At 40.5% G+C, this 105,345-nt stretch overlaps 2 protein-coding genes, 3 long non-coding RNA genes and 23 other non-coding genes across 31 annotated transcripts; 15 read left to right on the top strand and 13 right to left on the bottom strand.

The window, feature by feature from the left end:
• Positions 1–15,055: 15,055 nt before the first annotated feature.
• trnag-gcc (transfer RNA glycine (anticodon GCC)) lies at positions 15,056–15,126 on the top strand. The gene has a single exon. It is a non-coding gene; the product is annotated as a tRNA-Gly (tRNA).
• Positions 15,127–22,570: 7,444 nt separating this feature from the next.
• On the bottom strand, positions 22,571–22,644 carry trnan-guu (transfer RNA asparagine (anticodon GUU)). Its single transcript has one exon. It is a non-coding gene; the product is annotated as a tRNA-Asn (tRNA).
• Positions 22,645–24,603: 1,959 nt separating this feature from the next.
• trnal-aag (transfer RNA leucine (anticodon AAG)) lies at positions 24,604–24,685 on the top strand. The gene has a single exon. It is a non-coding gene; the product is annotated as a tRNA-Leu (tRNA).
• An 806-nt stretch (positions 24,686–25,491) lies between these two features.
• trnap-ugg (transfer RNA proline (anticodon UGG)) lies at positions 25,492–25,563 on the bottom strand. Its single transcript has one exon. It is a non-coding gene; the product is annotated as a tRNA-Pro (tRNA).
• A 1,538-nt stretch (positions 25,564–27,101) lies between these two features.
• Positions 27,102–38,013, bottom strand: LOC115057392 (NLR family CARD domain-containing protein 3-like; the record flags this gene model as incomplete). The annotated part of the gene is made up of 12 exons (XM_029524483.1): positions 27,102–28,215; positions 28,410–28,557; positions 28,759–28,875; positions 29,128–29,399; positions 29,909–30,123; positions 30,264–30,319; positions 30,801–30,877; positions 31,540–31,580; positions 32,178–32,242; positions 35,754–36,229; positions 36,314–37,648; positions 37,782–38,013. Coding segments are annotated over 12 exons (3,351 nt in total), but the record flags the coding sequence as incomplete, so codon positions are not given.
• Positions 38,014–38,307: 294 nt separating this feature from the next.
• LOC115055946 (uncharacterized) lies at positions 38,308–39,280 on the bottom strand. 2 transcript variants are annotated; one of them, XR_003841738.1, is made up of 3 exons: positions 39,220–39,280; positions 38,480–38,662; positions 38,308–38,359 (listed from the first exon to the last, which is right to left on the bottom strand). It is a non-coding gene; the product is annotated as an uncharacterized LOC115055946 (long non-coding RNA). The 2 variants fall into 2 exon arrangements; XR_003841740.1 differs by having other exon boundaries at positions 38,480–38,647; positions 39,220–39,270.
• Positions 39,281–47,679: 8,399 nt separating this feature from the next.
• Positions 47,680–47,761, top strand: trnas-aga (transfer RNA serine (anticodon AGA)). Its single transcript has one exon. It is a non-coding gene; the product is annotated as a tRNA-Ser (tRNA).
• A 476-nt stretch (positions 47,762–48,237) lies between these two features.
• Positions 48,238–48,311, bottom strand: trnat-cgu (transfer RNA threonine (anticodon CGU)). Its single transcript has one exon. It is a non-coding gene; the product is annotated as a tRNA-Thr (tRNA).
• A 266-nt stretch (positions 48,312–48,577) lies between these two features.
• Positions 48,578–48,650, bottom strand: trnak-uuu (transfer RNA lysine (anticodon UUU)). The gene has a single exon. It is a non-coding gene; the product is annotated as a tRNA-Lys (tRNA).
• Positions 48,651–55,468: 6,818 nt separating this feature from the next.
• Positions 55,469–55,540, bottom strand: trnaa-ugc (transfer RNA alanine (anticodon UGC)). Its single transcript has one exon. It is a non-coding gene; the product is annotated as a tRNA-Ala (tRNA).
• Positions 55,541–59,272: 3,732 nt separating this feature from the next.
• trnat-cgu (transfer RNA threonine (anticodon CGU)) lies at positions 59,273–59,346 on the bottom strand. Its single transcript has one exon. It is a non-coding gene; the product is annotated as a tRNA-Thr (tRNA).
• Positions 59,347–60,668: 1,322 nt separating this feature from the next.
• Positions 60,669–60,740, top strand: trnag-ucc (transfer RNA glycine (anticodon UCC)). The gene has a single exon. It is a non-coding gene; the product is annotated as a tRNA-Gly (tRNA).
• A 1,653-nt stretch (positions 60,741–62,393) lies between these two features.
• On the top strand, positions 62,394–62,465 carry trnae-cuc (transfer RNA glutamic acid (anticodon CUC)). The gene has a single exon. It is a non-coding gene; the product is annotated as a tRNA-Glu (tRNA).
• A 741-nt stretch (positions 62,466–63,206) lies between these two features.
• trnat-ugu (transfer RNA threonine (anticodon UGU)) lies at positions 63,207–63,280 on the top strand. Its single transcript has one exon. It is a non-coding gene; the product is annotated as a tRNA-Thr (tRNA).
• Positions 63,281–63,895: 615 nt separating this feature from the next.
• trnai-aau (transfer RNA isoleucine (anticodon AAU)) lies at positions 63,896–63,969 on the top strand. Its single transcript has one exon. It is a non-coding gene; the product is annotated as a tRNA-Ile (tRNA).
• A 557-nt stretch (positions 63,970–64,526) lies between these two features.
• Positions 64,527–64,608, bottom strand: trnas-uga (transfer RNA serine (anticodon UGA)). The gene has a single exon. It is a non-coding gene; the product is annotated as a tRNA-Ser (tRNA).
• Positions 64,609–65,039: 431 nt separating this feature from the next.
• Positions 65,040–65,111, top strand: trnaw-cca (transfer RNA tryptophan (anticodon CCA)). The gene has a single exon. It is a non-coding gene; the product is annotated as a tRNA-Trp (tRNA).
• A 225-nt stretch (positions 65,112–65,336) lies between these two features.
• trnas-aga (transfer RNA serine (anticodon AGA)) lies at positions 65,337–65,418 on the bottom strand. The gene has a single exon. It is a non-coding gene; the product is annotated as a tRNA-Ser (tRNA).
• A 1,397-nt stretch (positions 65,419–66,815) lies between these two features.
• Positions 66,816–66,897, top strand: trnal-uag (transfer RNA leucine (anticodon UAG)). Its single transcript has one exon. It is a non-coding gene; the product is annotated as a tRNA-Leu (tRNA).
• Positions 66,898–67,898: 1,001 nt separating this feature from the next.
• Positions 67,899–67,980, top strand: trnas-gcu (transfer RNA serine (anticodon GCU)). The gene has a single exon. It is a non-coding gene; the product is annotated as a tRNA-Ser (tRNA).
• A 5,879-nt stretch (positions 67,981–73,859) lies between these two features.
• On the bottom strand, positions 73,860–73,932 carry trnar-ucg (transfer RNA arginine (anticodon UCG)). The gene has a single exon. It is a non-coding gene; the product is annotated as a tRNA-Arg (tRNA).
• Positions 73,933–75,829: 1,897 nt separating this feature from the next.
• trnaf-gaa (transfer RNA phenylalanine (anticodon GAA)) lies at positions 75,830–75,902 on the bottom strand. Its single transcript has one exon. It is a non-coding gene; the product is annotated as a tRNA-Phe (tRNA).
• A 1,861-nt stretch (positions 75,903–77,763) lies between these two features.
• On the bottom strand, positions 77,764–77,846 carry trnal-cag (transfer RNA leucine (anticodon CAG)). The gene has a single exon. It is a non-coding gene; the product is annotated as a tRNA-Leu (tRNA).
• Positions 77,847–77,987: 141 nt separating this feature from the next.
• Positions 77,988–78,069, top strand: trnas-gcu (transfer RNA serine (anticodon GCU)). Its single transcript has one exon. It is a non-coding gene; the product is annotated as a tRNA-Ser (tRNA).
• A 199-nt stretch (positions 78,070–78,268) lies between these two features.
• On the top strand, positions 78,269–78,356 carry trnay-gua (transfer RNA tyrosine (anticodon GUA)). Its single transcript is given in 2 exon segments — positions 78,269–78,305; positions 78,321–78,356. It is a non-coding gene; the product is annotated as a tRNA-Tyr (tRNA).
• A 2,842-nt stretch (positions 78,357–81,198) lies between these two features.
• LOC115055497 (uncharacterized) lies at positions 81,199–84,472 on the top strand. 2 transcript variants are annotated; one of them, XR_003841694.1, is made up of 3 exons: positions 81,199–81,234; positions 82,079–82,313; positions 84,439–84,472. It is a non-coding gene; the product is annotated as an uncharacterized LOC115055497 (long non-coding RNA). The 2 variants fall into 2 exon arrangements; XR_003841695.1 differs by lacking the exon at positions 81,199–81,234 and adding an exon at positions 81,955–81,969.
• Positions 84,473–84,479: 7 nt separating this feature from the next.
• Positions 84,480–85,040, top strand: LOC115055490 (uncharacterized). 2 transcript variants are annotated; one of them, XR_003841693.1, is made up of 3 exons: positions 84,480–84,541; positions 84,689–84,866; positions 84,989–85,040. It is a non-coding gene; the product is annotated as an uncharacterized LOC115055490 (long non-coding RNA). The 2 variants fall into 2 exon arrangements; XR_003841692.1 differs by having other exon boundaries at positions 84,486–84,541; positions 84,675–84,866.
• A 12,196-nt stretch (positions 85,041–97,236) lies between these two features.
• Positions 97,237–104,602, top strand: LOC115054152 (ribonuclease inhibitor-like; the record flags this gene model as incomplete). Its single annotated transcript, XM_029519206.1, has 4 exons — positions 97,237–97,388; positions 100,412–100,588; positions 102,424–102,600; positions 104,434–104,602. Coding segments are annotated over 4 exons (675 nt in total), but the record flags the coding sequence as incomplete, so codon positions are not given.
• Between the last annotated feature and the right edge of the window lie 743 nt (positions 104,603–105,345).

Genomic DNA, 105,345 nt, shown 5'->3' with positions numbered 1-105,345 from the left:
ACAGTTGTAATAACAATAAAGGTTGTCATTCTTTTCGAAAAGTTGAATTTTCTTGTTTAATATATTAATAAGGAAAAGTCAGGAACCAAACAGTTGGTTTCACATGTTTGATCTCCAGGCAGAATCCAAGGGAGACCTTGGTCCTATCTCAGGACGGGATCTTTAAAGTCTTGGTGTTTGTATTGGGACAACGTCTGATTCGGACCAGCAACATGTGAGATGTTAAAGTGGGTGATGAGTTTGAAAAGGTGGAGAAGTTCTGGAACAAGACATTTCTGACTGATTATCAGTCATCTGATCTCTATGATTTCTTCTTTTTTCCAGGTTGAGATGCTGTTGGTTGTCAGAGATCAGCTGTTCTTCTCTGGCCTCAGCTCTGAAGTCCAACCCCTCCCATCTCAGAGAACTGGACCTGAGAGGAAACCTCCTGCAGGATCCAGATGTGAAGGAGCTGCGTGATCTTGTGGAGAGTCCAGACTGTAGACTGGAGACTCTGAGGTCAGTCCACTGTGGTAGATCTTTAATCCACCGCTGAATCTAATGTCCTAATAAATGTCTTCAGACTTGGAGGGTGTGGAGCTGAGGACCAGAGTCAGTTGTGTTGTTGAGACTCCAGCCCTCATGGGGCTTTCAGACACGTGGCCGTGGCCCCCCTGTGCTCTGAAAGCTGTTATTTCCAAAGGATTGGAGCTCCACCACAGGTTTCCCTGCACTGAGCACAGTTCATGTGCAGCACAGTGATAGTTGTGTTTCTTTGTGGTGTGGTCATACTCAGTCAGTGTGTTACTGCAGTAGATGGAGTTCAGAGCAGCGGTACAGAAGCTGAGTGATGAGCTGCTGTGGACGGAGTCAACATCAAAAAGCTCTTCTACACACTTTGAAAACAAACAGTCCCACACATGTTGAAATGTTCTTCATTTAGAAGATTTTAGAGCTTCATCTTCATGTCAAAGCAGAACTTTCCTTTGCTGCCACATATTTATGAAGCAGCCAGCTGCTGTATTCCTACACAAGTATGTCCTGTATTCCACTGCAGCCGCAGGTCAGCTGAGGGAATCACTTTGTTTTAGAGTGAGGAGCTGCTGAACTTCAGCCTCCAGTGGCTGAAATGACAATTACACTAAAGAAACACTTCAAACATCCAGACAGAATGTGGTGGAACTTTACTTTAAAGTCTTGTGAACATTTCTGACTGATTATCAATGATTTTATCTGCATCTTTTATTCCTTATTCAGATTTGACAACTCCAGTTTGTCAGAGATCAGCTGTTCTTCTCTGGTCTCAGCTCTGAAGTCCAACCCCTCCCATCTCAGAGAACTGGACCTGAGTCACAACAATGGCCTGAAGGATTCAGGACTGAAGGATCTGTGTGGTTTTCTGAAGAGTCCTCACTGCAGACTGGAGACTCTGAGGTCAGACTGATGTTTTATTTCTTCTCTCAGATTAATATGATGTTACAGTTGTGGTGACTCTGACCTGCAGACAGGTTTATATTTATGAGGGAAAATCCTCTTCAGGGTTTAACATTTAAACTGTTAAATGGTTTGAAAGTAACTTTGGAAAACAGATTTCTATTAATTTGAAAATTAAATTTTAATTGCAAGCAGTTTATCAATCAATCTTGTATTTTGAAAGGGAACATCATATCTTAATGAATATTTGTATGTTAACATGCAGATTGTGGTTTGTGGTTTTTTTCATTTATTTATTTATTTGCGTGTCGAATTGAAAGAAACTGCACTTTGTTTGTCTAAGAAGATGTTTGGCCTCTTATCTCAGGGGCTCCATCAGTTCAACCCATCGGTCTGACTAGTCCTCACTAGTCTGACAGACAGTGGAGTTGGACCCAGGTATTTAACCTCTGTAGGAGTGTTCACAAAGCTCCTTATGACAGCAGCCCATTAGAGGAGTTCCACTGACCTTTGTTAGTCCACTACTGTAGACACATTTGTGTGTCATTTCTGTTGTGGAAATTCTCTGCTGCTGGTGAAGAATGAAATAGAAACTTTTTCTGGCTGACAAGTTTTTATTTTCTTTGCAGGGCTTGTTCAGGGCTCTACCTGCAGACTGAGCTAAAACACTGACAGCTGGGTTAAATGTCATGTGTTGGTCCAACATCAGGCCAAGACATTTATACTGATCAGTGCAGGACAGCAGTACTGTCCCAAGATTAACAACATTCAACTTGGCCTAATATTCACCACTTGTTTTTCGTCTTGGTTCTCCATTAGTCTCCACTTCCAGCACCGTTTTGGAACAATGTTCAGCATAACGTGAACATTTTTTCTTTCTTAGCCAACAGAATAGATCATCCACATGTAACATGGCTCTGTTGGTTGAGTTTGGGATATTTCAGTCATAATGCCAATTTAGTTTGAATATCAAACAGATTGTCAGAACTAATTCTTTCATTTTCCAAGGAACCTTCCCACCTGGTCCATTATTAGAATAATAATGTTTACGTGAACCACTGACCCCAAAGCAGTTACATGAATGTACATGAGCAACACAGTGCAGCAGTGGAAATAAGGTGGCTCCAAACATACCTAATGTAAACATCAGCACCTCAGGAAAACATCCATTTTGCTGTGATTGTGTAGCAAAGCTTTAGTCCAATCAGCTGCAGTGGTTTGGTTCCACACTAAGATAAGGATTGGCTCTAAGGGCTGGTCTGCTGGGGGAGCAGTTGCCCCGTTGCCCTCCTCTCTCTGCTGCAGGAAACATGTTTGCTCCGTCTGCCTCGCTGATCTCCCAGCTATGTTAAATATCAGTCTCAGGATTCTGTGGACTGATATCAGATCATTCAAATGAAGATCAGTCAGAATCGGGAAAATCAACAGTTTATTTATATATTTAATTTTGAACCCATCCTTATAATCCATTAAAGATGACATAGATCAGAATAGATTCTGAATATTTAAGTATGATTTCCACATTCAGCTATTCATGTTTCTTCAAATATATCATTAATGATGAGTTTGGTTTTCTGTCTAGAACTTCTGCAGCTTGTTTGTAGACTGTTTGACTGGTTTTAGAGTGGACTTACCTGCCAGAGCTCAGATTGTTATGCAGGAGTTCATATGTGGCAGAATCAGAGATAGAAATAAAGTTTGGCTGACTCTGCTGTTTGGTTATTTCTGATGTGTTAAAATCACAGTGTTGACAGTTTGAGTCAATTCAGGTTCTTTACAGTGTTGTTTCATTTTCTCATTAAATCTTGTCACTGTTTGTATTTGACAGTTGTGAAGCTGCTTCCTGTTGGTTCAGCTGTTTGACTTTCATTTTCTAAACTTCTACTTTCTAAACCTTAAGCTCTGAACAGATGCTGAAACATTGAACACTTTCAAACAGGAAGTTTGTCTCCTAAAGTCACATCTTTTATTCTTTACTCAGGTTGAAGGGATGCATGTTGTCAGAGATCAGCTGTTCTTCTCTGGTCTCAGCTCTGAAGTCCAACCCCTCCCATCTCAGAGAACTGGACCTGAAATGGAACAAGCTGAAGGATTCAGGACTGAAGGATCTGTGTGGTTTTCTGAAGAGTCCTCACTGCAGACTGGAGAGTCTGAGGTCAGACTCATGTTTTATTTCTGCTCTCAGATTAATATGATGTTACAGTTGTGGTGACTCTGACCTGCAGACAGGTTTATATTTATGAGGGAAAATCCTCTTCAGGTTTTAGACATTTAATTGTTAAATGGTTGAAAATTACTTTTGAAAAAGTTTATTTCAAAATGACATTGGAATGGAAAACATTAATCTAATGTTTTTGAGAGGGGACATCGTATATGAATTTGAAATATTAAAATCTTATTTCAATGTTTCTTAGAATCATCCAAAATCAAAGAAATCAACACAAATATAAACCCTTTTGCCAACAAAAACACCTCTGAGGTGCTCATACACAGAACAACAAAACTGTGATGGGTTCACTCTCTCACCCAAGAATGGCACAAGTCCAGACTGGAACAGCTGAGAACTTTATTGACTACGTGCAATAGCCCAAACAGACGGCAGGCAGAGGCAGAGTCTAGAGACAGGCAGCAGGTCAGGTTACCGGGGCAGAGATGAGGAGTAGTGGTCTGGGGCCGAAGGCAGGTTAGGCCCCAGGAGGTCCGTCGGGAAAGCTGAGCGTAATGCAGAGAGGCAGAGTGGAGGAGCTGGTTAAGGGGAGTCTGGGAGGAACAGATGAGTCTGTTTATCCTGATTAAGAGAGGTAAGCAGGCAGGTAGAGTGGGTGGTGGAGGGGAGAACCAGGAGTGGACTATGACAAAAACAAAACATGGATCTGACTTTCTACTTCATCCAGTTTGCATAGTGAACAAATCCGGTCTTCCTCAGGTGTGGCATTAAAGCTCCCTGTTTCTGGGACTAATGGAAGTGTTCCTGAACATAACTGTCCATAATGATCTTTGTCTTTTAGTTCACTTATTCTTAATGTAAGGTTCCACACTGTAAGTGTTCTTATTAAGACAGTAGGTTCTTCATTTTGGCTTCCTCCAAACATCCAGAGACCGTTTATCTCTCTGCTTTAGGAACAGTTTGTTTATAATATCTGTAATATCACAACATCATTTCTGAATGAAAATATCAGAGAAATCACAAATATAGAATATTAATTTCATCCACATGTAACATGGCTCTATTGGTTGAGTTTGGGATATTTCAGTCATAATGCCAATTTAGTTTGAATATCAAACAGATTGTCAGAACTAATGCTTTCATTTTCCAAGGAACCCTCCCACCTGGTCCATTATTAGAATAATAATGTTTACATTAACCACTGACCCCAAAGCAGTTACATGAATGTACATGAGCAACACACTGCAGCAGTGGAAATAAGGTGGCTCCAAACATACCTAATGTAAACATCAGCACCTCAGGAAAACATCCATTTTGCTGTGATTGTGTAGCAAAGCTTTAGTCCAATCAGCTGCAGTGGTTTGGTTCCACACTAAGATAAGGATTGGCTCTAAGGGCTGGTCTGCTGGGGAGCAGTTGCCCCGTTGCCCTCCTCTCTCTGCTGCAGGAAACATGTTTGCTCCGTCTGCCTCGCTGATCTCCCAGCTATGTTAAATATCAGTCTCAGGATTCTGTGGACTGATATCAGATCATTCAAATGAAGATCAGTCAGAATCGGGAAAATCAACAGTTTATTTATATATTTAATTTTGAACCCATCCTTATAATCCATTAAAGATGACATAGATCAGAATAGGTTCTGCATATTTAAGTATGATTTCCACATTCAGCTATTCATGTTTCTTCAAATATCTCATTAATGATGAGTTTGGTTTTCTGTCTAGAACTTCTGTAGCTTGTTTGTAGACTGTTTGACTGGTTTTAGAGTGGACTTACCTGCCAGAGCTCAGATTGTTATGCAGGAGTTCATATGTGGCAGAATCAGAGATAGAAATAAAGTTTGGCTGACTCTGCTGTTTGGTTATTTCTGATGTGTTAAAATCACAATGTTGACAGTTTGAGTCAGTTCAGGTTCTTTACAGTGTTGTTTCATTTTATCATTAAATCTTTGCACTGTTTGTATTTGACTGTTGTGAAGCTGCTTCCTGTTGGTTCAGCTGTTTGACTTTCATTTTCTAAACTTCTACTTTCTAAACCTTCAGCTCTGAACAGATGATGAAACATTGAACACTTTCAAACAGGAACTTTGTCTCCTAAAGTCACATCTTTAATTCTTTACTCAGGTTGGAGAGCTGCAGTTTGTCAGAGATCAGCTGTTCTTCTCTGGTCTCAGCTCTGAAGTCCAACCCCTCCCATCTCAGAGAACTAAGCCTGAGTTGGAACAACCTGAAGGATTCAGGACTGAAGGATCTGTGTGGTTTTCTGGAGAGTCCTCACTGCAGACTGGAGACTCTGAGGTCAGACTCATGTTTTATTTCTGCTCTCAGATTAATATGATGTTACAGTTGTGGTGACTCTGACCTGCAGACAGGTTTATATTTATGAGGGAAAATCCTCTTCAGGTTTTAGACATTTAATTGTTAAATGGTTGAAAATAACTTTTGAAAAAGTTTATTTCAAAATGACATCGGAATGGAAAACATTAATCTAATGTTTTTGAAAGGGGACATCGTATATGAATTTGAAATATTAAAATCTTATTTCAGTGTTTCTTAGAATCATCCAAAATCAAAGAAATCAACACAAATATAAACCCTTTTGCCAACAAAAACACCTCTGAGGTGCTCATACACAGAACAACAAAACTGTGATGGGTTCGCTCTCTCACCCAAGAATGGCACAAGTCTAGACCGGAACAGCTGAGAACTTTATTGACTACGTGCAATAGCCCAAACAGACGGCAGGCAGAGGCAGAGTGTAGAGACAGGCAGCAGGTCAGGTTACCGGGGCAGAGATAAGGAGTAGTGGTCTGGGGCCGAAGGCAGGTTAGGCCCCAGGAGGTCCGTCGGGAAAGCTGAGCGTAATGCAAAGACAATCTGGCAGAGAGGCAGAGTGGAGGAGCTGGTTAAGGGGAGTCTGGGAGGAACAGATGAGTCTGTTTATCCTGATTCAGAGAGGTAAGCAGGCAGGTAGAGTGGGTGGTGGAGGGGAGAACCAGGAGTGGACTATGACAAAAACAAAACATGGATCTGACTTTCTACTTCATCCAGTTTGCATAGTGAACAAATCTGGTCTTCCTCAGGTGTGGCATTAAAGCTCCCTGTTTCTGGGACTAATGGAAGTGTTCCTGAACACAACTGTCCATAATGATCTTTGTCTTTTAGTTCACTTATTCTTAATGTAAGGTTCCACACTGTAAGTGTTCTTATTAAGACAGTAGGTTCTTCATTTTGGCTTCCTCCAAACATCCAGAGACCGTTTATCTCTCTGCTTTAGGAACAGTTTGTTTATAATATCTGTAATATCACAACATCATTTCTGAATGAAAATATCAGATAAATCACAAATATAGAATATTAATTTCATCCACATGTAACATGGCTCTGTTGGTTGAGTTTGGGATATTTCAGTCATAATGCCAATTTAGTTTGAATATCAAACAGATTGTCAGAACTAATGCTTTCATTTTCCAAGGAACCCTCCCACCTGGTCCATTATTAGAATAATAATGTTTACATGAACCACTGACCCCAAAGCAGTTACATGAATGTACATGAGCAACACACTGCAGCAGTGGAAATAAGGTGGCTCCAAACATACCTAATGTAAACATCAGCACCTCAGGAAAACATCCATTTTGCTGTGATTGTGTAGCAAAGCTTTAGTCCAATCAGCTGCAGTGGTTTGGTTCCACACTAAGATAAGGATTGGCTCTAAGGGCTGGTCTGCTGGGGGAGCAGTTGCCCCGTTGCCCTCCTCTCTCTGCTGCAGGAAACATGTTTGCTCCGTCTGCCTCGCTGATCTCCCAGCTATGTTAAATATCAGTCTCAGGATTCTGTGGACTGATATCAGATCATTCAAATGAAGATCAGTCAGAATCGGGAAAATCAACAGTTTATTTATATATTTAATTTTGAACCCATCCTTATAATCCATTAAAGATGGCATAGATCAGAATAGGTTCTGCATATTTAAGTATGATTCCACATTCAGCTATTCATGTTTCTTCAAATATATCATTAATAATGAGTTATGTTTTGTGTGTAGAACTTTTGGAGGTTGTGTAGTTGACAGCTTGACTGGTTTTAGAGTGGACTTACCTGCCAGAGCTAACAGATGGAGGCTCCAGTCAAACTTAAGTCGCACACTTCAGCCTCCAACAAACGTCACCATTGCCTTTCGTAAAGGCTGCATGTAACATACGGTCACATAGTTTATGTTCATTCAAACATTTAACTTTGCTCAGCAGGATGCTTCCACTCATTCAGTGACATTGCATGATTTACAACAAGGGGATAGTCAGATAAATGTTACTGACAGGTTGAAGTTGAGTCTCTCCATGCGATTGATCGACAGCTTTATCAGCCAATGGTGATTTTGGTTAAACTGCAACGTCAGATCAGTCTCAAAATCCAACACACAGATTTCATAACTGCACAGTCAGCAATTTTTATGCTCCGTAAATTTATCTTACAAGTGTGCCTCAACATAACATTTGCGAAGTCCGAAATACGAGTACAAAACTGTGAAATACGACTACGACACTGCAAAATATGAGTACGAAAGCCCCACGAGAGTTCATTCATAATGAGATTGTTCTGACTCCATACAAAAAGAGAGATAGAAATAAAGTTTGGCTGACTCTGCTGTTTGGTTATTTCTGATGTGTTAAAATCACAATGTTGACAGTTCGAGTCAGTTCAAGTTCTTTCAGGTATTGTTTCATTTTCTCATTAAATCTTGTCACTGTTTGTCACTGTTGTATTTGATAGTTGTGAAGCTGGTTCAGCTGTTTGAATTTTATTTTCTAAACTTATTCTTTCTAAACCTTCAGCTTTGAAAAGACTGATGAAACGTTGAACACTTTCAAGCAGGAACTTTGTCTCCTAAAATCACATCTTTTATTCTTTACTCAGGTTGGAGGACTGCACTTTGTCAGAGATCAGCTGTTCTTCTCTGGTCTCAGCTCTGAAGTCCAACCCCTCCCATCTCAGAAAACTGGACCTGAGTTGGAACGACCTGCAGGATTCAGGACTGAAGGATCTGTGTGGTTTTCTGAAGAGTCCTCACTGCAGACTGGAGACTCTGAGGTCAGACTCATGTTTTATTTCTGCTCTCAGATTAATATGATGTTACAGTTGTGGTGACTCAGACCTGCAGACATCAGGCTGATATTATACTGATCCTCACTGAGGATCTTCATGCTGACGTCTGTTTTCTTCTTCTCTGGTTTAGTCCAGTCAGTGTGGCAGAGAAATGTTGAACTACAGATTTAAAATGATTTGGATTTTTGTGGCTATGATTCGATTCAAAATCGATTCTTTATTCAAAATGATTTTCGATTCAAAACAATTCAATTCATAGTCATTTCTGCTTCAATCTATAGGTGTGCAAAGGATCCTCATGATCTACTCCAGTCTGCTTTGCAAGACAAAATGACGAATGGAGACATTCAAGTGTCTTTTTCACATTTATTAACAAACATTTATCCATGCTCAGATGGAATTGTTGCAAGTGTGGTGTAATACAATATCACATATTGCTTGAATAGCAAAAATAAAAGTGTCTTTTTTAAAAAAAAAATTAGCAGTTAAACATGCTGCCTTTTAAATTTTAAGCAAAGTGCCTTTTCAAATGTGTGTGGACCAAAACTGCTTCTCTGAGCAGCAAGCTATAAAATAAGTCATGTCAAGCTCAGTAAAAACCAAAATGAGTCAGAATCTTTGCCTGCAACGAGGACGGGGCCTGTTGAATCTGTCTTTCCTCCATTATTGTAGTTTCCTCCTTGTTTTGGTGCATGTGTATGTTCCAGAACCAGCTCCGTGGTGACGTCAGACAGCGTCTTTGTCAGCATTGTTTTATTTTTTAAATCGATTTTGGGGCATTTTGAATCGATTCTGAATCATAGTAAATTGTGATTCTTATATCAATCGTTTTTTTTTTTTTTTTTTGGTTTTTTTCTTTCTATGGGTACAGCACTAATATTCAGTGTTTTCCTGTTCCAACGTGACTATAAAGTCATGTGACTCAAGCAGACTGAAAGATTCAGACCAAACTCAGCATGTTTAACGTGGTCACCGCTGAATTAAGTGAAAACGTTCCAGATGTTGTGAATCATGTGTTGACTTGATGAAACATTGAACACTTTCAAGCAAGAACTTTGTCTCCTAAAGTCACATCTTTAATTCTTTACTCAGGTTGATGGGCTGCAGTTTGTCAGAGATCAGCTGTTCTTCGCTGGTCTCAGCTCTGAAGTCCAACCCCTCCCATCTCAGAGAACTGGACCTGAGTTGGAACGACCTGAAGGATTCAGGACTGAAGGATCTGTGTGGTTTTCTGAAGAGTCCTCACTGTAAACTGGAGACTCTGAGGTCAGACTCATGTTTTATTTCTGCTCTCAGATTAATATGATGTTACAGTTGTGGTGACTCTGACCTGCAGACATCAGGCTGATATTATACTGATCCTCACTGAGGATCTTCATGCTGACGTCTGTTTTCTTCTTCTCTGGTTTAGTCCAGTCAGTGTGGCAGAGAAACATTGAACTACAGATTTAAAACTAAAAATAATAATAAAAATCCTTCAGCGTTTCAATGACAGGAAATATATATGTTTCCTCACTGACATGGACAAATATATATTCAATGGGGTCGGAATCATTCACTCTCCAACAATACGATTCGATTTGGATTTTTGGGGCTATGACTCGATTCAAAATTGATTCTTTATTCAAAATGATTCTCGATTCAAAAAAATCGATTCATAGTCATTTCTGCTTCAATCTATAGGTGTGCAAAGGATCCTCGTGATCTACTCCAGTCTGCTTTACAAGACAAAATGACGAATGGAGACATTAAAGTGTCTTTTCACATTTATTAAGTTTTAAACATTTATCCATGCTCAGATGGAATTGTTGCAACTGTTGTTTAATACAATATCACATATTTCTTGAATAGCAAAAATAAGTGTCTCTTTAAAAAAAAAATGAGCAGTTAAACATGCTGCCTTTTAAATTTTAAGGAAAGTGCCTTTTCAAATGTGTGTGGACCAAAACTGCTACTCTAAGCAGCAAGCTATAAAATAATTTGTGTCAGCTCCATGGTGACGTCAGACAGCGTCTTTGTCAGCATTGTTTTAATTTTTAAATCGATTTTGGGACATTTTTAATTGATTCTGAATCATAGTAAATGAGAATTGTGATTCTTATATCAATTGGTTTTTTTTGTTTTTGTTTTTGTTTTTTTCTTTGGGTACAGCACTAATATTCAGTGTTTTCCTGTTCCAACACGACTATAAAGTCATGTGACTCAAGCAGACTGAAAGATTCAGACCAAACTCAGCATGTTAAACGTGGTCACCGCTGAATTAAGTGAAAACGTTCCAGATGTTGTGAATCATGTGTTGGCTTGATGAAACATTGAACACTTTCAAGCAGGAACTTTGTCTCCTAAAGTCACATCTTTTATTCTTTACTCAGGTTGGAGAACTGCAGTTTGCAGTTTTAACTTTGGGAAATTTTTATTTAATTGAAAAAGACGTTTTAATTGCATGCAGTTTATCAATCAATCTTGTATTTTTGAAAGGGGACATCATATATTCATATGTATTTGTATGTTAGTATGCAGATTTTAGTCTGTGGTTCATTTCATTTATTAATTTATTTGTGTGTCATTCATAAAAATGTTCAACCCACATGGGTTTATAAGACGTATTTAATCATCCAGTGGCTGTTGTAACAACCTGAACGCTCATATATCTGCATATAAACATACACACATACATTATTTTCCTTTTCTCAAGTCAAAGTCAAAAAATATTTGCCTTATTTCCCAAACCACAGAAATAAAATCATCTACCACAAGTCCCTTCACTAAAACATAATTTGCTCTGAACAGATGCTGAAACACTTTGAACCAGGAACTTTGTCTCCTGAAGTCACATCTTTTATTATTTACTCAGGTTGGTGAACTGCAGGTTGTCAGATATCAGCTGTTCTTCTCTGGCCTCAGCTCTGAAGTCCAACCCCTCCCATCTCAGAGAACTGGACCTGAGTCACAACAATGACCTGAAGGATTCAGACCTGAAGGATCTGTCTGATCTTGTGAAGAGTCCAGACTTCAGACTGGAGACTCTGAGGTCAGTAGAGTTGGACTCAGTTCATGTTCCTTTCAATAATATTGCTTTAATACAGTATCAGAGCAAAGACTCAGTGTTTCCTGTGAACCTTCAAACTCCTCAGTGAAGCTGTGAGAGGAGAACAGAAACAGAGTTCAGGATTAGACAGAAAGACAGAGAGAAAACAGTCAGCCAATCAGATCAGTCAGAGGACTGTTGTGATCATGTGACCATCAAATGAAGCAGATTCCAGCTGAAGAACTCAGAGATGTTCAGATTCTGGTCCTCGTCCATCAAACTGTCAGATCTGAGCTGAGACTGTTTGTTCTCTGATCAGGTTCATCTGTCACAGCTCTGAGATCAGTCTGACTGAAAGCTGCACATCACTGATCTTCTTTCATCACACTGTCACCATGTGGTCTTTCTGCAGACCAGAATCCTGTCTGTCTGTCTGCCTGCCTGTCTGTCTGTCTGTCTGTCTGTCTGCCTGTCTGTCTGTCTGTCTGTCTGTCTGTCTGTCTGTCTGAGTCTCTCAGTTTAAATGGACCTTCAGTAAATCATCAGTAAAGTGATGAACCTTCATGACTCAGCTCTTTATCTCCACTGTGGACTCAGAGAAATGTGCTGAGTCAGCAGACTTGAGGTCTGTGAGTTTCCAGCTCAGTGTGTTCACTCCAACACGTTAACATGAGCTGAGAGGAAGCAGCTGCTGCACATCTGGACTGAACAGGACTGAAGTCCCTGCAGGTCTTTATGCTGGATCTGCATCACTGACTGACAGCTGATGGACAGAGTCAGGAAACACTGATGGATCTGCTCTCTTCTTCTTCTCTCTACAGGTGGCAGTGGTGGCTGTGAAGAGGAAGGTGTCTGCTGATGGAGGATCAGCTGCTTCCTGATGATCCAGATGTTGCAGCAGCAGCTTGTCCAGACTCTGGACCATGTTCCTGGGAGGTGGAGAGGAGAGCTTCATCCAGCAGAGACTGACAGAGGAATCAGAACTGGTCTGAGAACAGAGTCCAGTCCACCATGATCCCAGAGACTCCTCAAGTCCTCCTCTCCTCTCAGCCAGCTCCTCTCAGCCAGCTCCTCCAAACTCCACCTGGGGTTTAGGTTCAGCTTCTTCTGGACCCTTTGGGCTGCTTTGGGAACATTTCTACAAGCATTCCTCTATAAAAGATGTCATTTTGTTGTGAAACATGTGACCGTCAGTCAGCACTTTTTAAATCTGCGTTTTCTGCCCTTCATCTAAATGAAGCATATATTTTTTTAAGTTGTTCTTATCTAAAATATTTCTTTTTTTTTTTTTTTATCCACATGTGGCAAAAAATTTGTCAGTAAATAAAAGTATGCTGAAAGGGCAGAACTCAAGAGAGGACACTGCAGTAGCATAGTTACTCTTCTGAAAGGACAATTTTTAATCAATGTACTAAATTATTTTTAGGAGACAAACATAACATCCTTTTTAAATCTGAATGTGTGTGTGTGTGTGTGAATGATGATGTGGCCTGTGTAGGGGATCTCGTCCAGATTATTCATATTTTTTTAATGTTTAAAGCACTTTGTGGAACTTATTTTGTTTGAAAGTGGCTGTATAAATAAACTAAAGTTTACAGTAAGGATTAATATGTTAATTGAATGATTGACTGATATAGTGATGTAATACAGTCAGTGTGCAGCAGACTCTCAGCTCAGTGTGTGAATGTGCTGCTGCTGAACTGGGACTCATGAGTCCCACTCTGAACCAATGAGTCATGAATCATGAGTCTGACTGTGAACCAGTCTACAGTATGTGCTGTGGGTGAGTGACAGCTCATAGCGGGGAGGGAAAGGGAGTGAAACAGCAAACCAGAGCTGCTGCTTTTCCTCCTTCTTTCTATATGAACATGAGCACCATGATGCACACTGCTGTGTTCTCATATCAAGCTCATGTTCACCTTCTTTCTTTCACAGGGAGAACATGAAAGAAGCTGAAGCTGAACTCAGCCTTCCAACTTTAGTGCTCCGTGTCACAGACTGATCCATTTTCTGACGTTATAGTCCACACCAGGCTGCAGCCTCTCTGTGTGACACTTTGTTCATCATTATTTTCACACTTTAGTTCCTGCTTCTTTTCATTTAGGCTCCATGTAGGCTGTTCATGATGACTTTGTTTGTGTGTGGCTGTTTTCTTCTGAATGTGGGATCTCTGTCTGAATGAAAGTTTCACAATCACTGCCTCAGACTGCATTCAGAAGGAATTGTTGAAGTCATAGAAGCTGAAGAGTTGATGATCAGAGGCTGACAGCTAAAGGAAGCTAGAATGCACACTGCTCTCTGACAGAGTCGGCCTCCCTCCACATTTAGGAGGCTTTTTCACTTCTTACAACAGCTGACAAAGGGCTCATCTGGGATTTGAACCCCGGACCTGTCACACCCTGAGCCAGAATCTTCCTGATTGTTCCTGGAATGGTTTGGTTAGTCAGAGTGTGTCTGTGTGTGTTCTTGTCTCTCTGAGTGGTTGGAAATGAAAATGGAGCTCGGTAGAAGCAGATGACTCTGAGGATGAATGAATGTTTCACTGACAACATCAACAACTGTTTACTCACCTCACAACGAGGCTGTGTGACGTCACTGGAGATCAAAGGCATTTCCTGTCCTTCATCGCTCTCCCACGCGACACCAACTCAAATGTCACACTCGCATAAGATTCAGCCGGAACGGCGCATGCGCACGAAGAAGCTCGAACGAATGAAGTGAAACACAAATCAGCTGTTCTTAGACATAAATGGCGTTAAATTGAACTAAAACCAAATCTGTTGGTTTGTTCCGCCTTCTACTTATTAAAATGCGTCTTTTCCTGCTTTCGCTCATTTTTGGAATCACAGACTGAGCGAAGCGTCGCACCTCGTCCACTGTGTGTGTGTGTGTGTGTGTGCTCTCTCTCTCTGCTGGTCTGAGCTCTCAGTTCATTTAAATACTTTGTTGGATCTGTCTGTCTGTATCATGTCAGAAACTCTGAAACACTCTGAACTTCTTTAAAACACGGTGGATTTACTGATATGAAAGTGTCCAGCAGTCCATGATGGATTATTATAGAAAGATATCAACTTTAATGTAAATACACTGTTGTATATTAATACAGAAATTAGAATAAAACTTAAGATGTTGCCAAATAAATTATACAAGTTGTGAGATGACGTCATGAATCCTGATTGAGGAGTGACACCTGTGTGAGAAAAACAGAAAAAAGAAGACTCTCCCTGATCGGGTTAGCTGCCACGTTAAAAAATGCAGGAAGTTCTTCTGAACATGTCAGAAAGTGTTGAAGGCTGCTGATGAATGGAGATTCATGACGTCGTGGTGAACGTTGTTAAGTAAGCATTGGTGGTTCAGTGGTAGAATTCTCGCCTGCCACGCGGGAGGCCCGGGTTCGATTCCCGGCCAATGCAGAGTAACTCTTTTACCAACATCCAGATGTTAGAAACACAGTGCTGCTTGGAAAATACCCTGATAGATTCCAACACACTGTGACTTTGTGAAACAACCAGTGGAGCCCCCTGGTGGTCAGTAGAAGTGCAGCCCCTCTGAGCTGGTGGCAGACCAAGGCTTCAGTCTGCACACATCTTCCACATGTGATGGCACACACACTGTGTATTGTGGCAACATCCGTCCCCTCAGAGAGAATCTGCTCTTTAAGCCTCCTGTCGTTTTCACCCCCCGCCCCTTACTTTAGTGTTCCTGCTCTGTTTGATACGGTGGCCGGTAAGTGCAAAACTAAATGACAAAGTGCCAAACACTTTTACAAAGCGTGAAAATAATTTACATGTTGGGAAACATTTTTACATTTTATTCAACAAAATGACACAAGAAAAACACTTTTCCCACGGACAAAACAAATTGAAATTTTAGAAAACTAATTTACAAGTTGCGAAACAATTTTCCAAACGACAGAATTTTCCGGAAGGGGAATGTCCCAAATGCCGGAAGTGATCCAGAAGAAGATTGACTGTGAGCTCAAAAAGTTTGTATCGGTTTGTGTGGCTGGAAAACTTTGCAGAGTGAAAGTTTGTGGCAGCATGGAGTAAATGATGTTTTAGCCGTTTTGTGGAAACAACTTGAGCCAATTTACGCGGTTGTGTTTTCCGTGCGGACGATCTGTAGAATGTTTAACGTTGATGAACGGACCAGACGGAAGGAGCACGCGCACAGGAGACATCTAATAAACAGCCGGAAAATGCTAAACAAGCTAAGTGTAGCATCGCGCTAACTAGCTGAAGCCGCTGTCAGACATGCAGTGAATTAAATTGCACCGTTTCATTTTACAGCCAATCGTTGTCTTCACGGAATAGCAACGCGTTTAGTTAGTATGCGTTGCTAGTTTTTTATTTATTTATTTGTTAGGTTTTCAGTTATGCTAAATGCACAATTGTTGCTGATTGTTTTAGCTGCTGCTAACTTTCTGTTTTGATACGGAACTCCGTTCATTCCAGCAGAACAACCATGAACATCATATAAACAATTCATGGAGGACAGAAAGTCAAAGTCAAAAGAACTGTGGGCCGAAAGGAAACAGGTCCAGGTACGTGTGTGGATATATCTGTAAAATATGGAAGTAAATATATGCGTGTGTGAAATGAATGATATCTTTTTGTTATTTTAGCAGATAAACATGGATTGATGGCGCCACATGGAGCTGATTTAAAAGCTCAGAGAGGGAAAACACTCCCATTATATACAGATCCGGAGGTAGCAGCACCTGATCTACTGAAGCATGATGTGAAGTTTACACGGTGCAAACATCAGCCTGCGGACTCTTAAAAGGATGATTCCTCTCCAAACGCCATCAGGTTGGAACTTCGTGGACCTGGACAACTGTTTGGCTATCGGACGATGTGGCAGGTACTCAGACAAAAGTCCAATCTTCGAGTGAAGAGAGATGATGTGATGAATGAGAGAGCACGCAGAAGGTTTCTAAGAAGAAGCTGCTACTCAATGGGAGCGAACTGTATGTGGCATGCAGATGGTTCTGATAAACTGGCTCTCTCAGGACGCATGGATGGATTTTTTCACCTAAAGTGCTGTGGCTCCAATGTGGACCGACAAATAACAAGAAGCCAACAGTGATCGCTGAGAATCTCCTCTCATGAGACTGAGGACTGATTGTGGCACGGAGAATGGCATTATGGCTGCCATTCAGTCTCCCCTACGCCTCCATCATGATGACTGCTGCTCTGGGCCGTCCAGCCACATGTATGGCTCATCCACGAATAAGCAGCGTGTTGAATCCTGGTGGGCCATATTTAGAAGGGGAAGGTAAGTGGCCTTCATGAAGTCATTTCATTATGACGAACCTTTGATTTGATTTTTATCTGTATGTTCTGTCGCAGATGAACTCCTCTGAACATATATAATAATTGAGGCTGGGACTTTAACGCGTTCATTTCAATTCATTCATTACAAAGCCTTTAATGAATTAGATTTTTTTAATGGAGTCCCACTTCTACTAATAATATATATTTACTTCCGATTCTATCCATTTCTACAGGTCTCAGTTCTGGATGGAGTTGTTTGCTGGATACTTCAACGGGAGCCATGAGCATCAGTGCCTTCTGAGATGTTGCTATGGTGATGTTGGATGAGTGTGTGAGACTGTGGAACAGTCACAGGATTCACACTTCCAGAACAGTGTCATGTCCAATGAACTGTACTGCTGACCACACAGGTAACATTGGTGATGGATTGATATTTCTGTGTTTTCTTTTATTATTATATTGATTGAATATAAAATAATATAAATGCTATTTATTCTATCTAACACAGATTTGGCTCCACAGACTGGATTTGAGATTGAACCAGCTGATTTGGATGCTGTTCCAGAGGCGAGCCTGTCAATAGCTCCATGTGGGGACTCAAACATGCAGGAGGACTTTGACTTTGTTATGGAGCACAAACAACTACAGAAGCCAGAGAACTGGGAGTCTGCAACAGAACTGTACATGAAGCTGTAAGAAACTGCTCAGCTGTGAGTCAGTGAGAATTTTCCCTTCCACATTATCAAGTGTTTCCTCATTGGGGTTTCTGTCCTATTTCTATTTATTTATTTTTTAAATTAATTAATTTTTTTAATATACATGTCAAGAGCCATGAGATGACTGTGCTGTGATTTGGTATTAGACAAGTAACCCAGAATTGAATCAAATATTGCCATGACTGAAAAACATGCAATTTTTTTGTTTTAAAATAGTTTGGAAAAAACTCATCACCAATCTATCACAGATGCAATCAGAAGGAAATATTTGTAATTTTTTTATTGTTTGTCAACATAACATTTGCATTCCCATTGTTTCATTTCTTCAGATGAACAGGTACCAGAATCATTTGGAAACATCACAAGGAAAAGTGAATGACAAGCTAAGAAATCTGATTTGGAGTGGTGGAACACTGCAGTCTGTCTGAACACCAAGTGTCACAGCTTCATTTTTGCTGAGTTTGAAATCAATTGATAAAAATTATAGCAAAGTAATGAGTCCTATATTTTTGTAAGTATGGAATACAAAACCTCTTGAAATTTGTTTTGTCTAAAACTTAACAGTGAAAATCTTAACTGTGAGGGAAAACAAAAAAAGTTACAGTTACAAGTCCATGTGTGACTTAAACACAGTGTGTGAATCTAGGAGTGCTAATTTCAGTGTGTTTGAACATGTATATGGAACTGGGAATGGAGAGTCATCCAGGAACTCTATTCTTGGTGATGGTTCCAATCCGGACGGGGGAGGTGAAGTCAGCCCAGCTGCAAACATCAAAACATCCTCCAGAGACACAGCAGCCTGACCTTCTGCAAAGAAAAACCTTCAGTTATATCTTGGCAATGTTTTTTCTCAACAAAGTCGAAAAATAAATTGTGATTTACAAACCTTCACAATAAAATAAACAGTCCGCCCAGTAGCCCAAAGTTTGACTTTCTTTAAGTCTCCTGTTACTTCCTGATGGACTGAGGTCAGGTTTGAAGAGTCTCAAGTTCCAGACCAGTGAGTGGCTTTTCAGAGTGGCACAGGACAGGGGCCAGCAAAGTAGGCTGTTGCTGCAGTGCAGTCAGAAACTGAAGAGCTGAAAGACCATCTTTGAATCTAAAAAGTCACCACAAACATTGTTTCACATTTAAATGACCTAAAGAAACTTCAATGTTTTCTAAAATGACTATCCACCCAAACATATAGAAATGAGTAAAAATGGTTGTGTTGAACATTACTGATTTAAAGAAGAACTCTGTGTCTTGCTTTGCACTTGGCAGGGTAATTGTTACTCTACAGACTGCAAGAATTACGCACACAAACACAAGACTGGAATGACATGAGCACCTTTTGATTGGCATAAGACAGAGGAAGGGGAGACAGACATCACACAGCAATTATACTAAACTAAGGCACACATTCTGACACACTGACTCAGAGCTAAAAAATATACATTCTTAATAAACCACAGAGGGGGATGATGAGGCATTTCAAACTAAAATATCTTAAATACAAAAAAATAAAAATCACATCTTCATTACAAATATGATCTTACCTGTCAATTGCAGATGGGATGCGGTCAATAATGTACCATCGGAGGGAGTCTGACACGATTTCTTTCTTTTCTTCAACAGTAGCAACACGTCTCAGACAGCCTGCTGTCTGTAACATTGTGCTGCGTCTCATGATGCATTCTCACAGAGCATCCACTGAAGAAACATTCTCAATCTGAAAGACATAAAAAAAAAAAAAAGGACAGAAACACTCATATCAATAACTATGTACAGTGTGTTCTGTATCTTCTTGCCTATTTTTTATTCCACGACACAAGATTTAATTCTGACATAAACAATACATGAAGCCAATTCTGTGTATGTGATAAAACAGACTGCAGGAACAACATAATACTCTGTCCTACCACACCAAAGCTGACTCTCACCTTTTTCAAAGCTTTCCCTATTTCTTCATCAGTGATCGAATCAACTGTTGGCCCGAAAGATAATGAACAAGATCTTGTGACAGGAAATGCGGCCCCGGACCTCCATGCACCGCTGACACCACAATCATCTTTCCTGCCAGGTAGTATTCATCCTCCCTGACAGCTGTTCATGGATTTGAGATGAAACATGTTTTTGAAAAATAGTTCAAGCAACAAAGCGTATGTCATGTGATATATAAAGTTAATGATCATTAACCATTAGTGTTGTTTACATCTAACCCTGTTCATACCATTTGCATTGTACACCAAGAACTGATGTCCTTCTGGTCCATCAGAAATGGGCCGGTCTTTCAGATGTTTCATCAGTAGAGTTAAAAACTCATCTCGGCCCAACTGTGTCAATTCCTTCTTCCAAAACGGCAGCATCATCTGTGAATTTTACCAGCATGTCACAGGTTTCAGAATATGATGAACATCTTACAAATGCAAATATCTTTCCCATGTAATCAATAAAGTAAAATTTAAATTAATTGAGTTGTTTTTTTACTTACCCGTAGCAAGTACTCCTGACTGGATTTGTTTCAGGTGGATCCAGATCCTCAGTGTCAGATATTACTATCTGAAAAACAAATGAAAATATCTGAAACAACACACTGAAAGCAAAGAACATCAGGCTGCCATAATCTGCCTTAATACCTGTCCAGGCTGAGCTGTGGATGAATCTCTGAAACATGATAAAATTGATAAACTGATGAACTTTATGATACAGAGTATAACAGAGCTTTGAGTAACATTTAGAGGTAGAGAGGAACCATAAGATTTAAAAATAAGATTATTTTGTGATAAATTATATCACACGTATGATCATTTCTACCACGTTCATCACAATCACATCAACAACTTAAAGACAAATTACTTCTTTTGTAAAAACTAATACCTACCCTTTATCTTCAGGTTTGTGTTTGGGAGAACTGTGTTTTTTTGGTTCAAAAACCTGAGAAGAAAAGCACACAATTGTCAGCAACTTTAAGCAGCTTCCATTATTGTTACCTCACCACATACAGTATATATCAATGGTGAAAGGTTATCAGGGTGTCTGATTGGAATAGTAAATGCCAAATAATCAAGACTTGGTTCTTCGACTTAACACTTGAAACCAAATGCATATCCTATCAATAAATAAATAAAAACTGAATTAAAGTACAAACTGTATAAATGAACGTACCACAGTTTCAGCTGCATTGAATTCAGCTGTGCTCCTCGATGTGATGACAATTTCAGAATCAGAGTCTGATGTATCAACCTCTGTAGTAAAAACACATTATTAATTATGCTGCATCAGAATGAATAAATATGTAAAAATATTGAATGAACAGATCCACAAACCTCCTCTAAAGTGTGTTTCTAGGCAAATGAAAAAAGACCTCTGAACAGTCTGGATACAAAAGAAGGTCTGCTCCTTCATCCATCTTCTTGTTAAATGTTCTCATTTCTTGGACAGCTTGCTTCAGTAGATCAGGTGCTGCTACCTCCGGATCTGTATATAATGGGAGTGTTTTCCCTCTCTGAGCTTTTAAATCAGCTCCATGTGGCGCCATCAATCCATGTTTATCTGCTAAAATAACAAAAAGATATCATTCATTTCACACACACACATATTTACTTCCATATTTTACAGATATATCCACACACGTACCTGGACCTGTTTCCTTTCGGCCCACAGTTCTTTTGACTTTGACTTTCTGTCCTCCATGAAACGGTGCACTTTAATTCACTGCATGTCTGACAGCAGCTTCAGCTATTTAGCGTGATGCTACACTTAGCTTGTTTAGCATTTTCCGGCTGTTTATTAGATGTCTCCTGTGCGCGTGCTCCTTCCGTCTGGTCCGTTCATCAACGTTAAACATTCTACAGATCGAGTAAATTGGCTCAAGCTGTTTCCACAAAACGGCCAAAACATGCCATAAACTTTCACTCCGCAAAGTTTTCCCGCCACACAAACCGATACAAACTTTTTGAGCTCACAGTCAATCTTCTTCTGGATCACTTCCGGCATTTGGTACATTCACCTTCCGGAAGATTCTGTCGTTTGGAAATTTGTTTCGGGATTTGTAAAAGTGTTCTGCCACTTGTAAATTTGTTTTTTATAAAATATAAATTTATTTTGTCTGTGGTAACAGTGTTTTTATTATGTAATTTTGTTTAATAAAATGTAAAAATGTTTCCCAACATGTAAATTTGTTTCACGCTTTGTAAAAGTCTTTCGCACTTTGTAATTTTGTTTTGCACTTACCCGCCACCGTAGTTTCCGAGTTGCTCTAACTAAATCAGATCTGGTGTTCTGTCTTTACATGAGACAGGCAGGAAGTTGGACTTTCTAAAGCAAAGAGAATCCGGTTGGTTTTCAAAATAAAACTGCTGTCTGCAGGACGCCGCTGACCAGAGAGAGTTAACTTCTGTCACTGAGCTATTAAAGGTGGTGTAACTTCACTTCCTCCGTGGAAAAACAAAGAGAGAATAAAGTTATTTCCTCCCAGTTTCTATCCAGAATCATCATCAGCGCAGCTTCTGTCAGGAACATCTGTTTGTTGCTGACAACATCTGGATTACAGATGACACATCAGACTGATATTATCTGTGTCATGGTGTTCAGAGATTTCAGCAGCTCACATCCAACACAGAGACTCTGAGCAGGCCCACCTGGTCTTAGACCCAGACCCAGACCCAGACCTAAATCCAAACCCAGGAGACAGAAGTTGAGTGAGTCAGTGAGGAAGAAGCTGCTCGTTCTCCTTCAACAGTTTGATCTGAGGAAAAGTCACTTCCTCTTTTCAGGAATCAACTTCTACCATCTGTCCACTAGATGGAGATAACTGAGCATCAACGTAAAAATCCTCTGGTCTTCCATGTGTGAACTATAATACCAGTGAATTAAACAAAGATCACCCCTGGGTGGGCTCGAACCACCATCCTTTCGGTTAACAGCCGAACGCGCTGACCGATTGCGCCACAGAGACATGACGAGCAGTTCCTGTTACAGCAGGCTGTAACAGGAACTGGTCCCACAATAAGAAGGTCGTTGGTTTGAATCTCAAACTGTCAGCCGTTTTTCTGATTGATATGAGTTCCAGCCAATGATGTTAGTGATAAGAGACGGCTTGACATGACGGGTTTCAATCTTTATTTACACACAGCACATTCAGGACATTAATGTGACAGTTTATTTTATGCTAAAGAAAATCCTTTGTTATTTGCCACAGTGGAATTGGCTCATAATATTTTGCTGACTAACTGGTATTGGAGTTGTGTAGAAAAAACAGAAAGATCTGACAACAGCTTTGAAAGCGGATGCAGTCCATCCAGATAACCTTTGAATCAACCTTAAACAGGTTTCAAGGATATTTCGAGAATGTTCAAGATGGATCTAAAGTCTGACGTTTAGGATAATTCTACCAAGAACAGCAGGCTGCAACATGGACAGACCAAGGTGAGGTGAATGTGCACTCTGTGGTGGAGGCCATGAGAAAAAATGATCTCTCCACCACAGAGTGCACACTGTCAATGAAGCTCCAAAGACAAATGTGGTCCTGCCAGATACCTTTGAGTTCTGCAGACAGAAGCAACAACAAAACTGGAACTAATTTTCACTGCACTGACTGCGCCACAGATGTTGCCCCTTACTTTAGTGTTCCTGGTCTGTTTTAACTGCTCTTAAATGAACACTAAAGTTTTTATTTTAAACTCTTCAGCTGTTAAAACTGTCTCAGAGTGGTTAACATGAGTAACTGCAGTGAAAATAAAACTGGGCACTGAAAATGTCTTGTGGATGGTATCTGGTTTGGTTTCACCTCCACAAAACTTCAGGCTGTTCCAATGAGAGACAAGAAGACTGTGCAGTTAAGTGACTCCTCCCACTTTTTTATCATGACCTCCACAGTAGAGTGCACTCTGTTAATGAAGCTCAAAAGACAATCATGGTCCTGCCAGATACCTTTGTATCTGCCAGTTTGTTTCTTGTCGATGAAAGCCAACCCGCTAATTCAGCCATTTTTCATCTCCCTGTGAACAAATTTACAGTGACAGACGGTCGCTGGTTCAAATCCGGCTCGAAGGAGATCAGTCTTTTTCATCGGCCTCATCCAGCACGGTGATGAGTCTGCCGACAGGCAGCAGGTGGACAGACTGGTCGTCTGGTGTGGTCAGAACCACCTGGAGCTAAATCTGAAGACTGTGGAGATGACAGAGGTTATTTTAATCAAATTATTCCCCAGCCGTGATTATAATGCATATACTGATCTTTATGTGCACTTGCACAGTGTGATTATATATATTTTTATCTTGGCAGCTGCTAGTTTGTTTACACGACTTTGGCAGCTGTGAAAGTATCTCCAGGAGCAAAATGATTAAATCACGACTTTGTTTTAATTGTCAATCTCTGTATTATATCAGAGGCCCTTTATGGTGCATATACTTATCTTTATTTGCATTTCTATTTGTATACACACACGCACACAAACACATACACCACCTTTTCCAGCCCTCATGGTTCTTGGGGAATCCATACATGCTGTAACTCGGACTGATTGGAGCATCCAAACGCTGCACAGCCAACCATGGTATGATACTGATCTACAAAATGTTAGTTTTCCCTGCATGGTGTGGCAGCTTTAGCAGCTTTAGCTAACCAGATAGCTTCTGAGCTCCTGCAACAGCTAAAACACAGTTCACTTGTTGCTGTATCTCCAACAAAGTAAAGTCTCTCACATGCTAAGCGAGCACTCTACCATTTGGGCTGATTCCCCTGTACTGGCATGCAAGCTAAGGTTTGTGAAAAGGCCCCTTTAACGACCTCTGAGTTCACGTTCATTCACAATGTCCTTAAAGGCAGATATTTAGGATAATTCTAGCAGGAATAGCAGGCTGCAACAGGAAAAGTTCCAGTCAGGGAAAATGGCTTCTATAACTTTTGTTCACAGGGTAGTGTGGCCGAGCGGTCCAAGGTGCTGGATTAAGGCTCCAGTCTCTTTGGAGGCGTGGGTTCGAATCCCACCACTGCCAGTTTGTTTATTGTCAATAAAAACTAATCAGCTAATTCGGGCATTTTTCATCGACACACAATACTCACAGAGGACTTTATTGTGCTGCAGTGAGATGTATAAAAAGCTCCAGTTCTACAGTCAGAAGATGTCCAGTCTGAAGGTGGATGAGTTCTGACTCATACCCAATCAAATATGTTGCTTTCTGGGTCTTAACATTAATTATAAGAACAAGTCTCACAGGTGTCATTATTTCAGTGAAGATGTATGTATGGATGTATTCCCCCTGAATCCTGCGATTCACAGCTTCCACCAAATGGAGCCAAATAAGACACAAAACTTATTGTGATGTGAGTCTGAAGAGCTGCTGCCTTTGATACATCACCTGATGATGTCACCTGATGATGTCACCTGATGATGTCACAGTACTCACAGAATGAAAGTCTTTCCTTTGAAGCTGCTTTGAAGAATTTCCAAAATCACATGTGATTCAGATGTAAACACAAAGTCTGTCACACTTCAGAACAGCTGAGAAGATTATTGATCATTCATTGGTTGATTATTAATGATCAGCTCAGAACCAAACAGTGTATCTGTTTCCATGAACTCCACCATAGAGTGCACACTATTAATGAAGCTCCAAAGGCAATCATGGTCCTGCCATCACTTCCTGTATTACAGCTTTCGCTTGCAGTCTCTGGACTAGAGAAACAGCAGTCTAGTGTTGGTTGCTGTGTTGAGCAGATGGTGATTGCCCTTTTTTAACAGAAGACAAACTTTGGTAAGAGTTATGATGGTCAGGCAATGACATTAGCAACATAACACTAAGAGCTCGTCCGGGATTTGAACCCGGGACCTCTCGCACCCAAAGCGAGAATCATACCCCTAGACCAACGAGCTTGTCTGTCTAACGTAACTGGCCAGTTATATTCAGTTAACGCCAAGTTCGTGGGTTCAAGCCCCATACTGGCCACATGCAACCTCTCAAAACTTGATTTCTTCCTCTCTGTCTGTATGAAACCCCATAGACTTCAATACAGACTTCATTTTCCAACCAGTGAAGCCACCCCTGGTGGTTATTAGACAGACTGCTGGTGGAAGTCTCTCAGTAATTTTTAACCAGCACATCCACTTTGAGAGAAGGTGGATGTGGTGGTTAAAAATTACACAAAACTCATTACACAACTCAATTACACAAAACTTCATGTAATGGTGGTATTACAGTCAGCATAGCTGCCTTCCAAGCTGTTGACCTGGTTTTGATTCCCGGCAACTGCAGCGAATATTGAGAAATGCTTTTTTTTCCCTTTTTTTCGTTGTGGCCGAGTGGTTAAGGCGATGGACTAGAAATCCATTGGGACTCTAAGAGGAGGAGAGCACTCACTGGTGCTCAGTTATCATTATCAAGGCCGGTGATAGGGACACACCTTTAGTTCCACTTCCAGGTCATGGAAGCAATATCCATGACCTGGAACACATGGCACCAGGATCCATTGTGGGAAGAAGGCCAGCGGGCAGAGGCAGTGTTCTGCTGGGAGACCTTTGGGTCAAAAAAAAAAAAAAAAAAAAAAAAAAAATTTATCGCCCAACGTGGGGCTCAAACCCACAACCCTGTGATTAAGAGCTTCGTGCTCTATTGATTGAGCTGGACGGACTTACAGAAACACCAGGAATGCCCAGAAGTCACAAACTATTATGTTTATTTCCCTGAAGAGTTCAGTTATCAAATGCAAGTTGCAAGACTGTGTCGCTGAGAAACTAAATTTCATACAAGACCTTGTCAAAAGAGGAGGAATTTTTTATGTGAGATGGATTTAACCTTGAGTCTGGAGCCAAAACCACTCAGTCATCCTGACACACAGTCTTGATTGATTGCGTGCCTCACTAGCCAATGGTCAAACATGATCAGCCAGTCCTGTAGCATTCACCAAAACAAAGGCATACCTGCCAACGTATTCAGTAAGATAGATTTATTTAGGCCCAGTCCAGTCATGCTGTCTTCTGCAACTTTTACACTTTGTACACCTTTGTCAACATGAAACAATTGCTAACTCAAAGTTCCAGGATATCTATCAACTGCAGACTGATATGAAGGAATCTCAAGTCTTGTGATATTTTCTTGGATGTATAATATGCCACATTTTATATCTGGCCTAAATTCCAGGAGTAGGATTAGGAAGCAGTTGTCTTTTTGGAGTGATGCAGTCCCCAGAGGAAGGAGTCAACCTTGGGTCTGGAGCCTTCTACCCCTCATCCATATGGAAAATTGAAAACACGAGTTCACCAGAGTCAGTGATGGCTGCAGTTCACAGCCAATTCCAAAATAGGTCGCAGCTTGTCAAGACTAGTAGTCGAGCCCACACCTCCACAACAGAAGTCCATTTAAAACAGGAAGCAGCCTTCCTACAGCACAAACCTCAAAGTGTCACTGTGAGATTGTGTTGAATGCATTTAATTCTTCAATAATTCTTACCCATGCCTTGTGAAAGACTGCAGCCTAGAAACGACATACTGAGCCTGTGACTGGCTCTGTGGTTTCTGTGTACAGTCAGTGAAATTAAACATTGTAGTGTTAGCTCGGTCATTTCCTGCAGCTGGCTGATGAATCTCCAGATATTCCTTTTTTTTGGTGTTGAATGTAAAAAGTCAATGAACCTCCTCCACTGTGAATTCTTCTTCTTCGTCTGTATGGCTGGATGCAGCTCAGAGCCCACCTGCTGTTTCAGGCCTCACTTCTTCCACTTGCGTCTCATTCTCATCCACATCCTGGTTCTTAGCCTCTGTCTCTTCAGCGTCCTGGTTGTTGGCAGCCTCAGGATCAGATGGTGAATACCATTGTTCTCCTCGCTGATCAGCCACTATTACTCCACTCTAGAACAAACGACTCCTGCTTCTGCTCAATAACAACAGTGAACTTGAGCGGAAAATGTCCATAATTAAAAAAAGACCCTGCACAGCTACCAAAATCCAGGATTGAACTAGGGGCCTCTAGATCTTCAGTGTAAGTGAGCTACTTCAGCTGTTAAAATACCACCAATCAGAAGAAAGGAACCAACTGTCTGAGCCCACCAATCAAAAGAAAGGAACAAACTGTCTGCCTGTTTCATTGGTTGATGAGCAGCAGCTGTGTGGAACTGTCACTGCAGACAAAGAGCCTCTGGAGCACACCTGATTTTAGAAGGATCTGAAAGAGTTCTGAGGTCTTAGTGAACAGATTGGTGCATTTTTGTGGTCTTCATCTTAATGAGAGCTCTCTGGAAAGCCATTCATCCAGCTGACAGAGGGCAGCAATCAGAAATGAGCTGGCTTCTCTTCCCTTTCTTCTCACTGAGTCGATCACGTCTTTGGCTTTTTCCGCTCTGGATTTTGTTCTGGCTGACTCCATTTCTGCATCACCGATAACACCACGCTGAAGCAGTTTATCCAGAAGCTGGTTGAGAACAGTGTCAGACACTCTCTGAATTAATTCTGCCCGAACAGCACACAGCCTCTCTTCTGCTTGGAGGTTGTCGTCAGCTGGGAGGCTGCTTTGACCAGTTTCCCTTTTTGGACCTAACGGGTAACCAGATGAAAGACTGTTTAATAATCACCAATAACAACCAGCACTTTAAAGCACTGATATAATGTCAGATTTCAGATGATTTCAGTGTAATTTTTTATTTTAACACAGACAGGATTGTTGGGATCTTTGCAACAGCAATATTTGGGTCACTTCTTCATATATTTTATATAGAGGAAGATGAAACCTTTACTTGGCAGAGGAATGCTGCGTTTCCACACTTCTGTTCCTTCTTCCTGTTTGACCATCAAAGTCAGTGTCTCTGTGTTTGGAGTCAGGAAGACCTCAAATGTTGGAAAGAAATTTGGCCCATAATTTAAGTAAAACTCAGCAGACTGTGAAAGAGGAGACAAAACAGAGGAACAAAATGTTTATCTACTAAATCCACTAGTTGTTCTACAGGAGTGATTCCACAGCAAGTGACTAGATGAAGCTAACTAGTTAGCATGCTAACATCAACACAACAGATAGTTAATAAAAATGAGAGCAAAACATGAATTATTATTTATTATTAAGCGTATGGAGGTTTGACTCACCTCAGGCTGTATTTTAAAGTCCTCCAGATCAGAGAGGACACTGTACCTTTGGTCAACTATCAGTTTACAATCAGAAGAGATCTTGATGTAAACAGCATCATCTTGTTGCGCAGCAACCTTCAGCAACAGGACATTGTAATGTTAGTGCCGAAAGACTAAAGTTCATTTTGAAAAACACACACAAAGATCCTGATCTAAAGCTACATTCTGTACAGTTTGATCAAATTTGACTCATTAAGCTGCTGTTTACGACAGCTGCAGAACTAGCAGGCAGAAGTTAACAGAAGACATTTAAAGGTTCACAGTTCAGATGTTGAGCATTAGAATGTTTGAAGTTTGATTATTAAAGTGAATGACACAAAGCTTTACCTCAGACAAAGGGAGGTTGCTTGGCATGAGAAACACATCCAGTATTTGAATGTCTCTGGCCGGAGGTCGGAGGAACAGCAGAAGTTGGCCACAAATAGGTTTCTTGTTGTTCAATAACCTCTGTAGCATCTCTCCCAACCAGACAAGGCCAAAGGCAGAGAGATGAGAGACTTTGACAATCACATGAGTGTCTGTGATCTCCAGAGGTTTGAGGAAGCTCATTCCATCATCAGTGATGTGGACGACAGACAGCAGACCTTCAGAGGGCATAGCTGGGAAACAGAGACACATTCTATAAAATGATAGGGATGGTCTTATTCTATATCCAGGACAGGAATGTCAGGAAATTCAGTCAGCTGTCAGTGTTTGTCTCTGTGATGTTCAGACTTTGTTACCCAACGTCCAAACTAGTCTTCTTGATGAACCATCTGATTGATATCACAAATCGGAAAACATCAGCTTGCTATAGAAATATCTCCTCCTTTGATCTACATGTTAGAAAACTGTTTATTTTCCAGCATCTTATTTAAAAAAAAAAAAAAAAAACTTTCATTGCTTTATTATTTATTAAATTCTTCTGATTGCCTTAATAAGGTCTGTTACTGTCAGTGGACTGTGACTGTAACATTGTGAGGCTGAGATTAAAGTCCAAAATAAAACTAACTAACTAATAAAACAAAGTCTGAATGGGAAGTGTGTCATCACAGCAGGGCTGTTAGAACAGATAACAGGACTGTTGGCTTTTAATCATCACTCTAAAAAGCACTAATCTTTATCTCACCATCTTCTGCCTCACAGTGTGGGAGGTGGAGCTCACAGACAGCGTCCTCAGGACAGTGGATATTGAACAGCGGCCCAGCAGCCATCTTGCCAGCTGATTGGAGGAGGCTTTCATCCCACTGGACAGTGTTGTAGAGGAGCTCCGCTTCCTGATCAACAACAAACACCAGTCCAGTTAAAGAACACTGGAACATACCTGGACCAGGACACCTGAACCTGCAGGACACAGAAGGTAGAATGAGCCGACACACAAACACCATATCACTGTCTAAGAGGAGCACACTGAGCATGAAGGGGAAGAGGAGGAACCATCCATGAGACCACCAACACTGCAGAGATGGCATCAGCTGAATTACCTGTATGACACTTTGGTAGATTCAGTTTTCAGTTCAGGTGTGAAGCTCTGTGGAGACTGTGGTCCAGAAAGAAACATCAGTTTGACTGGAAATAACCAACACACAGGTCAATCTGAACTGAAGCACAGAAGCAGCAGCCATGTTGGAAATCAGATGGTAGAACTGATCAGACAGAAATCTAACTGTTCATCTGAAAGCCAGAATGCTGATCAATCAGCTGATTGATCGTGACCTCAAAATGATGTTTGTCCAGATTTTAAAGAGCTCCAGATGACGGATTAAGGGAACAAACTCGACTGAAACTTTACATGTCTCCGTCTTCAGTCATATTGTGATCTAACTCAAAAGCTCATCTATCACTCAATATGAAAAATGTAAATAATAGTTTCAGTTTTTGTCCACTTCTTTCTCTGCCCAAAGAGATTAAATCATTGCCAGTTGCAGGAGATATTGGTTTAATATTTGTTCTCCATTTCCTGCCATGTGCCGAACCTCTAAATCAGTCTGAAGCATCAGGAAGGATGTTTGACCTCTCACCTTGTCCAGTTTTGTGTCCTCTGACACATCCATTGTTGTCTCTGTTGTGTTCAGACTCTGTTTGACAACAGAGTCACCTGATGGGAGGAGAAGACACAGCAGATAGCAGAAATCAGTGTTTGCTCACATCCTCTGACTCAGATCTGATGATGGAGGAAACTGTCCCGCAGGAGCAGTTCAAAACCTCCTGTCATCCCTTTTCTCTCAGATGATCCTGGTTTTCTATTGGCTGTGTACCAATCTGAGGGGGCAGGTCCAAAAATCTGCTGACTGGACTCAGTCTGTAGCTGTCTTTATTCAGTTAAAGTTACCAGCTGCAGCCACATGTTGTATTTATAGACTGACTGATAAACAGCTGCTGCTGTGCTGCAGAAAGTGAAATTACAATCAATCTGGGATTGGCTCTGTGTGGATGAACAGATTACACCATAGAACTAAATGATCCAGAAATATCCTACGTACAATAATCACCATGTTTACTGAAAGGATCCATGTTCATCTGTTATATATTACATGAAATTAAAAACCTCCACACATTACAATAAATCTGAAATAATATGGTTCTGTAACTTTTACCTGAAATTTGCCTGAAACCTTTAATGTAAACAACTTAAATGTATAAAATGATCACACAAAAGTCTGTTGTTGAAACAGGGTGAACCAAAATGTGATGTATAAAGATCTTGATGAAGAGAGCACAGTCAGTTTGGTGAACAGGACTCAGAGGTTCAGTACTCACAGGTTTTCTCTGTAGAAGCTTGAATCACTTTGTCACTGAGCCTGTGGACAAAAACAACCACAACAGCAAGACATTGAGTGGAACATACTGAGGTTCTGTCAGAGTTAGTTTATTAAAAACAGACGGTGATGATCCCACATCAGTCTCATCAGATAAATAAATAAATTAATCTGATTAGTCTAAATATTATTAACCTCCTGGCTTCCACATGAGGCCCTCCCTCTCCCTCTCTCTCTCCCCCCCCCCCCCCCCCCCCCCCACATGTGCCAACATACGACTAACCACGTTTCTCTGAGATCCCTGTTTCTCCCAGTTCCCAGCATGTGTAACTATTTCATTAACCACGTTTTCCCAAAGTCTCTGTCTCTCCTCTCTCACCCTGTCCTCATCCTGCAGGTGGTGAATCATCGCTACCTCATGTTCTTCAGCTGGAATCTGCTTCATTTGATGGTCACATGATCACATCAGTCCTCTGACTGATCTGATTGGCTGACTCTGATTCTGAAATATGATTCTGTTCCTCTCTCACAGCTTCACTGAGGAGTTTGAAAGTTCACCGGCAACACAGTCTTTCCACTGTTACTGGATTTAGAACAATATTACTGAAAGAAGCATAAACTGAGTCCAATTGCACTGACCTCAGAGTCTCCAGTCTGAAGTCTGGACTCTTCACAAGATGAGACACATCCTTCAGTCCTGAATCCTTCAGCTTGTTCAGACTCAGGTCCAGTTCTCTGAGATGGGAGGGGTTGGACTTCAGAGCTGAGACCAGAGAAGAACAGCTGATCTCTGACAAACTGCAGCCCCACAACCTGAGTAAAGAATAAAAGATGTGACTTTAGGAGACAAAGTTCCTGCTTGAAAGCGTTCCGTGTTTCATCATCTGTTCAGAGCTGAAGGTTTAGAAAGCAGAAGTTTAGAAAATTAAAGTCAGACAGCTGAACCAACAGGAAGCAGCTTTACAACAGTCAAACACCTTTCATTAATATTAATGACAACATGCTGCTGCTCCCATAAAGACGTAGTGACTCCACCTCTTAAACTCTACCAGCTCCACCTGTGGCTCCATCTGTAAAAAGTCATGTTTATTAGAGATTCTACGAAACATCCTCAAGTTTTCAAAAACAAGAAACATGTCAGACTGAACTCGGAGAGACGGAGAGACATCAACACATGATTCACAACATCGAGAACATTTTCACTTCATTCAGCGGTGACCAAGTTTAACAAACATGCTGATTTTGGTCTGAATCTCTCAGTCAGTCTGCTTTCGTCACATGAGTTTATAGTTATATTGGAACAAGAAAACACTGAATATATATTTGTTCATGTCAGTGTGGAAAAACGTTTCCTGATATTCAAACACTGAAGGATTTTTCTTCAAGTTTCAAATCTGTAGTTTAACATTTCTCTGCTACACTGACTGGACTAAACCAGAGAAGAAGAAAACTGACGTTAGCATGAAGATCCTCAGTGAGGATCAGTATAATATCAGCCTGATGTCTGCAGGTCAGAGTCACCACAACTGTAACATCATATTAATCTGAGAGCAGAAATAAAACATGAGTCTGACCTCAGAGTCTCCAGTCTGCAGTGAGTCCTGAATCCTTCAACTTGTTCAGACTCAGGTCCAGTTCTCTGAGATGGGAGGGGTTGGACTTCAGAGCTGAGCCCAGAGAAGAACAGCTGATATCTGACAATCTGCAGTTCTCCAACCTGAGTAAAGAATAAAAGATGTGACTTTAGGAGACAAAGTTCCTGCTTGAAAGCGTTCAATGTTTCATCATTTGTTCAGTGTGAAGGTTTAGAAAGTAGAAGTTTAGAAAATGAAAGTCAAAGAGCTGAACCAACAGGAAGCAGCTTTACAATAATCAAATACAATATTTAATGAGAAAATGAAACAACACTGTAAAGAACCTGAACTGACTCAAACTGTCAACATTGTGATTTTAACACATCAGAAATAACCAAACAGCAGAGTCAGCCAAACTTTACAACAGTTGAACAGTGGATGTAGAAATACTACTTAAATATACAGAATCTATTCTGACCTATACCATCTTTTAGGGATTATAGGAATGGGTGAAAAAAAAAAAAGATTTTCCTGATTCTGAAACTAATATTATTCCATAGAATCCTGAGATTGATATTTAACATAGCTGGGAGAGCCGCAAGGCAGATAGAGCAAACACGTTTCCTACAGCAGAGAGACAATCACAGCAAAATGAATGTGTTCCTGAGGTGTTGATGTTTACATTAGGTATGTTTGGAGCCACCTTATTTCCACTGCTGCAGTGTGTTGCTCATGTCATGTTAAAGAAAAAGTACATTCATGTAACTGCTTTGGGGTCAGTGGTTCATGTAAACATTATTATTCTAATAATGGACCAGGTGGGAAGGTTCCTTGGAAAATGAAAGCATTAGTTCTGACAATTTCTTTGATATTCAAACTAAATTGGCATTATGACTGAAATATCCCAAACTGAACCAATAGAGCCATGTTACATGTGGATGATGTCATTCTGTTGGCTAAGAAAGAAAAAAATGTTCACATTGTTCCAAAACAGTGCTGGAAGTGGAGACTAATGGAGAACCAAGACAAAACACAAGTGGAGGATTTTAGGCCAAAATCAAGTGTGAGAAGTCGAATGTTAATCTTGGGACAGTACTGCTGTCCTACACTGATCAGTATAAATGTTCTGACGTTGGACCAACACATGACATTTAACCCAGCTGTCAGTGTTTTAGCTCAGTCTGCAGGTAGAGCCCTGAACAAGTCTGAACACTGTGTTCATCTGGGAGTTCATACTTTCACTCTGTTCTATAGTGTGTGTGTGTGTGTGTGTGTGTGTGTGTGTGTCAGACGATGCTTCTGCTGTCTGGGGATTCTGTGAATATTCTCTTTGTAATATTCAGCATCATAGAGCTATTGGTTATCTTACAGCAGGACACAAATTGACCTCAGTGTTGGCTCTTCATGGTGATTTGGGTTGGGAGCCCTCGAGTATCAGACATAAGAGACAAATGCTCCAGCTGTGGAACAGATCTGTGAAGCTGCTGATCATAGAATTACTAAAAAGATATTTCATCACCATCCCTGGGCCAGTGAGCTTAAATTAATATTCTATATGAATGAAATATATAATATTTTCACTACTAAATGATGTGTTATTAGAGATATTATAAACAAACTGTTCCTAAAGCAGAGAGAAAAATGGTCTTTGGGTGTTTAGAGGAAGCCAAAATGAAGAACCGAATGTCTTATAAAGAACTCTGTTCTGGCCTTTGGTCATTTGTATATATTGTTGTTTGCCCCCCTCGTTCACAGGGTGCAGTCCACTCTGTGTGTGAGTCCAATTTACTGTTCCAGGCGGAGAGGTGGGATTCTTCTGCATTTTGGTTTGGGTGAAACAAATAGCAGTCCTAGTCGCTATATAGCTGTAATAGCTGTGGGGGAAGGTATTTGTTTTCATTAACCATTTTCTCCTGATTCGTTGCTAGGGAAGTAAGCTTGCAGTTTTTCTTTTTGTCCTGAGTTTATGTCAGGCTATATTCCAAGCCTTACTTGATTATGATTTAAACACAGAAATAAACAACAGTAGAACACACAGCAAACACATCGATTAAAGTAAAGACACAGTTACTGTCTCAGTTACACACGATATAGTGATGCATTGATTCTGCTCTATGATTCACCAGGAGGACACCAGCATGCCCCTGTTGGTTGAGCAACATGTTGCATCGAGTGTGTTCTCCAGGTGGTGAATCAAATCAGTGATTCATTTTGAATTATGAAGCTTTTTATCTTGATTACAATCTCCAAAATCTACAAACATCTTCTGTTCATTTTATCTAATTTAATGAAAAATCATTAAGAAAAAAAAAACAAAAAACGAAAAACACATGTTTGACACAAACATAAACTCTGACCTGAGAGCTTCCAGCTCACAGTGTGGGCTCTTCAGTCCAGCAGACAGCAGCTTCACTCCTGAATCCTGCAGGTTGTTGTTACTCAGGTCCAGATCTCTCAGACTAGAGGACTGGGAGCTGAGGACTGTGGACAGAGCTTCACAGCTTCTCTCTGACAGGTTACAGCCACTCAGTCTGAAGAGGAATCAGCAAAACAAGATAAGTGATGAAATAAACAGTTTTTGATTCTCAACTAAAGAAAAAGATTTACTTGATCTAGATGGATTTATTTGCACATACAGAACTTTGTTGGAGGCTTTGACCACTGGCAGCAGCCTCAGAAGAGCCTCCTCTGAAGCAGAGTATTTCTTCAGGTCAAACACGTCCAGATCTTTTTCTGATGACAGTAAGATGAAGACCAGAGCTGACCATTGAGCAGGAGACAGTTTATCTGTGGAGAGACGTCCTGATCTCAGGGACTGTTGGATCTCCTCCACCAGAGAACCATCATTCAGTTCATTCAGACATGGCAACAAGTTGATACTTTTCTCTGGAGACAGATTCTCACTGATCTTCTTCTTGATGTACTGGACTGTTTCCCGATTGGTCTTTGTGGGACGTCCTGTCTGTGTCACCAGGCCTCGAAGGAGAGTTTGGTTGGTCTGCAGTGAAAGACCCAGAAGGAACCGGAGGAACAAGTCCAGGTGTCCATGTGGACTCTGTAAGGCCTTATCCACAGCACTCTGGTAGAGAATTAAAGGTTGAGGTTTGTTCATAAACACTTTGGACAACTGGGCTCGTAGATGTGACCCAGAAAAGGAAAGTTTGGGGGTCTCTGCTGAAGTTGCTACCCCAGCTGCCCAACCTTGGAAAAGCAGATGAAGATGGTTGGAGGATGTTTGTTCTTCTGACATCAGATTGACTCCAGAGTTGATGAAGGTCAGATGGACATGAAGAGCAGCCAGAAACTCCTGAACACTCAGATGGACGAAGCAGAAGACCTTGTCCTGGTACAGCCCTGTCTCCTCTTTGAAGATCTGTGTGAACACTCCTGTGTAAACTGATGCTGCTCTGATATCGATGCCACACTCTGTCAGGTCTGATTCATAGAAGATCAGGTTTCCTTTCTGCAGCTGCTCAAAAGCCACTTTTCCCAGAGACTCAATCATCTTCCTGGTCTCTGGACTCCAGTGTGGATCTGACTCAGCTCCTCCATCGTACTTGACCTTCTTCAGTTTGGACTGAACCACCAGGAAGTGGATGTACATCTCAGTCAGGGTCTTGGGCAGCTCTCCTCCCTCTCTGGTCTTCAACACCTCCTCCAGAACTGTAGCAGTGATCCAGCAGAAGACTGGGATGTGGCACATGATGTGGAGGCTTCGTGAGGTCTTGATGTGGGAGATGATCCTGCTGGCCTGCTCCTCATGTCTGAACCTCTTCCTGAAGTATTCCTCCTTCTGGGGGTCATTGAACCCTCTGACCTCTGTCACCATGTCAACACACTGAGGAGGGATCTGATTGGCTGCTGCAGGTCGTGTGGTTATCCAGAGGCGAGCAGAGGGAAGCAGTTTCCCCCTGATGAGGTTTGTCAGCAGCACGTCCACTGAGGTGGACTCTGTAGGATCAGTCAGGACCTCAGTGTTGTGGAAGTCCAGAGGAAGTCGACACTCATCCAGACCGTCAAAGATGAACACAACCTGGAAGTGATCAAAGCTGCACATTCCTGCTTCTTTGGTTTCAGTGAAGAAGAGATGAACAAGTTCCACCAAGCTGAACTTCTTCTCTTTCAGCACATTCAGCTCTCTGAAGGTGAAGGGGAATGTGAACTCTATGTCCTGGTTGGCTTTGTCTTCAGCCCAGTCCAGAGTGAACTTCTGTGTTAAGACGGTTTTCCCAATGCCAGCCACTCCCTTTGTCATCACTGTTCTGATTGGTTGGTCTCTTCCAGGTGGGGGTTTAAAGATGTCTTCTTGTCTGATGCTTGTTTCTGCTCTGTCCTGTTTCCTGGATGCTGTTTCAATCTGTCTGACCTCATGTTCCTCATTGACCTCTCCAGTCCCTCCCTCTGTGATGTAGAGCTCTGTGTAGATCTGATTCAGAAGGGTTGGGTTTCCTGCTTTAGAGATCCCCTCAAACACACACTGGAACTTCTTCTTCAGGCCAGATTTCAGTTTAGGTCGACAAACTGGTGCAATAAACTCTGAAAGTGCAAAATACAAATAAACTACAAGGTTGATATTTACTTCTAAGGAATAAGAATATGATCATATTTCTCTCCGTCTCCTCAGACTTTAGTAAATATCTAATTGATCCATCAAGTTAAGTCCTCTTACTGCTCTGCAGACAGTCAGCCAGCTCCTCCTGCTTCATCCTCCTCAGGAAGTTCACTGTGATCTTCAGAAATGCCTCTCTGCTCCTCCTCTGCTCTTCATCCACCTCATCATTCTCATTCTTGATGAATTGTGGGTAATCTGGACTCAGACTCTTTTTGATTTTCTTCAGCTCATTCTTCACAAAACAGACGATGTTCTCCTCCAGCAGCTGGAACACAATAACATCCTGTGTAAAGTTCACTCTCAGTATAAACTGATGGATCAAAGCATCAGATCATCAGTCAGCAGAGTTCAACTTTAGCTGCTGCTGTATCATCTGCTGCCACGTCTCTTTCCAGAGCTACACAGAAAGATTCAGACCTGCTGACTTCACTGGTGTAACTTACTAAGTTTGACTTTAGATTCTGACAACACAGAGATCCTGATCATCACATGAAGACCAAACTGATACAGCCCTTCAACACATCAACTCAGGAAGTGAAAATTCAGGGTATTAACTGTGACTGTAGCTGGATGAACATTTACACACCATAAATATGGAGTCCAGGTCTGTGTGATGATGTTTGTCAGACTTAAATCTGAGGAGAAAAGACACAAACACACAGTTTGTTCCAGGAGTTTTCTATGAACACCAGAAACTGATAGACAAGCTTTGATACCTTTAATGAGTCAAACAACAATAAATTATCAACTTTTACCTTTTTTCTTTGATAAAGTCATCCACAGACCGATCACGCTTCATGGACACACAGCTGGATACAGCAGACTGTTGTACTCCCTTAAATGTAATAGGATGATCCATAGACCAATCAGTCTTCATGGACACACAGCTCAGTTCAGGAAAATCTGGTCTTGACTTCTGGTAGCTGGTAGAAACAAAGCTGACAGTAAAAAAATTAAAAACCAAGAAAGTTGGCAGAAAATTATCAGTTTAAAATAAATCAGACAAGTTCAGCTTTTACCTGTTTAGCCATCCAGATTATTTTATTGTTCAATGTTTTTGTTCATTTTAATGACATTTCAGGATCACTTTGACTGTTTGGATATTTTTCATTTGACTCGCATGAAGTTTTATTGACCTGTGCAAGTCAAATAATAATAATAATAATAATAATAAATATATCTCAACATGCAGGCAGCACAACGGCATCGTGGTTAGTGGTGTTGCTCCACAACAGCCATGTCTGTAGGTTTGAGTGTGAGTGTGGCAGATTTTCACTGTCTGTATCTGTGTGTTGGCCCTGTGATGGACTGGTGAATATGAATGAATGAATCTCCACATCCTGGTTGAGCTTCCAATGGAGACAAGGACAAACTAAACAACAGCAGTAAAATTTCAGCAGTAAAAAATGTAAGTGACAGTGAGAGTGAATAATGATGGAGCAGTGATCTGAGTGCTGAGCTCTGACAGATGGACAGTTAGAGATCCTCATCTCACCTCTGAGCTTTGGTCTGACTCTCATGTTCCCCACACAGAGTGGTTTTAGAGGGAGGGGCTCCCTCCTCTCTGTCCTCACACTGATTCATAGCTGAGCCTCTACCTTCACACAAACACAACAAAAAGATTCATTACAACAGGAATTACATCACAGGACACAATCATCATCATTACTGTCACTAATATGTCATTAACGTCAGCCTTTAACTCCCAACAACAAACTGTTTGACTTTTCTCTCTCTCTGTGTTGATTTCAGTCAGATTTTGTGTTAAACAGAGAACATTCCTGTTAATCTCAATCTTCAATGTTATACATTGGCATTAACACTAAATTTCAAACAAACCCAGATCACCATTTACTTTTATTAGAGCAAGTTGAAGAATTATGGATCCTTGACACAGTTGTGATCACCATAGGTTGGCATCATTTGAAGGTCCAGAATTGTCATGACATTTTTGAGGGCCAGATTATTCCTTCAGAAGCCAAGTAAAAAAAACAAATAAACAAAACAAAAACAAAAACAAACAAAAAAAAAAACTGTTACAACTAAACCAGTCTGACCTGTCAGAAAAACCCCAGACCAGAGGAGGTGGTTCTCTCATCTAATGTTCAGGATGCATCTTAAACATTTGTTTCTTTGACACATTATTTAAATAGTAAGCCTCCTCAGCTTCACATAAAAATCAGTCTGATCTGTCAGTAATCTGCAAGTTTCAGAGAAATGTATCTCAGATCTGATGGTGCTTCTTCTCTCTGTCCACTAGATGGTGGTATCTGACTGTAGGATGTGTTGATGGAGTTGATTTAATTCATGTCACCTTATTGAGCAAACAATAAGTGCTGCTTCAATCAATGGCTTCACTGTATCTGGAAAAATGTTAACTGTACCATTAACAGTAAGAGTTCAATTCACTCAGCCAAGTTCATCCAAAGTATCAGACCACTTCTGACATGTTTGTTCTGTCATGGCTCAACTATAACACTGCACACCAGTTCAAGGAAATCAACTTAAGCCTTATGAAGAAAGTTAAGTTGACAAAAAAATCTGCTTCACTTTAGATGAATTTGTGGTGACCATTTAAATACCATTTAAATAAAATCGAGTTTAACTCTGGTTATTTAAAAGTCTTGGGTTTACTAAGTCTAAGATTCTGACTGTATATCAGAGCAAGAACAAAGTGAAGGAACTATTCACTGTGAATTCCAGATAAAATATTGATAGATTCAGTCTGTAAATAGGAAGAAAGGAAGGAAGGTAAATAAACATGTCTACTGTTGTCAGCTCAGTGTGATCACAGTGATCCTGTTCAGACATTTACAGATTCTCAGCTTCTGAACTCACTTCAGGGAGACTTTGACACTTTCCAGCTTCATGTGAAGAGAAGAAGCTGCTTGTTCTCCCTCATCAGTCCTGGTGTCTGTTTGAGCTGATGAAAAGTTACATCCTCATAACTTCAGAGCTCAATTTTTAAAAACTTTAGTGATATGAAACAACTATGTCATTCTGAGCTCAACCAAAAGATGGAACCTTCAGAAATTTTGATTTTTTTATCATTTCAATATTCAATTCTAATTTCTACTATTCATAAACCTTGGTAATTTTCACAGAAGAAAATTTCATGTAATAAAGAGGAAAATTATGTAAAAATAAGACAAAATATAAATGTCCAGGGGCAACTGTTTCTTAATTGTCTGTATTATTTTGTATTTTCTCATGGATTAAGAGGATAAATAATAAAATTCTAAAAAAAATATGGTTGGCTCATCTTTGCTCTGGAACAAAATGGAAAGATTTTACATTCATGACACTGAACCAGTTTTCTTCCTCATTACAGGAAACAAACATGAAGTGATGAAGTTCTACTATCTGTCCACTAGATGGTGATAAACAATGTGGGAACATTTTACATTAAATCAGTCACAGTGTGGAGAAATCAAACAGTTTGTGCGGAACAAAACTGGTCATATTAAAGTGTTACCTTTGTTTCTTCTTGTTTCTAAATGGGTTAGGGCTATTGGAAGACAAATGAACCAAGGAAACTGAAGTCTGGCCTCTTTAAAGAGATCTTTTATTTAATTGAAATAGATTCTAGATTTGGTTAATCTGACTTTATTTCTGGGTTATGTACCTCAGGCACTTAAGACTGCGGTCATCAAACCCCAGCTTAAAAAGCCTAATCTTCATCCAGATGTTTTGACAAACTATAGACCCATATCGAACCTTCCATTTATTTCTAAAATCATTGAGAAAGCTGTAGCAAAACAACTACACGAGCATCGAGAAGCCAAATGAAGTCACTCAGATAGTCAGACTGCAGGCATGTCTTGAAGACATAAAAGTCTGGATGACTGGAAATTTTTTACTTCTCAACTCTGACAAAACAGAAGTTATTGTACTCGGTCCTAAGCACCTCAGAAAAATACTATCTAATCATCTCATCAATCTGGACGGCATCACTTTGGCTTCCAGCTCCGCTGTAAGAAACCTTGGAGTAATTTTTGACCAGGACATGTCCTTTGTCTCTCACATAAAACAAGTTAGTCGAGCAGCTTTCTTCCACCTGAGAAACTGTTAGAATAAATTTACATAAAGTGATTATCACAGTACTGCTCAACTTTTACTGACCCTGCAAGAATGCAGAAACCTGTGTTTTTATTAGCAGGAGCAGAGGTCATACCTCCGAAGAAGAAGCAACGACCTTCGAAGAAGATTTATGAAGAAAGGGAGGATGTCGAAGCGAGATTACTTCGTTCATAAACTAACCCTCAATGTGTTTGAGTTTCTTGTGACTTATAACTTGAATATAAATCATATAACAAGCGTCTATTCATTCACTACTTGCAGCTGTGTATTCTCACCTTTAGAGCTGCAGGATTTTGTAACTAGGGACCACCCTAAGGAAATAAACAGGGGGAGAACAGAAGAGATACTCCAGAGCGGGTAAAGAGTGTCACTGAGCACATCTCTGTCTGTTCTCCTTGCAAGTAAAATGAGCGCTGTTGTCCTTTGTCTTTCTTCCCTGTGTGTTTAATAATGTTCTAGGTGGGTTAAACCTGACAGAAACATTAGGAAAATCAGAAACATCCTTTCTCAGGATGATGCAGAAAAACTAGTCCATGCATTTTTAACTTCTAGGCTGGACTACTGTAACTCATTACTATCTGGATGTCCAAACAAATCTCTAAAAGGCCTTCAGTTAATTCAGAACGCTGCTGCACGAATATTAACAGGAACTAGGAAAAGAGATCACATCTCTCCTGTGTTAGCTGCTCTTCATTGGCTGCCAGTAAAATACAGAGTAGAATTCAAAATCCTTCTTTTTAACGTATAAAGCTCTTAATGGCCAAGCTCCATCATATCTCAGAGAGCTCATAGTTCCTTACTGTCCTAGCAGGCCACTCCGCTCTCTAGATGGAGGTTTACTTGTGGTTCCTCAAGTCTCCAAGAGTAAATCTGGAGGCAGATCGTTCAGTTATCAGGCTCCTCTTCTATGGAACCAACTCCCAGCATCGGTCCGGGGGGCGGACTCTTTAGTAACTTTCAAGACCAGGCTTAAAGTCCTCTACTCTTTAGGTATGCTGCTATAGGCCTAGGCTGCTGGGGGAAGGACTGAGTTTCTTTCTTTCTTTCTCTCTCTCTCTCTCTCTCTCTCTCTCTATTATAATTATTAAAGTGTACAGTGACATTTACTCAGGATAGAATTATATTCATTCTTATTAGAAAAAAAGAATTGCTCACACTTCACTATCTTCAATTTTTCCTAAAGTGAATTGTCAGATGACATTCTGCTGGTTTAACTGATATCATGCTGATGTTTTCAGCAGTAAGTTCATGTCTTTATCACAAACATTTGGAGAGATCTCGTTAATAAGTAACCACATCATCCACAACCAACCCTCTTTATCTGGAATCTGAACAGGGAGCTGTGAGGAGTTTGATGGCTCATCATCACGATTAAAGCATTCACTGACTGCAACATTTAAATTAACAGTTTCATTTAATAGTGAACATTAAACAGAACAGACCTGTTTGTGTTCTTTTAGCACTTTGTCTATCTCCCTGTCTTTTTGTCATGTTCTTCAACTCTTCAACAGCCCTTCTCAGTTAGTTACTCTTCTTTATATATCTAAGAAGGTAGCTGATTGAAAATGATCATCATGTCCAGATATGAGCATCAAACTGTCAGTTTTCAAATAAAAGTTGTAAATACTAATTCCTAAGTAATAGGTTTTCAAAGGTTGTTGATCCAAACACAGTCTGAGCTCTCTGTGGAAAACTGAATATGACTTACAGTAAAATCTGATTCCAGAGCAGCTCTGAACTTTCTGTATCAGGTAGATCCTTCATCCTTTGATACTATCAGACATTACGGTCTGTTCTCAGCTCAGCTGGAGTTTTTCTCTGTTCGTCAAAGTGAACTCTGACCTCCATGTCTCAGTGTCTCAGTGTTACAGAAGTCCACTGTGAGTCTTCGTCCCTCCACAGTCCACAGGGACAAACTGACAGTGAAATAATAATAATGTTAACACTCACCGGCCTCAGCCTTCAGTTTCCCTGCTTCTGCTCCGACAGCTTCAAAATGGAGGCTGAACTCTGAACACTTTTACTTTCAGCTGCTGCGGTGAAGCACATGGTCCTCTGTGTGTGTGTGTGTGTGTGTGTGTGTGTGTGTGTGTGTGTGTGTGTGTGTGTGTTTCCTCTTGTGAGTGTAACTGTGAAATATTTCCCCCCTTCACTTTTAAACATGTAACACAGCTAAGGTGACCAGACGTCCCAAACAATTCGGGACAGCCTCGAAATTAAAGCAGTTGTCCTAAATCCCGAATCTTGCCCCACTCGTCCCGAAAATCACACTAGAGTAGAGTCTGGAGTTATTTCCTGATAAAACATTAAAAACTGATCTGATGGTTGAGTCCTCCTGCAGCCAGCTCCCTCCGATGATGAAAAGAGCGGAAGTCGCAGCCGCGAGAAGGAGCGATGAGACGTTGCAGTGCAGTCAGACCGTGTTGGAAAAGTTCCCTTTCTACATTAACTAGCTAATAGTTCAGTTTACAAATTTTAAAATGAACTAGTTCAGACCATGGTTTATGAAAGTTTGCATTAAATTATGTACACAGTGTGTGAGTGACCGGCCACTGTTTTGCTGTTTTTCTGACATGTCCCGAATTTTACCCATTCTGAATTGGTCACGTTAGTCCAGGGACGTTTCTGTCTTTGTGCGCATGCGCTCATCCATTAGAAGCGAACGTGAAAGAGTGTGCATGCATCTGTGTCGCGCGGGAGATCAATGAAAGACAGGAAATGCCTTTGATCTCCAGTGACGTCACACAGCCTCGTTGTGGAGTTATTCGTTGTTGATGTTGTTCTGTAAAAATCTGCATCAGTGAAACATTCATTCATACACGAGGACATCACGTATATTGTTGGAATAGAAAATCTTATTTTTTCTGTGTGTGCTCCTGAGAAAGAGGCTCATGTGCTGGTTGAAGTGAATCAGCACAGCTTCTGTCAGGAACATCTGTTTGTTGCTGACAACATCTGGATTACAGATGACACATCAGACTGATATTATCTGTGTCATGGTGTTCAGAGATTTCAGCAGCTCACATCCAACACACAGACAGGCCAAAGCACCTGCTGGCCTTCATGGTTAAGCAACAGAGTTCCATCACTCATGAACAAGACCTGAGATACTTGAACTCCTTCACTTGATACAAGGACTCATTCCCCACCTGCAGCAGAAACCACCATACTTTCTGTTAACAGAAGAATGCACTGAGCGATTGTGCCACAGAGACATGATGAGCAGAGTGAAGCTCTGCTGGGTGAATGCAGGATGTCCTGTTTACAAGCGAGACACTTTAAGCAGGTCAGCATCAGTGCTGCCAGTTTCTCTGCGGTCTGTCTCTGAAACCACATCTGTGTGGGTGAACACTTCACTGCCATGTTCATCATATAGCGCAACATCACACCACTACATAAGCAACAGAGTTCCATCACTCATGAACAAGACCTGAGATACTTTCCTTTTCCTTTACTTTTCCTGATATAGTTTCCTCCTGAGAACCATGGCCTCAGATTTAGAGGTGCTGATCCTCGTCCCTGCTGCTTCATACTCAGCTGTGAACCGATCCAATGAGTGCTGTAGATCACTATCATATCAGTGAATCAGTCAAAGTGCCTCCCTGGGTGGGCTAGAACCACCATACTTTCAGTTAACAGCCGAACGTGCTGAGCGATTGTGTCACAGAGACATGATGAGCAGAGTGAATGCAGGATGTCCTGTTTACAAGACAGAGACTTTAAGCAGCTCAGCATCAGTACTGCCAGTTTCTCTGCAGTCTGTCTCGGTCAACACATGTGCTCCACACAGTTGTGTGTCACTTCCTCAAAGGTTTGAAGTGATGTGTGAGTCTGAAGAGCTGCTGCCTTTGATACATCACCTGATGATGTCACAATACTCACAGAATTAAACTCGTCCTAGAAGCTGCTTTGAAAAATTTCCAAAATCACGTGATTCAGATGTAAACACAAAGGCTGACCCACTGTCACCATTCAGAACAGCTGAGAAGCTTATTGATCATTTAAGACCAACTTTGTACAGTAATATTCATATAAAATGAGAATAAATGGCAAAATAAAATAAAATATATGAATCCATACAAAAAATAAATAAATAAAAAACATGTCAAAGTTAAAACAACAGCAGAACAGCAGCTGGTTCAGTTCAGGATATGTTCAGGTAACAGTCACAAGTCCATTCACCATGACAGTCCTGCATCTGTTAACCAAAAGGCTCCAAAGTCCACCCAGGGACTTGCTGTGTTTAGTTCACTTGTTGCTGTATCTCCAACAAAGAGCTAAGGACTTGTAGAGAATGTGTGTCGATCCCACTACCTCTCACATGTTACGCGAGCGCTCTACAATTCGAGCTAATTCCCCTGGGCTAGCATGCTAGCATGTTGTATTTAACACATTGTAGCTAAGCTTTGCGAAAAAAGGCCCCTTGAACAACCTCTGAGTTCACCATCAACAGGTCTCAAAGATCTGCTTTTTAGTTTCCAGGACACAGAGGAAGAGGATGTCTCCACATGCACACTTCATTCTTCGTGTTTTCACTTATTGTTAAATAAAAAAAATACAATTTCATTCATCCATGTGTAATTAGTTGTTATGTAATATATATTTTCTGTGTGGCTTAGTCTTAAAATTATAATGGTTGTGTGGTCTACTCCTGCCTGAAATTTGCTGAAAAATTTGCCCATCAAAGTCGACCAAAACAACTTTGTCCCCAAACACACTTTACAACAGTAGAGAAAAGAAAAGCAGCTTCTGTCAGAAGAGGGATTTGAAACTACACCTCCAGGAGAGACTGCAATGTGAACACAGCACCTTAGACCGCTCGGCCATCCTGACTCTAAAAAAACTAGCTGAAAAATTAGCACATCAAAGTGACTACACAATATGTACACCATGTAGCAGCCACCTGTGTGAAAACAGCAGCTGGTCTTTGCTGCTCATTCATGCTAAGCATGGCCTCTACCACTGAACTACATCCCCTGCTCGATGTGTTGGCTTTGGCTGACCACACATACTGCGACAGGTAAAACACCAATCTGTCTAATGACGCCTCCTGGATGAGAGGTCAAATGTCTTCAGAAATGTAGAACCAAGTCTGGTTGCCTTAGACATATTATAACGGGATGACTGAAAACCCTGATAGACTCCAACACACTGTGACTTTGTGAAACAACCAGTGGAGCCCCCTGGTGGTCAGTAGAAGTGCAGCCCCTCTGAGCTGGTGGCAGACCAAGGCTTCAGTCTGCACACATCTTCCACATGTGATGGCACACACACTGTGTATTGTGGCAACATCCGTCCCCTCAGAGAGAATCTGCTCTTTAACCCTCCTGTCGTTTTCACCCCCCGCCCCTTACTTTAGTGTTCCTGCTCTGTTTTAACTGCTCTTAAATTAACAAAAAAACCATCAATCACCACCAAATTTTTGTTTAACACTCTTTAGCTGTTAAAATTGTCTAATAATAATAATAAAAAAAGAAATAGAAAACCAGAGACCAAACTCCTCAACATGAAGTTGTGTGTGTGTGTGTGTGTGTGTGTGTGTGTGTGTTTGTGTGTATGTGAATTCATGCACGAGTGGCATTTGACACTCTGGTCAGAGTGGGCCTTACAAACATAGACATCACATTTGCAGAATCTCAGGCTTGTTTTGTTGTCTCTTTTCAGACCCAGGTAGGTTTGGAGGTCTACCAGGTCCAATTCTCTCCAGATGTCCACTCCCCTCCAGGTCTGTCATCTCCAGTATAATTCCCTCAATGAACTGTGGGAAAAAGAGTTGGAACCTGTGCTTTCTCACAACAAGAAGGAAGAAGAAGAAGAAGAAGAAGCAGAAGAAGAAGAAGAAGAAGCTGGAGTTGGGGGGGCATTGCTGTGCGTGGTTGTTGTGGCCGAGTGGTTAAGGCGATAGACTAGAAATCCATTGGGGTTTCCCCGCGCAGGTTCAAATCCTGCCAACAACGGTTGGTTGCTGTCACTGTATGGTCTGATTTCACGCTTCTTCATTTTGCTGTCACAGTCCTGGTCTTATTGGATGAATTGTTGGAGTTACTGCCTTTACTCCGGACGCCCAGCACAAGAATCATGTGTTCATCATCAGCCATTGGAAGAAGCTCTGAAACTTTCTTCTGCAGTCAGAACTCATCCACCTTCAGACTGGACATCTTCTGACTGTAGAACTGGAGCTTTTTATACATCTCACTGCAGCACAATAAAGTCCTCTGTGAGTATTGTGTGTCCCACAGTGTACATGACATCTGAGCAGCAATACTTCCACCTGCTGGAGATTTAGTGTTACTACAGCTGTAAAACAAATCTGAACATGAACTCCACATTACTGATGTTTGAATATTGGAAGTATAAAGCACAGAACAAATCACATTAAGAATGCAGAAGATGTTACATGAGTTTATGTCAACAACCTTAAACTTCAATAAAGAGGTACTGCTGGGATTTGAACCCAGGATCTCCTGTTTACGAGCCAGGTGCTTTGACCAACTAAGCCACAGCACCACTCTTAAAATGCTTAAAATATTTCAACATAAGTAGCTGACTTACCAAATTTTGTCTCCTGTGAAAAGCAGCCAATCAACAAATTTCCTTCTCCCAAACCCAGCATGAGCCACAAAACTACTACTGCGCATGCTTCACTTGTCAATATCCTGCTCGATCCGGCTTGTGGAAGACTCATGGTTTCATTGTGCATAACGTCTTCATGGTGTCACCTATCACTGCTGTGATAGTCTATAATGTGAACCACTAAAGGGAAGAAGCTGCATCGCCTGAACAGGGACTTGAACCCTGGACCCTCAGATTAAAAGTCTGATGCTCTACCGACTGAGCTACTCAGGCTTCTGATTACTGATTCCAACTTGGCTTGTTGAACCAGCCAGGGCACCCGACCTGATACTGCAGGTCATCCCTCTCTCTCTCCCTGTTATTCTTCATATTTGATCATAAAATCTTTAAGGTCATAATGTATTGACAGTCAGTAATCAGTACTCTTATTGTGTATGGAGCTGTGACTGTTGCCAAAAGTGCAGGTGACCTAAATTCAGCAGGACAGGCAGCATTATCAACGGCCTCATCTCATCCAAAAGGTTTCATCAGACAGATCGCTGTTTTCGCTATCGCAGGAGCTCAGAAGCTATCTGGTTAGCTAAAGCTGCTAAAGCTGCCACACCACGCAGGGGATGTAGCTCAGTGGTAGAATGTGTGCTTTCCATGTATGAATCCTTTGGTGCAATCCCCAGCATTGCTAAACAAGCACAGGAAGTACTTATTTTGTCTAACATGCTGATATTTCAACTGGCACGCTGACTGGTTGTGTGTCCAAAAGGCTTCAAAGACATCTTTCTACCATTCTGTCCTCCAAACCTTTGGACACAGCATCAAGGTTTCTCATAATGTGACATTGGTGTCATTACCATTCTGAAGTGTCCAAGGTGCTGGATTAAGGCTCCACCCTTTTAGGAGGCGTGGGTTTGAATCCCACCACTGCCAGTTGCCTACACTCCTCTGGATCCTGCATACAACATCAGTTGAGTGTGACGACTGAGTTCTCAGTTTAACACATGATGGATTCTAGGTCTCCCACATGAATACCTTTTATACCATGCATTGCGTCTTAATGCTGAAATGAGGGATAAAAAGCTATGTAGGAAATGTCAAGGTGCCAAAGGTGCCACAGTTTCTACTAACAGTTAATTTAAAAAATTTAAATCAGTCAAAAATTATGATGATCTGCTATTTTAAATAGATTTGTTGGGATCAGCTGCAACAACACAACCCTGATCCCTAATCACTGCAGTTAACAGTCCTCTCATCATATGCTAACGGTCCTCATGAATTTAAGAGGATCGTTGTCTGATCATTCTGTTCTTCAAACTGTTACCAAGCCCACAGAAACTTCCTGCTGAAGGAGGACAACACATTTATTCAACACACTGCTTGAAAAACGTTTCGAGAAGGTTTTCAGAAAGTCTCAATTTATTATCCAACCTGAGTGTTGACTTGAGTTTTGAATTCAGGAAGTGCTGCTTGTTGGTGCAGCGTTAACTGACAAAAACAATAAAGAAGTAAAGAATCAATTTCTTCTTAGTATCTAACTCAGATCACCTCAGTCAGAGAGACACTGTTGATTCATTTCTGCAAAAGTGTTTCTCTTTGGGGTTGTCCTGTTTGGAATTTTGACAAAATATTTTATTTGTTTCTTGAGATCAGCTAAATTCATGAATTTGTCATCAACATTTCCTGAACTGAAACAAAGACTTATGATGTGAGATGTGGTTGGAATTGAAACTTTCTGCTGAAGGAGGACAGGGTGCATCATTTTAGTTTAAGATAAGTCAGGTGAGTAAAATAAAATAAGTAAGTCTGAAAGAGAGTCCATTGCAACGGTGGCACAAAGATTAATCTGAAACAAAGGCTTTATGTGACTTGGTGGATTCAGTGAGAGACACTGATGATTATTTTCTGCATCAATGCTTCTCTTTGGAGTTGTTCTTGTTCGATGGTCCACAAAAAAAAAGAAAAAGAGATAAAGATTGCCATTTATTTCCCATCCTTACTGTCCTAGCAGGCCACTCCGCTCTCTAGATGGAGGTTTACTTGTGGTTCCTCGAGTCTCCAAGAGTAAATCTGGAGGCAGATCGTTCAGTTATCAGGCTCCTCTTCTATGGAACCCACTCCCAGCATCGGTCCGGGGGGCGGACTCTTTAGTAACTTTCAAGACCAGGCTTAAAACTTTCCTGTATGACAGAGCGTACAGTTAAAAAGTCCTCTACTCTTTTGGTATGCTGCTATAGGCCTAGGCTGCTGGGGGAAGGACTGAGCTTCTCTCTCTCTCTCTCTCTCTCTCTCTCTCTCTCTCTCTCTCTCTCTCTCTCTCTCTCTCGCTGTCTCGCCCTCTTTCTCTCTAACTCCCTCCTTGCATGCGCTGATAAAAACCATCCTTCTTAAAAAAAAAAAAAACAAACAAAAAAAAAACCAAACAGTTTCACCCAGTTCTAAGCATTTATACTGCATTTACTAACCATGTTCTGCCAAAGTCTCTGTCTCTCCCAGTTCCTCTCCTCTCTCTCCCTGTCCTCATCCTGCAGGTGGTGACTCATCTCCATCCCATGTTCCTGCAACACCTGCTGGTCCCATATTTCATGAATTCTGTATTACAGCTCAACTCCATGAACTTCATGCAACAACATGTTCCTGCCTACACCCCCCCCCTCCAATGCCTGCCTGCCTGTCTCTCTCTCTCTCTCTCTCTCTCTCTCTCTCTCTCTCAGCCAAACCGGTCGAGGCAGATGGCCGCCCCCCCTGAGCCTGGTTCTGCTCGAGGTTTCTGCCTCTTAAAGGAAGTTCTTCCTTGCCACTGTTGCCAAGTGCTTGCTCATCGGGGGATCTGTTGGGTCTCTTTAAATAAATTTATAAAGAGTTTGGTCTAGACCTGCTCTATATGTAAAGTGCCTTGATGTAACTTTGTTATGATTTGGCGCTATACAAATAAATCTGATTTGATTTGATTTGATTTAGATTCTTCTGTGCAATCAGCTGACTTCATGAATTCATCCCCAACATTAACCAAAGTGAAGCAGAGCTCTGTGTTCTGAGAGCAGTAAGTGATATTTGTTGTGGCAGAGTTGGTGATTTCAAAAGTCAATCACAAGGACAGCAAGTTTTATCAGTGTTTTTGTGGGTGGGGGTGAAGAAAGTAGTTTGAAAGTCATGATTCATGATGATTCATGAGTCACGCTGCTGTGTCCTGGTATCAAGCACAGTGGTTCTGTCAATGTGTCCTTTCTTTCTTCTTACCTTGACTGTTGGATTCAGTAATAGCTACTTCTTGGGGGAAAAGTTTGTGACCTCTAAATTTTTTTGAAGTCCCAAATGTTACTTTAACTGGTGGTGACATGTGGATCAGTGCTTCTCTTAGTGGACATTATATTTATTTCCACCGTTCTTTGCAGCCATGCTAATTCTCAACTGTACATATATTCTTACTGGCTCCTTTTGTAAATTTATTCAAACTTTTTTTACTATGTCTTTCTTATTTTATAAATGCATTTTGCAGAACAGAGTTGTCTTTAAAGTTTGTTATACATCGTGTATGATGACAATAAAAGCATTCTAATTCTAACTAATTCTTTGAGCTTGCTCTGGTTGAAATGTTTCTTGAGATCAGTTAAAAGCATACATTTGTCATCAACATTTCCCCAACTGAAGAACAGACTTGTGTTTTCAGAGCAGTAAGTGCTATTAGTTGGGGCAGAGTTGGTGATTTCAAAAGTTGTTCATTCCGTCCAAGCATTAATCAGGACAGAGAGTTTATGCAACCATTTGGTAGAAAAGAAGTTTTGGTTGAAATAAAAACAACAACAAAGATGGCCATTTTGAAAAGATTTGTTCAGATCAGCTGCAGCAACACTAATCACTGCAGTTAACAGTCCTCTCACCATATGCTAACGGACCTCATGAATTTAAGAGGATCGTTGTCTGTTCCTGATGGACTAAATATGTTCTTCATTACAAACCATTACCAAGACCATTGAAACCGCCCAAACTAAGTAGACAGGCAGCTGTGGGAGTGGTTTCATTCAGGTATAAGATAAATTCAGGTAAAAGCCTGAAAGGGAGTCCATTGGAACGGTGACACAACAAGGAAGTGGCTGCAAAGACTCTTTGGAGGAGATCATGTGAGGTAAAAATGAGAGGTTAATGTGACTTCTATTCTCTTTGCTCTCTTTTCCCCTTTGGTGTTAATTTACAAAAACAGTAGTAATTCTTGGAGCCATGTTTTCTTCAGATCTAACTCGGATCACTCCAATCAGAGACACTGATGAATACTTTGTGCATAAGTGCTTCTCTTTGGGGTTGTCCTGGTTGGAATTTGACAAAACATTGCTAAATTGATTCATTGTGATCAGTTAAATTCCCAACTTTGTCTTTCCCCTTTGTATTTCCCCAACTGAAGCACAGACTTGTGTTCTGAGAGCAGTAAGTGCTATTTGTTGGGGTAATGTTGGTGATTTCAGAAGTTTTCCTTCCTTTACCCATTTCCCATTAGACTCTTAGAATCTAACTCAGATCACCTCAATCAGAAACACTGATGAATTATTTGTGCACAAGTGCTTCTCTTTGGGGTTGTACTGGTTAGAGTTTCAACAAAATGATGAAGATTCCCATTTTGAACAGATTTCTCCTGATCAATTGAAACAACACTACCCTAATCAGTAATCACCAGAGTTATGTCAGAATGAAAGCTTAATGTGACTTAGCCAATTCAATGAGAGACATTGACTATTTTCTGCATGAATGTTTCTATTCTCTTTGCTCTTTGCTCTCTTTTTCCACTTCTTCCACTTCCATTGTTAAATGGCAAAAACAACAGTAAGTCTTGGAGCCATGTTTTCTTCAGATCTTACTCAGATCACTCCAATCAGAGACACTGATGAAGTCTTTGTGCATAAGTGCTTCTCTTTGGGGTTGTCCTGGTTGGAAATTGGACAAAAAAGATGAGGAATGCCATTCCTTCTTTTCTTCAATCACCAGGACAGCAGGAATTACCAGTGATATGGGGGGTGAGGGTTAAGGAAGTAATTTAAAAGTCACAAATGTTACCTTAATTTGAGCACTGACTCGACTGTTGAATTCAGTAAGTGCTACTTGTTGGGGCAGTGCTGACTGACAAAAACAACAACATCTTCTTAGAATACAATACTGACCATTTCAATTACACAGACAACTTCCTTTTGTATAAATGCTTTTCTATGTGGTTGTCCTGGATGGTATTAAAACCAGTTTTTATAGATTTCTTCAGATCAGCTGAGTGAGATCAGCTGAGTGAGTGAATTTGTCAGCACAGACTTGTGTTCTGAGTAAGTGCTATTTGTTGGGGTAGTGTTGGTGATTTCAGAAGTCAATCACTAGTTTTATCAGTTTTTGGGGCGTGGGGGTTAAGAACATCTGAATTAGTTTGAAAGTCACCTTAACTTGAGCACTGACTTGACTGTTGAATTCAGTAAGTGCTACTTGTTGGGGCAGTGCTGACTGACAAAGACAGCAGGTTTGGTGGGAGCCATGACTCCCAACACAAATGCAGATATGTTTATCTAGAGACTAAGTCTTGGTTGGAATATAAAAAAAAAAAATTTTTCATCAACATTTCCTGAATTGAAACACAGACGTATGGACATAAGGCAGTAAATGCTGTTTGTTGGTGCTGTGTCATGCTAATGGTCCTCATGAATTTAAGAGGATTGTTCCTGATGGACTAAATGTGATCTTCATTCCATTCCATTACCAAGACCATTGAAACTGCCTGAACTAAGTAGAAGATGTAAGATGGGTAAAAGCCTGAATGGGAGTCCATTGGAACTGCGACACAACAAGGAAGTGGCTGCAAAGACTCTTTGGAGGAGATCATATGTGCAGTAAAAAATTTTTAGCTGAATGTGGCTTCTATTCTCTTTGCTCTCTTTTTCCCCTTCGGTGTTAATTTACAAAAACAGCATTAATTCTTGGAACCATGTTTTCTTCAGATCTAACTCGGATCACTCCAATCAGAGACACTGATGAAGTCTTGTCCATAAGTGCTTCTCTTTGGGGTTGTCCTGGCTGGAATTTGGACAAAAATTACAATCAGTTTTAGTAGTTTTAGTTCGACATCTAGTTTTAGTAATTTTGTGAGATCAGCTAAATTCATGAACTTGTCATCAACATTTCCCCAACTGAAGCACAGACTTGTGCTGTGAGAGCAGTAAGTGCTATTAGTTGGGGTCGTGTTGGTGAGTTCAGATCAGTAAGTTTTATCAATGTTTGGGGAGTGGGGGTTGTGAACGTTTGAATTTGTTTGAACGGGGGAGAACTTTTCAGTCATCAAAAATCTCACACAGAGCATTGATCATACATTACAACCTTTAGTGTTCTCACACTCCCTGATGGTCTAGTGGCTAGGATTCGGTGCTCTCAGCGCCGCGGCCTGGGTTCGATTTGAGTCAGGGAAAATGTTTTTACTGAAAAATACAGGTGATTGACCCCAGAACATAAATATGTCATCATGCACCTGGGGGGTATTCCAGGTAGGAGTTTCAACGAACTTTGAGTCTATCCCTGAACTCTGAGTTGACTGAGGTCGATGGATGCCATACTGAAGCTGCACTAGCTGTCAATAGTTTTAGTACCCACTCTGCCTCCTTTGATCTATTGAAAAGTTGACATGTTTCATGTTGGTTCAAACTGACTGAACACAGTCCACTGCAGTTAGCTGAGCTGCAGACCAGTCAGGGTGGAAGAAGGCAAGTTGGCAGAGGCAGTGTTCTGCTGGGTAACTTTGGGTCTGAAGAAACTGCTAATCACCCAACGTGGGGCTCGAACCCACGACCCAGAGATTAAGAGTCTCATGCTCTTCCGACGGAGCTGGCTGCTAGAACTGCAAAAAAAACTAACAAAAACAACAAAAAATACAGAGTGTTATATGTATTTCAAGTGTGAACAAGACAAGACCATGATTGTCTTTGGAGCTTCATTAACATTGTGCACTCCATGGTGGAGGTCATGACAAGAGATGGGCAGAGTCTTTGATCTCATACATATGTATGTGCATTCTCAGTAATTTGTTTGAGTGACTAAGCAGGAGCAGTTGAACATTTCATACAGCATTATATTACAAATGCTGGAAATGCCAGGGATTGAACCCGGGGCCTCATACATGCAAAGCATGCACTGTACCACTGAGCTACATCCCCTGGATGGCTTCTTACATACTGTGACAGGTGAAGGTTCATTCTGATGGAATGAACTGTTTCTACACAAGCTGCATGAATGTGACACAGAGCTCATGTTTAAAGTATTTTTCTTCAGTACTCTTATTGTGTATGGAGCTCTGACTGTTGACATAAGTGCAGGTGACCTAAATTCAGCAGGACAGGCAGCATTATCAATGGCCACTGCCTCATCATAGTCCTTGTAGCAGAAGAGTAGCTGCTGCCTCAGTGACAGCTAACAAGTGATAAACAATAAACAGACATTTCCAATTGTCATCAAAATGTATTCTTTATATACATTTAATGGAGTCTTTGATCTCTTTGATGTCATTCAAAGAGATCAAAGACTCATTCATTCAGGACATTAATGTGACAGTTTATTATATGCTAAAGAAACTTTGGTAAGAGTCATGATGGTCAGCCACGTAACAGCCACGGGGTATTTTCAGATCCAAAATACATCCCTGTACATCAGAGTGGTGCTGTGGCTTAGTTGGTCAAAGCGCCTTGTTGCTCAGGTCAGATGTTGTAGAAACAAACTAGTTTTGGTGATTAACTGCATGGAAAACTTAGACTAGACTAGACTAGTCTATTGGTGTAACACACACATGTCCCACATGTTTGTCACCTCGTCATGTTTGCTGAAGATGTGGTCTGAGCACGGCCTGGTCTTGAGACTGAGCAGTGGTTCTGCCTTGAGTGGCCTTTTGTTTTGGTGAACGTCTACCACTGAGCTACAGCCGAACACGCTGACTGATTGCGCCACAGAGAAATGCAGAACTTTTCCTGTTGCAGCCTGCTATTCCAGCTAGAATTATCCTAAATATCTGCCTTTAAGGCCATCGTGAATGATTTCTAAATATCTTTGAAACCTGTTGATGGTGAACTCAGAGGTTGTTAAAGGAGCCTTTTTAAAGGGTCTAGCATGCATACAGGGGAATTAGCTCAAATGGTAGAGCGCTCGCTTAGCATGTGAGAGGTAGTGGGATCGATGTCCACATTCTCCACAAGACTTCAGCTTACCTGAGCACTGACTTGGCTGTTGAATTCACTAAGTGCTCCTTGTTGACTGACAAAGGCAACAGCAGGTTTGGTGGGAGCCATAACTGCCACCACAAAGTGAAAGTCACAATTAATTATGCAACCTCACCGTTTACTTGAGTTTTGAATTTAATAGTGTTATTTCTTGATGCTGTGTTAACTACCAAACACAACAAGTCATGGAATTGATGTCTTCTTAGACGTTAGATGACTTCAATTACAGAATCTATTGATTCACTCCAATCAGAGACACTGATTAATTCTTTGTCTTTCGTTCTGGTATTTCTATTCTATTTCTATATTGTAAATGTCATATATATATTATAATATAATGTATATTATTATATTATAAATATAATATATATTAAATAATGGCAGAGAGAGAGATGACCTGGCAGTGGTGGGATTTGAACTCATGCCAAGAGACTGGAGCCTGAATACAGCACACCTGTGTCACCTGTGACAAAGCTCAAAGCTGTGTCCAAAGGTTTGGAGGAGTTCATGGCAAAAAGATGTCTTTGAAGCCATTTGGACACACAAGCAGTCAGCGTGCAGCATTCAACCTCACAATATTTCATGGTGTGGTTGAAAGAGGAGGCAGAATATTGGAAATGTAGGTCAAAACAAGCAGGTCATAAAAAGTCATTTGGCAAGAGTTATGGGGTACTTCGGGTGAGGTCAACTCTGACTGAGAGCAAAGCACTGCTGGGGTTTGAATGCAGAATGTCCTGTTTACAGACAGACTTTAAGCAGCTCAGCATCAGTACTGCCAGTTTGTGTCTGTATCGTAGAGGAAGAAAACACAAAGGTCTGTCACAAAGGTTCTAATGACATCAAAGAGATCAAAGACTCCTCCCACTTTTTTCTCATGACCTCCACAGTAGAGTGCACTCTGTTAATGAAGCTCCAAAGACAATCATGGTCCTGCCAGATACCTTTGAGTTCTGCAGACAGAAGAAAGAACCAAACTGGGCCAGGAGCCAAATGTTTGTTGGATCAGGCATCCTGAAATGTCTCTTTTGTGCAGTCAGGATGTCCAAGCAATCTCAGACTGTCCCTGTTTTACCAGCAGCCCTACAAGTGAATCGGTCTTTTTCTTTGTCCTCAGTAAAATAAACTGCATTTAAAAGCTTCACAATGTGAACAAGCTTCCAATGACAACTGTCCCAAGTAAAGTCTCCATATTGTTCAACTTTTGCTCCTACATTAAAACAAACCACTTTACCATCAACCTCAGCTGCAGTATACACATTACACTTGTGTTCACTTTGGTAATTTGGTAGGATGACTACACAGGATAAATTGCTCCAAGCTGAGTGGATAGTTGAGAGATCAGGGTGTTGGAAGAGATAAAGACTTCCTGTGCTTCATAATCAACGCTGAAGATTCATGCGAACGTGAGATAGTATGACTTATGCATCTGTGTCATGTTGGAGATCAATGAAAGGCAGGAAATGCCTTTGATCTCCAGTGACGTCACACAGTCTCGTTGTGGAGTTATTAGTTGTTGATGTTGTTCTGAAAAAATCTGCATCAGTGAAACATTCATTCATACAGGACATCACGTATATTGTTGGAATAGAAAATCTTATTTTTTCTGTGTGTGCTCCTGAGAAAGAGGCTCATGTGCTGGTTGAAGTGAATCAGCGCAGCTTCTGTCAGGAACATCTGTTTGCTGCTGACAACATCTGGATTACAGATGACACATCAGACTGATATTATCTGTGTCATGGTGTTCAGAGATTTCAGCAGCTCACATCCAATACAGAGACTCTGAGCAGGCCCACCTGGTCTTAGACCCAGACCCAGACCCAGACCTAAATCCAAACCCAGGAGACAGAGGTTGAGTGAGTCAGTGAGGAAGAAGCTGCTCGTTCTCCTTCAACAGTTTGATCTGAGGAAAAGTCACTTCCTCTTTTCAGGAATCAACTTCTACCATCTGTCCACTACATGGAGATAACTGAGCATCAACTTAAAAACCCTCCGTTCTTCCATGTGTGAACTATAATACCAGTGAATTAAACAAAACACGTCCCTGGGTGGGCTCGAACCACCATCCTTTCAGTTAACAGCCGAACGTGCTGACCGACCGTGCTGTTCCAGCTATAATTATCCTAAATGTTGCTCCTTTGGTGTCTCACAGAGATCCTGCCTGTTTGGGAGAGCGTTACATTAAAGATTTAAAGGTCCCTGTTTCAATCCTGGGTTTCAGCAGCTGTTGTGGGTCCTTTTGTTCGCTCCCCGAAATGAGCTATTTCAGCACAGCACACAGTAGAAATGACTTCTCATTTTCCAGCCTGGATAGTTTCCTCCTCAACTGTTACCAAACTGTTACCTTAACAGGTGAAGGTTTATTCTGATGGAATGAACTGTTGCTACACAAGCTGCACGAATGTGACACAGAGCTCATGTTTAAAGTTTTTTTTCTTCAGTACTCTTATTGTGTATGGAGCTCTGACTGTTGACATAAGTGCAGGTGACCTAAATTCAGCAGCATCATCATTGTCCTCATCTCATCCAAAAGGCTTCATCAGACAGATCAGTGTTGAAGGAGATCAGAAGCTATCTGGTTAGCTAATGCTGCCAGACCATGCAGGGGATGTAGCTCAGTGGTAGAACATGCACTTCCCATGTGTAAGTGTTTCCTATCTACAACATCTTACATTATGAATGAGGCCCTGCTGGGATTTGAACCCAGGATCTCCTGTTTACGAGACAGGTGCTTTGACCAGCTAAGCCACAGCACCACTCTGAAGTACATGTATATACAGAGGATCTGGTGATGGAAGTGTAATGTGTATACTGCAGCTGAGGTTGATGGTAAAGTGGTTTGTTTTAATGTAGCACTCTGCATCTACCTGAACCTGTTTGACTGCAGATGTGCATTTTCATTTGGACCCCAGGAAGAGTAGCTGCTGCCTCAGTGACAGCTAACAGGGATCCTAACAAGTGATAAACAATAAACAGACATTTCCAATCATCATCAAAATGTATTCTTTAATTAAATGTTCCAGAGCTCAGACTGTTGGTACACAAACAAAGAAAGGCATACTTGTGGATTCACAAGATTATATCAGGATCTGACCTTTTCCTGTTCCATCAGTAACCATCAAAGGAGATGCTGATTCTGTGATGTCACAAAGGTTCTAATGACATCACAGAGATCAAAGACTCCTCCCATTTTTTTGTCATGACCTCCACCATAGAGTGCTGCCTGCTGCAATAATGCTGCCTTTAATAGAAGTTTAGGAACATTTAATTAAAGAATATATTTTGATGAATGGAATGGAATGGATGGAAATTTGGTGACCGACAGCTTTTCACAGAAGACAAACTTTGGTAAGAGTCATAACAGCGTGTGACATGTTCCAGCCGACACTGCTCATTGATTGGCTAATGAACACTCCCCACATACTGATCAACACACCCACCAGCAGACACATCAATCAGCAGCCATGATCACTGTGATCATGCCAACGTACCAGTTTCTCTGCAGTCTGTCTCTGAAAACACATCTGTGTCGGTCACTTATTGATACAAATACACACTAAGGCAATAGCCTACCCACTCGTGATGTTACCAACCTGTGATATTGATGATACCCTACAGTATGCAGAGCTACACGATCCTTGCAACAAATATTGTTTGCTGTTCATCATGTCATTTCCTCTGATGACACCTGAACCAAATTCTTGCTGAGACAAAACAGGTCACTAAATAAGTGACAGTCTGTTATACTCCAGTCTGTATTATATGACAGACTACAAACTGCTGTCACCTCAGGACACCATCAGCAGACCCTCAGCTGCATCCTTGTGGTTTCATGGTGTGACGCTTAGCAAGGAAGAAATATTGTCTCTTTTGGAATTGGCATTTGGAATTTTTTTCACCTCTAGTGGCCTCCACCAGAGGATGAAAGAAGGAAAGACATATCTGAGGCCTCTGTTGAGGGATGATGAGTTTCCTTTGATTCATTTAAAGTGTGGATAATGTTCGGTCATAAATCCAGCCATGTGAGTTCCCATAACCAGTTTCATTAAAAAAGGACTGTGATTTTGCACCTTCACATGCAATGGTGGTATAGTGGTGAGCATAGCTGCCTTCCAAGCAGTTGACCCGGGTTCGATTCCCGGCCATTGCAGTTTAACTTTTGCCAGAGGAAGGTCAGTCTTTTCTCTACATTATTCACAGTCATGGAACTTTGTCTGCATCCATCCAAAGGGAAGCAACATGAAGCCAGAGTGTTCAGGCGACCACAATTACTCAACCACAAAAGCTAAAAAAATTTGCTGAAAAATTAGCCCATCAACGTGAGTATGCAAAGATTTCCTGATTAGATCGCACAGAGGCTCAAAATTTGCGTGACTTCACATGTGTCTTTCATGAGACATTTTCCAGCTAAAGGTCATGTCTCATAATGTAAAGGAACATTCAGTGTCAGTGTACTCTTATTGTGTATGGAGCTCTGACTGTTGCCAAACGTGCAGGTGACCTAAATTCAGCAGGACAGGCAGCATTATCAATGGCCACTGCCTCATCATAGTCCTTGTAGTAGAAGAGTAGCTGCTTCCTCAGTGACAGCTAACAGGGATCCTAACGAGTGATAAACAACAAACGGACATTTCCAACTGTCATCAAAATGTATTCTTTCATGAAATGTTCCTAAACTTCTATTAAAGGCAGAATTATTGCAGCAGGCAGCACTCTATGGTGGAGGTCATGAGAAAAAGTGGGAGGAGTCTTTGATCTCTGTGATGTCATTAGAACCTTTGTGACATCACAGAATCAGCATCTCCTTTGATGGTTACTGATGGAACAGGAAAAGGTCAGATCCTGATATAATCTTGTGAATCCACAAGTATGCCTTTCTTTGTTTGTTTACCAACAGTCTGAGCTCTGGTTCTGACTTTGTTTTGATGAACCTCATTATTTACACACAGCACATTCAGGACATTAATGTAATTAATTTATTTTATGCTAAAGAAACTTTGATAAGAGTCATGATGGTCAGCCACGTATGTTGGGGGTATTTTCAGATCCAAAATACATCCCTGTACATCAGAGTGGTGCTGTGGTTTAGTTGGTCAAAGAGCCTTGTTGCTCAGTTCAGATGCTGTAGAAACAAACTGCTTTTGGGTTTTCATCAGCTGTAGGTTACAACGATCAATATTATAGGTATGACAGACAACATTCTCCATGTCTTCCTGTTAATCAGTGCTGCTGAATAACTCATGTCTCATGATGGGACATCCAGTATGTATATGTAGCAGTATGTATAAATAGCAGAGGATGGTTTCGATCCATCGACCTCTGGGTTATGGGCCCAGCACGCTTCCGCTGCGCCACTCTGCTCGGGGTGTTCAGGTTGCAGTCTCCTCTGGAGATTAGTGTAATCTCCAGTGTAATTTCCCAGATGATCACATCCACTTTGACAGAAAGTGGATGTGATCATCTGGGAAAGATTTTGTGTTTGTCGAAGCAGACTTCAGTAATTACAGAAAAGGCTGCTTTAACAACATCAACAGGTTTCAAAGCTATCTCGAGAGAGTTCAAAATAATTCAATTTTTCAATCACCTGTATTTTTCAGTAAAAACACTTTCCCTGACCGGGAATCGAACCCGGCCCCAACGGTGAGAGCGCCGAATCCTAGCCACTAGACCACCAGGGAAAGATGCTGCCTTGATGGGGCCTCGTATAGTTCCAAACATCATCTCCACGGTGTTGGAAATTACTGAAATTACTGCTCCATATTATCCTGCTTAGTCACTCAGTCAACATTTAGTATCCATACACTCCCTGATGGTCTAGTGGCTAGGATTCGGCGCTCTCACCGCCGCGGCCTGGGTTAGATTCCCGGTCAGGGAAAATGTTTTTAACAGATATTGATAACGGTATCGGGGAAAAATTTCATATCGTTGCATCAGTAGTTTGAAGGTTTGAAGTCTTCTGTGTGACAGGCAGAGATACTGTCCACTATATTAACGAGGAGCAGGAAAGAGAAACATCATGTGGTGTGTGACTTCACTTCCTCTGTGGAAAAACAAACAGAGAATGAAGTTCTCTAATGTTTTGGCCTCTTTTTTTAACTCACGTCAAAACTTCACAATGAAGTTACGGTCTAGTACATAATTTGATTAAAATAACAAGTGTGACCTGCTGTGTTTAGTTCACTTGTTGCTGTATCTCCAACAAAGAGCTAAAGTCTTGTGGAGAACGTGGGCATCGATCCCACTACCTCTCACATGCTAAGCGAGCGCTCTACCATTTGAGCTAATTCCCCTGCCTTCAGCACATGTTCTCTAAATGAACCCAAAGTGGTACCGTGATGATATACTGATCTTTATTTGCACAGTGTGATTATATATAGTGAAAGTATCTCCAGGAGTAAAATGATTAAATCACTACCTCAATCTCATTTGACATTCTATTTCCAGCCCTCATGGTTCTTGGGGAATCCATACATGTGGAAACCCTTCTCGGACTGATTGGAGCATCCAAACGCTGCACTCCTACATTAAAACAAACCACTTTACCATCAACCTCAGCTGCAGTATACACATTACACTTCCATTACCAGATCCTCTGTATATACATGTACTTCAGAGTGGTGCTGTGGCTTAGCTGGTCAAAGCACCTGTCTTGTAAACAGGAGATCCTGGGTTCAAATCCCACCAGTGCCTTCTGCATAATGTTAAATGTTATAGATATAACAGACACAGTTTTAGTTAATAATGAGAATTTAGTGGTTTCAACCTCAAATCCTTGAACACTGTCTGGTTAACATGTTTCGGTGATATTAGACTTCTATGGACCATTTCACTGCACCACATTTTTGCAGAATCAACACCTAATAACTCCACAACGAGACTGTGTGACATCACTGGAGATCAAAGGCATTTCCTGCCTTTCATTGATGCCCCACGCGACACAGATGGATACGTCACACTCTCACGTTCGCTTCAAATGAATGATTGCATGCAGTTTCTGTCGTGTAGCGACCATCATGACTCTTAACAAAGTTTGTCTCCTGTTAAAAAAGGGCAATCACGACATTTCACTCTGACTTCATTTTCCAAGCTGCCCCCTCGTGGTCCTTTGATACACTGCAGGTGGAAATCTCAGTACCTTTTAACCACCAAATCCCAGCAGCGCTTTTTTTAAGGTTGTTGAGATAAACTCATGTAACTTCTTCTGCAGGAGTTCCATTAAAACTCTCTGACCAATCAGGTAACTGCAGAGTCTTCATGTCTCCCTTTGGAACATCCTGACGTTTTGTGGAAGAGATGGCTGTGGAAGGCTGGTTAGCTCAGCTGGTTAGAGTGTGGTGCTAATAACGCCAATGTCATGGGTTCAATCCCCATACTGGCCACAAGCAGCATCTCAGAACTTGGTGTTGTTCTCTCCATATACTTCAATGTAGCCTGAAGTCTTTTTCCAAGCAGTGGAACTATCAGATACAACAATAACACAAAGTTACAATGATCAGAGCAAAGACTGCAGATTGATCATTTCCTTTGTAACAGTTTAGTGATTAGTTTCCAGCTGGCATTGTGCACCACGCAGGGGATGTAGCTCAGTGGTAGAGTGCATGCTTTGCCTGTATGAGGCCCCGTGTTCAATCCCCGTCATCTTCAGTGTTGATAATGAAGCACAGGAAGTACTTATCTTGTGCAACACCCTGATCTCTCAACTATCCACTCAGCTTGGAGCAATTTATCCTGTGTAGTCATCCTACCAAATTACCAAAGTGAACACAAGTGTACATGTGATGAAAAAACAGCAGCCATTGAAGTCCACTTAAAGGCAAACTCCTAATATTTTGGCCTCTTTTTTTAAACTCACTCATGTGCATTTGAAGCCTTCACTGTGGGACTTTGGAGAAGTGGATGGTGAACATGGGAAACTTGCTCCTTGAAAACAACTAAACGTTGTTGACAGGATTTGAACCTGCGCGGGGAAACCCCAATGGATTTCAAGTCCATCGCCTTAACCACTCGGCCACAACAACTACATGAGCCGCAAAAAAAGTAGAAATACACAAAAAACTAAAAAAGCTGAGCAGAGTGCTGTGGACTTTTGAAGGTGCTGTGTTCAGGTAACAGTCTCCTCTGGAATTGAGGGTTCAAATACCACTCCTGACAGTCTGTGGTGTTACCCAGCTTCTTTGTCTGAGGGCCTTCTGGGAAAGACCACAGAACGAATGCAGCACCTTGGACTGCTTGGCTTCTGAAATGTTTCATAAATAGATTGAATAGGTGACGGCTTTGGGACGGGGCTCACAGCAGCACCCGCTGTTGAGAGCTGCAGAGCGATGTGCGCTTTCACATCAGTTTACACTACCAAAGTGGTGTGGAGACGCTGACAACTTCCCCGCCCTGCAGGCTACTGAGTAACTGATTAGCCTTGTTTATCTTTAGATCACTACCCAGCACACAGGAAGACTCTATGGCGCAATGGTAGCGCATCTGACTCCAGATCAGAAGGTTGGGTGTTCAAATCACGTCAGGGTCAGATCATCTGTTCTCATTATTGCTTCCATGATCTGGAAGTGGAACTAAAGGTGTGCCCCTATGCCTGCCCTGATAATGCTAACTGATCACCAGTGAGTGCTCTCACCCTTTTAGATGAGTCCGAACAACAGCACTCAGCTGTGTCATATTTTAAGGCTGTGCAGATTACAGAGATTCTCAAATATGCTTAGGAACATGTGAAACTTGGTCCATGAAAACAACTAACCGTTGTTGGCAGGATTTGAACCTGCGCAGGGAAACCCCAATGGATTTCTAGTCCATCGCCTTAACCACTCGGCCACAACAACCACCCGCAGCCAAGCTCCCAGCACAGGTTCCAACTCTTCAACAGTTTGATCTGAGGAAAAGTCACTTCCTCTTTTCAGGAATCAACTTCTACCATCTGTCCACTAGATGGAGATAACTGAGCATCAACTTAAAAATCCTCAGGTCTTCCATGTGTGAACTATAATACCAGTGAATTAAACAAAGATCGTCCCTGGGTGGGCTCGAACCACCAACCTTTCAGAAAACAGCCGAACACGCTGACCGATTGCAACCCCTGGCTGGGACAGGGCTGTTTGTTCGAGTCAAGCTGAAATAATTAATTTAATTTAATCTGAATTATGCATCCGTCGGAAGCCTGAGTAGCTCAGTCGGTAGAGCATCAGACTTTTAATCTGAGGGTCCAGGGTTCAGGCGATGCAGCTTCTTCCCTTTAGTGGTTCACATAATAGACTCCACAGCAGTGATAGGTGATACTGACCTATAAAATAATGAAAGTCTTTCATGTCCATTTCAAGGCCCATTTGTGCAGGAAAGATCTTGAGTCTGTTACCTCAGACCACTGAGCCATCCTGGCACGTGTGTCCAGCTGCCAGTCTCTGGTGAGGAAACAGAAAAGTTAATGATTTGGTAGGACAGTGTCAGCTCTCTCTCCCTCTCTCAACCCAACCAGTCGAGGCAGATGGCCGCCCCCCCTGAGCCTGTTTCTGCCTCTTAAAGGAAGTTTTTCCTTGCCACTGGCACCAAGTGCTTGCTCATCGGGGGATCTGTTGAGCCTCTAAATAATTTTAGAGTTTTGTCTAGACCTGATCTTTACGTGAAGATGATTGATGTAACTTTGTTGTGATTTGGTGCTCTACAAATAAATCTGATTTGATTGGTGGAGCGGCAGTGGAGCATTGTTACGGTTGTAATGACACCATTTTCAAATATAACCAACCATAGATCGCGAACAGCTAGATTAGCAGAGGTTTGGTTTTGTTCATCAACCTCTAGGTTATGGGCCCATAACCACGCTACACCACTCTGCTGCAAACCACCCCAGATGGGACTTGAACCCAATAGTGACTTGTGGGTTCAAGTCCCATCTGGGGTGGTTGCACGCTGCAACAACATGTCTCTTTGGGTTAATTGGTCAGCGTGTTCACTGAAGCAGCTGTTCACTGAAAGGATGGTGGTTCCCACCCAGGGAAGTGCTTTGTCTTATTCACTGGAACTTTAGCCGACACATGGAAGATTTGATTTGGAGAAGGTGTGTGTCCGGGTTCCCAGGGATGTTCTGTGGGAATATAGAACCATCCCATCACTATACACCAAGAGACAAAGAAGCTGGACTTGAGAGTTTGTGAGGTTGGACGCTACACGCTGATTGTTTGTGTGTCCAGGATGTTTCAAGGACATCTTTCTGCCATACTCATGTGGTAGTGTGGCCGAGCGGTCCAAGGCGCTGGATTTAGGCTCCAGTCTCTTCAGAGGCGTGGGTTCGAATCCCACCACTGCCAAGCTTTGCACTCTGCAGTATAATCTTGAAGTGTTTAAATCTAAAGCTCTTATGAATATAGTGTTCCACCAGTGGCTACCATCACTTTGAGTTACTGAAGTGGGGACCGACATACAAATAAAATAATCTAAATCTGCTTTTATTAGCGGAGCGACTGCTCTTGTTCTTTCTGTAGCTAAAAGTTGAAACCCAGCAAAACATATCAAATGATAAAAATAAAGATTTGAAGAAGGAATGAAAATAAAAGTGATGAACTGTGGATGGCAGCCTGCTGTTGATCTGACTGAACAACAATGCAGAAACAACAGACAAAGTCAAATTAATCAGAATTAAGAATTAAGAATTAAAGGTCCAATTCAGTATATAATGTCTTTTTAATCATCTGACATCACAGATCGTCTGCCATGGCAAAAGCAGCGCAAAAGTTCACTGCAAATGCAGTAAAAAAAAAATATCACTGCAAATGCACTGCAAACTCAACTGAGAGTGAAGCACTGCTGGGGTTTGAATGCAGGATGTCCTGTTTATAAGACAGACACTTTAAGCAGCGAAGCATCAGTGCTGCCAGTTTCTCTGCAGTTTTTCTCTAAAACCACGTCTGTGTCAGTGAACGCTTGTGCTCCTCACAATTGTGTGTCACTTCCACAAAGGTTGAAAGCTGTGCTTCCTCACAACAAGAAGGTGCCCTGTCCTTTGAGGAGAAAACTATCCAGGCTGGAAAATGCTGAGTCACAGGAGCATTGCTGTGCATGGTTGTTGTGGCCGAGTGGTTAAGGCGAGGGATAGAAATCCATTGGGGTTTCCCCGCGCAGGTTCAAATCAGACAGTTTCTCTTTTCATCTGCTGCAGCAGCTCAGAGCCTCTGTGGTTAGGTAAAGGTCCAAAGAAGATGTAGATCAGTGGTAGACAGTCATCAAAAAAAAAGGCCACTCAAAGCAGAAACACTGCTCAGGCTAAAGACCAGACCGTCTTCAGACCACATCTTCAGGTAAACGTTAACAGGACGAGGTGGCTGAGTGGTTAAGGCGATGGACTGCTAATCCATTGTGCTCTGCACGCGTGGGTTGGAATCCCATCCTCGTCGGTACATATATGCCCATCAAAGTGAGTCCACAATACACAGAGACTGCCTGATTAGATGGCACAGAGGCTCAAAATTTGCATTTCTTCACACGTCTAGCGTGGACAAATACAGGTTGTTTCCATTTTCCAAGGACGGTGTAGCAACATATCTACATGTTGATGTCTGTTATATCTATAACATCTAACATTAGGCACAAGGCACTGCTGGGATTTGAACCCAGGATCTCCTGTTTACAAGACCAGCTAAGCCACAGCACCACTCTGAAGTACATATATATACAGAGGATCTGGTGATGGAAGTGTAATGTGTATACTGCAGCTGAGGTTGATGGTAAAGTGGTTTGTTTTAATGTAGGAGTGCAGCGTTTGGATGCTCCAATCAGTCCGAGAAGGGTTTCCACATGTATGGATTCCCCAAGAACCATGAGGGCTGGAAAACGTGGTGTGTGTGATTGTGTGTGTGTGTATACAGATACAAATGCTAATAAAGATAAGTATATGTACCGCAAAGGGCCTCTGATATAATATAGAGATTGTCAACTGAGATTGAGGTCGTGATTTAATCATTTTACTCCTGGAGATACTTTCACTATATTTAATCACACTGTGCACGTGCAAATAAAGATCAGTATATGCATCACGGTACATGTAGGAGCACAAGTTGAACAATATGGAGACTCTGCATCTACCACCGCGGCCCGGGGTTCGATTCCCGGTCAGGGAAAATAATTTTAACAGATATTGATAACAGTATCGGGGAAAAATTTCATATCGGTGCATCAGTAGTTTGAAGGTTTGAAGTCAGGCAGAGATACTGTCCACTATATTAACGAGGAGCAGGAAAGAGAAACATCATGTGGTGTGTGACTTCACTTCCTCTGTGGAAAAACAAACAGAGAATGAAGTTCTCTAATGTTTTGGCCTTTTTTTAACTCACGTCAAAACTTCACAATGAAGTTACGGTCTAGTACATAATTTGATTAAAAAGTGATTGATTAAAAGTGTCCTGAAAACCACTGTCTTCAGATTTAGCTCCAGGTGGTTCTGACCACACCAGACGACCAGTCTGTCCACCTGCTGTCTGTAGGCAGACTCATCACTGTGCTGGATGAGGCCGATTCGAGCCAGCAAACCATGTTTGTCTCCAGCACCAACCACTAAAATAATATTCCTCTTGTCCAGATTCTGCAGGTAAAAGCTGATTCAAAGAAAAGAGGGATTGGCATTCCTCATCTTTTTTGTCCAAATTCCAACCAGGACCAGAACCAAAGACAAAGAATTCATCAGTGTCTCTGATTGGAGTGAATGAGTATATTCTGTGATTTAAGTCATCTAACATCTAAGAAGACATCAGTTCGTTGACTTGTTGTGTTTGGTAGTTAACACAGCACCAAGAAGTAGCACTATTAAATTCAAAACTCGTGATTATAGGTTGAAGGAACAACTTCATCACCAACACTACCGCAACTAATAGCACTTACTGCTCTCAGAACAAAAGTGTGTGCTTCAGTTGGAGAAATGTTGAAGACAACTTCATTCATTTAGCGAATCTAATTTCTATTTGTGGGGGCAGTTATGGCTCCCACCAAACCTGCTGTTGTCTTTGTCAGTCAGCACTGCTCCAACAAGTAGCACTTACTGAATTCAACAGTCAAGTCAGTGCTCAAGTTAAGGTAACAATTGTGACGTTCAAACAAATTCAAAGGTTCACAACCCCCACTCCCCAAACATTGATAAAACTTACTGATCTGAAATCACCAACACGACCCCAACTAATAGCACTTACTGCTCCAACAGCACAAGTCTGTGCTTCAGTTGGGGAAATGTTGATGACAAGTTCATGAATTTAGCTGATCTCACAAAATTACTAAAACTAGATGTCGAACTAAAACTACTAAAACTGATTATAATTTTTGGCCAAATTCCAGCCAGGACAACCCCAAAGAGAAGCACTTATGGACAAGAATTCATCAGTGTCTCTGATTGGAGTGATCCGAGTTAGATCTGAAGAAAACATGGTTCCAAGAATTAATGCTGTTTTTGTAAATTAACACCGAAGGGGAAAAAGAGAGCAAAGAGAATAGAAGTCACATTCAGTCAAATTTTTTACTGCACATATGATCTCCTCCAAAGAGTCTTTGCAGCCACTTCCTTGTTGTGTCGCAGTTCCAATGGACTCCCATTCAGGCTTTTACTCATCTTACATCTTCTACTTTGTTCAGGCAGTTTCAATGGTCTTGGTAATGGAATGGAATGAAGATCACATTTAGTCAATCAGGAACAATCCTCTTAAATTCATGAGGACCATTAGCATGACACAGCACCAACAAACAGCATTTACCGCTTTATGTCCATACGTCTGTGTTTCAATTCAGGAAATGTTGATGACAACGTTTGTTTTATATTCCAAGACTTAGTCTCTAGATAAAGATATCTGCATTTGTGTTGGGAGTTATGGCTCCCACCAAACCTGCTGCTGTCTTTGTCAGTCGGCACTGCCCCAACAAGTAGCACTTACTGAATTCAACAGTCAAGTTAGTGCTCAAGTTAAGGTAACATTTGTGACTTTCAAACTAATTCAGATGTTCTTAACCCCCACGCCCCAAAAACTGATAAAACTTGTGATTGACTTCTGAAATCACCAACATTACCCCAACAAAAAGCACTTACTGCTCTCAGAACACAAGTCTGTGCTTCAGTTGGGGAAATGTTGAGGACAAATTCCCTCATTCAGCTGATCTGAAGAAATCTATAAAAACTGGTTTTAATACCATCCAGGACAACCACATAGAAAAGCATTGTGCAAAAGGAAGTCGTCTGTGTAATTGAAATGGTCAGTATTGTATTCTAAGAAGATGTTGTTGTCTTTGTCAGTCAGCGCTGCCCCAACAAGTAGCACTTACTGAATTCAACAGTCAAGTCTGTGCTCAAGTTAAGGTAACATTTGTGACTTTCTTAACCCCCATCCCCCATATCACTGATAATATCTGCTGTCCTGGTGATTGAAGAAAAGAAGGAATGACATTCCTCATCTTTTTTGTCCAATTTCCAACCAGGACAACCCCAAAGAGAAGCACTTATGCACAAAGACTTCATCAGTGTCTCTGATTGGAGTGATCTGAGTTAGATCTGAAGAAAACATGGCTCCAAGAATTAATGCTGTTTTTGCCATTTAACAATGAAAGTAGAAAAAGAGAGCAAAGAGAATAGAAACATTCATGCAGAAAATAGTCATCAATGTCTCTCATTGAATTGGCTAAGTCACATTAAGCTTTAATTCTGACCTAACTCTGGTGATTACTGATTAGGATAGTGTTGTTTCAATTGATCAGGAGAAATCTGTTCAAAATGGGAATCTTCATCAATTTGTTGAAATTCTAACCAGGACAACCCCAAAGAGAAGCACTTGTGCACAAATAATTCATCAGCGTTTCTGATTGAGGTGATCTGAGTTAGATTCTAAGAAGAGTCTAATGGGAAATGGGTAAAGGAAGGAAAACTTCTGAAATCACCAACATTACCCCAACTGATAGCACTTACTGCTCTCAGAATACAAGTCTGTGCTTCAGTTGGGGAAATACAAAGGGGAAAGACAAAGTTGGGAATTTAACTGATCACAATGAATCAATTTAGCAATGTTTTGTCAAATTCCAACCAGGACAACCCCAAAGAGAAGCACTTATGCACAAAGACTTCATCAGTGTCTCTGATTGGAGTGATCCGAGTTAGATCTGAAGAAAACATGGCTCCAAGAATGAATGCTGTTTTTGTAAATTAACACTGAAAGGGGAAAAAGAGCAAAGAGAATATAAGTCACATTAACCTCTCATTTTTACCTCACATGATCTCCTCCAAAGAGTCTTTGCAGCCACTTCCCAGTTGTGTTGCAGTTCCAATGGACTCCCTTTCAGGCTTTTGCCCATCTTATACCTGAATGAAACCACTCCCACAGCTGCCTGGCTGCTTTGTTTGGGCGGTTTCAATGGTCTTGGTAATGGTTTGTAATGAAGAACACATTTAGTCCATCAGGAACAGACAACGATCCTCTTAAATTCATGAGGACTGTTAGCATATGGTGAGAGGACAGCTAACTCTGGTGATTAATGTTGCTGCAGCTGATCTGAACAAATCTTTTCAAAATGGCCATCTTTGTTGTTGTTTTTATTCCAACCAAAACTTTTTTTCCACCAAATTGTTAAATAAACTCTCTGTCCTGGTTAATCCTTGGACGGAATGAAAAACATTTGAAATCACAAACTCTGCCCCAACTAATAGCACTTACTGCTCTGAAAAAACAAGTCTGTTCTTCAGTTGCAGAAATGTTGATGACAAATTCATAGATTTAGCTGATCTCAAGAAATCATTAAAAACGGGTCAAATTTCCACCAGAGCAACCTCAAAGAATTAGAATTAGAATGTTTTTATTGCCATAATACACAACGTATAACAAACTTTAAAGACAACTCTGTGGTACAAAATATAATTATAAAATAAGAAAGATAAAAGATGAAGTAAAAAATAAAATGTATGAATATATTTTCAAAAGAAGCCAGTAAGAATATATGTACAGTTGAGAATTAGCATGACTGTAGATAACGGTGGAAATAAATAACAAAGTAAAAAAACAAAAAGTAGCTATTACTGAATTTAACAGTTAAGGTAACATAAGGTAAGAAGAAAGAAAGGACACATTGACAGAACCACTGTGCTTCATACCAGGACACAGCAGCGTGAATCATGAATCATCATGAATCATGTTCGGGAAATGTTTATGACAAATTCATGACTTTGGCTGATTTCAAAAAATAAATATAAATAAATAAAACATTTTGTCAAAATTGCAAACAGAACAACCTCAAAGAGAAACACTCATGCAGAAAGGAATCAACAGTGTCTCTGACTGATGTGATCTGAGTTAGAAGACATTGATTCTTTACTTCTTTATTGTCTTTGTCAGTTAACGCTGCCCCAACAAGCAACATTTACTGAATCCAAGTAAATCAAGTCAACAAACACGTTGGATAATTAATTGTGACTCTGGACTTTTTTCCAGTTTGTTGAATAAATGTGTTGTCTTCCCTCAGCAGGAAGTTTCTGTGGTCTTGGTAACAGTTTGAAGAACAGAATGATCAGACAATGATCCTCTTAAATTCATGAGGACTGTTAGCAAATGATGAGAGGACTGTTAACTGCAGTGATTAGAGATCAGGGTTGTGTTGTTGCAGCTGATCTCAAGAAATCTATTTAAAATAGCAAATCAGAATTTTTTTTTACTGAATTTCTGAGCAGGACAACCCCAAAGAGAAGCATGTATGGAGAAAGTTAACAAGCAGCTGTGTTGTGTTAGAAACACCAAACATGTCCAGAAAAGACAGACTGTTCTGTGTATTTCCCTGAAGAGCTGCCAGACTGTGTTCACACCATGATTCCTGCCATCACAGTTCACCTTTTGTGTCTTTCTTTTGTCATCCCTCACAAAATTTTATTTGCTGGCACAGAGGCATGAATAGAAAAATGGCGAGGGGGGCTGTGACTTGGTTCCCATCATTTACATTAAAGAGCCGTTCAAGAGACTCTCTGTGATCTCTGTGAACATAAATCTTTACCTCGGTCTTCTGATCCAAAGTCAAACACCTTGTCCTTTGGGCCATGTGGGGTCTGAGTGTGGCCCATTTTAATGTCCTGTTGTCAGTTTAGTGTCTGTTCTTGTCATATTTCATTGCTTCAACATTCATCAGGATGAAGGCAGCATCAAGCAGCAGAGGTCAGTGTTGGCCATGACCTGAGATCAGATCCACCTTCTGTGGAGGAGATCTGAAAAACCTCACTTATTTCTGTAAAATGGACACAGTTTAGTCTGTTCACCTACACACAGCTGCCCAACCACGAAGGGACTCGAACCCTCAGTCTTCTGAGCCGAAGTCAGACGCCTTGTCCGTTGGGCCACGTGGTCACTGTGCCAGTCTAATGTCCCATTGTCAGTCAGTCAGCTCTGCCTGGATACAACAGTGGTCAGGGCTGTATGATGTATGTTTATACTGAAACTCTGACAGCTCTCCTCCATCTCACTCTTTTACTTTCTCTGGGTTCCAGGCCTCGTAGGCAGCGTTTCAGTCTCATAATCTGACCAACGATCCATGTTGGTCCATGACGTTAACGTGTGTTAAAATCAGAGAGAATTTACACTCATTCAACTCAAATCCAGGAACATCCCAAACATGACTATTAGTCCTGTCTGAGAGTTTCCTCCACTGACAGCAAACATACTGTATATCCATACTGATCACTGTGATCAGGTTTGAATCATCTCTGTGAGAATCCCACATGAAGCTGTCAGTCCTGCTGGATAGGAAGTAAGCTACAGGAAAGTAGATCCCTCGAACTGGTTCAAACCTGAACCTTCTACTGCTGCATGTGCTCCTGTGATGTATGTTAGTAGAAGCGTGGCACAATCAGCCAGTATGCGGTTCTTTTATGACAGTAACCTGCAGAGTGATGCTGAGGTTGTGAGTTCAAGCCTCAGCTGGTTGAGCTATTTGAAGAAAGGTGGTATTTTCTTACAGCGCAAAAATTCTTTCTTTTTTTGTGGATGATGTCACAGTACTCACAGAATCAAAGTCTTCCTTTGAAGCTGCTTTGAAGAATTTCCAAAATCACGTGATTCAGATGTAAACACAAAGGCTGCCTCACTGTCACCATTCAGAGCAGCTGTGAAGATTATTGGTCATTCATTGATTGATTATTAATGATCAGCTCAGAACCAAACAGTGTATCTGAAGGACAGGACAGAGTTCTGCTCTCCAACACTCTGATCCCTCAGTTACTGTTAATGAAGCTCAGGTAGACACAGGTAGATGAATAGTCCTACATTAAAACCGTGAATGGATTTCCCCAACAAGCCTTTTGATAGCAGCTGTAGAAGGTGCTGTGTTCAGGTGACAGTCTCCTCTGGAATTGAGGGTTCAAATACCACTCCTGACAGTCTGTGCTGTTACCCAGCTTCTTTGTCTGAGGGCCTTCTGGGGAAAGATCTTTGTTATACTTTAAGTCACATCTGTCCTCATTCAGCTGATTCCTCAACTAACTGTTAGTAGAAACTGTTTGTAAATGACATCTTTGTACATCTGACTGACAGTTACATTTGGTTGTGTGAAAGTCCAACCTCTGTTCGGGACAGACCCAGCTCAAGAAGATAAATGTGAAACTTTTCCAGATATCAGGGCTCTTTCTGGCAGAGATCCTGGGGGAGCTCTGTCACTTCAAGCCCAGTGCTGCCTTACTTTACCGGTGACCTTAATAAATGTTTCAACTGTGAACTGAAGATTTCTCCAACTCATTGTTGGGCTTCCAAGAAAGTATTTATTGCCCAACATGGCCTGCTAGTGGTAGGTCCATTGTTGTAAAGGAGTCTCCCATACCGGGAGTCGAACCGAGGCCGGCTGGGTGAACACTAGGAATCCTGACTGCTAGACCATATGGGAGATGCAACCATGCTAGCATGCTAGCAGGCGTTTTGACAATGACCTGTATTTTAAATGAAATAACGCCATTTTCTCTGACTGGGAATTGAACCCGGGCCGAAGTGGTCCAAGCATTCTAATGTTCATGCAGCCATTTTTGTGGACGATCCAATGAACCCTGTAGATCTCAGGCTGATGGTGCCAAAAGGACCACATCATCTGAAAAATCCTGCGATCTTCCACGAGAAAATGGCGTCTTTGACAGCCTTTTGGACACACAACCAGTCACCCTCACAATATTTCATGGTGTGGTTGAAAGAGGAGGGAGAATATTGGAAATGTAGGTAAAAAAAAACCTGAGTTTGAACCTCACTCAGGTACCACCTCTGATGCCGAAACCCGGGATTAAACCAGGGACCTTTAGATCTTCAGTCTAACGCTCTCCCAACTGAGCTATTTCGGCTGGATGGCACCATTTCTGCTGGATGTTCTGTGACAGTTCTGCTTGTTTTTGCCCATTAACACTGCTCTTTAACCCTCCTGTCATTTTCACCCCCCGCCCCCCCTTCCAAACCTTGGTTGGAATTTCAATTAAAACGATCACAAGTTTTAAATTGATGTCTTCTTAGACGTTAGATGACTTCAATTACAGAATCTATTGATTCACTCCAATCAGAGACACTGATGAATTCTTTGTGTTTCTCTGTTCTGGTCCTGGTTGGAATTTGGGCAAAAAAGATGAGGAATGCCAATCCCTCTTTTCTTTGAATCAGCTTTTACCTGCAGAATCTGGACAAGAGGAACAGTGTTTTAGTGGTTGGTGCTGGAGAAAAATGTTGAGTCATGAAGAATATATAATATATACTAATATACTAATATAATATATATATATTAGTAAATGGCAGAGAGAGAGATGACCTGCATAAAGAGACTGGAGCCTGAATACAGTTCCTTGGTCACCATATCACATACATCTTCACTGAAATAATGACACCTGTGTCACCTGTGAGACAGCTCAAAGCTGTGTCCAAAGGTTTGGAGGAGTGAATGGCAGAAAGATGTCTTTGAAGCCATTTGGACACACAAGCAGTCAGCGTGCAGCATTCAACCTCACAATATTTCATGTGGTTGTGGTGTGGTTGAAAGACGAGGCAGAATATAGGAAATGTAGGTCAAAACAACCATATATTACAACAATTATATAACAACAATAACAAATTTCTTCCTCCCTGACTGGTCTGCAGCTCAGCTGCCTCATACACAGCCAACTGCAATGCACTGAGTAGCTGACACTGTCCTATCAAAGCTAGCATTAACTTCTCTGTTTCTGTTAGAATAAATGTACATAAAATGATTATCACAGTATTGCTCAACTTTTACTAACCCTGCAGGAATGCAGAAACTTGTGTTTTTCTTACAGGAGCTGAGATCATACCTCCGGAGATAAGCAACGACCTTCGAAGAGGAACATGAAGACAGGGAGGAGACGGAAACCAGATTACTTCGGTTATGAACTAGCTTCTCAAAGTGTTTGGTGTGTCATGTTTCAGAGGTGTACCTTGAATATGATTATACAATATCAGCTGGCAGCTGGACACACATGTCAGGATGGCTCAGTGGCCCTCAGAAAAAGTCTGACTGTATGATAAATACGGTTTAAAACATTTTGAATTCCGTAAATGTTATGCTGAGAAAGTCTCTAGGGGTATGATTCTTGCTTAGGGTGCGAGAGGTCCATGGTTCAAATCCCGGATGAGCCCATTCTGTTATGTTGCCAATATCAGTGCCTGACCATCATGATTCTTACTCTAAACTACTGTTTCTCTAGTCCAGAGACTGCAAGTAAAAGCTGTAATACAGGAAGTTATTATTACCATATCTCCAAAGAACTAAACTCTTGTGTAAAAGAAAACTAAAATCTTCTGTTAAGAAGAGGGCTCGTCCAATTATACACCAATCAGAAGCCTGAGTAGCTCAGTCGGTAGAGCATACAGAAACTGCATGCACTCATTCATTTGAAGCGAACGTGAGAGTGACGTATCCATCTGTGTCGCGTGGGGGATCAATGAAAGGCAGGAAATGCCTTTGATCTCCAGTGACGTCACAATGCCACAAATGTTCCATCAGTAACTGGGCCATGGTGATGTCCCATTGTCAGAATCAGTCAGTTCTTTCTCTGACTGTTAATGATTGTCTTCATTAACAGAGTACACTCTACTGTGGAGGTCATGACAAAAAAGTGGGAGGAGTCTTTGATCTCTTTAGAACCTTTGTGACATCACAAACACACCTTGCTGCAGTAGAGGTGAAAGAAAAGCACTTTCTGTCAGAAGTGGGATTTGAACCCACGCCTCCAGGGGAGACTGCGACCTGAACGCAGCGCCTTAGACCGCTCGGCCATTCTGACAACGAAAGGTAGTAAATGAGCCGAAAAATTTGTTGAAAAATTAGCCCATCAAGAGACAGAGACATGCAGAAATTGTCCTGTTTCAGCCTGCTATTCCAGCTAGAATTATCCTAAATATCTGCCTTTGAGGCCATCAAACATGACGAGGTGGCCGAGTGGTTAAGGCGATGGACTGCTAATCCATTGTGCTCTGCACGCGTGGGTTCGAATCCCATCCTCGTCGGTGGTTGCTTTAGTCTGTCTAAGTTGCAGCCTGCTATTCCACTTAAAATTATCTATCCAGCCAGAATTATCCATGACCATCCATGACCACAGTCATCGATTTGATCATACTGTGATAAATGACATTCTCCATGTTTTCCTGAACCCAAATCTGTAAATATTAGTCAAAGGAGACAAGAAGAGGAGAGGTTGAACGGCTCCCTTCGATAGTTCAGTTGGTAGAGCGGAGGACTGTAGAGGTTTACAGCCGAAATCCTTAGGTTGCTGGTTCAACTCCGGCTCGAAGGAGGTCTTTTCTTTCATCGGCCTCATCCAGCACAGTGATGAGTCTGCCTACAGACAGGAGGTGTCCACTGCTGTATCACTTTTCATGTAGAGCAGCTGTGTTTTATATTGCAAGCAGCACTGAGTTTCTAACATTCAGGAATTGAAATCCCAGTCTTCCACAAGACAGGCAGAGATCTTATCCACAAAGGGGTTTAAACAAAGAACATCCCTGGGTGGGCTTGAACCACCATCCTTTCAGATAACAGCCGAACACGCTGACCGATTGCACCACAGAGACATGTTGAGACATGTTGAGAAAATAAAAGTGATGAACTGTGGATGGCAGCCTGCTGTTGGTCTGACTGAACAACGATGCAGAAACAACAGACAAAGTCAAATGAATCAGAATGAAGAATTAAGGGTTCAATTCAGTATAAAATGTCTTTTTAATCATCTGACATCACAGACCTTCTGACATCATAGATCATCTGACATCACAGATCGTCTGCCATGGCAAAAGCAGTGCAAAAGTTCACTGCAAATGCACTGCAACATGCAGTGAAAAACCAACACCACACTGCAAAATGCATCGAAAAGGTGAAGGGAAAGAAAATGTAACACACTGCAAATGCACAGCAAGCGTGCTGCAAATTTGTCTGACATATAAGCTACCTTTTGAAAAAAACATGGGGGGCCGAGTGACCACATCACCAGAAATTAAAATGTCTAACATCGATAAAACTGCAGCAGCACAAATAAAAAATGTTTTTGTTTGTGTCAGCAGTATGTCTTTCACACATACATATGTGTGTTGTCAGTAATTTGTTTGAGTGAGTAAGCAGGACAATATGTCAATATGATGATTGACTAAAGCTCTGTCCCGTTTGAGGCTCCAACTCACGACCTTCAGATTATGAGACTGATACGCTGCCTACTGCGCCAACGAGGCCTGAACAACCAAACGAGCCCAGACCTGTCAGGAGCACCCCGCACAACACGGGCTGAACCAGCCACACACCGGGCAGGCCGGTACATGATGAACACTGTGTTCTCATATCAAGGACCGGCGTTTTGGAAATGTTCAATTTCCTCCTTTTTTTTTTTTTTTTTTTTTTACAGGAAGAACATACAAGCAGCACAGAAGTGCAAAGCTCTGGAATAAATCCTATTTTAGCCACTCTCCCTTTTTTCAGAGGCTGTTTGAATCAACACATGATGATTAACACACATCCATGTTAAACATGACAATCTTTTCTCTTTTTGATTCCCCATTCTTCATTGACACATCTCTCTGTACAGTTACAATTACAGTTTCAATCAGACTGTATTAGCTGTTTATTGATTTGCTGGCTGTTTGCTGCACTGTTAAAAAGGAGGCTTGACTATTTTTTTACAAAGTGAAAACATAAACCCCCGCAAAACTTTTGTATTTTGAAGTATTCCTTTCTAGAAGGGTGACCTGACTGAGAGTTTAATGCTTTAAAATGCAGGCACTGGATGTTTAAAAGGAAACTTTTTTTTACAAATGAACAGCGAGCTTGTACTCAGGTGATTTGTGTTTGATAGATCAGCACCTGACTGGATCCTCATCTAACTTAAGCAATGCAAAAAAAGGTCTGCAAATGCAACTCTCACACAGAGCAATGTAGAACACTGTTTATGATCTGCATCTTTGCTTTCTTCTGTTCACACAGTACCTTGGAATATGAAAGACCATATTTTATATATTAATATATATATTATATATTAATGTTTAACATTCGTTTTTACTGTGCTGCAAAAATTGACCAAATAATGGAAAAATAAAAAACTATTATCAATATAATTATCCTTAACAAGCAAGTGGAAAGTTCAGGATCATTATGATAGAGTCTGACTGTTAAAGCTCAATTAACTTCAATATGTTCATTTCACCGTTTTATACAGTTTCATGAATTTTTTTACAAAGTGAAAACAAAAAAACCCTAAAACATTTGCATTTTGAAGTATTCTTTTCTTCATTTCTTTATCAAAAATGATCTGACTTTGAGTTTATTGCTTCAGAATGGGGGCACTGAATGTTTAAAAGGCAAATTTTTTACAAAGCCTGCAGCCTGAAGTTTTGTGGAAGAGGTAAAGCAACAAAAACAGCAGAGTACAGCTGTGGACTGAAAAAGGCTGAATGATAAAGGTTGTGTATGTCAGCTGCTTCCTTGTTGCTAAAGTCACGTGTCCCCCGGCCCCTCCCCCCTGTGTTCTGTCCCAGTGGGCGTGTCCTCTCTCTCCTAATGAGGCACACCTGTCCTGCATTTCCCGCCAATCAGCCCACATAGATTCCCTCCTCGGACTTCTCTTCAGTGCCGAAGTATCCTGTCTGTTCTTATTGTTCCCGCTGCTCTCGTTCACTGTTTTTTTTTATATATTTTTTTTTTATTTTATTTTATTATCATCATCATCATCGTGTCTTTTCTCTGCCTCCGTTCAGGTTCTCCGGTTTCTCTCAGTCAGCCTCTCTCTTGGTTCCCTGTTTGTTCAGTCTCGCCTTTTGTTTTCTCTCTCTGTTGTTACGTTGTTAGTTTTTCAGAAAGTCGAGCTCAGTCTGTGTTTCCTCTTTTTGTTGGACTTTTGTATCCCTACCGGACTATTTCTGTTGGACTCGGTTTTACCGGATCTGTTTCTCCATCGGGGTCCTATTTTAGTGACCTGTAACACCTCGCTGACTAACAGCAGCAGTACAACAACAAACCAAAAACAGGTTGGAGCGGTTTTAATGTCTCATACTTTGGACTCTGAAGTTATGAGGATGTGACTTTTCCTCAGCTCAAACAGACACCAGGACTGATGAGGGAGAACAAGCAGCTTCTTCTCTTCACATGAAGCTGGAAAGTGTCAGAAAGTCTCCCTGAAGTGAGTTCAGCAGGTGAGAATCTGTAAATGTGTGAACAGGATCACTGTGATCACATTGTTTTGTTTCACTGTTTGACTGGACAGGAGAACTTTTCTGGATGCTGATTGGCTGTTTTCAGATGTGTACAAATAATCGTTTTTGTTTGAGTTAAAGGATGATTTGAAGAAAAGTTGTATTAATGGCCATTAAACAAATCAACAGAGCACTGATCTTCACTGTGTGTCTGCCTGCATTTGTCGTCATACTTTGACACCACATTTGTGCCAACTGACAGTTTAATGGCAGAACTGGTCTGACAGCTCAGATAATGACTGAGGCGTTGTCTTTTGACTTATTTTTTATTATTTTTTTTTTTAAGATCAACATCAATAATTATCACTGACACAGACAGACTTGTCTGCACTGAAACTGTTTGATTTCTCAAACACAGTATAGTAAAAGGCATAGTAAAATAGGTGAATTAATTTATTTTACCAAGTTTTTTTTCTGTAAATAAAACAGTTGTGCTGAATTCGAGAACAAATACAAATTTTGTGATTAAATGTAACACACTTGACTATAAATCAATAACCAAATGTAGAGCTGCCGTCACAGATAAAGATGGTTTGCCTTAGTAATTATTTCTTCCATGTTAATGAGCCAGGAGAGAACTAACGTCCTGTGATGGGTTAGTTGGAGAGGATCAGAGTAATCTGATGATTACTGAGATCAGACTGTAACTAAGACAATGACTCCACTTGTTGTAAAGTAAGTCTGATTGTAATGAAGTCTATGGGAAAATAACTACACTTAATTAGTAGCAGCTACCTCTCGGGATTATTTACTGTCTGACTTCCAGACTTTATGGTTCTTTCAGGTGTCAACAATAGCAAACATTAAACGGGAAACAGAACTGCAGCAGCCGTACAACAACAAACCAAAAACAGGTTGGAGCGGTTTTAATGTTTCATACTTTGGACTCTGACGTTATGAGGATGTAACTTTTCCTCAGTTCAAACAGACACCAGGACTGACGAGGGAGAACAAGCAGCTTCTTCTCTTCACATGAAGCTGGAAAGTGTCAGAAAGTCTCCCTGAAGTGAGTTCAGCAGGTGAGAATCTGTAAATGTGTGAACAGGATCACTGTGATCACATTGTGTTGTTTCACTGTTTGACTGGACGGAGAACTTTTCTGGATGCTGATTGGCTGCTTTCAGATGTGTACAAATAATAGTTTTTCTTTGAGTTAAAGGATGATTTGAAGAAAAGTTGTATTAATGGCCATTAAACAAATCAACAGAGCACTGATCTTCACTGTGAGTCTGCCTGCATTTGTCGTCATACTTTGACACCACAGTTGTGCCAACCGACAGTTTAATGGCAGAACTGGTCTGACAGCTCAGATAATGACTGAGGCGTTGTCTTTTGACTTATTTTTTTATTTTTTTTTAAGATCAACATCAATAATTATCACTGACGAAGACAGACTTGTCTGCACTGAAACTGTTTGATTCCTCAAACACAGTATAGGAAAAGGCATAGTAAAATAGGTATATTAATTTATTTTACCAAGTTTTTTTTTTCTGTAAATAAAACAATTGCGCTGAATTCGAGAACAAATACAAATTTTGTTTTTTGTTTTTTTTTTTTTTAATGTAACACACATAAATCAATAACCAAATGTAGAGCTGCCGTCACAGATAAAGATGGTTTGCCTTTGTAATTATTTCTTCCATGTTAATGAGCCAGGAGAGAACTAACGTCCTTTGATGGGTTAGTTGGAGAGGATCAGATCTGTACATATCTAATGACCATGATTACTGAGATCAGACTGTAACTAAGACGATGACTCCACTTGTTGTAAAGTAAGTCTGATTGTAATGAAGTCTATGGGAAAATAACTCCACTTAATTAGTAGCAGCTACCTCTCTGAATTCAAGACTTTATGGTTCTTTCAGGTGTCAACAATAGCAAACATTAAATGGGAAACAGAACTGGGAATTGTTATCTCCTGAGAATTGAACCAATATTTATGCAAAATTGACCACCACAGCTTCACAACAATGGAAGGACATGGAAACAGTGTGTTTTTTTTTTTTTGTTTTTTTTTTTTTTTTTAAAGACCAAATCAAGACTTATTTTTAATTTAAACTTTTTTTTACATTTAAAATATAATACCTGTCACAAATGACTTTGATTGTGATGATACAATAAAAAACATTTAACATAATTTCTTTCCTGTGTTCTCAGGGATAGGCAGAAATGTGAAGACAACCCCTGATTACCAATTATCTGTTCATATTTTCTGTAATTTAGTAGAGAACAGTTTCTTCACTTAATTCTTGTTCTAATATAAAGTAAGAGTCACTGAGTAAAGTGAAGAAATTTCAAATTTAAATTCAGATATTTTTTTTTAAGTTGCCTAAATGATCACAAATAATACATTGAAGTGAAACAACTTATTTTGTTATTTTTAACAACTTTAATGAAGTTGATTTCCTTGAACTGGTGTGCAGTGTTACAGTTGAGCCATGACAGAAAAAACTTTGGATGAACTTGACTGAAAGAATTCAACTCTTACTGTTAATTATACACACTGAGTATTCCCAGATGAAGCCATCTAAGGTTTAAGGCAGCACACCTTGAAACCTGACATGAATTAAATCAAAGCACCATCACTACATCTCACAGTCAGATACCACCATCTAGTGGACAGAAAGAAGCACCATCAGATCTGAGATACATTTCTCTGAAACCTGACTACTGACAGGTTAGACTGATCCATGTGACGTTGTGGAGGCACACTATTTAAATAATGTGTCAAAGAAACAAATGTTTAAGGTGCATCCTAAACATCAGATGAGAGAACCACCACCTCTGGTCTGGGGTTTCCTAACTGGTCAGACTAGTTTAGTTGTAACTTTTTTTTTCCCCCCCATGGCTTCTGAAGGAATCATTTGGCCCTAAAATTTATTTGATTAAAATTAAATTAAAAAGTAAATGGTGATCTGAGTTTGTTTGAAATGAAGTGCTAATGCCAATGTATAACATTGAAGATTGGTATTAAGATGAATCAGGAATGTTCTCTGTTTATAAGAGAATCTGACTGAAATCAACACAGAGAGGGAAAAGTCAAACAGTTTGTTGTTGGGAGATAAAGACAGAAGCTAATTACATATTAGTGACAGTATTTATGATGTATTTGTCCTGTGATGTAAATCTCATTTTTGTGTGAAGGTGGAGGCTCAGCTATGAATCAGTGTGAGGACAGAGAGGAGGGAGCCCCTCCCTCTAAAACCACTCTGTGTGGGGAACATGAGAGTCAGACCAAAGCTCAGAGGTGAGATGAGGATCTCTAACTGTCCATCTGTCAGAGCTCAGCACTCAGATCACTGCTCCATCATTATTCACTCTCACTGTCACTTAGATTATTTTAAACTGATATTTTGCTGCCCATTTTCTTGGTGGTTAAGTCTTTTAATGTCAGCTTCTACCAGCAACCAGAAGTCAAGACCAGATTCTCCTGAACTGAGCTGTCTGTCCATGAAGAGTGATTGGTCTATGGATCGTCCTATTAAGTTTAAGGATGGACAACAGTCTGCTGTATCCAGCTGTGTGTCCATGAAGAGTGATCGGTCTATGGATGATTTTATCAAAGAAAAAAGGTAAAAGCTGATCGTTTGTTGTTGTTTGACTCATTAAAGGTATCAAAGCTTGTCTATCAGTTTCTCTGGTGTTCATAGAAAACTCCTGGAACAAACTGTGTGTTTGTGTCTTTTCTCCTCAGAGTTCAGTCTGACAAACATCATCACACAGACCTGGACTCCATATTTATGGTGTGTAAATGTTCATCCAGTGACTACAACAGACACCAACAAAGACTTGAGTTTGAAGCTGCACTCTTTAGACCAGTAGAGCTTTACTCTGTGACAGACAGGAGTTGAATTGGGATTGAACAGGTTTGGGGTGGGAGAGAGTGGGAGAGGACTGGGAGTTGTAGTTCACCACAGAGCAATAATCCATCAGCCTCAACAGATATGTTCTGTATGAATATGGTCTGTTGGAGACTTTCAGAAAACATTTCTGCTCCTTTTTTTTTTTTTCATCTACAGTGAATCTTAAAGAAAAGTTTATTAAGTAGTTTTCCAGATCATTTCGGCTGTGACTTAATAACAAAGACCAAAGTTAATCAGATTCAGTCCTGGACCTCCATGGACTCTGTCTCTACAGGGTTTAAAGATGGAATAATTCATCAGTGCACTAGTGAACCAGTTACACAGGATGTTATTGTGTTCCAGCTGCTGGAGGAGAACGTCGTCTGTTTTGTGAAGAACGAGCTGAAGAAAATCAAAAGGAGTCTGAGTCCAGATTACCCACAATTCATGAAGAATGAGGATGATGAGGTGGATGAAGAGCAGAGGAGGAGCAGAGAGGCATTTCTGAAGATCACAGTGAACTTCCTGAGGAGGATGAAGCAGGTGGAGCTGGCTCACTGTCTGCAGAGCAGTAAGAGGATTTAACATGATGGATCAATTAGACATTTACTGAAGTCTGAGGAGATGGAGAGAAATGTGTTATGATATTCTTATTCCTTAAGAGAAGTAAACATCGACCTTGTAGTATGAATTTCTTAATTTCTTTTGTTTTTGTTCATTCAGAAACTCATGCTCTAGTTTGTCAACGTAAACTGAAATCTCCCCTGAAGAAGAAGTTCCAGTGTGTGTTTGAGGGGATCTCTAAAGCAGGAAACCCAACCCTTCTGAATCAGATCTACACAGAGCTCTACATCACAGAGGGAGGGACTGGAGAGGTCAATGAGGAACATGAGGTCAGACAGATTGAAACAGCATCCAGGAAACAGGACAGAGCAGAAACAAGCATCAGACAAGAAGACATCTTTAAACCCCCACCTGGAAGAGACCAACCAATCAGAACAGTGATGACAAAGGGAGTGGCTGGCATTGGGAAAACCGTCTTAACACAGAAGTTCACTCTGGACTGGGCTGAAGACAAAGCCCACCAGGACATAGAGTTCACATTCCCCTTCACCTTCAGAGAGCTGAATGTGCTGAAAGAGAAGAAGTTCAGCTTGGTGGAACTTGTTCATCTCTTCTTCACTGAAACCAAAGAAGCAGGAATCTGCAGCTTTGATCACTTCCAGGTCGTGTTCATCTTTGACGGTCTGGATGAGTGTCGACTTCCTCTGGACTTCCACAACACTGAGGTCCTGACTGATCCTACAGAGTCCACCTCAGTGGACGTGCTGCTGACAAACCTCATCAGGGGGAAACTGCTTCCCTCTGCTCGCCTCTGGATAACCACACGACCTGCAGCAGCCAATCAGATCCCTCCTCAGTGTGTTGACATGGTGACAGAGGTCAGAGGGTTCAATGACCCCCAGAAGGAGGAGTACTTCAGGAAGAGGTTCAGACATGAGGAGCAGGCCAGCAGGATCATCTCCCACATCAAGACCTCACGAAGCCTCCACATCATGTGCCACATCCCAGTCTTCTGCTGGATCACTGCTACAGTTCTGGAGGAGGTGTTGAAGACCAGAGAGGGAGGAGAGCTGCCCAAGACCCTGACTGAGATGTACATCCACTTCCTGGTGGTTCAGTCCAAACTGAAGAACATCAAGTACGATGGAGGAGCTGAGTCAGATCCACACTTTAGTAAAAAGACCAGGAAGATGATTGAGTCTCTGGGAAAAGTGGCTTTTGAGCAGCTGCAGAAAGGAAACCTGATCTTCTATGAATCAGACCTGACAGAGTGTGGCATCGATATCAGAGCAGCATCAGTTTACTCAGGAGTGTTCACACAGATCTTCAAAGAGGAGACAGGGCTGTACCAGGACAAGGTCTTCTGCTTCGTCCATCTGAGTGTTCAGGAGTTTCTGGCTGCTCTTCATGTCCATCTGACCTTCATCAACTCTGGAGTCAATCTGATGGCAGAAAAACAAAGAACTCAAAGGTCTAAACTAACAAGATTTGGCTCTAAAACACGTCTCTACCAGAGTGCTGTGGATGAGGCCTTACAGGGTCCACATGGACACCTGGACTTGTTCCTCCGGTTCCTTCTGGGTCTTTCACTGCAGACCAACCAAACTCTCCTACGAGGCCTGGTGACACAGACAGGAAGTAGCTCAAAGACCAATCAGGAAACAGTCCAGTACATCAAGACAAAGATCAGTGAGAATCTGTCTCCAGAGAAAAGTATCAACCTGTTTCACTGTCTGAATGAACTGAATGATGGTTCTCTGGTGGAGGAGATCCAACAGTCCCTGAGATCAGGACGTCTCTCCACAGATAAACTGTCTCCTGCTCAATGGTCAGCTCTGGTCTTCATCTTACTGTCATCAGAAAAAGATCTGGACGTGTTTGACCTGAAGAAATACTCTGCTTCAGAGGAGGCTCTTCTGAGGCTGCTGCCAGTGGTCAAAGCCTCCAACAAAGCTCTGTATGTGCAAATAAATCCATCTAGATCAACTGAATCTTTTTATTTAGTTGAGAATCAAAAACATGTTTCTTTAATAATTTATCTTGTTTTTCTTATTCCTCCTCAGACTGAGCAGCTGTAACCTCTCAGACAGAAGCTGTGAAGCTCTGTCCTCAGTCCTCAGCTCCCAGTCCTCTAGTCTGAGAGATCTGGACCTGAGTAACAACAACCTGCAGGATTCAGGAGTGAAGCTGCTGTGTGTTGGACTGAAGAGTCCACACTGTGAGCTGGAAACTCTCAGGTCAGAGTTTGTTTGTGGCTTGTGTCTTTTTTTTTTTTTTCTTTTTTTTTTTCTTAATGATTTTTCATTAAATTAGATAAAATGAACAGAAGATGTTTGTAGATTTTGGAGATTGTAATCAATATAAAAAGCTTCATAATCCAAAATGAATCACTGATTTGATTCACCACCTGGAGAACACACTCAATGCAACATGTTGCTCAACCAACAGGTGCATGCTGGTGTCCTCCTGGTGAATCATAGAGCAGAATCAATGCATCACTATATCGTGTGTAACTGAGACAGTAACTGTGTCTTTACTTTAATCGATGTGTTTGCTGTGTGTTCTACTGTTGTTTATTTCTGTGTTTAAATCATAATCAAGGAAGGTTTGGAATATAACCTGACATAAACTGCAAGCTTACTTCCCTAGCAACGAATCAGGAGAAAATGGTTAATGAAAACAAATACCTTCCCCCACAGCTATTACAGCTATACAGCGACTAGGACTGCTATTTGTTTCACCCAAACCAAAATGTAGAAGAATCCCACCTCTCCGCCTGGAACAGTAAATTGGACTCACACACAGAGTGGATTGCACCCTGTGAACGAAGGGGGCAAACAACAATATATCCAAATGACTAAAGGCCATAACAGAGTTCTTTATAAGACATTCGGTTCTTCATTTTGTCGTCCTCTAAACACCCAGAGTCCATTTTTCTCTCTGCTTTAGGAACAGTTTGTTTATAATATCTCTAATAACACATCATTTAGTAATGAAAATATTATATATTTCATTCATATAGAATATTAATTTCAGCTCACTGGCCCAGGGACGGTGAATGAAATATCTTTTTAGTAATTCTATGATCAGGCAGCTTCACAGATCTGTTCCTCAGCTGGAGCATTTGTCTCTTATGTCTGATACTCGAGGGCTCCCAACCCAAATCACCATGAAGAGCCAACACTGAGGTCCATTTGTGTACTGCTGTAAGATAACCAATAGCTCTATGATGCTGAGTATTACAAAGAGAATATTCACAGAATCCCCAGACAGCAGAAGCATCGTCTGACACACACACACACACACACACACACACACACACACACTATAGAACAGAGTGAAAGTATGAACTCCCAGATGAGCACAGTGTTCAGACTTGTTCAGGGCTCTACCTGCAGACTGAGCTAAAACACTGACAGCTGGGTTAAATGTCATGTGTTGGTCCAACGTCAGGACATTTATACTGATCAGTGTAGGACAGCAGTACTGTCCCAAGATTAACAACATTCAACTTGGCCTAAAATTCACCACTTGTGTTTTGTCTTGGTTCTCCATTAGTCTCCACTTCCAGCACCGTTTTGGAACAATGTTCAGCATAATGTGAACATTTTTTCTTACTTAGCCAACAGAATAGATCATCCACATGTAACATGGCTCTATTGGTTCAGTTTGAGAAATTTCAGCCATAAAACCAATTTAGTTTGAATATCAAACAGATTGTCAGAACGAATGCTGTCAGTTTCCAAGGAACCCTCCCAGCTGGTCCATTATTAGAATAATAATGTTACTGAACTCCCAGCTGTGTTAAATATCAATTTTAGGATTCTATGGATTTATATCAAATCATACAACTGAAGATAAGTCAAAATCAGGAAAAACATTATTTTATTTTTTTTACCCATCTCTATTATCCATTAAAGATGGTGAAGTTTGTAGACTGTTTGACTGATTTTAGAGTGGATTTACCTGCCAGAGCTCAGATTGTTATACAGAAGTTCATATGTGGCAGAATCAGAGATAGAAACAAAGTTTGGCTGACTCTGCTGTTTGGTTATTTCTGATGTGTTAAAATCACAATGTTGACAGTTTGAGTCAGTTCAGGTTCTTTACAGTGTTGTTTCATTTTATCATGAAATCTTGTCACTGTTTGTATTTGACTGTTGTGAAGCTGTTTGACTTTCATTTTCTAAACTTCTACTTTCTAAACCTTCAGCTCTGAACAGATGATGAAACATTGAACGCTTTCAAGCAGGAACTTTGTCTCCTAACGTCACATCTTTTATTCTTTACTCAGGTTGAGATGCTGCAGTTTGTCAGAGATCAGCTGTTCTTCTCTGGTCTCAGCTCTGGAGTCCAACCCCTCCCATCTCAGAGAACTGGACCTGAGTCACAACAATGACCTGAAGGATTCAGGACTGAAGGATCTGTGTGGTTTTCTGGAGAGTCCTCACTGCAGACTGGAGACTCTGAGGTCAGACTCATGTTTTATTTCTGCTCTCAGATTCATATGATGTTACAGTTGTGGTGACTCTGACCTGCAGACAGGTTTATATTTATGAGGGAAAATCCTCTTCAGGTTTTAACATTTAAACTGTTAAATGGTTTGAAAGTAACTTTGGAAAACATATTTTTAGGGTGACATGTGTGTTAATATGCAGATTTTAGTCTGTAGTTCATTTCATTTATTTATTTATTCATTTATTTGTGTCGAATCGAAAAAGCAACTGAACTCAGTTTTGTCTAAAAAGATGTTTGGCCTCTTATCACAGGGGCTTCATCACTTCTCAAAAAAATATCCCAGGATCATTTAGGAGTTAAAAAACAGAGTTTGAAACACTGCTATAGATGATGGAGTTTCAAATACCAGAAATGTATATCACTTGTCCACATATTTAATAATTAGTCTACACTAAATTTAACAGATTTCGAAGTTAGTCGCAGTCAATCAGCAAAGATTTGAAATTTCTATTCCATTTTTTTCAATATGTGACCATGAGAAATGCAGTCTTTTGTAATGTGTAACGTGCACAGGCACTCTGACCTAAAGTTGTAATATTACAACATGGACATAACAAGTTTTGAATGAAATATAATGAATGTTTTCTAGAATGACTAAATATCTACATGTTGTAGACACTGTAATAAACACACAAAATATATTTAAGGAATTTTACTTGCTTCAATCTTGACAAATCCAGTTGTATAAACAAGAATAAGAAGAGATGAACTCGACAGGAGTGTTGCCATGAGTGAGACTTCACCGCCAGATGACCAGATCTAATAACACTTCTTCTATCCAACAGCGTCCCAACGACAAACAGTAGGACTCATTATCAATGTAAATGTGGTCTTAAGAAAAAAAAAAAAAAAAAAAAAAACATTTGCAAACCTTTTTTTTAAGAATTGTTAAAAGTGACATTTGTACAGGGCAAGTTACAAAACCAAACACATAAAAGAAAAAAAAACAAACAAACAAACAAAAAAAAAACCCTCAAAAACAAAAAGGGGGAGGGGGGAGTGAAAAACGAGAGTAAAATCATACACAAGATTTTTACAGTATATAAATATATTTTCCCTAACTATTCCATGGTACACCAGGAATTAGAGCTGGGAAGTTAAGGTGTCCCTGCAGACCTCCTGATGTAGGATTCACATTTATTCCATTTTTGTTCTCTGGTCTTCCCAAAAGGAGCATCTCTAATCTTCAGTTATTACAGAGTTCAGCTGCACGCGTGCTGATGAGGATCAGGGGGTGGGAGAACATTACACCAGATTTAAAATCACTGCATTCACTCCCCGTATGCTTCAGGATCAATTTTTTTTTTTTTAAGCATATTTAAGTATGATTTACACATTCAAGTGTTCATGTTTCTTCAAATATATCATTAATGATGAGTTACATTTTCTGTCTACAACTTCTGCAGCTTGTTTGTAGACTGACTGGTTTTAGAGTGGACTTACCTGCCAGAGCTCAGATTGTTATACAGGAGTTCATATGTGGCAGAATCAGAGATAGAAATAAAGTTTGGCTGACTCTGCTGTTTGGTTATTTCTGATGTGTTAAAATCACAATGTTGACACTTTGAGTCAGTTCAGGTTCTTTACAGTGTTGTTTCATTTTCTCATTAAAACTTTTCACTGTTTGTATTTGACTGTTGTGAAGCTGCTTCCTGTTGGTTCAGCTGTTTGACTTTCATTTTCTGAACTTCCTCTTTCTAAACTTTCAGCTCTGAACAGATGATGAAACACTGAACACTTTCAAGCAGGAACTTTGTCTCCTAAAGTCACATCTTTTATTTTTTACTCAGGTTGAAGAGCTGCAGGTTGTCAGAGATCAGCTGTTCTTCTCTGGTCTCAGCTCTGAAGTCCAACCCCTCCCATCTCAGAGAACTGGACCTGAGTGAGAACAAGCTGCAGGATTCAGACCTGAAGGATCTGTGTGGTTTTCTGAAGAGTCCTCACTGTAAACTGGAGACTCTGAGGTCAGACTCATGTTTTATTTCTGCTCTCAGATTAATATGATGTTACAGTTGTGGTGACTCTGACCTGCAGACAGGTTTATATTTATGAGGGAAAATCCTCTTCAGGTTTTAACATTTAAACTGTTAAATGGTTTGAAAGTAACTATGGAAAACTGATTTTTAGGGAGACATCATATATTAATAAATATTTGTATGTTAATTTGCAGATTTCACTCTGTGGTTCTTTTCATGTATTATTTGCATGTCGAATCAAAAGCAACTGCACTTAGGTTTGTCTAAGAAGATGTTTGGCCTCTTATCTCAGGGGCTTTATCAGTTCAACCCATCGGTCTGACTAGTCCTCACTAGTCTGACAGACAGTGGAGTTGGACCCAGGTATTTAACCTCTGTAGGAGTGTTCACAAAGCTCCTTTTGACAACAGCCCATTAGAGGAGTTCCACTGACCTTTGTTAGTCTGCTACTGTAGATACATTTGTGTGTAATTTCTGTTGTGGAAATTCTCTGTTGCTGGTGAAGAATGAAATCGAGACTTTTCTGGTCGACAAGTTTTTATTTTCTTTGCACAGAAAAAGTCAATCATCACACGAGCACCACAAATGAAGAAAGATTTCATAAATCACTCATATAGAATATTAATTTCAGCTCACTGGCCTGGGGATGGTGATGCAAAGTGTCAGAATGAAATATCTTTTTAGTAATTCTGTGATCAGGCAGCTCCACAGATCTGTTCCACAGCTGGAGCATTTGTCTCTTATGTCTGATACTCGAGGGCTCCCAACCCAAATCACCATGAAGAGCCAACACTGAGGTCCATTTGTGTACTGCTGTAAGATAACCAATAGCTCTATGATGCTGAGTATTACCAAGAGAATATTCACAGAATCCCCAGACAGCAGAAGCATCGTCTGACACACACACACACACACACACACACACACATTACAGAACAGAGTGAAAGTATGAACTCCCAGATGAGCACAGTGTTCAGACTTGTTCAGGGCTCTACCTGCAGACTGAGCTAAAACACTGACAGCTGGGTTAAATGTCATGTGTTGGTCCAACGTCAGGACATTTATACTGAGCAGTGTAGGACAGCAGTACTGTCCCAAGATTAACAACATTCAACTTGGCCTAAAATTCACCACTTGTGTTTTGTCTTGGTTCTCCATTAGTCTCCACTTCCAGCACCGTTTTGGAACAATGTTCAGCAAAACGTGAACATTTTTTCTTTCTTAGCCAACAGAATAGAATCATCCACATATAACATGGCTCTATTGGTTCAGTTTGAGAAATTTCAGCCATAAAACCAATTTAGTTTGAATATCAAACAGATTGTCAGATCCAGCAGGATGATGCTGTTCCAAACCATGTAAATGTGCCAGTGGTGGGATTTCATGGGGAACTTGTATTTTGATGCAAATGAGTCCAACAACCCCCCCCCCATCTATATGTTACAGGTACCAGCAATGTAAGGCCTCTCAGCTTCAGTTGTGGTTTTGGTGTCTTTGTCCCGGGGCTGAATCTTCTGCACAGTGTCTGGTCCAACAAAGGAGAAAACAAGTGACTGCTCTGTTGTCGTACCATTTGACGGCACAGATGTTGTGGTTCCCCTCCACTCGCATATCAAAGCTTCCTCTCCCCTTTTTCTTCAAGCTCGTTTCGTCCTCAAGGTTGCAGTTGGGTAGGCGTACCTGTCTGGATGTTCTCACAATCCAGGAATCAAGGAGCTTAACCAGCAATTTATTTAAATATATCAAAGTATTGTCTTTTCAATGCAAATGCTAATCAACATTCCACTACATTCATACAATGTACTGGTACAATGTAATTCATGTAATTCATACAATGCACCACTTGGCCCTGCCTTGTTTGTTTGTCATCAAAGCGTATGACATGGGACAAAACTTGGAATGTCTTCAGAGACATGGTGGCTGGAAATATTGCCTTTCCAGTCTCAGCGTTCCAAAGGCTTGCTTGCTTAACCTTTTGATTTGTAAACTCCTGCCAAAATGAGCAGGCCAATGTAGGCTTCCAAGTCAACTACATCCAAGTCTTCCCAAGTGTCCCCATACATACGCTTCCCCTCTAAATTTGTCATCCCAAGAACAATATTTTCAATTGCTGGTGTTATGAAGAGCTCAAATGATGACTTGATGTCTTCAACACGGCTGACTGCATATCTGGTTGGGCCTGGAACCATTTTGATAATATGAGCAGCACTAAGTCTATCCTGCTGTTGAAGTGGACAAAGGGACCATATTTTCATTTTGGAGGGGAGGTCACACATGGGTCACACACAGGCAGACCAGTTTTACACAGCTAAAACAGCTTGTGGTCAAATTGACCCCAGAGGAATACCAATGTGTGCAATATGTGTTCAGCACATTGAAAAATGTCTTCATGATAATTTTATGCTTAATCAATTGTACCCATCAAATTTGGAAAAGTCATGAAATACGAAGCAAAAAAGGAAAAAAGTCAACTAATATTTTTTGAATGATAAACATTGAATGTGGGCAAATTGACCTGAAGGATAATAGGAGGGTTAAGTATGATTTCCACATTCAACTGTTCATGTTTCTTCAAATATATCATGAACGAGGAGTTAGATTTTCTGTTTAGAACTTCAGCAGCTTGTTTGTAGAATGTTTGACTGGTTTTAGAGTGGACTTACCTGCCAGAGCTCAGATTGTTATACAGGAGTTCATATGTGGCAGAATCAGAGGTCGAAATAAAGTTTGGCTGACTCTGCTGTTTGGTTATTTCTGATGTGTTCAAATCACAATGTTGACAGTTTGAGTCAGTTCAGGTTCTTTACAGTGTTGTTTCATTTTCTCATTAAAACTTTTCACTGTTTTTATTTGACTGTTGTGAAGCTGCTTCCTGTTAGTTCAGCTGTTTGACTTTCATTTTCTAAACTTCCTCTTTCTAAACTTTCAGCTCTGAACAGATGATGAAACATTGAACGCTTTCAAGAAGGAACTTTGTCTCCTAAAGTCACATCTTTTATTTTTTACTCAGGTTGGAGAACTGCAGATTGTCAGAGATCAGCTGTTCCTCTCTGGGCTCAGCTCTGAAGTCCAACCCCTCCCATCTCAGAGAACTGGACCTGAGTCACAACAATGACCTGCAGGATTCAGGACTGAAGGATCTTTGTGGTTTTCTGAAGAGTCCTCACTGTAAACTGGAGACTCTGAGGTCAGACTCATGTTTTATTTCTGCTCTCAGATTCATATGATGTTACAGTTGTGGTGACTCTGACCTGCAGACAGGTTTATATTTATGAGGGAAAATCCTCTTCAGGTTTTAACATTTAAACTGTTAAATGGTTTGAAAGTAACTTTGGAAAACATATTTTTAGGGTGACGTGTGTTAATATGCAGATTTTAGTCTGTAGTTCATTTCATTTATTTATTCATTTATTTGTGTCGAATCGAAAAAGCAACTGAACTCAGTTTTGTCTAAAAAGATGTTTGGCCTCTTATCACAGGGGCTTCATCACTTCTCAAAAAAATATCCCAGGATCATTTAGGAGTTAAAAAACAGAGTTTGAAACACTGCTATAGATGATGGAGTTTCAAATACCAGAAATGTATATCACTTGTCCACATATTTAATAATTAGTCTACACTAAATTTAACAGATTTCGAAGTTAGTCGCAGTCAATCAGCAAAGATTTGAAATTTCTATTCCATTTTTTTCAATATGTGACCATGAGAAATGCAGTCTTTTGTAATGTGTAACGTGCACAGGCACTCTGACCTAAAGTTGTAATATTACAACATGGACATAACAAGTTTTGAATGAAATATAATGAATGTTTTCTAGAATGACTAAATATCTACATGTTGTAGACACTGTAATAAACACACAAAATATATTTAAGGAATTTTACTTGCTTCAATCTTGACAAATCCAGTTGTATAAACAAGAATAAGAAGAGATGAACTCGACAGGAGTGTTGCCATGAGTGAGACTTCACCGCCAGATGACCAGATCTAATAACACTTCTTCTATCCAACAGCGTCCCAACGACAAACAGTAGGACTCATTATCAATGTAAATGTGGTCTTAAGAAAAAAAAAAAAAAAAAAAAAAAACATTTGCAAACCTTTTTTTTAAGAATTGTTAAAAGTGACATTTGTACAGGGCAAGTTACAAAACCAAACACATAAAAGAAAAAAAACAAACAAACAAACAAAAAAAAACCCTCAAAAACAAAAAGGGGGAGGGGGGAGTGAAAAACGAGAGTAAAATCATACACAAGATTTTTACAGTATATAAATATATTTTCCCTAACTATTCCATGGTACACCAGGAATTAGAGCTGGGAAGTTAAGGTGTCCCTGCAGACCTCCTGATGTAGGATTCACATTTATTCCATTTTTGTTCTCTGGTCTTCCCAAAAGGAGCATCTCTAATCTTCAGTTATTACAGAGTTCAGCTGCACGCGTGCTGATGAGGATCAGGGGGTGGGAGAACATTACACCAGATTTAAAATCACTGCATTCACTCCCCGTATGCTTCAGGATCAAATTTTTTTTTTTAAGCATATTTAAGTATGATTTACACATTCAAGTGTTCATGTTTCTTCAAATATATCATTAATGATGAGTTACATTTTCTGTCTACAACTTCTGCAGCTTGTTTATAGACTGTTTGACTGGTTTTAGAGTGGACTTACCTGCCAGAGCTCAGATTGTTATACAGGAGTTCATATGTGGCAGAATCAGAGATAGAAATAAAGTTTGGCTGACTCTGCTGTTTGGTTATTTCTGATGTGTTAAAATCACAATGTTGACACTTTGAGTCAGTTCAGGTTCTTTACAGTGTTGTTTCATTTTCTCATTAAAACTTTTCACTGTTTGTATTTGACTGTTGTGAAGCTGCTTCCTGTTGGTTCAGCTGTTTGACTTTCATTTTCTGAACTTCCTCTTTCTAAACTTTCAGCTCTGAACAGATGATGAAACACTGAACACTTTCAAGCAGGAACTTTGTCTCCTAAAGTCACATCTTTTATTTTTTACTCAGGTTGAAGAGCTGCAGGTTGTCAGAGATCAGCTGTTCTTCTCTGGTCTCAGCTCTGAAGTCCAACCCCTCCCATCTCAGAGAACTGGACCTGAGTGAGAACAAGCTGCAGGATTCAGACCTGAAGGATCTGTGTGGTTTTCTGAAGAGTCCTCACTGTAAACTGGAGACTCTGAGGTCAGACTCATGTTTTATTTCTGCTCTCAGATTAATATGATGTTACAGTTGTGGTGACTCTGACCTGCAGACAGGTTTATATTTATGAGGGAAAATCCTCTTCAGGTTTTAACATTTAAACTGTTAAATGGTTTGAAAGTAACTATGGAAAACTGATTTTTAGGGAGACATCATATATTAATAAATATTTGTATGTTAATTTGCAGATTTCACTCTGTGGTTCTTTTCATGTATTATTTGCATGTCGAATCAAAAGCAACTGCACTTAGGTTTGTCTAAGAAGATGTTTGGCCTCTTATCTCAGGGGCTTTATCAGTTCAACCCATCGGTCTGACTAGTCCTCACTAGTCTGACAGACAGTGGAGTTGGACCCAGGTATTTAACCTCTGTAGGAGTGTTCACAAAGCTCCTTTTGACAACAGCCCATTAGAGGAGTTCCACTGACCTTTGTTAGTCTGCTACTGTAGATACATTTGTGTGTAATTTCTGTTGTGGAAATTCTCTGTTGCTGGTGAAGAATGAAATCGAGACTTTTCTGGTCGACAAGTTTTTATTTTCTTTGCACAGAAAAAGTCAATCATCACACGAGCACCACAAATGAAGAAAGATTTCATAAATCACTCATATAGAATATTAATTTCAGCTCACTGGCCTGGGGATGGTGATGCAAAGTGTCAGAATGAAATATCTTTTTAGTAATTCTGTGATCAGGCAGCTCCACAGATCTGTTCCACAGCTGGAGCATTTGTCTCTTATGTCTGATACTCGAGGGCTCCCAACCCAAATCACCATGAAGAGCCAACACTGAGGTCCATTTGTGTACTGCTGTAAGATAACCAATAGCTCTATGATGCTGAGTATTACCAAGAGAATATTCACAGAATCCCCAGACAGCAGAAGCATCGTCTGACACACACACACACACACACACACACACACATTACAGAACAGAGTGAAAGTATGAACTCCCAGATGAGCACAGTGTTCAGACTTGTTCAGGGCTCTACCTGCAGACTGAGCTAAAACACTGACAGCTGGGTTAAATGTCATGTGTTGGTCCAACGTCAGGACATTTATACTGATCAGTGTAGGACAGCAGTACTGTCCCAAGATTAACAACATTCAACTTGGCCTAAAATTCACCACTTGTGTTTTGTCTTGGTTCTCCATTAGTCTCCACTTCCAGCACCGTTTTGGAACAATGTTCAGCAAAACGTGAACATTTTTTCTTTCTTAGCCAACAGAATAGAATCATCCACATATAACATGGCTCTATTGGTTCAGTTTGGGAAATTTCAGCCATAAAACCAATTTAGTTTGAATATCAAACAGATTGTCAGATCCAGCAGGATGATGCTGTTCCAAACCATGTAAATGTGCCAGTGGTGGGATTTCATGGGGAACTTGTATTTTGATGCAAATGAGTCCAACAACCCCCCCCCCCATCTATATGTTACAGGTACCAGCAATGTAAGGCCTCTCAGCTTCAGTTGTGGTTTTGGTGTCTTTGTCCCGGGGCTGAATCTTCTGCACAGTGTCTGGTCCAACAAAGGAGAAAACAAGTGACTGCTCTGTTGTCGTACCATTTGACGGCACAGATGTTGTGGTTCCCCTCCACTCGCATATCAAAGCTTCCTCTCCCCTTTTTCTTCAAGCTCGTTTCGTCCTCAAGGTTGCAGTTGGGTAGGCGTACCTGTCTGGATGTTCTCACAATCCAGGAATCAAGGAGCTTAACCAGCAATTTATTTAAATGTATCAAAGTATTGTCTTTTCAATGCAAATGCTAATCAACATTCCACTACATTCATACAATGTACTGGTACAATGTAATTCATGTAATTCATACAATGCACCACTTGGCCCTGCCTTGTTTGTTTGTCATCAAAGCGTATAACATGGGACAAAACTTGGAATGTCTTCAGAGACATGGTGGCTGGAAATATTGCCTTTCCAGTCTCAGCGTTCCAAAGGCTTGCTTGCTTAACCTTTTGATTTGTAAACTCCTGCCAAAATGAGCAGGCCAATGTAGGCTTCCAAGTCAACTACATCCAAGTCTTCCCAAGTGTCCCCATACATACGCTTCCCCTCTAAATTTGTCATCCCAAGAACAATATTTTCAATTGCTGGTGTTATGAAGAGCTCAAATGATGACTTGATGTCTTCAACACGGCTGACTGCATATCTGGTTGGGCCTGGAACCATTTTGATAATATGAGCAGCACTAAGTCTATCCTGCTGTTGAAGTGGACAAAGGGACCATATTTTCATTTTGGAGGGGAGGTCACACATGGGTCACACACAGGCAGACCAGTTTTACACAGCTAAAACAGCTTGTGGTCAAATTGACCCCAGAGGAATACCAATGTGTGCAATATGTGTTCAGCACATTGAAAAATGTCTTCATGATAATTTTATGCTTAATCAATTGTACCCATCAAATTTGGAAAAGTCATGAAATACGAAGCAAAAAAGGAAAAAAGTCAACTAATATTTTTTGAATGATAAACATTGAATGTGGGCAAATTGACCTGAAGGATAATAGGAGGGTTAAGTATGATTTCCACATTCAACTGTTCATGTTTCTTCAAATATATCATGAACGAGGAGTTAGATTTTCTGTTTAGAACTTCAGCAGCTTGTTTGTAGACTGTTTGACTGGTTTTAGAGTGGACTTACCTGCCAGAGCTCAGATTGTTATACAGGAGTTCATATGTGGCAGAATCAGAGGTCGAAATAAAGTTTGGCTGACTCTGCTGTTTGGTTATTTCTGATGTGTTCAAATCACAATGTTGACAGTTTGAGTCAGTTCAGGTTCTTTACAGTGTTGTTTCATTTTCTCATTAAAACTTTTCACTGTTTTTATTTGACTGTTGTGAAGCTGCTTCCTGTTAGTTCAGCTGTTTGACTTTCATTTTCTAAACTTCCTCTTTCTAAACTTTCAGCTCTGAACAGATGATGAAACATTGAACGCTTTCAAGAAGGAACTTTGTCTCCTAAAGTCACATCTTTTATTTTTTACTCAGGTTGATGAGCTGCAGGTTGTCAGAGATCAGCTGTTCCTCTCTGGGCTCAGCTCTGAAGTCCAACCCCTCCCATCTCAGAGAACTGGACCTGAGTCACAACAATGACCTGCAGGATTCAGACCTGAAGGATCTGTGTGGTTTTCTGAAGAGTCCTCACTGTAAACTGGAGACTCTGAGGTCAGACTCATGTTTTATTTCTGCTCTCAGATTAATATGATGTTACAGTTGTGGTGACTCTGACCTGCAGACAGGTTTATATTTATGAGGGAAAATCCTCTTCAGGTTTTAACATTTAAACTGTTAAATGGTTTGAAAGTAACTTTGGAAAACATATTTTTAGGGTGACGTGTGTTAATATGCAGATTTTAGTCTGTAGTTCATTTCATTTATTTATTCATTTATTTGTGTCGAATCGAAAAAGCAACTGAACTCAGTTTTGTCTAAAAAGATGTTTGGCCTCTTATCACAGGGGCTTCATCACTTCTCAAAAAAATATCCCAGGATCATTTAGGAGTTAAAAAACAGAGTTTGAAACACTGCTATAGATGATGGAGTTTCAAATACCAGAAATGTATATCACTTGTCCACATATTTAATAATTAGTCTACACTAAATTTAACAGATTTCGAAGTTAGTCGCAGTCAATCAGCAAAGATTTGAAATTTCTATTCCATTTTTTTCAATATGTGACCATGAGAAATGCAGTCTTTTGTAATGTGTAACGTGCACAGGCACTCTGACCTAAAGTTGTAATATTACAACATGGACATAACAAGTTTTGAATGAAATATAATGAATGTTTTCTAGAATGACTAAATATCTACATGTTGTAGACACTGTAATAAACACACAAAATATATTTAAGGAATTTTACTTGCTTCAATCTTGACAAATCCAGTTGTATAAACAAGAATAAGAAGAGATGAACTCGACAGGAGTGTTGCCATGAGTGAGACTTCACCGCCAGATGACCAGATCTAATAACACTTCTTCTATCCAACAGCGTCCCAACGACAAACAGTAGGACTCATTATCAATGTAAATGTGGTCTTAAGAAAAAAAAAAAAGAAAAAAAAAACATTTGCAAACCTTTTTTTTAAGAATTGTTAAAAGTGACATTTGTACAGGGCAAGTTACAAAACCAAACACATAAAAGAAAAAAAAACAAACAAACAAACAAAAAAAAACCCTCAAAAACAAAAAGGGGGAGGGGGGAGTGAAAAACGAGAGTAAAATCATACACAAGATTTTTACAGTATATAAATATATTTTCCCTAACTATTCCATGGTACACCAGGAATTAGAGCTGGGAAGTTAAGGTGTCCCTGCAGACCTCCTGATGTAGGATTCACATTTATTCCATTTTTGTTCTCTGGTCTTCCCAAAAGGAGCATCTCTAATCTTCAGTTATTACAGAGTTCAGCTGCACGCGTGCTGATGAGGATCAGGGGGTGGGAGAACATTACACCAGATTTAAAATCACTGCATTCACTCCCCGTATGCTTCAGGATCAAATTTTTTTTTTTTTAAGCATATTTAAGTATGATTTACACATTCAAGTGTTCATGTTTCTTCAAATATATCATTAATGATGAGTTACATTTTCTGTCTACAACTTCTGCAGCTTGTTTGTAGACTGTTTGACTGGTTTTAGAGTGGACTTACCTGCCAGAGCTCAGATTGTTATACAGGAGTTCATATGTGGCAGAATCAGAGATAGAAATAAAGTTTGGCTGACTCTGCTGTTTGGTTATTTCTGATGTGTTAAAATCACAATGTTGACACTTTGAGTCAGTTCAGGTTCTTTACAGTGTTGTTTCATTTTCTCATTAAAACTTTTCACTGTTTGTATTTGACTGTTGTGAAGCTGCTTCCTGTTGGTTCAGCTGTTTGACTTTCATTTTCTGAACTTCCTCTTTCTAAACTTTCAGCTCTGAACAGATGATGAAACATTGAACGCTTTCAAGAAGGAACTTTGTCTCCTAAAGTCACATCTTTTATTTTTTACTCAGGTTGGAGAACTGCAGATTGTCAGAGATCAGCTGTTCCTCTCTGGGCTCAGCTCTGAAGTCCAACCCCTCCCATCTCAGAGAACTGGACCTGAGTCACAACAATGACCTGCAGGATTCAGACCTGAAGGATCTGTGTGGTTTTCTGAAGAGTCCTCACTGTAAACTGGAGACTCTGAGGTCAGACTCATGTTTTATTTCTGCTCTCAGATTAATATGATGTTACAGTTGTGGTGACTCTGACCTGCAGACAGGTTTATATTTATGAGGGAAAATCCTCTTCAGGTTTTAACATTTAAACTGTTAAATGGTTTGAAAGTAACTTTGGAAAACATATTTTTAGGGTGACGTGTGTTAATATGCAGATTTTAGTCTGTAGTTCATTTCATTTATTTATTCATTTATTTGTGTCGAATCGAAAAAGCAACTGAACTCAGTTTTGTCTAAAAAGATGTTTGGCCTCTTATCACAGGGGCTTCATCACTTCTCAAAAAAATATCCCAGGATCATTTAGGAGTTAAAAAACAGAGTTTGAAACACTGCTATAGATGATGGAGTTTCAAATACCAGAAATGTATATCACTTGTCCACATATTTAATAATTAGTCTACACTAAATTTAACAGATTTCGAAGTTAGTCGCAGTCAATCAGCAAAGATTTGAAATTTCTATTCCATTTTTTTCAATATGTGACCATGAGAAATGCAGTCTTTTGTAATGTGTAACGTGCACAGGCACTCTGACCTAAAGTTGTAATATTACAACATGGACATAACAAGTTTTGAATGAAATATAATGAATGTTTTCTAGAATGACTAAATATCTACATGTTGTAGACACTGTAATAAACACACAAAATATATTTAAGGAATTTTACTTGCTTCAATCTTGACAAATCCAGTTGTATAAACAAGAATAAGAAGAGATGAACTCGACAGGAGTGTTGCCATGAGTGAGACTTCACCGCCAGATGACCAGATCTAATAACACTTCTTCTATCCAACAGCGTCCCAACGACAAACAGTAGGACTCATTATCAATGTAAATGTGGTCTTAAGAAAAAAAAAAAAGAAAAAAAAAACATTTGCAAACCTTTTTTTTAAGAATTGTTAAAAGTGACATTTGTACAGGGCAAGTTACAAAACCAAACACATAAAAGAAAAAAAAACAAACAAACAAACAAAAAAAAACCCTCAAAAACAAAAAGGGGGAGGGGGGAGTGAAAAACGAGAGTAAAATCATACACAAGATTTTTACAGTATATAAATATATTTTCCCTAACTATTCCATGGTACACCAGGAATTAGAGCTGGGAAGTTAAGGTGTCCCTGCAGACCTCCTGATGTAGGATTCACATTTATTCCATTTTTGTTCTCTGGTCTTCCCAAAAGGAGCATCTCTAATCTTCAGTTATTACAGAGTTCAGCTGCACGCGTGCTGATGAGGATCAGGGGGTGGGAGAACATTACACCAGATTTAAAATCACTGCATTCACTCCCCGTATGCTTCAGGATCAATTTTTTTTTTTTAAGCATATTTAAGTATGATTTACACATTCAAGTGTTCATGTTTCTTCAAATATATCATTAATGATGAGTTACATTTTCTGTCTACAACTTCTGCAGCTTGTTTGTAGACTGTTTGACTGGTTTTAGAGTGGACTTACCTGCCAGAGCTCAGATTGTTATACAGGAGTTCATATGTGGCAGAATCAGAGATAGAAATAAAGTTTGGCTGACTCTGCTGTTTGGTTATTTCTGATGTGTTAAAATCACAATGTTGACACTTTGAGTCAGTTCAGGTTCTTTACAGTGTTGTTTCATTTTCTCATTAAAACTTTTCACTGTTTGTATTTGACTGTTGTGAAGCTGCTTCCTGTTGGTTCAGCTGTTTGACTTTCATTTTCTGAACTTCCTCTTTCTAAACCTTCAGCTCTGAACAGATGATGAAACACTGAACACTTTCAAGCAGGAACTTTGTCTCCTAAAGTCACATCTTTTATTTTTTACTCAGGTTGAAGAGCTGCAGGTTGTCAGAGATCAGCTGTTCTTCTCTGGTCTCAGCTCTGAAGTCCAACCCCTCCCATCTCAGAGAACTGGACCTGAGTGAGAACAAGCTGCAGGATTCAGACCTGAAGGATCTGTGTGGTTTTCTGAAGAGTCCTCACTGTAGACTGAAGACTCTGAGGTCAGACTCATGTTTTATTTCTGCTCTCAGATTAATATGATGTTACAGTTGTGGTGACTCTGACCTGCAGACAGGTTTATATTTATGAGGGAAAATCCTCTTCAGGTTTTAACATTTAAACTGTTAAATGGTTTGAAAGTAACTATGGAAAACTGATTTTTAGGGAGACATCATATATTAATAAATATTTGTATGTTAATTTGCAGATTTCACTCTGTGGTTCTTTTCATGTATTATTTGCATGTCGAATCAAAAGCAACTGCACTTAGGTTTGTCTAAGAAGATGTTTGGCCTCTTATCTCAGGGGCTTTATCAGTTCAACCCATCGGTCTGACTAGTCCTCACTAGTCTGACAGACAGTGGAGTTGGACCCAGATATTTAACCTCTGTAGGAGTGTTCACAAAGCTCCTTTTGACAACAGCCCATTAGAGGAGTTCCACTGACCTTTGTTAGTCCGCTACTGTAGATACATTTGTGTGTAATTTCTGTTGTGGAAATTCTCTGTTGCTGGTGAAGAATGAAATCGAGACTTTTCTGGTCGACAAGTTTTTATTTTCTTTGCACAGAAAAAGTCAATCATCACACGAGCACCACAAATGAAGAAAGATTTCATAAATCACTCATATAGAATATTAATTTCAGCTCACTGGCCCAGGGATGGTGATGCAAAGTGTCAGAATGAAATATCTTTTTAGTAATTCTATGATCAGGCAGCTTCACAGATCTGTTCCACAGCT

The sequence above is a fragment of the Echeneis naucrates genome, chromosome 2, assembly GCF_900963305.1.
Source record: "Echeneis naucrates chromosome 2, fEcheNa1.1, whole genome shotgun sequence".
NCBI classification, from domain to species: domain Eukaryota; kingdom Metazoa; phylum Chordata; class Actinopteri; order Carangiformes; family Echeneidae; genus Echeneis; species Echeneis naucrates.
This window is presented reverse-complemented; position numbering and strand designations above follow the sequence as displayed.